The sequence below is a fragment of the Ochotona curzoniae genome, unplaced genomic scaffold, assembly GCF_017591425.1.
Source record: "Ochotona curzoniae isolate NIBS_2020 unplaced genomic scaffold, NIBS_Ocur_1.0 contig_899, whole genome shotgun sequence".
In the NCBI taxonomy this organism is placed as follows: Eukaryota; Metazoa; Chordata; class Mammalia; order Lagomorpha; family Ochotonidae; genus Ochotona; species Ochotona curzoniae.
Genome location: NW_024466605.1, coordinates 8,193,644 through 8,336,475, shown reverse-complemented (window position 1 = coordinate 8,336,475; position 142,832 = coordinate 8,193,644). Strand labels below are relative to the sequence as shown.

Genomic DNA, 142,832 nt, shown 5'->3' with positions numbered 1-142,832 from the left:
AAGTAGAGCTGCCGGGATTAGAACCGGTGCCCATATGGGATCCTGATACATTCAAGGTGAGGACTCTAGTCATTAGGCCACGCCGCCGGACCCAAATAAAAACATTTTAAAGTTAATTTTCTTCTTGTACAAAAATATATTTTTAAGTCCATGCATTATCTGTTCACAATACACATTTTCCATGAACTCTCCCCCTCCTATTAGGACCAGTACTACATGTCCTTGCAGCATCAACTCCAAAGTCACAGGTGACTGTTTACCTCTCTTCTCATCTGTCCCATGGCCCAGTTAATTCCAAATGGGCTCCCACACATTGCTTCTTTCTGGTCTCACTGGTGCCTTCTAGCAAAGTGATGTCATTCCTCTGGCAGGTGATGATTGTCTCTCCTCCCCAAGGTCAAGATATGACACTCATTCTTGTTTTGGGAACAAAGAGATGTGGCAGGGTCAGTCCTGTGGACAGATATTGTCTTACAAAGCACTTGCTTCAGGGGAGTCCCTGTTATGGTTTTTAAACAAAGGGAAGCTACCCACTTCGGCACCGGGGTTGGGGAGATGGGGGGGGAAGCTGTTATGCCAGCAGGGAGAACTGAAGAGAACAGAAGTGTTGGAGGACCTCTGTTTCAAGGGAACAATTCAGTTCCAAAATTCCATCCTGAACAGCTTTCATAGCAAGCTGTGTTAGCATGAGGTCCTTTAGGAGACAGACACCAATCACAGTGCTAGCTAACATGTCTAAAGGCGTAAGGGTGAGGGAAAAAAAGAGTGAGCCAAGATGTGATGCAGGGGCAGGCAGTGCATCACAACACCGACCACTGCTTCGTTGTGAGCCGAGGAGACATAGCAAGCCATGTTCCACGCACGCCACACAGCACTCTCCAGAGAAGTTGCAAGAAGACACTGCTTGTAGCAATTCCTGGGGGGGGAAAAAGATTTTACTGCTCATTGGCCATTGCTCAATCCATTAGGCTCATTCCCTAAACTGCTGACAATGCACCATCGCCTGTGTCTGGCTTTTATTGGAATCCTAGTACAGGGGTGGGCCAGTGTGGGTGGGACACTGACCAAGTGAAAGGAGGAGAGACTTGAGAGAATCTGAGAAGGTGCACAAGATGGAATGGAAAGTGTGGCTTTGGAAGGGGCGGGTCCAAGGAAGGCAGGCTTCCAGGAGGATCCCTGTTAGGATGAACAGGACACAGGACATTCTCTTCTGGCCAGTTTGGGCTCCTCATGCTACTCGACAAATGCGGGGGTGGGTGGCGGGGGAAGTCTGGGGAATCCCTGTATTGGCCAGGGAAATTCATTCTTGTTATCAAAGAAAAATTGGTTCACTGCTATTCAATGACAAAAAGGAGAACCAGGCCCCTTAGCACTCCTTTTTCAATATTCCCTCCAGTTCTCCATGTACAACAACCCTATTGTACTTACTGTGTTCTATTGCACTAACCATTGAGGTTTCCCTCCACCAGCCCACAACTTTGGAAACAGTCATATCTTAGTGAACACCTGCTGCTGCAACAGAATACCTGAGACTAGATTACTTATAAACAAATGCTATTTCCTTTTTTAAGATTTTTTATTACTGTTATTGGAAAGGCAGAGAGGAGATACAGAGAGTAAAATCTCCCATCTGCTGGTTCACTTCCCAAGTAGCCACAACAGCCAGAGTGAGCTGATCCGAAGCCAGAAGGCTGGAGCTTCTTCCAGGTCTCCCACGCAGGTGCAGGGTCCCAAGGCTTTGGGCCATCCTCCACTGCTTCTCCAGGCCATAAGCAGAGAGCTGGATGGGAGGTGGAACAGCTGGGGCACAAACCGGCGCCTATGTGGGATTCCAGCGGATGCAAAGCAAGGACTTTAACCACTAGGCTGTCGTGCTGGGCCAAATGCCGTTTCTTTTGACTCATCATTCCTGAGGCTGGAAATCCAACACTGAGTGACTGTGTGCATCAAGGGTCTCACCCTGTATCATAACAAGGCAAAACGAAAAGGCAGGCAAACATAGGCAGGAGATAGAAAGTACAAGTCCTTGCTTTGGAGGATTCTACATGGAATTTTCACTCTTATCTCCTAGGGAACAGAGAAGAGTTCAAGATTGCAGACATGGAGTACCTGAGGCCTGAAGATTTGTAAGTGAGAGAAAAACCAGCTTTTCCTGTTTTGGGATTAGTACCAGAAGCAGGATATGGATGAGAGAAATTCTCTCCGCACCTAAGCCTGGTCCCTACAAGGATTCCTTCATGTTCCGTGAATCCTTTATCCTCCCCATAAACATTTCGTGTCACTTCATTACATCTGCATTTAATCGGTTTTCTGATTTTCTAAGTAGTGGGGACATAACGAAGAGAGCAGAAATCCTCTGCTTTCCAAGCTGTGGCCTCCTAGGAAGGACAAACCCACCAGCAATGATAGCAAGGGGACAGGCCTTCTCGAGAGACTTGGAACCAGAATGGTGTCTCATTTCAGAGTGTTTTGAAATTTTTGAAATGTTGCAGTATCTGCATAAATGTTACCAACTGACCACCCCAAGTCCAAAATTATACAAAATGCAAAACTTTTTGATTCCTTTAAGTTTCAGGTGTTGAGGCATTTTGGATTTCTGATTTGGGATGCTTACTCTCAACCATGTCAATAGATGTGTGTTCAGTACAACACAATACAGAAGATATCAGCATGACCAACCGTGGGAGCCCACATGAGGGGGCACTCAAAATCTTAGGGCCTTGGGAAGATTTCTAGGATAAACTCACAGGGGGAAAAAAATTTAGGAAATGCAGTCAGTTCAGGAAATGGCAAGCAGTCTTTTGAAAAAACAAGGGACACAAGAAGCAGAGCAAAGGGCTTGGTGGCTACATCTAGAGGCTACACTGCAGGGACTGAACATTTGTTCATTTAAATTCAAAGGAAACCCAGCCTTGTACCAAGGCAAGTGTTATACTGCTAGGAGAAAAGCTCAGCCAGTAGCTGTTTTTGGTGAGATTAATGCCAAATTTGTGTTAACTATACCAGTATGCCAGCATAGTTGCTTATTATTTTTTACTATTATTTTTTCTTTTTTGAAAAGGTGGATGGAGAAGGTGGGGAACTCCTGCCTGGGACATGCCACCCTGGCCTCCAGGCAGGGGAGCTGCAGAATTCCCTAGCAAAGAGGGTCTGGAGATGTGTTGAAGGGGAAGTGGCTGAGGGCATGTTTGACAAAGGAAGAATAACTTCTGAGGGCTTCCACAGACCAGGCCACTGTGCAGGTGAGTGAAGAAGCTGAGACAGAGCGGTTTAGAAGGGGAAACCAGAAGGCGTGTCTGGGTCAGGCCAAGGTACCCATCCACATGGGACACCTGGGCTGAGCTAAAATAGCATAGCTCATCACCCACTCATGTACAGAAAAGTTGGGGTTATGGACATGCCTGGCTGGGCTAGGCCACTGTACCCACCCATGAATGTCAGAGCAGGGGTTGGGAGACATCAAGCTGGGCCACAGCACCCACCAGAAGTGGATCTGGGGAGCAGATTCTGTAGCAGATTTGTGGGCTCACTTCTGTGGGACTGCAGCACCTGCCAGTTTACACAGAGAGCTGGGGATGGTGATGTGTCAAGCCAGGATGGACCACAGAACTCACCTGACAGGAGCCTACATGACCTGAGATTGGGAGGCCAGCCTGGGCCAGGCTGGAGTACCCACCTACAGTACATGCAACGGTTAGGATGGAGGGCAGACCATGTCGGTAGGGCTATAGCCCCTGTTGGCACACATGAAATCCAGGGTTTGGATCAGGTCTGGTAGTGGAACTTAGGGAACTCTCCGGCTAGGCCACATCTCCCAGTGATGAGCGTCTGAGCTGGACAGGAGGTAGGCTAGACCAGGCTGGGGAACTGGCACTTAGTGGCATATATGTGAGCCAAGTCTGAATATGGGATGAACAAGGTCAGTTCTTAACACACTGATGAAAGAGAGAGCCTAGACAGAGTATAGGCCAAACCAGGTTGGACCACAACACCCACCAGTTCACATGAGGGCTTGAGTGGGCCAGGCTGGACTAGGCTATTCACCCGCTGGCAAAAGCTGAGATGGGCCAGACCATGCTGAACCAAGCTGTAGCACCTACTAGCAAATGTTAAGTCGGTGACAAGGCCATTTCAGACTGGGCACATACAAGACCCAGAACTGGGAGTGGGCCTGGTAGGGGAACTTCAGGGACTCCCTTGCTGGGCTGCTGCTTCCACTGGTGAGTGTGAGAGCTGGGAATAGGGGCAGGTTGGTCTGGGGACAGGCTGGACTGGGCTAATGCACCAGTCAGCATGCACAAGAGCCAGAATGGGCATAGGTCAGCCAGGTCAGGCTGCAGCACCAGGTGGCAAGTGCCAGGACTGGATGTAAGTCATGTCAGGCTGAACCCCAGTACCCCCTGGCAGGTACAAGATCCAGCACTGGGAACATGCCTGACAGAGGAATTGTGGATACACCTAGGCTGCACTCTAGGGTGCTCCTTTCACTGCTGAGCACAAAGCCAGGGCTGGGGTGGACCAGGCTGTACAGGGTGGCATCTGTTGGGATGCATGGTTGGGATCTGTTGACTCTGGTGGTGAGTCAAGCTGAACTAAGCAGCAACACCCATGGGTGTACACAAAAGCTGGATGGGCCAGGCTAGGCTGCAGCAGAGGCTGGCACATGCACAAATTGGAGCTGGGGGCAGGCTTGGTGGGAGTTATTGGGGGTTGCCCTAACTAGGCCATAGCACCTGCTAATATGTGTAAAGACCAGGTCTGTGACAGGCTGGCTGGACTGGGCTACAACACCAAACAGTTTGCATGAGATATGGGGCTGGGGTGGAACTGATCAGGCAGTTGCAGCACTGGTATGTGCATTGGCTGGTGCAAGTGATGAACCAGACCTGCCCCTGCACTAGCTGGTGCACACAAAAATCAAGTCTGAGGTCACCCCAGGTAAGGTTCTTTGGGGACTCCCTGACTTGAGACCACTAGACTAGGAACCCAGCCACAGAGAAAATCACAGGATGTGTGGTTGAACCTTGGAGTGCAGGTATCAGGACTGGGCCTCCTCAGTTCTGACACCTGTATATTGGACAGCATGCCCAGATGCACACAGGGGACATGACGGCCAACTCATCTAGACCAGCAAGGGATGTCAACTGCCTCACCAGTGGATACAAAGAACAGGTTGGACAATTGTTCTGGCCAAGCCATACAGCATGTTCCTGGGTCTGTGGATACACCAAGGTGGGGTGTGGGATAGACTGGACTACTGCTACACATACTGGCAAACCAGGGTAGAGGGCGGGCCTGGTGGGGGTTATTGTGGGTTGCTCCAACTAGGCTGCAGCTCCCACTGGTTTATGCCAGGGCCAAGAATGTGCTGGGCAGCACCAGGCTGGACTGCAACACCTATTGGTTCCAGTTGAAGTCAGGGCTGAAAACAGAATCAACCCAGCAACTGCAACCACCAGCTGATCAGGGCCATGGACAGTGCAGGGCCCTGTACCTGCTAGTACATACAAGAATCTGGTCTGAGAACACCTCAGACAGTTTCTTTGGAGATTTCCCCAATCTGCTGGACTCAGAACCCTAACCAAGAAAAGAGAGAAGACAGAACACATCAATCACCCATCTCAGCTATATGTTGGCAGCGAAATACAGGGCAAACGGAGACTCTATGATGGACTATGTCAATCAGTGGATTCTTCAAAGACCTCATAGTGCTTGGAGTGCCGAGATTGGCAGCAATTTGTAACTGGTGAACTTTCAAAACCACTTGAGCAAGAACCTCAGAGCATACCCTACATGCGGGACCTGGGCAGGGTGGGAAATTGGGTGGGGCTTCTCCCTTAATGCCCCCCTTTATACATGAAGGAAACACTATGGAAATAATAGTCTTACCCACTTTCCTGTAGCCCTTGAATCTTTTTACCCCAATTAATTATGTAAAGATTGTCAAAAATACAATTTAAACAATTTTTTAAAGATTTTTTTTATTATTATTGGAAAGGCAGATATGCAGAGAAGAGGAGAGACAGAGAGGAAGATCTTCTTTCTGATGGTTCACTCCCCAAGCGGCTGCAATGGCTGGAGTTGAGCCAATCCAAAGCAAGGAGCTAGGAGCTTCCTCCGGGTCTCCCATGCAGGTGCAGGTTCCCAAAGCTGTGGACTGTCCTCCACAGTCCACAGGCTTTCCCGGGCCACAGGCAGGGAGCTGGATGGGAAGTGGGGCTGCCGGGATTAGAACTAGCGCCCATATGGGATCTCAGTTCATTCAAGGCAAGGACTTAAACCGCTATGCTATTGCACTGGGCTCCCAATGTGGATTTTTGTCAACGAAAGACCTTGGAAAGGTCTAGCCTACCTGGAAAACCAACAACATCCCAGAACTATCAAAACTATCAAGTAACACCCAGGGACCACTCTTCTCTGCTTTGGGGGCTCTAAGGTGTCATCAAAAAAGCATCTCCCATCCCTGGGTGTTGATGTAGTTTACAGCAAAGAGAGACTCCCTTTCCCTCCTCCCCTATAGACACTGGAGGAAAAAATAAATAAACTGAAACATTTGTCCCAGCCATCTTCCTCCATAGCTAAACATTCCCACTCTGGGTGGAGGCATGCATTCCTCTCAACTATATAAGTAATATTAAAAAGAAATTTAAAAATTAAACATTCAAATGAAGGAAACCAAAATCAAACAAGAAAAATTGCAAGAAACAGTTTTCTCAAATTGTAAGATCAATAACCTTTCCATACTTTGCTGCATCCCATGTGTTCTGATATTTTTATTTTCATTTCTTCCAAATCATTTCTTTTCACATTCATCGCTGGCTCACGGATCACACAGTGGCATTTTACCCAAGAGGCTTTTGTACTTTCTTTTTTATTTCTTCGTCCATGCATTGGTTATTCAGTGGCGCATTTTCTGACTCCATGGGGCTGTAAATTTAACTTCATTCCTGTTGTTGACTTTGTTTTGTGGCTTCTCATTTAAGGGAATGTATTTAAGTGATGGCATAATAGAGACTATCATATCCAGACATGAAGATATAATGCAGTGTGCATCTCTACTTCCAAATCAAAGGTGGACTCCCAATGAAACTGTTGAACATATCTAGACCATGGGATGCTGGACTGTCTGACATTGCCTGTACCAGCAATGTGGGGGCACACTTAAATAACAGACTGAAGGACTTATGACTGCTCAAGCACTATACTATTGTAACAATATGGCGGAAATCAGTCAAGGGGTGGGACTTTGGGAGGGGGTAGTGAAATCCCAGACCCTATGAAATTGCACCATAAGATTCAAAATCATATACTCTGCTGGCTCTACCTTCAGACCAGAGAAGGTCTCCCTAAGAAGCCGTTGAACTTACCTGGAGAATAAGATGCTGGACTCTATACTTGGTATATGCTTGCAATGAAGGACTCTCAACTGAACTTGAACTCTGGTAATGCAACAAGGTGGAGGAATCCACCATGGGGGGAGGGTTAGGGGAGGAGTGGGGGGAATCCCAGTGCCTATAAAACTGTGTCACATAATGCAATATGTAATTAAAAAAAGATTCAAAATCATATATATATATATGTGTGTGTGTGTGTATATAAAAGAAACAGGAGTTTTCTGGCAAAGTTGATGGACAGAATGGCAAGAAGCTTCACTGAGCTCACCCCACAGCCTGAACCAGTTACAGAGCCGTCTCTTGTACTGAGCCTCTGTCAAAGCTAATGACAATTTGGATCAGTCCGCAAATAGGCAAGAGTAGCTGACCATGTAAGAAGTATGCTGTGTCCAGGACATGCATCCCTGTCAGAGCACTGGGGCTTGAAAACGAGCTCTGCTTCCAGTCCCGCGTCCTGCTAACGTGCGCTCTGGAAGGCAGCAGTAGATGGCTTGGCAACTTAGGTCTCTGCTGCACACCTTGAGGACCTGGATGCAGGTTTATTTGGTTTTTTTTTTAGATTTATTTTATTTTTATTACAAAGTCAAATATACTGAGAGGAGGAGAGACAGAGAGGAAGATCTTCCGTCCGATGATTCACTCCCCAAGTGAGTGCAACAGGCCAGTGTTGTGCAGATCCGGAGCCAGGAGCCAAGAACTTCTTTCCAGGTCTCCCAAGCGGGTACAGGGTCCCAAGACTTTGGGCCGTCCTCAACTGCTTTCCCATGCCACAAGTAGGGAACTGGACAGGAAGCAGGGCCGCAGGGATTAGAACCGCCACCCATATGGGATCCCAGCATAGGAGCCACCAGACTACCGCATCAGGCCCATGGATGGAGTTCTTGACCTCCAGTTTCAGCTTGGCCCACCCTTAGTTATTGTTGCCATTTGAGGAAGTAAACTGGCACATGGAAGATTGTGTGTGTGTGTGTGTGTGTGTGTGTGTGTGTGTGTGTGTGTGTGTGAGAAAGAGAGACTCTGCCTTTCAAATAAAAAATAAATAAATAAAGGTCTCAAAACAAAACAAAAAAACAAAAATGTCAGTTCCAAAACTCAGAGGCCCATCAGAGGCCCACCAGCTTTGTGCCTTTAGGAAAAGGTGGGGGAGAGGAGAGAAGACAGATGCAATAACTTCATCTTATAAGAGACTTTTGAAACTCCGCCCCCCCCACCCGCCATTGGACCCGTGGAGATTTCACTGGTGTGGAAACCCCTGAATGTGGTCAGATCCATTTCCCACCCTCCAACACACCAATGTCTCACCAACACAGATGCAACTTTCACTTACAACAGGGTTCTGTCCCAACTGAATACGGTTGAGAACAGCATGCCTATCCTTTGACCTAACCTGCCTTATTCACATTCAGAACACTTACATTAGCCTACAGTTGGGCAAGTCATCCAATGCAAAGCCTAGCTTACAAGATGCTGACTATCTCATGTGGTTTATACAAGACACAATGGATGTGAAAAAAAATCCAAAACATCCAAAAACACTGACAGCATGGCACATCGTGCTGTCTCAGGAAGCTGACCGCCAGCGTCACCAGAGTGTTGTACCACAAATCACCCTCTAAGGAAAAACAAATGAAACTCAAAGTATAGTCTCCACTGAATCAATATCCTCACAGCACTGTAAAGTCAAAGAAATTTCTGTACATGTAGAATTGCTAATTCTTATTTAGCAGCTACAATCAACTTTTTAAAGATTTGAGAGATCTTCTATCTACTGGTTCACTTGCCAAATGGCCACAGTGGCCAAGGGTGGGCTAGGACAAAGTTAGGAGCCCATGTACCTTCAGACCAGAGATGGTCTCCCCATGAAACTGTTGAACTTATCTGCACAATAAGATGCTGGACTCTATGCTTTGTAGATACTTGCAAGGTAAAAAATCTCAACTGAATTTGACCTGTGGTAATGTGACAAGATGGAAGAATCCACCATGGGGGGGCGGGGGGGGAGCAGGTTTTGGGGAGGGGAGGGGGGAATTCCAGTGCCTGTAAAACTGTGTCGCATGATGCAATGTAATAATAATAAAAAAAAAAAAAAAACCAAAGTTAGGAGCCCAGAACTCCACCCAGATCTCCCAAGTGGGCCACCTTTCACTGCTTTCCCAGGTGCATCAGCAGGGAGCTGGAAGGGAAGTGGAACAGCCAAGATTCAACCGAGACGTACATAGGATTCCAGCATGGCAGGCGGTGGCTCAGCCTTCAGCACCACAATGCCAGCCCCTCCAATACCATGGACAGGTGTGAGATATTATGAAGTGAAAGGAGACCAAGACTCCTACAGATGAACTCACAGCACAGAGCTGGGGGCGGGGGTGACATTCCTCCAGCGATGAGACAGGGAAGGTACACTGCCAACCTTTCCGGATGATGAGAGTTTGTATCATCAGGCATGGAGGAAAGCATATGCCATGACAATTACAGCCTATTCAGCATCAGGAGGTGTTCATGTGGTTAAGCTGTAACACCACAGCTGGTACAGCAGGTGCAATTAGAGTCACCACGAGTTAAGTTTATGATCATCTACAATCATTCCTTAAGATGAACTGGGATATGACAGGGAATCACTAGCCCCTACATCACCTGCAAGTCAACGGGGAATTGGTTTTTCTTCTTCCTCTTGGTAAGGATTTATCATCTCACAGTTCCACAGGATGTACGACTAAGACCAAGGTCATGGTCCCTCTGCGGGCAGCTCTGTTCCAGCTCTGTCTTTAGCTTCTGGTGGCTGGTCAGCATTCTTCAGTGTACCTTGGTTCTTGGCCACGTTGGTCCCCTACGAGTGCAGCTCAGTCCAAACTTTCTTCATTTAAAAATGATGTGAATCAGGGCTGGCATTGTGGCATGGCAGACAAAAACACCACCTGCAACACCACCACCCCATGCAGGCACTGGTTCACATCTCAGTTATACCACCTTCAAGCCAGCTCCCTGTTAACAGCCTGGGAAAAGCAGTGGAAGATGGCCAAAATGTTTGTGCCCCCATCACCCACATAGGAGACCTAGATGAAGCTTCGGCCTGGTCCAGTCCTGGCCATTTGCAGCCATCTGGTGAGAAACCAGCAGTTGGAAGATCTCAGTTTCTCCCCTTTGCTCTGTAACTCTTTCAACTAAACAAACCTTTCAAAAAGAACAAAATGATATGAGTCATAAGGGGTCACCCACGATGGCATAATGTCATTTTCACTTACCAATCTCACCTATAAAGACCCTATTTCCAAAGAAAGCCACAGTCTGAGGTAGAGGGATTACACACTTCCTGTCACTCTCGATGTCACCGTAGTCACTCCAGGACTATCTCTGGCAGACATCATCCCTAACTTGGTGGTTCTTTCTTCCAATGGAATCCCCACAATCCCTTCAACCTGGTGGCCCTGTCACAGCCACTGCTGTTTGCTCATTTCTGTGGGTAGATGCAGTTCCAGTGATTTCCACCCTGGACTTTCTTACCTTACCAGCCCTTGCTCCCTGGCTTAGGGAAGCTGGGGAGAGACTACCAATGCATTCCTGTTCTCCAAAACTGTGGAGATAACCACACCATCAGACTCCACTCCCTGACATCACACCAACTCCACTGCATCCAGGGATACCAGTTGGATGGCAGCAGTTCCCACTCTAGCTTAACCTGTCAAGAAAACCCACAAAACTTGTGGGGCTCAAGTTGACATCAGTCATGGTGAAGCATGTACCTCACACTCTGCCAGGGTGAGTGCGCAGGTCTTCTGTGAGAAGGCCACACTACCATTCCAATCTTTGCCTTTGAATCCCTTCCACTATTGTGTACCAAGGAAGTTCTGCCATCTTGACTTTGGTGTAACCAACACTGAGTCCAATGAAACTGTTAAAAGATTATTTTCTAATACTCCTCTCCTTCCCTCCCCACCCCAAAAAACAAACAACAAAAACAGAATCCAGAACCACTGCCCAGCCTTAGTATGTCAACAAATGTAGCCTGCTGAGCACAACTGGACTATCCTTAGAGTCTCTGTCCAAGATCTAATGGAAGCATCTGATTGACAGAACTCAGTCTCATCAGCATGCCATAGTTGCAGGGGGCAAGAGGGAACGTAGACTCCCCTAGGTATTGGCAAAAACCTACACTTAATGATAATACAATATACTAAGTGCAATAGTAAAAGTGTATACAATACACTATGAAATAGACACATAAGAAGGCCTTGCAATTTTTTTTTAACATATTGGTTATTCAATTCCATGTCAATTAATTCCATAATGTTGTAATTGTTGATGTTGTGTTGGGGCTTTTTGTGGGTCGGGACAATATTCTGCCAGCTCTACCTTCAGGTCAGAATGGTTTCCCCAAGAAACCATTCTGGACAATAAGATGCTGGACAATAAGATGCTGGACTCTATGCTTGGTATATGTTTGCAAAGAAAGAATCTTGACTGAATTTGAACTGTAATACTGCAACAAGGTGGAGGAATCCACCGTGGGGGGAGGGTGCTGGGAGGGGTTGGGGGAATCCCAGAGCCTATGAAACTGTGTTATATAACGCAATGTAATTAATGGAAAAAAAAAAAATAAGGCCTTGCAGGATTAGGGTCAAGAACAAAGTGACCAAGCAGATTTAAAGAGAGAAGCCTGCTGGAAGCCATGCAAGCACATTTAACTGGCTAAAATCCCAGAAACCTTATCCTATTACTGAAAGGTGAACTCTGCTGTGACTCAACTTGCAAATCTTGTCTTTGGTTCCCTTTCACTTCTTCATGCCCTCCCAAAGGGGTACAGCAAGCTCCCCTGGGTCCCCAGTCGCCACGATAGCTCTTGTACCCTAAGGAGTTGGTTATACTGCCTTTAACTCTCGGAAAGTCTCAGATGTGGGCAGGTGGTACCTTGGGGTCTCTTCTGTAAATGGCAAGGAAGTGCAGATATACAACAGAGCAAAGAGGAATGCCGTGGGAGGCAAGGGAGCTACACTCAGCTTTTTGTCCCGCTCCTGAAAGAGCTTAGAGAACATTCTAAGGGCTCCCTAGGAGTCTATAAGCCATCAATTCAGTCAATTCTTTAGATTAACTTATTGCAATTAACATCCCAAAAACCTGCAAAAATGTGTTTAAGTGATTTTGCAGCAGATTTTTCCACATCAGTCTTAAGTAACCTCAGGAAATGCTTACCAAATGACTGATACCTAAATCTGATACCAAATGACTAATACTGGCCAGAATTACCATTAGGAAGACAGAACTTTTGAATGGGGGTGGAGGGAAGGTAATACTAATTTGTGGCAAGGTTAACAGAAAGAATAATAAAACCCCTTGTTTGTTTGTTTGTTTGTTTTGATTTATTCTGTCACTTTAATATAGGATTGAAACAGTTAAACAGTATTTGAGATTCCACAAAGAACTGCATGCTTTTGTCATTAAAGACCTTTGTTGAAGACTTTGACCTTTACTTTTTAGAGACTAAAGAAATAAAAGGGTCTGAAGCGTTTTGTCAGCACACAATTATTCCTATCAACCTTCCAGAAGCTTATTTTCCAACTTTTACTCTAAAAGGGAATTCATACTTCCCAGAAGCCCAGGCCACCAAAGGGATCAGAATGCACACATTAGCGTAATTAGTAGTCCCAAGCTTGCTTTAAATGTTTGAAGAACAGCAAACACCAAACAATAGAATACCAAACAGAATGTTCTTGTCTTTATGAAGTAATGATGCCATCAGCTAAAACCAAGATCAAAATTATTTGTACTCAATCACTACTGCTGTAATGCCTTCATTCTTGGTGGTTCTTAATTATCACAGGTTTTAGAAATCAAACACATTTTCAACATTTTACAGTAATCATCACTTTCAAAAACTGCAATCTAAGTCTGCATGTTACGTTAACATATAATATTTTGCCACATATCAACTGTTAACCTCAAATAACAGAATACAAAAAGCTATAGAGGGACAAAACACCACAGAGCTTCTGAGTATTTCCCTTTCCCCAGTTAGCAGGTAGCACTTTTTTTAAAAAGTTAAAGTGATGAAAAATCAGTTTGCATCCAATGCTTGATTTCAACTTTCTACTTCACTTCACCGTCTTCTGGTACCACCATAGCCTAGAATGAGAAATTTATAATAGTGGGTTTTTTTTCCAATACATTAGAATTGCTTATAAAATTACACAATAATACATGTTTATTGTTAGCAAATGAGTAGGGAGGATGAGCTTTTAGGTGGATCAGGGCAGGTAAGACAAACTTGCTGGAAATAGCTCTGAGTCAGGAAATGACACCTGTAGGGCACTAACACCCTACAGCTAACCAGTCTAAGCCAAAAAGGCAGGGAGGCCAATGCTGCAAAAGTCACACTCCATTACCTGACACAACCTCAGGGACAAGCAGGGCAGTGTCACTCGGACCACAGACGTGTGCATGCTCACAGCGTACCGACACACTGCAAGACGACTTGGCTCCTCATCTGAAGAGTCTCGCGACTCCTCCCAAATTTTCTCTTGGGTTCTTTGATAATGTTCTATGATATGAGACTCCTGTCTTTCCTGTTGCTAGTCATGATTTTGTAACATGTTTCCTTTCCATGTTGCATGAGATTCTGTCAGTTACAAGACACCCTAACTAGCCATAATTGTACATAGTCTCCCAATCAAACACTATGCCTCTTTTTCGTCACAAAAGCAAGAGTCTTAACATCATCGTTTAGTTTTGCATCTTTTTAAATATCTATCTCTATAAATAAAATCACTATATTCATATTGTATATATCAAATTTTGTATCTGGCTTTTGCAGATTTGGCAAACCCACCCACAATACTGCAAGAAGATCATACGTCTAGATATGATCTATTAATTACCTATCACCTCTCATTATCTGTTGGTAGTGACAACTGTTTAACATCAAATAGCTATTTTTTAACAACATATTTTATATTTGCTTTTTATAAAATATCCTGTTAGCCACTGCAGTAGACATCATCATATTTTTGACAATTGTTGAAAGCATGGCTCAATAAGGACTCTGAATTTTACTGGATTTTAAAAATTCAGAGTCATATTTAAAAGTTCTGCTTTGGAGTTTAAAGGATCTATCAATCACAGAATGAATACATATGGAACTAATATTTAGGAAGGCTCAAGTTAAAACCTTGGTTAGTGTAGCACTGGGCTCTAAATCAAATCAAACAAATTTGTAAAGAATGTCTGCAAGACTAAGAAACAATGAACCTGAATATTTTCATCTCAATGAATTGTACAGTGACTATTGTTGGTGAGTCTGCCAAATCAAACCATGATTGCTAAATTCATAGTGTATCAATCTGTTAAGTTCTTTAGTTTTAATCGTACCTGACTCCTACATAAAACAGCATTTACTATTTTGGCTCTTACCTGATGCTGTTCTGGTTTTGGTTTCTGCATTCGTGCAAGCGGTATAGGTCCCTGAGCCCCCGTGGGGCGGTGAGTAAGGCCTACTGTTCCAGGAGCCGGAGTACGAAGACGGGTAGGATGGGTAGTACCAGGAGTCTGAGAAGGGCGTGGCTGCTCTTTAGGGACAAAAAGCCGAGTCAGTACTTTCCTTGGGACCACCACCTTTAAACACCTTCCTGTTTTTAAACCATTGGGAACAAGCATCGTTACCAAGGTTGCTTTCCCTGGCTGTTCTGGAGCTACCACGGAACACTGTCTACATTTCAGCTACCGCTAGTTTTACTGCTCTGAAAAAACAAAGAGCAGGAGGGATGAATTCACAGGAAAATAAAACTTAATTACTAGTAACACTCGGGACATTCCAAAATCAGGCCTCAAGCTGGTTTCAGCCCTGATTCTACTGTTCTCTTCCCAGATTAATTAGTCCCTAGATGTATTGTTTCTTGCCTTCTCATTTAAACAAAAACAAAAAATTCTTTTTTGGTTGGGAGCCAGAGAGCCAGAAGCAGATGGCAAACCAAGGTGCTCCGACAAGGAGCCCAACTGACTTTATCCTGCTCTCAAATTTCAAGTAAACACATTTCCCCATCTCCTATATGACGATGACACAGGAGGCAGCATAATGAAATATATACAGTCGAAAGCAAAGCACATGGAGTGCACCCTCCCACCCGCATTGAATCTGATTGAGTGTCCCATCCTATCTTATTTTCCCAAATAAAACGTAGTCAATTTGTAAGCAAAACAAGGAGGCCTCTCAAGAAACGCTAAATTAAAGAGATAAATGAGATTGGTGCAAAGCTTACCTATTGCTGCCGAACAGGTATCCTAGTATTCCTCCAGTTCCCAAGCCAGTCCAGAACCCTGGTCCAGAATTTTCAGATCCTTGCCCTGTGAAAGCACTGCCAAAACCAGAGGCTGCACCGTAGCCAGCATTCTGCGGTCCTAAACATAAAAAAAAAAATGATTTATTATACATCCTCACTTTAACATCACCAGCAAAAACAAGACATTTCAATCATTTTATCTATATCATAGTATTTACTAACTTATGCACAAGTAGTATTTTTAAATGCATTGGTAAAACACTGGTTTCTTGCTAAGAAGCTCATTTCCCACAGGCCTGGAGAAGGAGGCCGTGTCTGGGGCCTGAGGGTGGGGGCATGCTCCTGTCGGTGTACCCTGCTCAAGATGAACTCCTCGGAACTGGACCCACAGTTCAGAGCTATTTCCTTCCTGCTCATTCTAGAACTGGAATGGCTTTTCTCAGGTTTGTGGGAGTTGTTTGTATGAATATTCTCTAGACCCACGCCTCTTGTTGGAAATGCTTCGCAAACACACTTCTACTCTGTGTCCTGCCTTTTCAGTCTCTTGATAAGATCTCTTCAAAGACAAATGTTTTTAATTTAAATGAACTCCAGTTTATCCGTTCTCTAATGGCTTAGTACTTTCCTTGTCCTGTTCAAGAATCTCCGCCTAACCTCAGGTCATGAGCAATAAGTACTCTTCTGTGTTGAGATCTCTAAAACCTAATGAATTAATATTTTGCTCTACTATGACAAGGAAGGCAACCTAAATGCTTACCACCATATCTCATCAAGACCCAATTAATTCACAATTTAATCAGGCACCCTTAAAAAAACTGGTGATGATAGTCATGGAAACAGAAGTCGTCAAAAGCAAAACGTTAAGAAAACAAGTCTGCTTTGGTTTCCTCACACAAACATCTTCTAAGTCAAAAACAGGCACAGGACACAGCAGCTCCTCCCTCCTATCCACGGTGTTGCTCTCAAGGAGGGGACACCCACCTGTGAACTCGGACTTGAAGCCCGGCGGGGCAGGTCCTGCCGAGTTGGTGAATCGCTGCGATCGGCTGGAGTACGTTGGATACTCAGAATAAGGCGGAGGAGGGCACTGACCGTCACTGAGGAACAACTTGTAGACCACGAAGGCGATTGCCAGCAGCACCACGACGGTGATCAGCCCGCCCGTGCCGCGGGAATCTGCCGAGTACCACTTGTGGTAGTAATCGGAGAAGGAAGAGCCTTGGTGTCTCCCAGACTCTTTCAACTTCTTCAGGCCCAGTTCCGTATAATCTAAGTTATACTCCAGGCCACAGGAACCTCTTAGTACATACTGGTCTTCAGAAGACTCGTAACCTTCACAGCTCACCACGGTTTTTCCAAACTTATAAGCAACATCTAAATCAGTCTTGCATTCCCACTGGGAAGAAAAAGCAGAAATAAGTTACTAAAACCAAAAGATTTTTTCCATTTAATATGTATTACTCACACTACATGTCTGTCATAAAAGCACAGAACGGAGCCTGGAAGGGACCACATTCCCCGTGATGTGCATTTCTGTGTTGGTAAAAGGAAAACTAGGGGCTTCAAGCGTAAGCTGGGTGGCAGATACGCAGTGTCCACTGTAGTCCCATCGTTTATTCCTCACCTGTTCTATCTATTCTTCTATATATTACATGGTCCATAAGCAAATGCTCAAAATACTGATTTTTTTTTTGTCAATGTGGTTCAAGATGCTTTCTTTTAAAATAGGTAATTTTTAGGGGGGTCAGCATGGAAGCTCTACCTGTAAGAGCTGACATCTCATATAAGCACTGGTTCTAATCCCGGCAGCCCCACTTCTCACCCAGCTCCCTGCCTGTGGCCCGGGAAAGCAGTAGAGGATGGCCCAAAGCCTTGGGACCCTGCACCCGTGTGGGAGACCCAGAAGAAGTTTCTGGCTCCTGGTTTCAGATCAGTTCAGCTCCAGTTGATGCAGCCATTTGCAGAGTGAACAAGCAAATGGAAGATCTTTCTTTGTCTCTCCTTCTCTCTGTAAATTTACCTTTCTGATAAAAAAAAGCTAGATAATTTTTAAAGATGTTATGGCTCAAAATTCAGCAACATATTGACGATCTGGTAGCTGCATTTAATACCAGAGATACAGTATTCTCTAAGGGAGAAAAAAAACTTGCCAAATGTTATAAAAGCATGGACTAACTTCCCAGGGTCCAACCTATGTAATTATCTAAGGTTTTTTTTTATAAGAACATTTAGAAAAATTTAAAAAGAATCCAAGAATTATGATTCCTTGTAACAAAATGGGAAAATATGATGGGGGTGGGAGTTTGAGGGGGAATCCCAGCCTATAAAAAAATGTACCATATAATTCAAAATTCAAAATAAAATTTTTTTTAAGATTTATTTTTTTATTGGAAAGGCGGATATACAGAGAGGAGGAGAGACAGAGAGGAAGATCTTCCGTCCAATGATTCACTCCCCAAGTGAGCACAACGGCCGATGCTATGCCGATCTGAAGCCAGGAGCTTCTTCCGGGTCTCCCACGCGGGTGCAGGGTCCCAAAGCCTTGGGCTGTCCTCAACTGCTTTCCCAGGCCACAGGCAGGAAGCTGGATGTGAAGCGGGGCCACCGGGATTAGAACTGGCGCCCATATGGGATCCCGGGCGTGCAAGGTGAGGACCTTAACCACTGCACCATCGCGCCGGGCCCTCAAAATAAAAAATAAAAAAAAAAAAAGAAGAATCCATGTTGGCACCAAAGTTTCCACCCTAAAAAGAAAAAAAGCCCAGAGGGCCAGTATTGTGGACTGCAAAGCCAGTATCCCACATGGACACCTGTTCAAGTTACAGCTGCTCCACTGATTCAGTTGCCTGCTCAAGTGCCTGGGAAAGCAGCAAAAAGTGGCCCAAGTCCTTAGGCCCCTGCGACCAATTAAGAGACTCTGAAGAAGCTCCTGGCTCCTGGCTTCAGTCAAGCCCAGCTCCAGCTGTTGTGGACATTTTGGGAGCAAACCAAAGATCTCTCTCTTCCTGTCTCTCTCCTGCTCTGTAACTCTGCCTTTTAAATAAATGAATGGATAAAACTTTAAAACAGATAGTCTGTTTCTTTTTTATTGCAGCTTTATTGAGATACACTCACATACCAAACAATTTTCCCGTTTCAACAGTTTTAATCCATTCATGGAGTTGCACAACTGTCACCGCAATCAGCTTTAGAACATTTCACCAATACCATCATTTCATTATCAGCAGCCACTGTTCCTTCACTCTACTCCAATTCCCCCAGTCCTGCTGTCACCATACTTCCTGCCTGCATGAATCTTCTATCATAGAATCATACAACACGTTGTCCTTTGGAACTGGCTCCCTATTCTCGTGCTTGTTTTCCAAGTTTCATCCGTGTTAGAGCTTGAACCAGTCCATCACTCTGTTTTATGATGTAACATATCACATTGTATGGATATGTTTTCTAAATTATCATTCATAAGTAACTGACATTTGGGCCATTTTTACTTTTTGGGCTACTGTGAATAATTCTTCTAGAAGTTTCTGTGTTCAGGTGTTTGTATGGCAGTGTTTTCCGTTCTCTGGGGTATACACACACGTAGGACTGGACTCACCCCAGCATATAGCAACATCATGTTTACCATCTTGAGGAAATGCCAGACAGCTTTCCAAATCAGCTGCACCATTTTATACTACCAGCAACATGGTATCAGAATTCCAACTTTTTCACATCCTGGCTAACACCTGTTATCTTTTTTTATCACAGCCATCGTACTGGGTGTGAAGGGGCATCTTATTGTGGGTTTGACTTTTATTTCTATGATGTCTAATGATGATGAATATTTTCCTCTGTGAATTTGTCTGGTTATACGTATATCTCCTTTAGAGAAGTGTCTGTTCAGACACTTTGTCCACTTTTACTTTGATTACCTTCTGAAAGAGTTGTAATACTTTATATATTCTAGATGCAAGCTTCTTCTCATGCTGTGGGTTATGTTCACTTTCTTGATGCATGTCCTGAGAAGTTTTCCATTGGAAAAATATGCAATTTTTCTATTTCTGTGGTTGTCTTTACTGCACTATTTTATTTCCTTAAATGCATTTATCTGGAAGAATAGCCATAAGCTCGCTGATTCTAAATAAAACAAGCTACATGTATATATCACTATTTCTTATTGACTGCCAACTCCTTAACAGTATATGTTAAAAGCAGCTTCTTAGTACTACATATTATCACTGTTGTTTTACTTGGAAGGCAGAGATAGAGGGAGTGGTCCTATCTGCTGGTTCACTCCTGCGGTCCTGCCCAGCCACAGCCAGGCTGAGGCCAGAGGCACAAGCCAGGAGGCAGGAGGCAGGGCAGGTCTCCCTTGGGGTGACACGAAGGCAGTTACGTGACCCATCAGTGCTGCCTCCCCGAGTCTGCAAGGGACTGGCAGCTGCAGCGAGGGGTCAGAGCAAGGAAGCAAACCCAGCACTCTGATGTGGGGACAGGAGTATCTTAACCACCAGGCTGTACCTGCATTTAAAAATAAAACTCAGAACTGGAAGAGGCTCCCTCCTGCTACGAATCATAACTCAACATACAACAGGCTCTACACTTCTGAGCTCACGCTGTTCCCTCTCTCTCCACCTCTAGAAATCTCACCATTTCCTAACGCAGCACAAACTCCTCCTGCAAGTCTCCCAATTCCTTCAAATAGACAGGACTTTACAACACTGTGGAATCAACATGTAATCTGAGTGTTTGTCCTACTAGAAATAGTTTTTTAATTCCATATTATTCAGCTTGTATCCTATACATTTAATACATGCTTAGTGGATGACACCACTACTAGTGTGCCATTAGTTTTTATCCAACAACACTAAAGTAATTTAAAGCAGGAGTCAGACATCTGCTTTAGTCTGTAGATTCTACAATTTAACTTAGCAACACTAGGAACATGCTGTGATGCTGATTATCACCCAATAAGGCTGAACTCCTCGCTGAACTGCACAGACCACGTATGTGGTCTTCCCAAACCAGAACATCATCCCGATGGATGCAGAAATCAACACAAGCTTCTTGCCTAACGATCACTGCCTTCAAGTCCTTTCTGAAAGCAGACAGAATACAAAGTAAAAATACCCAAGTAGTGATTTAAAATAAACTTATTTGATAAAATCTATTATGTCTCTAATGTTTATTAAACTTCAGAACTTCCAGAAAGTGTTCTACCTCTGTGTACAAAATACCAGCACTGGGCCTGGAGCAATGGCTCAATTAACTGATATTGCCCTTGCATGTGCAGGGATCTCATACAGGCGCCAATTTGTGTCTCTGCTGCTCCAATTCCCATCCATCTCCCTGCTGGTGGCCTGGCAAAGCAGTAGAGAATGGCCTAAATCCTTGGGACCCCGCACTCATGTGGGAGACCTGGAAGAGGTTCTTGGCTTTGGATCGGCTCAGTTCCAACCATGGTGACTATTTGGGAAATGAATTAGTGGAATGAAAATCTTTCATCTCGCCTTCTCTCTGTAAATCTGCCTTTGCAATAAAAATAAATCTTAAGAAAAAAAAAATGCCGTGTTCCACAAGCAATAAAGCCCACTGACACACTCCCACTCAGCAGCCATCCTGAGTTCTAAAACAACTGCAGAGCCAAGTGCTTGGAGCTTAGTAGGGAATACATGCACCTCACCACACCCCCGTTTATAGTCTGATTCCTCAGCATCTTACCTGTACATCTTTAGAAAGGTGTTTGGGTTTTTTTGTTTGTTTTTTTGAGGAATGACAAGCAAGTGATCTCCCAACCCTCCCTTCAAATGTAGGAAATAAATTTTTACAACTTACTAACATCTTAGAGGAAGTCTTGGTATGAAAATCACAATGAATATTTATTCCCATGCTTTACAACCAGTTCATTCACTATGGAGGAAGATTTCCCATAGGAAAAGTGACCAATTTATTTCTTTACTTTAGGTTGACTGAAGATTTTCCAAAAAAGGACTGAATAATGCCCCAGTAAACAGTGAATTGAGTACCAATGCCATTTAGCAGGTCCCCAATGCCGTGACATTACCTGCACATCATAACCATCCCAGCCTTTGTTCTGACACTGTATGACTTTGGGGGTGTATGAGTCGCAGCCGGCCGTGCCTCCCACACATTTCAGCTGGGGGATGGGATCCAGCCTGCGAGAGGTGGTGTAGCGGTCATAGTGGAGAGTAAGGGCTTTGACGTCACGCAGCAATATTCTGTCTGGAACAGGAAGAACACACAGCCAAGATCCCATCAGAGATGCTCATCCCAACAAAACTCACAACACACTCACCATAAATCCTTTTGGAAGTATCCTTTGGAAGGTGACTAAGACACGAGGACTCGGTGTCTCAAAGCCATCCCAACAACATTGAGGTTTCTGTAGAAATTTGACATGATCAAACCTTCAACATCTCTTTGTTTCAAGTTGAATGCTTCTATAACCCAAGATCTACATGGCTGTTCCCAAACCAGAAAAACAAAAAAAGTTCAATGACTTGAGAATTGTACTACTGTGTACTGTAATGGCAAAATGTATACAAACATATTGTTGAAGTACAATTTAACGATTTAACCATCCATCAAAAGGTGAATAAATTAAAAATTCTAATCTATCCTTACAGTAAATCCCTCAGTAGGCTCCCCACAGGGGCTAGCACTGTAACACAGCAGGTCCAGCCCTGCCTACAATGCTGGCAGCCCTTACAGGTGACAGTTCATGTCCTCGCTGTTCCACTTCCCATTTAGCTCCCTGTTAACGGCCTGGGGAAAGCAGCAGCAGACCGGACAAATGCTTGGGTCCCTGTCACACACGTGGGACACCCAGACAAAGCTCCCACTCCTGGCTTCGACCTGGCCATTGTGGCCATCTGGTAAGTGAAGCAACAGATAGAAGATACCCTTCTCACTCTCTCTCCAATTTTCAAATACATTAAAAAAAAAATCTTTTTAAAATTAGAACTCATGTATTAAACTAGATAAAGTGATAAAACACCGGAAGCAAATATAAGTTGTAGAATATGTTTAATGACGGATTTATATTCATCCTGGAAAAAAACCAAAGCAGTACTGTATGCTATTAGTGTGTACACACACATGTAACAGTGGATACTGTTAATGTGTACATACGTATGTAACATGGTATGACAACATACACACAAATGACGACACATCTAATTCATATAATAACTTCGGAGGACAGAAAGAGCAGTCTAGTCCTAATGTCTCCTGGGCCATGGTGAAATGAAATGGTTTAATAAAACCGGGTGCCATGTACACATGTACCCAGTTTTCATTGTATACTTCTGTATGATATTAATGTTTTGAATTTTTCACAATTTTTTTAAAAGATTTATTTTATTTTATTGAAGGGTAGAGCTATGGGGTGGGGGGGAGGAATGAGAGGGGGAAAAGAGAGAGAGATCTTCCACCTGCTGATGCACTCTTCTTCCTGGCTGCCCGTACAGGTGCAGGGGCCCAAGCACCGGGGCCATCTTCTACTGCTCTCCTGGGTTTATCAGCAGGGAGCTGGATGGGAAGTGCAGCAGCCACTACTTGAACTGCTTGCCTGGACAGGATGCTGGCAGCTTACCCTGTTACACCACAGTGTTAACAAAAGCTTTCACAATTTTAAAAAAGAAAAATATTTATAAAATATTTCTAAAATTAAAAATCACAGACCAAGAAGTGTAAAACTAAAAGCTCAGAACAGTGAAATTATGAGCTTCCAAATGACACTGACACATAACGCTCCCCTGTGCATCACTCTGGGATGAGGCAGTGTTGGCCCTCACAGGAAGCTGGGGCGGAGACAGCAAACCCCAGACAGCAGCTCTTATCTGTTTCCTTCTGTCTTCCTGTCTCTCACATTCAAATTTGAAGAAAACAAAGCAGCCACCGCCCAAGTGATTTTCTTCACTCTGAATGCTTTCTGTTTCTCCTTCTCTGTCATTCTGCCCTTCAAATAAGCCCATCACCTTTTTCAATAGCCTTTTTCTTTTCACTTTCAAAAATTCTAAGATTTTTCTCTTTACTTTTCCTCATCTGTATTCATGTTCTCTTTTTACCTAGTTCATTTATATTCAACTTATATTCAACAATAGAAAACCTGGGCCTAGTGCAATAGCGTAGATTAAAGTTCTTGTTTTGCATGAGCAGGGATCCCATATGGTTGCCAGTTCTAATCCCAGTGGCCCCGCTTCCCATCCAGCTCCCTACTTGTGGCCTGGGACAGCATTTGAGGATGGCCCAAAGCCTTGGGACCCTGCACTCATGTGGGGAACCCAGAAGAGACTCCTGGATCTTGGCTTTGGATTGGCTCAGCTCCAGCCATTGCGCTCACTTGGGGAGTGAACCATCGGACGGAAGATCTTCCTCTCTGTCTCTTCTCCTTTCTGTATATATCCTCCTTTCCAAAAAAAATAAATAAATCTTTATAAAAAAAAAAGGAAAAACAATAGAAAACCTGTAGTTTGCAAATATTCTGTGCTCCCACAGATTTTAATTTTTAGAAAAACCTAATGTTCGTAAGAATATTTTAGTTGGAAAAGTTTTGAAATTCCAGTCTTGCTTTGGGATGTGAATTCCGCCTTTACCATCAGGCCTGCCTCTCCCTGTATATTCTACTGAGCCACCTTTTGTCAGTGATGTTTCATATACTTTTGAAATGTGAAGGTCACTTGAAGGCATTTGAGTCTGCCAGTCTAATTCTTAATGTATTTTTGGCGCACAATTGGTGAGAACATTATGTTTCTTAGCTTTTACTTTCAAATTAAATTATGTAAAATCTGTATTTTCATATTCTTTTAGGTTGTTTTCTAGTTATACTGCATTTTGGATCAGAGAATGTGGCCTGTACATCTTGGTGGAATGTATTACATTGTCTTTTGATCTGCCACATTTTAGGGCAGCTTTATATCTGTTAATATGAAAAAATGTCCATGATATATGCTTCAGTAACAATGTCAGAGGAGTAACACATACTGAAGGAGTCAGATTTTGAGAGAATGAACAAAATTCAGATAACTTTAAGTTTAGATTTCTGGATGAAAAAAAAAAAACAAGGATGAGGAGACTCAGTGTTCTTTTAGATTATCACAGACACATGAACCAAAACCTAGGGCCAGCACCACGGCGGGGCACACTAAGCCTCCGCCTGTGTGTCAGCATCCCATATGAGCGCCGGTTCAAATCCGAGCTGCTCTCATTCCAATCAGGCTCCCTGCTAATGGCCTGGAAAAGCAGCAGAGGATGGTCCAAGTCTTAAAGTCTCTAGACCCCTGTACCTCTCTGGGAGATCTGGAAGAAGATCCTGGCGCCTGGCTTCAGATCAGCTCAACTATAGCCATTGCAGTCCTTTAGGGAGTGAACCAGTGGGATAGAAGATCTCCGTCTCTCTCCCTCTCCTACTGCAACTCTGTCTTTCCAATATAAACTTAATATTTTTTAAAGATGTATTTTTATTAGAAAAGCAAATTTTATACAGAGAAAGAAGGAGAGACAGAGATTTTCCACCTGCTGGTTCAATGTCAAAATGGCTGCAATGGCCAGGGCTGAGCTGATCCAAAGCCAGAAGTCAGGAGCCTCCTCCAGGTCTCCCACCTGGCTGCAGAGTCCCAAGGCCTCGGGCCATTCTCTGCTGCTCTCCCAGGCCATCAGCAGAGAGCAGGACGGGAGTGGGGCAGCCAGAACATGAACCGGCACCTATTTGGAATACTGGTGCTTGCAGGTGGAGGATTAGCCAGTTGAGCCATCACACTGGCCCCTAAATAAATATTCTTAAAAAGATAAAACCAAACTCTCAGACCAGATTCTCCCACACTCTTCCAAATCTCAGAAAGTGGTCCTAATTTCATGTTTCTCAAGACAAACAGCTTGGGAGTCTTCTTCCTTCCCCTGCCTGCCTCTAATGCAGCCAAGTATCATGTCAGATCCACCTCCAGAACCGCTGAGACAGGCATGAATGCAAAGCCCCCGGCCACAGCGCTTCCCTGGTCACCCGTCTCCCCCCTTCTCCCTAAGCCCCCTGCTTCCCATCAGCTTGTTTTCCAGAAAGCAGTCCCTGTGAGTCTTCAGGAATACCAGTCAAGGCAGTCACCTACTCTTCTTCATCCTTCAGGTGTCTGATTCAACATCATCTTAGAGCGACCTCTTTCCAGACCAAAGTGCATATCCGAGGTCCCCACTCCTGCCTGAACACCCTGTCTCGCCATGAATGGCATTTTTCACAGTACAGGTGCCACGCGCAGGTTCATGCTCTTTTCTTTCAGCTCCAAAGACACACACACGCCTTTGAGGTGAACCACTCTGTGGTGTTTCAATGACATCCCAACACCTGCAAGAATGCTGCAAATACAAGACTGTGCTCAATGTGCAACTTCGAAAATGCCTTAGCATTTGGGAAAATGCTCAATTTTCCCAAATTGCTGCTCTATGTTGGCTAACACCAAAGCTAAGACATTCAAAGTCAAGCCAAAGATAAAACAGGGAGCATGTGCTGGCTTTACTGAAGGACTTGGGAAAAGCTACCCCCATCAAGTCCCTACCTACAGCAAAGTTAAGGGGAAATTTAAAAACGTATCAAAATCAAGTTTACTCTGCAAATTATGTTTGTGCTTTTTGTTGCAAAACAGTTTTACTGCATTCATGTATTATTCCATTAGCAAGTAGTTCACTATTAATTTGAATTTCATACTTTTAAAAAACACAGTTATCTTAACCTTTAATCTGAAAACTTCCTTTTTTTGTTTGTCGTTTAAGAATTGATTCAACAAAGGGTTGGTGCTGTTTAACAGTACATAAATCTTCCACCTGCAGTGCCAACATCCCATACAGGCACCAGTTCAAGCCCTATACTGGTTGCTCTACTTTGAATCCAGCTCCCTGTTAATATTTCTGCAGAAATAGCAGACGGCCCAAGTGCTTTGTCCCCAACACGTACATGGGAGTCCTTGAAGGAACTCCTGGCTCCTGGCTTCACACAGCCCCAGCTCCAGTCATTGCAAGTGTTTGGGGAGTAAGCCAGCAGATGGAAGATTCATTTTCTCTCTCTCTCTCTAACTCTGCCTTCTAGATAAATAAATAAATTTTAAAAGAAAAAAGGATTGTAGAGCCAACAAACTAATGTTTTACTCCAGGTTTTAAATTATAATTCTGTTTGAGCTGCCATGTATATACTACCTTCAAGGAAAACGCATATTTAAACCTAACACTACTTTTTGTGTAGTCATAATAAAACACCCACATGGGGACCCATACTGTGGATCAGCACAGTAAGCCATGGCCCTGCAATGTTGGCATCCCATGTGGGTTACTGGTTCGGGTCCCAGATGCTCCATTTCCAAGCCAGAACCCTATTACTGCAGCCATTTAAGGGGTGAACCAGATCTCCGCCTCCTTGCTGTCTCTGTAACCCTTTTTTTAAGAAGGGCTTTAAAAAAACCTTCCACATCAAATCAGTTCCTCAGAGTGTTTGCAAGCAGCAGCTTCTCTCTCATTTCCACATATGGCAATACAACAGGCTCAGGAAGGAGCAAGCCTGTCACTTACACTCAAACATGCAGACACTGCTAGTCATCCCATCATAAAAGGAACACTGCTATGCTTTCCATATCTCATCATCCTTATTCCTTGCACTGAACTTGACGTTTCAACTAGTGAATTGATAAAGCCATTTTTTTCATGCTTTCACAACATACAAGAGTACTTCAAAAAGTTTGTGGAAAATGTAATTTCAAGTTCATTTTGGTGTAAGACAATTTGGAAATCTATGCATTTCAAGGGCTCCAACACTTCAAGAAAAATGCACATTAAAAAATATATACAAGGTTTTCAAAAGTATTTTTACACCAAGACAAGCCCATCACAGACTTCCATTCGAGGTCTCTTCGTGTTGCTATAAGAGAACCTCTTCCTTAGAAATCCTCTCCTTCACCATCGCAAGAAAAGTAGCAAGATTAATAAGTTGTACACTGTGTACTATGAATAATAAGGAAGGGGAAACATTGGTAAAACGCAGGGTACTTTACTGCAAAAGTTCTGCTCACAAACATGGTGCCAGCTGTGCCTGGGCTAACGCGTCCAGCAGCTTTGCAGCACTGTCCACCAAGGGTGACTCAAAGTGCTGGCGGCACGGCAACTGCCAGCCATAGCAACAGGCAGTCATGATGACATCAGACGGCCGTGACAACAAACCGACACAAGCAGGTGAGAAACGGGCTCCCTGAGGAGGTGAAGCCATTACTCCCCAACAACAACAACAAAAAAGACAAAATCCGGGAGCCCCACAAAAGGGGGTGTCCAGAAGAGCAGCCCCACCCCTTGCGTCCGCAAAGTCAGGAGGCCACCGATGAACAGCAGATAGGGCAGGAATGAGGAATTCGGGCTCAGGAAGAGATAAGAAGACTCGGACGCCCGGGGGGACCCCCAGCGCCTCGGGGTGCCTCCCGACTCCGACTGCACTTACCAGGGTCGTTCCAGGACAGCACCGGGCAGGAAACCTGCAGGACCAACAGCAGGCCCAGGAGCGGGCAGCGCCGGGCCGCGGCCATGGCGTTCGGGGGAAGCCGGGTGTGATGGCGCTGGCGGCTGCCCGAGCCTACTGCCCGGCACCCAACGACAGCACTGGGCGCCGCTGCGCAGCCACGGCCGGAGTTCCGGCGGCGCAAAGCGGCCGTTGGCCCCGCAGACGCGCAGCCCTGCGGAGGAGGTCCGTGCGCCACTCCTGCGTCACTGCCGCTGCGGCTCGTGGGGGGCCCTGAGTGGCCGCTGCTGGCCCCGCCCCTGGACACGCGCGGCCGGGGGCGGGGCCGCCTCCTGGTTGTGTCTGCTGTCTGGAAGGTTCGGGTTGCAGGTGCTGCTGCTGCTTCTGCAGCAGAGATGGCAGGTCTTTTCAAAACCTCAGGAGCATTTCCAAAGGAAATGTGCATCCTTGAGCGCCCAGCACGTTGTTAGTGTTCTGTTCCTGTTTGCTACATACAGCGCGCGGGAACATGGAAATGCATTGTCTGGTCGCATTATTTCCTTACATGTAAGAGCCAAAGGAATGTATAAAAATGTCAGGAAAAAAAAACACTCGTTTTGCGTGAACAAAGAAGCAGCCAGACACAACACAACTGTTGCAGTGTCAAAGTCTGACAGACCTGGATTTCTTTCTTGCCTTCACGCTGCTGGGATGTCCTCAATGCTTCGTTTGCACCGGGCATTGTTACAGGCGTGCAGAATACAGAGACCCTGTGCTGGTGGAATTTGGGTTCAAATAGGATAAGGCAAGTAACACAGACATCAACATTAAAAGCATTAAAAGACTACTGGTGCATTGGTGAAAATAAAACCATGTCATACAACTGAGACTGGGAGATAACTTCAAGAGGGGCCTTACTGACGAAGTAATTTTATCTGTTTAAGATTTGTTTATTTGAAAGGCAGAGTTACAGAAAGAGAGGGAGAGACAGAGATAGATATCTTCAATCTGCTCCTTCACACCCCAAATTGCCCCAACAGCAGAGCTGGGCTTGTCCCAAACCAGCAGCCAGGAACTTCTTCCCGGTAGCCCTCGTGCGTGCAGGAGCCCAAGCATCCTCTGCTGCTTTCCCAGACACATGACTTGGGGGTGCTTGCTCAACTTTCAGATGTCTGGGTTCCATCCACAGAATTTCTAATTCAAAAAGTTGGGAGGAAAACCTGGGCATTTGGTTTTAGAGAGATAGTCCTCGAAACACAGCGCCTAAAAACAGTGTCGTTCGGGTTTAGAGGCACTGTTCCTTAGGTAACATCTGCAGATGAAAACAGCCCTTCCAGCATTTTCATGGGAGACGCACTGTGAATCTCATGGGAGAGCTAAAGGTGCGCCATCTCCTAGGATTTGGTGACCATGGAAGCCAAAGAATATATGAGGACACTTCTGAAAGCCCACAGTAAAGGGAAATAAATAAGTTTATTCTAGTACCTTAAAAAAAATCAGAATCCATACACAAGTTTATAGAAAAGCTAAATTTTGAAAAAACCCTGCATTGATTTAAAAATCATCCATGCTGAAACATACCTGCTTTCCCAGATGGAATAGCATAGAGTGAAATAAGAGAGGATGCTGTGGTGACATTTGGGATACAATCATTCATTTCTCCAGGAATCTTACCTACTCCATTCATGACAGCTAGGGAGGGCATGCATGGATCGGCTTCAGTGGTCTGGAGAAGAGAGCTGGAAGCCCACAGATCCTGTCCAGAGGATCGCACAATCCCAGGGTATATGTTGTACCTTGATTTTTTGCTTCCATCGTCCTATGCGGAAACTCTGTTTTCCTGGCTCAGGAAGATGATAGAACTTTTTGCACACAGGGTCCCAAGGCTTTGGGCCGTCCTTGACTGCTTTCCCAGGCCACAGGCAGGGAGCTGGATGGGAAGCGGGGAGTCACTGGGATTAGAACCAGCACCCATATGGGATTCTGGCATGTGCAAGGTGGGGACTTTAGTCACTAGACTACCATGCCGAGCCCAGAGGGTTGGTCTTCTAGGGTGAGTAAATGATGCAAAGGTAAATATATGGGAAAAACTAATGAAGGGTCATAGTTATTTTTAGTAATGCTTATGTGGACTCAAACAGTACTACTTCATTCACCAATGGAAAAATATTAATTACAAAACTAAAAGTTGTGGGCCTGGCACAGCAGACTAGCAGCTAAAGTCCTCATCTTGAATACACTGGGATCCTATATGGGTGCCGGTTCTAATCCCAGTTGTTCCACTTCCCATCCAGCTCCTGCTTGTGGCATGGAAAAGCAGTCAAGGATGGCACAAAGCCTTGGGACCCTGCACCTTTGTGGGAGACCTGGAGGAATCTCCTGGCTCCTGGGTTTCAGGTCGACTCAGCACTGCCGTTGTGATCCTTTGGGGAGTAAAACATCGGATGGAAGATCTTCCTCTCTGTATATCTGACTTTGCAATAAAAATAAATAAACCTTTAAAGAAATCAAAACTAAAATTTGTAAAAAGAAAATAATAACTCTTTTTTTAGGAATAGAAATCTAATACCTGTAGAAAGGGGAATTGTTGTTACGCTTTTGGGCAGAAAGGCAGGGAGCAGCGACTCTGCCTGTGCGGCTGTTCCGTAGTTGCACTCCAACACAGTGCAGCATATCTTGACAAACAGGACCCATTCTGACAATTGTGTCATTTTGTTATCTATGGTGTGCCAACAGCAAGGTATATATTTACCATAAACCTAGATGGTATGTCCTACTAGGCTAGATAACATACAGAAAGAAGATTGATTTAGCCTATCCCACCTACAGCCATGAATAAAACCACACAGGACTACATCAAGCACGGGAGAAATGATGCCATCCAGAGATGTATAAGATAGCTGGGGGTGAAGCGCCATAAGCAGTTTCACAATTAGACAGGTATTACATAAATGAGGCTCAGTCATCTACAGTCCTCATCAAGTTTTACACACCACCTATGCCTGCGCTGCTGCACTTTTCTAGTCTGGCAGCTCAGTAGGTCTGCTTCCACAGCAGCACCACACGCTGCAACAGTCAGCAGGCTGGAAGGTCACCAGGCTCTCAAGTTCCATCAAGATGCTATCTTCACATCTGTGGTCTGCCGAGCAGCGCATAACCGTAGCGTGTTTCTGCTTTATTTCCTGGAATCTGGGTGCATGACTGCACTCATGATATGTGGTAAGTGGCTCATTACAGAGTGGCAAGATCTGACCTTACTTACCCATAATCAATCCTGTAATTTTACATTTTTGTGTGTGAATATCTCACTCAGCCTGGCTAGCTCCCTTCGACTGGCTTTTGGTCACTTCTGTGGCTTAGCCAGGTTTGGTAAGATATTTGTAAGATGGATAAATCCATGCCTTGGGCCAAGTCCTGGGACTACCAAGAGGCTCTCACAGACTCCCAAGGGAGTGGATTCGGGGTATACCCACCCTGGGGTCCCAGAGCCGCATCCCTTCCACCCCGCACCCCGCAAGAACCCGAGCCAGCGTAGGAGGTTGCAGGAGAAGGCATGGATGCTTTAGAAAGGAGCTTCCGGCTGGCCTCGACCGGGACGCCGGCGCCCGCACGTGGCCTCACCCTCGCCCCACCACGGCAGGGGCCCCTCAGCCCAGGCTCGACCCCTCGGCCCCCGCGCCGCGCGCCCCCTGCGCCCCCCGTGCTCCCCGCGCCCCCGCGCGGGCACCAGCCGCCGGCGGAAGTGCTGCGTCGCGCACTTCCGGGTGTTGTCTGGCCGTCGTCGCGCGTCCCGGTCTCCCGGCCGCCGCTGCCTTTGGGTCGTGGAGCCAGGAGCGACGTCACAGCCATGGCCGGAATCAAAGGTGGGCCTGGGGCGCGCAGTGCTGGCGGGCTGGGCGGCCGCCCGGGGAGAGAGGGGTGACGGGCGGGGGTCCGGCACGACCCCGCCCCGCGCTGGCCCGGGCTTCCCGCGCTCGGGGCGAGGGGCGACCCGGCGACCCCCGCACCGGGCACCCCGCCACCCTCGCTGACCCCTGCGGAGGTGGGCGCGGCGCTGTATGGGGGAAGGACGGGCCGGGGCCATCGCTGCGGGTCGGCAGCCTCTTCCCCCACCCATCCACCCACGACTTGGGGTTCGTGCCGGGCTCCCGTCGCCCCCCGGACCAAGCCCCCCAAGTGGCGCGCTGTGTGCTGGGGAGTCCCGCCGCCGCCACTCGGGCCATCCCGAGCAGGGTGTGCTTTTGACAGGGGTTGAGGCCGCCGGCCGTGCGTGATTGGGAAAATAGTCAGAGTCATTTTCCACCAAGTGCGACCTTCTTGTGCTGGGACACGCTGCTTCCCACACCCACTCCTGCACGCTGTCAGGACGGGGTGTTCGGGCGCCACAGTAGACACCCCCAAGTGCCCCCGGACCTCTCCGGTCTCCACAATTGTGCACCTGGAGGCATCACCCCCCCACCCCCCGCCCATTCCCAAGTTCTTTTTTTCTTTGTGGTAGGGTAAGATGAATATGACACTTTAATGACAAGATAAAAAAATAAGGCGCATTTCTCGTGGACTCATGTGTTTTCCTTAGAAATGAAGAATGTTGCATTCCTTCCAACTGCTTGGTAGTTTTGTTGTCAGTGGGATGACCAGCCAAAGTTTCTCTTAAACAAATTATACCTAGATTCCCCGATCTGCCGCTGTTATGGGAACTCCAAACAAGCCGGAAGTGAGCAATTTAGTTAGCAATATTATTATTATTATTTCTCTATTTACTTTTGCCTTAAGAACGACTTGAGCTAAGCTTCTTTCCCAGGGTCTCGGGTTTGTTTGGTTCTTTGCTGTGTCTGGTTGATTTCTTGAGACCTGAAGACGTTTCCTTCCTAAATCCTTGTCTCAGGAGGAAGTGGGATACTTTCCCATCCCCTTGCAGTGGCTTTGGGGTTGCTGCCTGCTTCTCTGTTCCTCCCCGTTTGTTCATTGCCTTTCAGACTGCAATCCCTTTCTGCTCTGACTTCTCCGAGCTCAGTATCCATACGATGACACCTGATCTCAGGTCGTGCGGCTGTGGATCAGGCTGTCTTCTCCCTGTTGGCCTGTTTTGTTGATAGTAGGAAAGAGGGTTGCTATAATTAGAGGCCAATGGGTATTTCCTGAACCCTTTGCCTGCTATTTTGTGATAGATTGGATTTTTGGTTTCTCTTGTTGGGCAGCTGTTCTCTTACTCTCTGTAAGCTAAGAAGCAGCACCTGGTCCCTGGAGTTGGCGCTCCCTCCCTAGCCTAGGGGCTTTGGGAGTAGAACTTAGTGCATCTTAAGATTTTTTTTTTCTGCCCAAGATTGCATCACTCAGTTACCCTGGAAATTCTTACCTTGTTGATGTGTCACTGAAAGTAAGTTTATATACAGGAGATGAAGTTTGCAGATAAACCTGCCATGCCCCTGATTTTGTAAAGCCCAAGAAAGACCAGCAGTTATGAGAGCTCCTCTGAGAATGGTCCATTGGTCCTCAGTGGCTTTCTTTTTACTCAGCATTGCTGAAAGATGAGATGTTACATAAAGTTGTTTTTGAAGTGTTTTTCAGTATTGAGTATGGAATGCATAGATTATGCCCAGGTATGTGGATTCGAAACAACTCCAAGGGCCTTACTTTACCATTGTACAATCATATTTAAGAGGAATTAGACTGTAGGATATTAGAAGAGTTAAGCAGCTGTTTTCCAGGATTAATATCCACTGTGGGTAATGAAACAATCTTGGTTTATGTTGAAACAATCTGTTTTGGTACCTGACCCTTACCTAGTTTTAGTTCTTTTGCAAACTTTAAAAGATTTGTTTATTTTAAAATTCAGAGTTACAGAGGGAAACACAAAGACAAATCATCCATCCACTGGTTCATGGCGCAGTTAGCTTCCATAGCCAGTGCTAGGGCAGGCTGAAGCCAGGAACTTGAGCAAGGCTGCAACATGTGGGCCATCTCCCACTGCTGGGCCTCCACTCTGGCCCCTGCACTTGCTTGTTGAGAAGAACACAGCTGTCCTCAGAGACTGCAAGTCTTAAGGCTCCTTGCCTCTAGCCAAGTACATCACAGACATACTTTTCTTCTCGCTCTCATCTCTCTTGTGAGAGGACAGTTCTTACATACGGTTCTTTTTCCTGTTTCTCGTTGGCTTTGATGTGGGAAACACGATAATCAGACTTAGAAAATTTTGCTTCACAGGTTAGAGGTACCACTGATCCCTTTTGAGAAGTGCAAGTTACTTTTCATTTTTTTCTGGATATGAGTTGCCTTTGGAAAAAAATGTATAAATGATTAAAGATGATTCTCTAAGATAAATATATATATATATATATAGTGTTTGAATTCCACCCAGAAATTGTGTCATAAAGTTGAGTTCATAACCTCTGAAGAGTAACTTCTGTTTTTCAAGCTTTTGAGTTTCTGTTCGCTTTGGTGTGTGGCCTTTGTAATGCTGACTTATCTCCTCTTAGTACATTTTCTTTCCTCCAGGATTGTGTTCTGGATCAATAGCTTCTGAGTAACTGAGGGGTTAACTATGCACATCATATTCATAGTGAACTTAGCTCTTTGCAACTACATCTTGAAAAGAAGAGATGCATTTTTACTTCTTTAGCATGCCTTTTAGCAGAATTTTTACTCTTCGGAGAATTGGCTTGCATCCAATCCAGCTCTCATTTTAAAGAAAAAAGAATGCAAAGGTGGATAAATTATTTAGAAAACTAGTTTGTGGCTGCAGGCATTAGGATCCAGCGCCTCTCCTTTCTCAATGTTGATTTCCACTTTGCTGCATTCATTATGGACACGTTTGCTAGTGTTAAGAACTGGCTCATCAGCATCCGAACAACAGAAAAGCTTGCTCCCCACTCTGGTGGGATGACAGACACGTGTGTATCAGTGTGAGACTGGGGCTGTGATAACAGGCAAGAGGAGACACTCATGCCTGAAATGCTCACCCCAGCTGTGGGATTTACTCCTTCATTCCATGGAAATCTCTGCTCACACAGCTTCTTATAAGAGGCACTGGTTTGAGTCCTGGCTGCTCCGCTTCCAGTCCAGCCTCTGCTAATGTGCCTGGGAAACCAGTGGAGATAATGGCCCGTTTTGGCTCCTGAACTCACATGGGAGACCCAGGGAAGCTCCTGATTCCTGGCTTTTGGCCATCCAAGCTGTGGCTGTTTGGGCAATTTGGGGAGTGAACCAGTGATTGGAAAATCAATCAGAGATATTTGGGATATATAATCTCTTTGTAAGTGAGTGTGTGTATGTATGTCTAACTTTACAAACTATATTTCATCTTGTTTCATCTGTAGAATGCATTTGGTGCTTATAATAATAACTTAAAATAGTGACACCACACAAGGGTTGTGCTCAGGTATTCTACAGATTTTAGAGAAGGATACCCAGTTATAGCTTTGTGAAGTAGATCAGAATCTGTAGTAAAATGAACAGATTAAAATGTAACTATAGATCTCCTTTGACGTTTTTCTTATCTTTAAAAAATTTTTTTAATTTATTTTGAGAGGCAGAGTGGAAGATTGAGACAGAGAGCTTCCGTCTGCTGAATCACTACCCAAGTATCCACAACAGCTGAGGCTTGACCAAGGCTGAAGTCAGATGCCAAAAACACAATCCAAGTCTCCCAATAGGTGTAGGAACTGTATCACATAAGCCTGCATGACTCTTCCTGGATCTAAATTAGCAGAAACCAATTATAGGCTTCTTAATCACTGGACCGAAATCATACTTAACGTCCATTGAGAGTGTGCGTGCACCAAGCGGGAGCTGTCAGCCAGTGTTGTAGTACGGCAAGTTAAGCTGCCGCATGCACGCCAGCTTTGCATATCAGAGTGCTGGTCAAGTCCCTGCTCATGTACCTTGAAGATAGCAGATGATGATCCAAGTGCTTGGGCTCCTGCCACACCTGTGAGAGACCAGGATACGGTTCCTGGCTTTAGTTTGTTCCAGTCCCCGCTATTGAAAGTTACCATCTGGAAAGTGAAACAACAGGTAGGAGCTCTGTCTCTCCCTCTGAGGTCACTCTGTCACTCTGGCTTTCCCACAGGAGTACAAGATGCCAAGTACCTGGGCCATTCTTCACTTGCTTTCCTTGGCACATTAGCAGGGAGCATCTGGGACTCAAACCTGTACCCATACGGGATTCCGGTGCTGCAGGGGTAACACAGCCCTGACCCCAATAAATCAATCTCTTTAAACACACACAAACACACGCACACACACACACACACACAAATAGCAAAGCTAGATTGGAAGATTTTTCTCATAGGATGAGCTTCGTGAAGTTCAGCAAACTTGTGAGTGCAGTGCATGCTGCTTTTCAAAGTTAATGATCTGTAGAATTAATAAAACACTGATAGCTAGAAGGTCAGTGATCCTGTGAGCTGATACACAGTGGAGCTGGAAGCAGTATTGAATGTGGTGCTTTGCTTGTTGTGTATTAGGCTGAAAATGAGCACAGGCTGATAGCCTTATGTGAAGTACTTTGAACCAGAAATGTTTGGGTTTTGGAAGTTTTTGGGATTTTATAATATTTGCATAAATATGATAGTTCTTGGATATGAAACCCAAGTTAAACAGGAAATTCATTTGCTTCATATACATCTCATATACACAGCCTGGGGGCGGTTTGATGCGATATTTCAAGTAGCTGTACAGAAGCAGTTTCCTAGTGTGTAGTTTTCTACTCTTGATGTGCCGTCTCTACTCAGCTGAGATTCAGACAGTGAAGTATTTTAATTTCAGAGTTTCCCAGTAGGGCTGTCCAAATTAGCATTTTGCCTTCAAGGTGCAACAAAAGACTTTATTCTGAGGCTGATAATTACACTTTTAGGAACAACTAAAAAAAAAAGTAGATTTATTTATTTATTGGAAAGACAGCTGCAGAAAGAGGGAGATACAGAGAGAGCGTTCTTCCATCTACTGGTTCACTTCCAAAATGATCTCAGTGACCACAGCTGGGACGGGCTGAAGCCAGAAGCCAGAAGTTTCTTCCAGGTCTCCCATATGTTTGTCAGGGCCCCAAGCTGCTTCTTTCCCAGCCCATTAGCGGGAGCTGGATTGGAAGTGGAATAACCAGGACACAACCTGGCCCCAATATGGTATGCTAGCATGGTGGGCAGCGACTTACCGTGCTGTGCCACGATGCTGGCCCTGAAACAACTTACTTTTAAAGCATTTGGCACTTTTTTGGTTTTGGGGAGGTTTCTCCTGGGATTACTCATCTTAATAAAAATCATGTTAACTGAGTAGGAGTAACCAGTGCTTCCGTTGGACTTTTATTCCCTGTAGCTTTGATCAGTTTGTCCTTTGGCGGAGCAATCGGGCTGATGTTTTTGATGCTTGGATGTGCCCTTCCAATATACAAGTAAGTAAAAATATTTTCTTTATGGGTAAATTGTTTTCTGCTTTTAGAGCTTTTAAAATTTTTGACTTCACTGTTGATATAGTAATTCAGAGAGTTGTTCATGTGTGAAACACAAACCTTTTTAGAAATCATTACTTAGTATGTTTATGAAGATTTTTGGACACCGAGGTGCAAAAAAAAATTTTTAGCTATTACCTGCCATTTGGTAGTAACAAAACAGTAATGTGTTAACTCAGAACTACTGCTTGATTTTGAACACCTCTTGATACTTAATTAAAAATCTTATTGCAAAGAAATACCATAAGCAGAATCAAAATACAGTTGGCTACAGAACACGTGACGCAAATGATGACTCTCCTTAGGATAGAAAGAACTTTTTAATATTTAGAGGACGAGGTAAACAATAGAAGAATGAACAACAAATATGCAAAGAAAGTACAGATTGCCAATAAACACATAAAAATACACTCAGCCTTACTTGAAATGAAATGAAAGCCACCTGGCAAGAGTGAAACTGCAAGGTCAAGGCAGCTCTGTATATCGTGGGGCTTGAGGGGAGAGGAGTTTGCTATGGTTCTCAAAAATACTTGTCCTTTGACTTAATCCTGCATTTAAACTTTTCTCATGAAAATCCACTTGCAGATATTTGCAGAGATAATGTGAAGGAACAGGGTATAGGTGTATGCGCAGGCTTGTTTGAAGTCTCTCAAAAGGAACCTGGTTATATTGTGGTACCTGCAGCCATGAAAATCCTAGCAGTCTGAAAGAATGAGTAAAAGTTGTAAGTGCTAATATGTAAGATCCTCCGTTTGCATTGGGCTTTGTGAAAAATGACAGTGACACATTCAGATGAGCTGGCACATGTGTCAGTGGAGATAGGGCAGGTGCAGCAGAGTTCAGGAGGACAGTGAGAACACGAAGGCGCATCGGAGCAACTTGAGCTTTCAGTCTTTATGCTTTTTCATGGTTTGGAATTTTTTTTTCTTTAGGCATAGATTCCTTTTTTAATATTTTTGTTCTCTTAAGTTAAGATTTTTAGGGGGCAGGAAATAGATCATTACTTATTATAAGCTTCTGAGTATTAGTAAGTCTGCTGCTATGTGTATTTTATTTTATGACAGTTTTAAAGATCATGTCTTAAATGAAAAAACTCTTAAGAAGTAACAAATAGAGTCCAGCGAAGTCACTTGTACCCTTTACACGGGTCCTCCCGGTCATGGAATCTTACGCGGCTATAGTTATCAGAACTAGGAAATGATTTTGGAAAGATATCATTCATTAGAGGTCAAAGTCATGAATCTTGATTTTCAAAAGTTATTGTGTTCATATATCCACCTTCCAAAAGTCTACTTAGAACTCAAAATGAAAAATATTTTGAATTTAGAACTTTGATTCCAGCTCTTAAAGAACATTTTCTTTTAATATGAGAAAAAAAAAACACTGAATTCTGTTATAATTGATTTTAGCGATACTGTGACTCAGAAGCTTTCTCACTTCAGTGCAGAGTTGGTTCTTGTTTTCAACTGCTGCACGTTTAGTAGCTTGCAGTACAAGTTTCATAAAAGAAAAGCATATTTTATAAGGAGGAAAATTCCATAAGTAGTGGAAACTACAGTGACTTTGTTTTTTTTTTTTTTGTCTAGCAAATACTGGCCGCTGTTTGTTCTGTTTTTCTACGTTCTTTCACCTATTCCATACTGCATAGCAAGACGCCTAGTGGATGACACAGATGCCATGAGTAACGCTTGCAAGGAACTTGCCATATTTCTTACAACAGGCATTGTTGTCTCAGCTTTTGGACTTCCTATTGTATTTGCCAGAGCACATCTAGTAAGTGAATATATCCTTCTATTCATGATTCTGTTTCAAGCTGTGTCAACTTGTTCTTTAGAAAGTTTGTTGAGAGTGACAAGGTGCTATTACGCACTAACCTTCTGCCTGCATCACCAGCCTCCCATATGAGTGCTGGTTTGAGTGCCAGCTGCTCCACTTCCAATCCAGTTCCCTGCTTATGACCTGAGAAAGCAGCAAGGGGTGGCTCAAGTCCTTGGGACCCTGCACCCATGTAGGAGACCCAGAGGAAGCTTCTGGCTTAGAATTGACTTAGCTCTGGCTGATGTGGCCATTTGAAGAGTGAACCAGCAGAGGAAGATCTCTGTCTCTCCTCTCTGTAACTCTGCCTTTCAAGTAAAAATTAAAAATTTAAGGAGAGGGAGATGTGAGAACAGGACCCTAAAAGATAAAAATGGAAACCTTGGCTGTTTGTCCTTGTTAACTAGTAGAAGTACAGTTAGAGTGCATGGCCATTCCTTCCCTGTGGGTCAGCTGTCAGCTCTCTTGGTACTAGCAACTGCATTTCACAGGCTGCCCCGTAAAATTCAAGACAGGCGAGACTTGCGCAGAGTGTGTTCCCTGCAGGTAGGCACGTGCCACCAAAATGAGAAGTCTGGGCATCTTGGGTTTGGCTCTCCCCGCCACAGATCGTGAGCCCAGTGTCACGTCAGTCGAGAAGAAGGCAAAGAGCCCAGGGGCTAAGCAGCCTAGCCCTGCACATGGGGAATGAGGACTGCTTGTGCCCTTGGAAAAGAGTGTACCAGGATGTGTTCATCTCTGATACTTCAGTCTGCTCCTTAGAGAGGTTTTTAAAAAGCAGTGTTTTCTTTGAGAGGCAGAGCTCCTGTCCACTGGTCTATTCCCCAGATGCCCACAGTGGCAAGGCTGAGCCAGGGCCAGGTAGCTCCTCCCCCAGTTGACAGGAGCCCAATTACTTGAGGCGTCCTTGTTGCCTCCCTCCCAGGGTTGGCATTGGCAAGATGCTGGAGGCAGGAACCAACGCAGGTACTCTGGTACAGCACCCGGGCATCTGACCCACGTGGCTTCAAGCCCACTCCAAGATAGCGCTGCAGGGAATGTCCTTAAAAAGTGTTAGAATTCCCTGTTGCTTCCTCACAGCTCAGAAGTCATGCTTGTTTTGAATAGTTGTTTCTCCTGCATGTCCTGTTGAAGGGAGCACCATGTAGCTAGTTTAAAGCTGGGTTCAGGGTGCAGTGTGGACAGGTGCTCTGTTCTGGTCATGATTAACATGTCACTAGAAGCTTAGTTTGCCTTTCACTTTCTGCTTGGTTTTCATACCTCTGCTAGCACAGTGTTTCTATCTCCTTTCCATAGATTGAATGGGGAGCCTGCGCACTTGTTCTCACAGGAAACACAGTCATCTTTGCAACGATACTAGGCTTTTTCTTGGTCTTCGGAAGCAACGACGACTTCAGCTGGCAGCAGTGGTGAAGAGAAATGACTGAACTTTTGTCACATGGACTTCTTGTCATTTGTTGGCCATCCATGCACACAGGAGACGGGGCAGTAATGCTGAATGGTATAGCAAGCCTCCTGGGGGTATTCTAGGTGCTCCCTTCTCATTCTTCTTGTAAGCATACTATTTTCAGAGACTTGCTGAAGGATTAAAAGAATTTTCTCTTTTGGAAAAGCTTGACTGATTGTACATTTATCTCTGGTATGCTTTTTGTGGTGTCCTGCTGAATTCAAATATTTATGTATTTCTTCCTGTTCATTTTTTTTAATAGTATGCAATGTTAAACATTTTAAAAAATGTAGTAACCATTTGTATTGGTTAGGAATTCAGCATTATGCTGTTTTACGGGGCTAAAATACATCTTTTCTCTTAAAATTAGTTAAATTCCATTACAAACAATTATAAGCTTTTAATTATAATGATATCACTCCCCAATTTATGCAGGCTGTTGGCATACTTTATATACTCAGTGCAAATCTAGCTGCATTTATACCTCAGAGGGGCCAAGTGGTAATGCCCCAGCCCTCCATAAGGGTTGCCGGTTTTACTAGTAGACAGGTGTTTTGTGAACTGAAAGAGAATTGCCACAGAGGATTGGTTTTCTTTTCAGTTGTTAGAGGAATTAATGTTAAATTTCAAGGTAAGGATATAAAAGCAGATAGTTAAGATAGAATTTTTATTTATGTTTATGGTAGTTAAAATGGAGTGTGTTGCAGTGTGGGAAGAAATTATGTTGGAATGCGATTTCTATTTATGAGTGAAATTTTTTATTTCTACTCCAGCCTTCTGTGTTTTGCTGTGGACAAAATGGACACAGAAGGAATGCCTGTTGATAAAGAAAAGTTGTATGTTTGCATCGCAGACACCAGAAAACCTTCCCCTGCTTCTTAACTTATTTTGTATGTTGTATATATTAAGTAAAATAATCTCAAGTATAGTTTAATGACAGAAATGTTTAACTCACCAGGAAAATAATTGCTATGCCATACTTTCTGAGTGCTCCTCCCCAGCAAGGCCTTTACATGATTAACAAGTGACTTGTTAGTCTTGCAGATAATTAAGTCATGCATTAACGATTTAAGATGTAGACCATGGTAAGGATAGTTCTTATTCTGTAAGGTTATACCATTTGTAACTTTAAAATATTTAAGACAGGTTTCCTGTGTACTTCTCAGTTATTTTTATTGATTTCATCATGGTAGATCCGTTTCCTTAGAAAAGGCATTTGTCATGAATTAATGCAGAGTAGCCAAATCCAGCTGTGTAGCAGCTTCAGAAACAAACCTGACCAAAAAGTTCCCAGTAACCAGGCATGTTCCAAGTGTCGTGCTCATCTGCCTGTCACAGTAATCAGTGCTTTTTCAGGAGCTGGCTTTGGAAACATTCAGGTTAGTCTCACAGTATTTTGTTAGGGACACTTGTTTGTGTGTGTTTATTCAGTATATCCACATAAAAATCATTTTGCCTTCAGCCAAAATTGAGTAATTCTAATAACTGTATTTTGTTTTGTAAAGTTTATTTCTTAAGAAAGTGGGAACAAATTTTGGATTCATTCAGCTTTTTACTAAAGATGCCTAAAGCCACCATTATTTTTGCCTGACCCACGTTGTGAGTTTGGGCTAAGAGACAGGAAGCAGTGAGCATACCATTTCCCTGTGAGTCCGAACATGGCTTGTGGTGCTGCAGTGTTCTGGCTTTGCGATGAAAGCACAGGTGCAGCTGAGTTAGACCGCGGGGTCCCGTTGGGCAACTCGTGCCTCTGAGCTGCTGGATGTCTCTGCAGGAAGTGCAGTCTTGGTACATCTCCAGGCTCCGTTCTAGAACATCAGTGCAGTGCGCTGCTGCTGTTTGATTCTCTCCGCCGTAGCCTCCTCTCCTGCCAGCTGCATCTTCTCCCTGTGTCCTCACGGCCTTGGCAGCATTCCGTCTTTGACTAGGCACACTCGCTTTCCAGTGCCGTGTCTCATTTCCAGGCTAGTTACTTGAGGTATGAATTTTCCATAGAATATGCACTGACGCAACATTGCCATTCTTCTATGGAAAGAAAAATTTTGATGAAATAATAAAGATTTTAAATATCTGTTGGCTTACGGGTGTTTTTGAAATGAAAATACACTGTGCACTTCAGTTTTTAAAGCACATTAACATTTTCATTAAAATAAAGCAAATATGAAATGGCTTATAAGAGAAGACTTGCAGCATTAAAATCAAAGCCATGATAACAAATGTCACAATGAAGCCCTTTGTGAAAGGAGTGACAATCTGGAGAAACAAAGTTTTTACCTAACTTTTCTTTCAAGGATTTATTTATTTATTGCAAAAGCAGAGTTACAGAGAGAGAGGAGAGACATAGATCTTCTTTCCACTGGTTCACTTCCCAAATGGCCACAGCAGGCTGGACCAGGCCTAAGCCAGGAGCTCCTCTTGGGTCTCCCACATGAGTGTAGGGGCCCGAAGACTTGGGCCATCCTCCACTGCTTTTTCCAGGCACATCAGCGGGCAGCTGGATTGGAAGTGGACCTGGAAGGACTCGAACTGAAGCAACATCCATAGGAGATGCCCATAGGCTACACCACAACACCAGCCCCACCCTCAACCCCCACCACACATGCACACAACACACACACACACACACACTTTTTTTTTTTTAATTCTTTGGAAGAGTTACATAGAAAAATTATCAAACTTTTTATAGAAACCACAGAACGGCCCGGTGCTGTGACCTAGCAGCTAAAGTCCTCACCTTGAATGCGCCAGGATCCCATATGGGTGCCAGTTCTAATCCCGGCAACTCCACTTCCCATCCAGCTCCCTGTTTGTGGCCTGGGAAAGCAGTCGAGGATGGCCCAAAGCCTTGGGACCCTGCACCCATATGGGAGACCTGGAGGAAATTCCCGACTCCTGGCTTCAGATAAGCATAGCATGGGCCATTGCGCTCACAAAGTCAGATATACAGAGAGGAGGAGAGACAGAGAGGAAGATCTTTTGTCCAGTGATTCACTTCCCAGGTGGCTGCAACGGCCAGAGCTGAGCCAATTCAAAGCCAGGAGCCTCTTCCAGCTCTCCCATAAGGGTGCAGGGTCATGAGGCTTTGGGCCATCCTCGACTGCTTTCCCAGGCCACAAGCAGGGAGCTGGATGGGAGTGGAGCTGCCAGGATTAGATCAGGCGCCCATGTGGGATCTCAGTGTATGCAAGGGGCAGACTTTAGCCACTAGGCTATTGCGCCAGGCCCAGGAGGATTATTTGAAAGCATCCTCGGGCTGAGGACTAGACAACAACTCAAACGTTAATTTGTAAACATTAATTCCAGTAGAGGGAGATAGAGAAAATTCAGAAACTGTTAGGAACATAAATCATTCTGGTTTACATTTGAGTTGTTTTGTATGTGTTCCTCCGAGGAGGACCAGAATTCCATTTCTACTTCCGGAGCCAGTGGGATGGCTGATGCTGTGCAAAGAAGCATGATGGCAGTTTAGGATCCATTACAAAGAATAAAGTAATTAAAGAATAAATCTGAGTATCTTCAAATCTGTTTTCAAGAGCATTGCTATTAATAGTTATTATCTTGATTTATTAGACATCTGGAATTAATTTCAAAAGTTCTCTCCTGGCAGATCAGGTTACTGCATAATGCCCTGTAAATATAGCTACAACAGAAATGAAACGTAGATTTGTGAGCTTCCCAGATACAGGACAAATGTTTTTCTGACAAGCTGGGTTTACTTACATTGAATATTTAAGGATTTTACCTGTAACCCAGGATTAAACTAAAATATGTGGACTTTATTTTTGCCATGGTCAAAACTATCGACTTTGAAAACCTGAGTGAGAATCAGCTGCAAAATCTGGTTATGCATGTAGCAGTGAGGGAAACTGTCAGTCTGCAAAGGATTAAGAAAAGGAAGAAAAGATTCTGAGCTGTACTTTATGATAGAAATGACACTTGTCATTTATCAATGTAAACGGCCTAGTAGTTACTTTCACAGTCCAATGCCTGGAACAGTGATTTAAAAATACTTTCCAGACACTAAGAAATGTGCAGCCAGTTAGCTAGAAAACAATTTGGTGTTCAAACTTTTGGCTGTGTCACTGAGATGGTTATACTCGAACTCCACATTTGGTTTGAATGTTCCATCTAGCAACTTCCCGGTGGCAACATTCTAGAAGCTCTGAATATGTGCAACCTGGAGCACAGGGCTAACCAACAGCCTAAGGAGATGCCACAAAGACACTCCAGCCACGCCAAGAGAAGTGTGAGCAATGTCACACAGCAACAAACCCTTTCAGGAGCCAACTTCCAGTTCTCGCTGGCAGGCCTTGTGCTCGCGACAGGCCATGGGGAGCCAGGGGCCATGCAAAGCCAAGCGCCTCTCTGCTGTGGCATTCCGCGGTTGCTTCTATTGCCTGGGATTCCGGAAGCTGTTGGGGTAGCAGGTGGCAGAAAAGGCGTAGAAGCATCTTCATTTATTCGGCATCTTCATTCATTCAAGCATCTTGAAAAGCAAGAGAGCCAGATCTCCCATTCACTGGTTCACACCCCAAATTTCAGCAACAGCAGGAACTGGGCCAAGCCCAAATTTGGAGCCAGGTCAACCCATAATTTTCAAGTGGGTGACAGAAACCCAACTCCTTGAACAGTCGTTGCTGCCTCCCGGGAAGCACATTAGCAGGAAGCTGGAATGGGGAGTGCAGATGATACTTGAACCTAAGCAACTGCGCTACAGGATTTTAACACTCCCTTCCTGCCACGTGAGATGATAGGAATGGGTCCCTGACATCTCCGTGGGAGACCCAGATTGAATTCCTATCAGACTTTTGGCTTCAACCTGACCTAGCCCTGGCTGTTGCAGCCATTTGTGGCAAGAACCAGTAGATGGAAAATCTCTATCCTCCTGCACACTGCCTTTCAAAAAACCAAACATACCTTAAAAAAAAAATAGAGTGAAATGCATTGCTGAATTAAAACAAGGAGAGTAATGAGGGCAGATCTAAAACTAAAATCGCTGAGAAAATGGAAGCCATAGGCTCTAACAGAAATGCTTATGCACGCATGGGAGATTCTGACCATCAAAAATGAGAGCCATGGACCCGGTGCAATAGCCTAGGATCTAAATCCTTGCCTTACAACCACTGGGATTACATATCAGCGCTGGTTTGTGTCCTGGCTGCTCCACTTCCCTTCCAGCTTCCTGCTTGTGACCTGGGAAAACAGTACTACAGATTGGCCCAACCCTTGAGATTATGCACCCACATGGCCACTTGGGGAATGAACCAGTAGATGGGAAGATATTTCTCTCTGTATCTCCTTTTCTCTGTAAATCTGCCTTTTCAAAAGAAAAAAAAAAAAACCTTTAAAAAATTTTGAGAGCCATGCCAAGGGAGTTGTCTCTTCAGTGCGAGGATGTATTCCAGGAGCCGAGCAGGGCCTCCAGAGGCCACATCCAGGGCACCATCTTAGGAGCAGCCACCCAGCAGCTCCTGATACCTTCATGCTCCCCGTCTCACTGCCTCCAGTCTGAGGTGGCAGGGACACCTGCAGTGGCAGAGGTGAGGATGTCACAGTCAGGCTGACCCACTTCCCACTTCTTCCCCAGTTCCTAGAAGACACTGGGCCTCTTCCTTCAATCAGCCGCACCAGCCTGGCAGCAGGTGCTCTGGCCCAGGAATCCCAGTGCAAAGACCAGCTCCCAGATAAAGGACATAAGTCACTCAGGAGTGCCACATGATGTGCCACATGCACTGTTTTAACCTAGGAGCCACCCACTGGCCTGGATGGCCATGTCAGTGTGGAGCTGATGAAAAGCAAACTAACAGCAACAGCCCTCATTCACCGCTCTTCGCTAAATGACCACGATGGCCAGAGCTGGGTCAGGTCAAAGCCAGGAGCCTAGAGCACCATCTGGGTCTCTTCCTCATGGGTGGCTGGGCCAGGCTGAAGCCAGGAATCAGAAGTTTCATTTAGTCTCCTTGTGGTGCTGTCCCCGGGGCATGTTAGTGCAGCAGCCGGGGCTTGAACCGGCACTCGGGGAGAGTAGCATTGAGGGCTGATTAGCCCACTGTGCTATCACTCCTTCACGGAGGACACTGATCGTCATAGATGAGGGCTGCATCGTCATGACCCAATCACTCAGCAAAGGCCCACCTCCTAATGCCAGCAGTATTTCCCACCCCTGGTTTACAGAAGAAGGAAGAGGAAAACACTCTACACACATTCAGTACAGAGGTCAAGATGTAGACCTGATTCCAGAAGACAAATTTCCCAAGTTGGTTATCGCCAGGAATACAGACTCTGAGGACATGACCCACTGTTTCTTCCCCTGGACCAAGCCTGGTTCGGTGTGGGAGTGTAAGAATCCTGGGTGCTCGGGCCCGGCGCGATGGCGCAGTGGTTAATGTCCTCACCTTGCATGCCCGGGATCCCATATGGGCGCCGGTTCTCATCCCGGCAGCACCACTTCCCATCCAGCTCCCTGCCTGTGGCCCAGGAAAACAGTCGAGGACGGCCCAAGGCCTTGGGAGACCCGGAAGAGGCTCCTGGCTTTGGATCGGCATAGCATCGACCGTTGTGCTCACGTGGGGAGTGAATCATTGGACGGAAGATCTTCCTCTCTGTCTCTCCTTTCTGTATATCTGCCTTTCCAACAAAAAATAAATCTTTGAAAAAAAAAAAAAGTAAAGAATCCTGGGTGCTGAGGCTCCCTGGGGTCCCCCGAGCAACCTGTACTCATTCTCTTCATGGGGCCGTGGGGGCGGGGCTGGAGGAGGGCAATCAATCTGCTTTAATTTTGCCATATTTACCCGGTGATCTCTGGCCTATTTGTTTTCATGTGAATTTTCAGAACTATACGCTAGTAGAAAGAATCCATTAAATTCCCATCAACCAGGTTAAACAACTTTTAGTATGTGACCCATCTGTGTCATCTATGTATTCCCTATCTCCACCCAGATTATTTTGAAGCAAACCCAAGACATCATTTCACCTGTGGACAACCTTAAGCCTGACCCTTTTTTCCCATACATAATAACAATCGATTATTGTCCCTGAATAAATCAACAATATATTATTTATTTATTTATTTTTAAAGATTTATTTTTATTACAAAGTCAGATATACAGAGAGGAGGAGAGATAGAGAGGAAGATCTTCCGTCCGATGATTCACTCCCAAAGTGAGCACAATGGCAGGTACTGAACTGATCCGAAGCCAGGAGCCAGGAATTTCCTTCAGGTCTCCCACACGGGTGCAGGGTCAAGAGACTTTGGGCCGTCCTCGACTGCTTTCCCAGGCCACAGGCAGGGAGCTGGATGGGAAGTAGAGCTGCAGGGATTAGAACAGGCACCCATATGGGATCCTGGTGCGTTGACGGCAAGGACTTTAACTGCTAGGCCACGCTGCCAGGCCTGACAATATGTTTTAATCTCTACCTAGAATTCTAGTTTCCCTATTAACATGCCTTTTTAAAACTAACTGATTTTTTGAAAGGCAGATTAACAGAAAGAGAAGGAGAAAGGGGGGAAGAGAGAGAAAGATCTTCTACCCGTTGATTCACTCCTAAAATGGACACAGTAACCAGGGCTGGACCAGGCAGAAGTCAGGAGCCAAGAATCCTCTCTGGGTCTCCCAGGAGAGTACTGGGCCCAAGCAAATGGGTCATCTGCTGCTGCTTTGCCAAGTGCATTAGCAGAGGGAGCTGGGTCAGACACTGAGGAGCCAGGGCTGGAGCTGGCCCTCGATGCGGAATGTGGCATTGCGGGCAGCAGGCTCATCCGCTGAGCCAGGACATTAGCCTTATAAATGTACTTACACCGGTAGTTTATTTGAGTTAAGAACTACACAAAGTCCACACATTTACAAACGTATATAAGCAGAAAAATATGCAAAATTAAAAAGTACTTGAGGTTCAGTATATATTTAAATAGAGGGGGGAGCAAGGAAGGGAGGGTTTGTAAATAATTCCTTTTAGAAATATAAGGGCAGGGGGCCTGGCACGGTAGCCTAGAGGCTGAAGTCCTCGCCTTGCATGCTCAGGGATCCCATATGGGTACCGGTTCTAATCCCGGCAGCCCCACTCCCATCCAGCTCCCTGCTTGTGGCCTGGGAAAGCAGTCAAGGATGGCCCAAAGGCCTCTTGACCCTGCACCCTCATGGGAGAGCAGGAAGAGGCTCCTGGCTTTGGATTGGCTCAGCTCCAGCCATTGCGACCACTTGGGAAGTGAATCATTGGACAGAAGATCTTCCTCTCTGTATATTTGACTTTCAAAAAAAAAATCTTTAAATATGTGTATGTATGGTTAGGCAATTGCCCTTTCTCTTCTTGCCCATCTTGACTGCAAGAATAATTCAAACTAAATTATTATAGATTAAATGAGTGTCACCAATAGGAGCCAGCACCATGCTCATCTATAAGGAAATGCAATCTAAGTTTCGGATAATACAGAAGCAAAGCTATGGGGCAAAAACACAGGACACCAGGAGACCCCACCATATCTCTTCAGGCTGGTGGATCCATCCAAGCACTCAGGTTGGTGTACTCAGATAAGCCATGCAAATTAAGCCAAGGGGACACCTGGCTCATATGAACTACACCAACTCCTTGCAAAGAACACACACATAAACATGTGATTAGCTCAATTACTGGTGCTTAAAAAGTGTTTCTGAAGAAACAGGTGCAGCAAACACCAGGTAAGGTGAGCAAACACACTTCTGAAGACACAGTCTGGCATTGTTAGGTATCTTTGGCTCTAAAAGAAAATTTTTTTTAAGGCAGAGTGCCAGAGAGAGACAGAGACGGAGAGATCTTCCACCTGCTGGTTGTCTCCCAGGTTGGTCATGACAGTGATGGCTGGGCCAAACTAAGTCTAGAGCCAGGAGATCAGTCTGGGTCTCCCATGTGGGTGGCAGGCAGTCAAGGGCTTGATTCATCATCTTCTGCCTCCTAAATGCTTTCACAGGAAGCTGGATCAGAAGCAGAATAACCAGAACTCAAAGCAGGACTCTGACATGGGCTGTGGATGTCCTGAACAGGCGGTTTCACCTGCTGTGCGCAACACAAGTTCCTAACAGTTAATATGATTGTTGCTAGAAAATAGGCCTTGGTGTAAGTTATCAGTTGCTAAAAAATTAAAACTATTATTCAGGAAGGGATGCAAGACATCAAAATGTTTTATTACATTTATTACAGTAAACCAGAGTGTTTACTGTATTTTGATGAGCCATAAAAATATCACATCATTCTTTTTATATAGTGAGGAACAAGTAAAAGGAACATCAGAGAAAATATCAGTTCTTTTTTTTTTTTAAGATGTATTTATTGTTATTGTAAAGACAGATTTATAGAGAGAATGAGAGACAAAGATCTTCCATCCACTGGTTCACTCCCCAAGCAGCCGCAATGGCTAGAACTGAGCCAATCAGAAGCCAGGAGCTTCTTCCCAGTCTCTCACATAGGTGCAGGGTCCTAAGGCGTTGGGCTGTCCTCTGCTGCTTTCCTAGGGTATAACCAGGGACCTGGAAGGGAAGTGGAGCAGATGGTACATGAACCGGTGCCCATTGGGATCCCAGCGCTTGCAGGCAGAGGATTAGCCAGTGTTCAACCGGCTCTAATGCTGGTTCTTTATAAAGAATCTAAAGAGCTCAACAGGTTTTCTTCTATTTCTTCCTGTAAAATCTTTAGTAGATGAATAGGGGCAGGTTGGAAGGAACATGCTTTTCATTAATGGACAGGATATAATACCTTTCGTTTTAAAGCTAAACAAGAGGATATTCAATTCATCTGGTTGAGAACACAAGGAAACTTTTACATAAGAGGGCACACTCCAGTTACACAACTGGTTGGTGCTGGGATGGACTGGACCAGACCCCAGCCTCCCAGAGAAGGGGTCTGGCCACTACCCCATGGGGCAGCTTTGCTTACAGTAGAGTCTGCAATGATTAGGAAGAAAATGCTGAAGCAGTAGGGGTCACTACATTATTTCCTTTAAAATGTTTTGGAGATAGGTGCTACTGAATGTTTGGAAAAACATTTGCACAAAATGTGATCACTGGATCATCACCTCACAGGCTATAAAGAGCTGAGCTTCCTGTGCCCTCGGCTATGTTGCAGACCGGCCAAGAACTTGACTGAATTCACCATCTCCTGTTGGTGATTTAATCTTGATCATCACTGATGCTGGTCACTTAGCTTCTCTATGGCAATGGTCATTGCAAAACCCTTCATCTGCTGGTATTTATGATGTACCCATGAATGCAGGGATCAAATGGGTTCATTCACACCCAGCAAATCTACCTGCCTCATCATCAACAAGCTGCTCGTTGTCTGATCTCTCCTAGGTCCTGCCCGGACCCCTCACATGAGAGTGGGGACAGGGGAGAGAAAGATCACTCAAGGTTGGCAGGTTGGCAGGACAGTCTGCTGCCCACTTGCACCTTGAGGATGACAAGATATGTTAAAATACCTCTCTGCTGCAGTCCACAGCAGGCCAGAATGGGACCGAAAGCAGCAGTCACCTGGAAGCCACTTCTGGATGGAGCAAGGAAAAGAAATTCTCAAGTCCAAGGCTGGTGGTGAGGTCAGAGCAAATTACCAAGAAAGGTTAACAAGCAGGCGATACCAGACCTGTGGCAAAGGGCACTTGGGAGGCAAGTGGGCGGGGGTGGGGAGTGCAAGAATTAGTAGGGCACAGGACAGGCTAAATTAAGTTGCCATTTTGTGGGAGGAGCTGGGGCAGGAGTAAGGAACTGAAGGGGTCAGGTGACAAAACAAGACCCCAGGGAGTGGCCATGTGTCTGCTCTCTGCCATCTTGCTTTCCAGCCTTCTCTTGTACAAACAGGTGGCCTCCATCTCAGACCAATTCCCTCAGGTCACACAGCTGTTTGCACTCCCTGTGGGATGCGATCAGAAAGGGAAGGAAGTAGACGGCCTGGTTTAACCAGTCAGAGGAGTAGAAATGACTCCTGCCCATCAGCAGCGAGAGAGATCTGGAGGCCAGATTGCATGTCAAAAGGTTTCAATCCATCAGTGTCTTTTTGAAAACCATCCTCTGTATATATATATACAGAAACTGGCACATATTCTGAGTACATTACAAAGGATTTTCTTTCATGATTAATTTATGAGAGAGAGAGCTCTCCCACCTGCTGGGTTCACTCCCCAAATGGCCTCAATGCCTAGGGCTGAGCCAGCTAAAGCCAAGTACGCCATTCAGATCTCCCATATGGGAGCCGGGGTTCAGGACTTAGACCACCACCTACTGTTTTCCCGAGTATGTTAACAAGGAGCTGGAAAGGAAGCAGAATAGCCAGGACTTGTGCTGGCACTCTAATCTGGGATGCCAGCATCAGAAATGGCAGCTTAACTCACTATGCTACAATGCCAGCTTCTCAAAAGATTCTTTAAAAATTTTACTCACATGGGATGCCAGCACCACAGGTGTGACCTTTACCTGCCAAGCCACAGCAGCCGCCCCAGTATTATAGTATTTCTTAGGATGGAAGAGATAGCAATCTAGTGAGAAGGATGAGCCAGAAGCATTTTCCACATCTCCCACAAGGGTACTAGGGGCTTAAGCTCTCAGGCCATCTTCTGCTACTTTCCCAGACACATCAACAGGGTGCTGGTTTGCAAGTGGAACAGCTAAGACTTCAACAGGTATGCACATGGGATGCAGGCATTGAAGGCAGCAGCTTAACTTGCTATGCTACAACACTAACCCCATGTGTTATTTTAAGATAGACTGAGAAACTGGAGGAGTTATTTAGCACATGTCAAGAAGTTACACTGAAAGCGCATGCGTGTCCTGCCCCTGGTCACTGTGTAGAGCAGACACGAGTCAGTGTTGCATGTGATCAGTGTGTATGTAGTAGTGACAAGACCTGAATTGGCACTCTGGCAACACGCTTTCCAGAAATAACATCAGCCTTCCTATTTTCAGGTCACATTTTTTCAGATTTCAAAATTCTGACCAGATGTTTCAAAATCCTGAAATTTAAGGACAAGTTCAAACGTATAAGCTGGTCTTAAGTCCATCATGATGTCACTGAGGTTTGTGTTCACTTTCATATAGTTCAGATTCACGCTCCAGGATTAAGTGGGTCCACAGGATGCTTGGCTCCTTCCTGGGTGTCCAGGTATGTTCTGTTGGTCACCCACAATGCCTTGTGTTCACTGTATCACTGGCCTTGAACTTTGCCCACCCAAAAGGAGGCCCTGAAGCAAGAAACCATTTCTTTTCCTGTTTTGCATCCTTAGTGCCGTGGAATAGAAGCTTGCCGGCAATGAGCTAGGAAGTGGCTTGATATGCCCCAGTGACTGACACAGTAATCACGTCCTGAAGCTACCCACCAATTTATTTTTTTTTAAGATTTATTTTATTTTTATTGGAAGGTCAGACATACAGAGAGGCAGAGATACAGAGAGGAGGATTCTCCATCAGTTGACTTACTGAGTGGCCGCAGCGGCCGGAGGGGCTGCCAGGATAAGAACCAGTGCCCATATGGGATTCCAGGTGTGCAAGGCAAGGACTTTACCTGCCAGGCTACCACGCTGGGCTCTTGACCCACCAATTTCTAAGCCAGGTCATATGGCTTATCCACTTAATTCCTGAAACAGCCTCTCCTTATGGAGAAGTTCAAACACGCACACTGGTACTTTTCTAACCTCTGCCTAACAGACTCACACAGAGAAAGAAGCCAGTTACATTTGGGGGCCAGGATTGTGGCCCATATTTGGCCACCAGTTCAAGTCCCAGCTGCTTCACTTCAGATCCACCTCCCTGCCAATGCACCTGGGAAAGCCATGGAAGATGATGCAACTGCTTGGGTGCTGCACCCACGGGGGAGACCCACGGGGGAGACCCACAGGGGAGACCCACCGGGATTTCCGTGCTCCAGCCTGTTGTGGCTATTCGGGGCAATGAACTGGGAATGGAAGGTCTCTCTTCCTGTCTCTTTCTGCAGCTCTGCCTTTCAAATAAAGAGATAAATATTTTTCTAAAAGTTAGTGCAATTTGTGCTTTCTCTTTGCTAGCAGAAAAAGCAACGCACAGTACACTGCAGGGAAAATGCTGTTGTATGAATTGCACAGCAGCCAGAGAAAGGAGGGACTCCTCCCTTCCGCGGCCAGCATCACTTACGCCATGATGAGCTGAGTGTGGGCCCAGGTGACAACCCGATAGAGCAAGCGCAGGGGCTGGGCCCTGATGGATGAACTGGCAAAGGCATGAATCAGGTAGTCAGCTTCTACCATCACAGCCCAGCAAAGGAAACCGAACACCTGCCCTGGATGGAGTCCGTGCCACCAGGCAGAGAAAGCGAAGGTCTGGAACAACGGCCACAGCCCACTGCGCTGGAAGACCAGCCGCCTGAGCCACAGAGCCGTGCTTTGGTTCCATTTCCTGGTGAACAAGGCTAGCCTGTGCGTCGTTTCCAGCGTCCAGATGTCCGCGTCGTGGACAAAGCCATCCTCACCGGGGCTTTGGCCCCAGCCAGCCGCAAAGCCTGCTGTATGGAGGAGGGACTCATCCAGCAGCCACTGGGAGTAGTAGGTGAGTCGGAAGAACACAGCTGTGGCCCACATGGTAGAGACGCACTCGAGATGCCGGCACTGGGCGAGTCCAGTCCCTGCACGCAGCAGTCCCCTCACGGCCGCCTTGAGGCACTCCAGTCCCAGGACCTGCAGGCCTTTCCAGAACAGAGTCTGGAACAAGTGCCTGAGACCCACAGAGCTGGAGCTGTGAACACGAGCCTGGAATCGCTGGAAGGAACACAGAGGACCTCCGAGGAGAGCAGGAAAGAACAGCAAGTAGCTGAGATAGGGTAACGCCGCACACAGACGCTCCCACACAGTGCACCTGTTCCTGTCACCGCCCGATGCCACCTCCACTTTCCCTTCACCAATGTCCAGCGAGAGCGACGTGACCCTCTGCGTCAAGAGCATGAGTGAAGAAAGAGCGATGCAGAACCTGAAAGATATATATACATATATATATATATATATATATATATATATATTTTAGTGTGAAAACACTCTTCTATTCTTCTATTCCAGCCTGTCACGTGTGATCATAGAGCAAGGGGCAGGGCTACAGCGCCCCCTCTAAGACAAGGATGAACTGAGAGCCCTGCTCAGCTCTGTACAGGACCAAATGTCACATTCAGCATGAGCCAGGGACATACGCTAAAGGACGACAAGAAACATTATGGGGGAATGTGGAGGGTAATATTTCTAAAAAAGGCTTGTAAAGATGAGGACCCGCAACTTGGGAGAGATTTGCCAGAGAAGAAAGAAAACTTGAGGGTGATGAGGAAGCCCTGGGAAGTTGGAGATGGTATTCCCTGTAGGACCCTGCCTGGGTCGGGGCTGGTTCTGAGGCATGCAGGAGGATGCACGGTGAGCCTATGACAGCGAGAGGTGTGGTCATCCATTCCACAAGCACCTGCTGCGTCATGGCCAAAGATTGTGCTGCCAAGTTTTGCTAACAGTGGGCTTCTTGCTACAGTCAGTAAAGCTGCTGCAGGCATCTGAGCAGTGAGCTGAAGGGTCAAAGTCCCTCCCTCAAACCCTACCATTCAAACAAAATCTTAAAAAAAAAAAAAATCACAGCCAGCTGGGTTAGGCCACTGCTTGCAACAGTGATATCCTATGGGGTTGGTACAATGGCTGTAATCCCCTGTCTGCAAGCACCAGTATCCCATATGGGTGCTGGTCCATGTCCCAGCTCCACTTTCCATCCAGCTCCCTGCTTATGGCCTGAGAAGGCAGTAGAGAATGGCCCAAACACTTGGGTCCCTGTATTCACATGGGAGAGCTGGAGGAATCTCCTGGCTCCTGGCTTCAGATTGGCTCAGCTTTGCCCATTGCGACCATTTGGGGAGTGAGCCAGTTGATGGAAAATCTTTCTGTTTCCTCTTCTTCTCCTGCCATATATATAATATATATTAAATATGTATATAATGCCATTTAAATTATTTTATTTTTAATGTTAGTTATTTTATAATTTTTAAATGGCATTCTATATCAGGTTCAAATCCCAGCTACCCTGATTTCCACCCCCCCAAAAAAAGTCATTGTCTGAGAGAGGTTCAAGGTCACGCTACGCCACCAGAAGAAATGGCCACTCCAACACTAGGTTTTCTCCCTGACGGTCACGCTGCGTGTTCATCGCTGTCCAGCTCCGGACAAGCAAATCAGCAAGTGGCTTTACCCGGTGGAGGGTGGCTCCTGCAGGTAATGCTCGGTGTACTGCAGCCCCAGGTGGCACAGGGTCTGCCAGCTCATCTGGAAGAGGAAGGTCCACCTGTGGACGGCCTGTGGGCCGAGCGAGCAGACCAGAAGCACAGCACAGACAGCCGGGATGAAGACCAGCGCCGCGTAGGGCCCCATGGCAGCCGCGGCAAGGGCGCCCCCTCCCGTCAGCAGAAAGAGGTACCTGAAAGAAAGGGGAAAGGCTGGCGAGAACAGGGGCAAACCCGCCGGCCCACAGGGAGGGAGACCCCGCCGACCGCCCGCAGGAGCCATGCTGCATCACTCGGCTTTTTGACCTTTTGGGACAACGAGCCAAGGGCAATTTGTTCCCTCAGAAGACATACTGTGGCTTCTGCCTCAGTGACCTTGGGAAGCCGTCTCTTTCATGCCCACCCAAGGCAACCCGTGCTTAGAAAGTCTTTGTATTGATCACATCCTTGCAGTGCCCTTTATTTTAAAATGGAATCGTGTTCTCTGGCAAGTCTGCACCGTCCCTGCAGATCATGTCTCTTGCAGTCTGTTCCTGCACATATAGGACATGTCTGGCAAGGCTATGGCTCAGTTGATTTTTCTTTGCATCAACCAAGGCATTGTTAGAAATCTCAATATATAAAAACCCTAGTTTCCAGAATAAGCACTTTATTAGGAGGTGGCCCTTTGACTGTGGGTTTCCATGTTACGAAGGATAATCTAGAGAAGTTGGGTTTTTTTGTTGTTGTTTTCTTTTTCTTTTTTAAAGTGAGACCATTTAATGCATTGAGGTTATTGGATATTAAAAAAAATTATAATAAATTTGTCAAATCTCTAGTAACAATAATTCTGAAGCCCAAATTGAGATGTGGGTAACCTAACAAGATTCTTTTTTAAGATTTATTTTTATTGGAAGGTCAGATATAGAGAAAGGACGAAAAGGAGGAAGATCTTCTCTCTGATGAATCACTCCCCAAGTGACTGCAACAGCCAGAGATGAGCCAATTCAAAACCAGGAGCCTGGAGCCCCTTCCAGGTCTCCCACATGGGTGCAGGGGCCCAAGGCTTCGAGCCATTCTCGACTGCTTTCCCAGGCCACAAGCAGGGAGCTGGATGGGAAGCAGGGCTACTAGGATATGAACCAGTGCCCATATGGGATGAGGTGAGGTCTTAAGGCACTAGGCTACAGAGCCAGGCCCACAAATTTTGTTTTATTTCATTTCTCTGATAAATCATACAAAGACTTAAAAAAAAAAAACAAAAGCACATTTATGGGGGTGATGCTAAGCCTCATGATTAAGGCACTTGTTAAGGTGCCCGGACTCCAGGCCAGATCATGGTGTAGCAGTTAAAGCTGCTGCCTGCAACACTGGTACCTTGTGGCTGCCACTTTGTGTCCCGGTTACCCCATTTCCAATCCATCTCCCTGCTTATGGCCTGGGAAAGCACAGAGGGTGGTACAAGTATTTTTGGGACTCTGCATCCATGTGGGAGACCCAGAAGACGCTCTTAGCCCCTGACTTCAAAGCCTGTCTCAGGGCTGGCCTTTGCAGCCATCTGGGGAGTGAGGCAGTAGACGGAATATTTCTCCCTCTCTTGTACCTTTCTTTGCCTTTCAAATAAATGAATAAATCAAGCTCTCTCTTTTTAAGTGCCTGTGCACTTCAGGGTGCCTGGGTTCAATACCTGCCTCTTGCCTCTGACTCCAGCTTCCTGTTAATGCACAGCCGAGGGGGCAGTGGTGGGGGCTTGAGTAATTGGGGAAACTGGGATCCCATTTGGCCCAGTCCTAACCGTTGTGGGAATCTGGGTAGTGACCCAACAGCCAGGAGTCCTCTCTTCACGTCAGCCTGTCTGCCTCTCAAATAAATAACAAGTAATTTTACATTTCCTTACAAATTACTTACGTAACTTAAGTATTACCTTATATAAAATTCAATTTTACTTAAAAAAAAAGAAATGGATAATAAAATTTGCCAACATGAGGAGTGCTAGGACTGGAATCTAGAGTCGCACACCTGGGAAGAGCCCTGTGCCATCCCAGCATCCACCTCATCCACAGAGTTTATTATCCACTTGCCATTCCATGTGAACCTATCAAGCTTTGAGTCAACGCAGGTACCACATTCATTTCCTCTGTTATTCATGGTCATTCGCAAACAACCGGCCGTCAGAGGTGCAGGCGGACAGCACAACTACCAGGCAGTCTCCAGGCCTGAGGCCTGTTGTATTTTCTGACCTGGATGGAAGGCTTAAGTTGGCAGCACCCCCACTCCCCTTTCCCCCACGCCCTACCTACCTGGCATTGGCAGAAAATGAGTCCTTGCTACAGAGGTGACTAAACAACAGTGCGAAAGGGAAAGCGGCTCCTTGATAGAGTGACATGGGGTGGAGGGGGGGTGCCTGCAGCCAATGCATTGGAACTGGAACCCAGGACACGGTCACGTCCAGCATCCTCAGTGCAGCCTCCTGCGAGAGAAACGTCAGCCAGGCGCTCTCTCTGGACTTTTTATAAGGTCAGTCAGTTGGTCTCTGTGTGTGTGTGTTTGGAAGGTCTGCGTGAACAAAAACCGAACAGAAGCACCACCTACAAGCAGTATGGAAGCTGGCTTTTTTGATAAGGGGAACTGCACCCTGGAAACCAAAACCTCTTTTGGGATTATCATCACTTAATAATAGCTGCTAAAAGCACAGCTCTCAGAAGTTGCGGCCACCTTCCGTTGACACTGGCCATTGTTTGTTTTTCCAGTCTTTGTCCTGCCATTTTCTCTTCACTAGGTAAGGAAAATATCTCGTTTTCCAGTTGACGCTGGGCAGCTCCCTGCACGGGCAGGAGGAATGAGGTGAGCAGGAGGAAAGGAGGCAGGTTCTGGAAGCGGAGAATGAAGGTGCTCAGGGTGGTACGGCGGGTGGAGCTGCTGCCTCCGTTACACCAGCATCCCATAGGAGGGCCAGTCCCACTGCAGGCTGCTGCACTTCAACCCCGCTCCCTGCTAAGGTGCCTGGGAAGGCAGCAGCAGATGATCTAAGTGCTTAGACCCTTACCACCCACGTCTGAGACCACGATGGAGCTGTAGGCTCCTGGCTTCAGCCTGGCCCAGTGCTGACTGCTATTTGGGAAGAGTGAACCAGTGAAATGGAAGATCTGTCTGTATCTGTCTGACACTCCCTCTAACTCTGTTTTTCTTTTCTTTTCTTTTCTTTTCTTTTCTTTTCTTTTCTTTTCTTTTCTTTTTTTTTTTTATTGATATACAGAGAGGAGGAGAGACAGAGAGGAAGATCTTCCGTTCAATGATTCACTCCCCAAGTGAGCGCAACGGCTGGTGCTGAGCCGAAGCCAGGAGCCATGGGTGCAGGGTCCCAAAGCTTTGAGCCGGCCTCAACTGCTTTTCCAGGCCACAGGGAAGCAGCTGGATGGGAAGTGGAGCAGCCGGGATTAGAACTGGTGCCCATATGGGATCCCGGCACGTGCAAGGTGAGGACTTTAGCTGCTAGGCCACGCCACCAGGCTCCCTAACTCTGTTTTTCAAGTGAGAACAAATCTTTAGAACCAAAAACAAGATGTCCATTGTTAACCACCACTCTCCTCCTCGTTTACTCCTCTCATACAAGCATCCATTATAATAAAATATGCGTGGGTTTCAACAATGTTTATATCACAATAAACTTTGTTCTTCCTTCAGTCTTCATGGATGGAAGTGCCCTGGTGTCTATTTCGCCTTTAGTCTATTGCCCGCCCTCTTCAGGCCAGATGTGAGAATTACAATGGAGGAACGGTTCATGGCTATATTCCCTGCACAAAAGAACGCTATCTACAAATGTTTTCTCAAGAAATACTTGCTTACCTCATGGAGGTTTTGAAGAAGCAAAAGGGTAGGGGGCCAGCACTGTGGCACAGCCAGCTAAGTCTCTGCCTATAGTCCTGACATCCCATATAGTCAAAAGTGTGCAGAGGGAATCATTGAAAAATATTTTTGATTTGGGATGTGGGCAATACAGAGGAGCCTTCACTAGAGGCAAGATGAGAACAGCAGAGCCACTCTTGGCTAATAAGGTCTATCCATGGACCAGGGCATGACAGGGTTGGCCCTGATCAGTGTCGGTCAGCTCAAAAGGAACACCCAAGAGCAGGCAGCCTTATGGTAAGGCTGAGGAAATACGTTTTAAAAATTTAGTTATGTATCCATTTGAAAGGCAGAGTTACATAGAAGAGGAGAGACACACAGAGAGACATTTTAGATGTGCTGAATCACTCCTCAAATGGCTGCATTGGCCGGGGCTGAGGATCCGAAGCCAGGAGCCAGGAAATTTTTTCAGACCTCACAAGTGGGCTAAGGAGCCCTGGCAATTAGGCCACCCTCCAGGACACCGGCACTGCAGGTGGCAACTTTATTTGCTACACCACGATGCCAGTTCCCCAGAGGAAATACACCTTGATGGAAGAACATCTTGGGGCAAGGAGCACCTCTTTCTGGGGACTCTGAGCATTCACTTCACCTCTCTGAGACTTTCATCTTACAGTTAGACAGAAAGAGGCTGTCCCAACAGAACTGTCACAGTAAGCATGTAAAAAACATAGAGTATAACGCTGGTTGGTTGGGGCCTGTGGCAAGTAAAACCGCTGCCTGCGGCGCTGGCATCTACAGGCACCAGTTCGAGTCCCGGATGATCCAGTTCTGAGTCTGTGCCCGGGGAAAACAGTGGAGGATGGGCCAAGTGCATGGGTCCCTGCAGCCATGTGGGAGACCCCAAAGAAGCTCCAGACTCCTGGTTTGGGCTTGGCCCAGCCCAGACCACCTGGGGAGTAAAGTAGAGCATGAGAGATTCCTTTCACTGTCTCCCCCTCTTTCTGTGTAATTCTTTCAAATAAATAACTGAATATGTCTCTAACCAGGAAAAAAAAAAAGCTGGTTGGTTGAATGTAGTTGCAAGTTTAATAATACAGTAATTGCACCTGTGAGTATTACTGGGTTATGGATGTGGGTGGACCAGGATTTGGCTCCTGAACCACTCAAGATGCCTAAGCCCCGAGGTCTGACCTGAAGGGAAGGGGATCGACCCAGTTCAGCTGTCTGACTGTAGGCCGGAGAAGTGACTGCACTGCCTGAGGGCTTAGGGTTGGATCCTTGGTTCAAACGATGATGGTATTACAGGGAGAGACTGTTACAGAAATTCAGAATCAGTTCCTGGCCTCGTGGCGAATGGACAATAAAGTGGGTGGTGGTGAGCAAGAGGGAGGGGGTTTTGTTGAGAAACAGAGACCCCTGCTTGCTGAGAGGGTCCCCAGGGGAGGGAGAGGCCCACCCAGGTCTGGGTGTTGGGAGCTTTCACACAAATGTATATCAATGGATCAGTTCATTGTTCCAATATGTCAGCGGTCTGCTTTGCTATTTTCTATGTCTCTTGTGTAGCGGTTCTAGTTCCAGACCAGTTAACGAATGTTACCGTGTCAACCACCTGGGAGATGCGACAGCTGAGACACACTTGCCAGGAGAATCTGTGCCCACCCAGTCCGCTGCCCAGTGTCTAAGGCAGGCCGTGCCCACCAGGTCAGCTGCCCAGTGTCTAAGGCAGGCCGTGCCCACCAGATCAACTGCTCAGTGTTTGAGGCAGGCTGTGCCCACTCGGTCAGTTGCTGAGCGTCAAAGGCAGGCTGTGGCTGTGTGCTCTGATGTGACGCCAGAGCCTACTTTTCACATGGTGACCTGTGGGTAGGGGACCCGTTGTGTTTCCTAAGCATCAATCTTTTCATTTTAACAGGCCAGTGTCTTTTGTGCAATCAGCTGATGTCAGGTTTCATACAAACACCTGGCTCCTTATTCCCAAAGGGCTTGGGGAGGGCCTTTCCCAACTGCCAGTTAACCCTTCTAACTCCTCACAAGACCACATGGAGGACAAACGAAGCTCCTCTTGAGTATTTTAGCTAAATTAGAAAAAAAAAAAAAAAAGCCCAGGTGAACACTGCTAACACTTACAGTAGGCTGCAGCCAAAAGCGAAGGCTAAGGAAGACATGGTCCCTTGTTCTCCTATCACGTCTTAGTCTACTGTAGCGACAGCAACGAAAACAAATGCTATCTGGTTTTTAAGATCATTTTAAAAGAGTATTGATTGATTGATTGATTGATATGAAAGACACACTGACAAAGAAACAGAGAATTTTTCCATCCACTGCGTCACTGTCCAAATGGCTGCAACTGCCAGGGTTGCGCCGCGCCGGGAGCTTCAGCCTGGCTTGGGGCATCTTGGTGAATCAGTAGGAGCTGGCTCAGAAGTGGTTCCGGTGAGTCTCAAACCTGTGCCCAACCGGGAAGTTGGCTCTGTCACAGGTTGCGGCTTTACCCACACGGCACCACACCAGCTTTCCGGGAGGAACTCTGGTGCCAGGGTATGCTGCTAGTGGGTAAAGGAATAACCACCTGCAGAGATGGGAAGTTGTTTTTTTTTTTGTAGGTTACTATTTTTTTTTATTACATTTGATTTTATGACACAGTTTCATAGGCTCTGGGATTCCCCCAACCCCTCCCCGTGTCCTCCCCCATGGTGGATTCCTCCACCTTACTGCAGTATTGCAGTTCAAATCAAATACAGTATTACAGTTCAAATCCAGTCATATTTCTTTCATTGCAAGCATGTACCATGCATAGAGTCCAGCATCTTATTGTCCAGATAAATTCAATGGTTTCTTGGGGGAGACAATCTCTGGTCTGAAGGCAGAGCTGGCAGAATATTGCCCCGACCCATAAAAAGCTACAACTTGGGCCCGGCGCGGTGGCGCAGTGGTTAAGGTCCTTGCCTTGCACGCCCAGGATCCCAAATGGGCGCCGGTTCTAGTCCCGGCGGCCCCACTTCCCATCCAGCTCCCTGCCTGTGGCCCGGGAAAGCAGTCGAGGACGGCCCAAGGCTTTGGGACCCTGCACCCATGTGGGAGACCTGGAGGGGGCTGCTGGCTTCGGATCGGCATAGCATCGGCCGTTGCGCTCACTTGGGGAGTGAATCATCGGACGGAAGATCTTCCTCTCTGTCTCTCCTCTCTGTATATCTGCCTTTCCAATAAAAATAAAAATAAATCTTTAAAAAAAAAAAGCCACAACTTAGCATCAACAACGGTCTAGAGATGGGAAGTTTTATAAATGGTTGGAGAAGCGGCGACCTGTGGAAGGCCACTTTTAAAGCGATGGGTTGATTATTCCAGGTCGCAGCAGCAAGAATGAAGTCTTAAGACAAATACAAAAAAAAAAAAGACAAATACAAAACTGTAAAAAGCAATGAAGCAGGACTCCAGGCCCCGCCCCCGGTTCGCACAGACCCCGCCCCCGGTCCGCACAGGTCCCGCCCCCGGTCCGCACAGGTCCCGCCCCCGGTCCGCACAGGTCCCGCCCCCGGTCCGCACAGTCTCGCTCCGCCCCTCTCCCCGCCCCTCGTTCCAATCCTGCCAGGCCCTCCAGTCGCTCTTCGAGATCATCGGTTTACGCAGGCGGAGGTGTCGATCCCAGCTGTACTTGGATACCGGGCTGTACTATGGCTGACAAGACGCAGAAGAGGTAGGTCGGCGCTGGAATAAACGCTTGTCTTCAGCTCTCGGCCAGGGCGGAACCCGGTCCTGCTCGCCAAAGGCAGACACCGAGCTGGCGTCTTATCCCGGGCGCTTGGGCTTGGTGGTGCCGAAGGCCCGAGGCTTGGTGGTGCCGAAGGCCCGGGGCCTGGCGTCGGCTGGGCAGGGAGAGCTGAGAAGGGATGCGGATTCGTTCCGGGAAGGTGTTGGTTCCTCCGTCCTGGCCGCCCCTCCTCCAGCTGCCCAAGAATCAGCGGACAGCAACTTCTGACCCTCCTGAGCCCGAGGGGTGACTACGCCCCTTCCCGGACCGTCTACGGGGCTGGGGCCGTGGCCCCGGGGACACGGGGCAGCTGGGCCGGCAAGGTCTGTAGGGACAGCGCGGCCTTGTGTGGGCCGTGTCCCCGGGAACAGCGTGGGGCTGGGTGGGCTAGGTCCATAGGGAACAGTGTGGGCTTGGGAGGGCCGTGTCCCCGGGGACAGTGTGGGCTTGGGTGGGCCGTGTCCCCGGGGACAGTGTGGGCTTGGGTGGGCTAGGTCCATAGGGAACAGTGTGGGCTTGGGAGGGCCGTGTCCCCGGGGACAGTGTGGGCTTGGGTGGGCTAGGTCCATAGGGACAGTGTGGGCTTGGGTAGGCCGTGTCCATAGGGACAGTGTGGGTTTGGGTAGGCTGGGTCCATAGGGACAGTGTGGGCTTGGGTAGGCCGTGTCCCCGGGGACAGCGCAGGGCTGGGTGGACCTTGTGCCCTGGAACAGCGTGGGGCTGGGTGGGTCATGTCCCCGGGAACAGCGTGGGGCTGGGTGGGCCATGTCCCCAGGGACAGTGTAGGCTTGGGAGGGCCGTGTCCCCGGGGACAGTGTGGGCTTGGGTGGGCTGGGTCCATAGGGACAGTGTGGGCTTGGGTGGGCTGGGTCCCCGGGGACAGCGCGGGGCTGGGTGGACCTTGTGCCCTGGAACAGCGTGGGGCTGGCCGTGCTGTAAATATTGTGTAGAGTAGTACAGTGAGGATGAGAGATGACCAGGTGAGTTTAATAGGCCTGTGGTGACACTCCTCTCCCAGCCTCGTGTCCTGCATTCTTTCCCCATTCCGGGCTGCAGTGGGGTCCCTGAATGCTCGGATAGTGTAGTTGGTGTAGAGGTGATTGAGGGTATTTTTTTTTTTTCCTGCTGCACCCGGAGGCCTGTTGATGAGGACACGAGTTCTCTCCTAAAGCTCTCTCTTGGACCTAAGGGTGAAGCAGGAGGGTGCCTGGAGGTCTGTCCTCTTCCCAGTCCCTGGAACATGTTGGATGTCAGCTGGTGCTCCTTCCCCAATGGGCAGGGCTGAGGGAATGGAGTATCACACACTGCTTGCTTCAGCAGCACACACACTACAACCGGGAAATTGCAACGGGAAGTAAGGCCTAACCTAGAGGTGTCAAAAGATGTGTGTGGGAGTGAATGTATTTTACCAAGGCTTAAGGGCCTACACAAATTGCACATTTTAGTCCAAAAGGCTAACTGTACATGGAGAATGTTAGGAATGGCTTTATAAAAGGTGGCCCCTCAGAGGCAACAGCACCCAGTCATCACAGAATAGCATCTGGAGGGCCAAGTTGGGTCCAGGAAACTTTGAATTAACACTTTTTTTTTTTTTAAAAAAGGATTTTCTGTTTGTTTTAGCTTGAAAGAGTTGCAGTGAAAAGGTGAGGCAGAGATAGAGATCTTCCATCCACTGGTTACTCCCCAGATGGCCTCAACAGGCAGAGCTGAGTCAGTCTGAAGGCAGGAACCAGGCGCTTCCCTGGGTCTGCTGTGTGGGCACAGTGGCCAAGCACTTGTGCCATTGTTCACTGCCTTCCCAGGCTCCTTAACAAGTAGCCAGACTGGAAGCAGAACAGCTAGGGACTCCAGTTGGTGTCATGTGAGATGCTGGCACCTCAGGTGGAGACTTGGCTTGCTCTGCCACAGTGCTGGCCCTTCAATTAACACTTGAAAAAGAGATGATTGCTAGGGCAGTTCTGTTCCAGGAATGAATTTTGCTTTAAGCAATCTCTGGTTGGTCTGAGTTTCCTCATGTGTAAAAGTGAATCTTTGGAGCAGATGGGAATTTTTCTGCTTGGTAATTCTGCTGGGTCTTTTCTTTTTTTAAATTATTATTATTATTTTTTAGATTTATTTATTTTATTGGAAAGGCAAATATACAGAGAGGAGGAGAGACAGAGGAAGATTTTCCGTCTGATGGTTCACTCCCCAAGTGAGCACAACGGCTGGAGCTGAGCCAATCCGAAACTAGGAACCTCTTCCAGGTCTCCTATGCAGGTGCAGGTCCCGAGGCTTTGGGCTGTCCTCAAATGCTGTCCCAGGCCACAAGCAGGGAGTTGGATGGGAAGTGGAGCTGCCAGGATTAGAACCGGCTTCTAAATGGGATCCTGGCGCATTCAAGGCGTGGACTTTAACTGCTACGTTATTGCGCCAGGCCCTGCTGTGTCTTACAGAAGTTTTTCTTTTTTCTCTCAGTCAGTAGGAAGCCTAGTATTTTCTGTGATTCCAGCAGGTTGATTCTTGATGAGTTGCCTAGCAACTAACTTAGAATCACTGGTGGAATTTCATTAACTTCTGCCAGGCAGGACTTCAATGCCTGACAAAGTGATGGATACACAGGTAGCTGTGCACAGCCATTGGTTGAGTATAGACTCACAGATTCTTCCTTTATTTCTTTTCTGTTTGATACATATTCATCTTAGGGCTTTGAAAAGACTGCAGGGGCCAGCATTGTAGCATGGCAGGTGAAGGTGCCATATGTAACACCAACATCCTCTATGGTACCAGTTTGAGTCCCAGGGTTGAGCAGAAGCCAGGAACCAGAAGCTTCATCCGGGTTTCCCAAGTGGGTACAGGTAGCCAAGTACCTGGGCCATCATCCGCTGCTTTCCCAGGCAGTGAGCAGGGATCGGAGCAGTCAGGACATAAACCAGGTACTGGCGTTACAGATAGCAGCTTAACTCACCTCACGGTAACACTGGTCCCATAACAGCTGTTTAGAAAGGAAACAGTGCCAGGCTGTCACATGGGGACTCCTGCAAATCATATTACCCAGCTGAATGAATCCCTGGCCACTCCACTTGCAATTCGGCCTCTGTTAAGGTCCCGGAACAGCAGTTGATGACGACTCAAGTGCTGGGGTCCCTGTCCCTCAAGTAGAGGACCCAGAGGGAGTTTGGAGCTCCTTGCTTTGGCCCGGATAAGCCCCAGTTTTTGTTACCAGTTAGGCAATGAACCAGCAGATGAAAGACCTCTCTCTTCCTTTCTCTCTGTCTCCCTTTGAAATGAATAAGGGAACAATACAGACATTAAAGTAAAAACCCCAAGGCTCTTTTCTTCTGGTATGATTCTCGCCTGTGCCTTCAGCCTCACGGACAGTGTGCTGCGTGAAAGCGTTATACTGTATTAAAACCTGACTGTCACAGATGACCTTCCCTTTTCCCACCAATTTTTAAAAGCTTCTTCAGGATAATTTCTGTAGCAATGTTTACAGTGTTGCCCATGATGAATATAACTTTATTTTCTGCCTCCAGTGTGAAGATTGCCCCAGGAGCAGTTGTGTGTGTGGAAAGTGAAATCCGGGGAGATGTGACCATAGGTAAGAGTTTATTAGTGTTGCTTCCCAAGAACTGGTGAGGCTTAATCAATGTTAGTGCTTCACCATAGTGATCACCCTTTGTGTCGGTATCACTAGTGTCCTGGTTTTGTTAAAGTATTTCCTCCTACAAGTGTTTGACAGTCTTAAAAGAAGATTTCCACATGGAATGGGTTTGGAATGGGTTTGGATTTCCACATGGAATGCTGATGATGCGGCATTGTGGAGTCATTCATTGGCTGAGAAGTGTCTGTCGAATGCTTGCCATGTGACAGGACCAGGGACAGCCATGAACACAGCTGACAAAGCACTACCTCCTTGCAGATTGCATTTCCCTGGGTGATCACAACTGGAGTAGCATGGCGGGCTTTGCTTGCTCCCTGCTGCTCAGCTGCTGGTCACCTTGGACAGATCCTGTCACTTCTCTAACCTTCATTTGCCCCATCTGTGCCATTGTGTGTGTGTGGGGGGTGGTCAGGAGTCCAGTTTGGCAGCACAAGGCAGTGGCTTCAACAAGGACAGGGCTCTTGTCTCATCTCGAAAGTCTGGAGGAAAGCAGTTCAACGCTGATCAGTTGTGTGTCTGGTGTGGAGCTCTGGCGTCATAGGTCTGAAAGTCGTGGTTCAAACACCAAGGGTCATTGTGGATGAGGAAGGTAAACAGTGGGCACGAAGGACCTCGGCCCAAGACAGTCACCTGCCTTTAAATAGCCTTGCTGAAAGTCCCTCAGAGCCCTTCTCTGTGTGTCCCTGAGCTGTGACTTCGCCTCATGGACATATCAAGCTGCAGGGAAGGTTGCAAAATGCCCTAGTTGGCCATATTGCTTTCTCTAATAATACCAGGGTTCTTTTTGGAGGAAACAGAAGCAAATGACAATTAACAGTTTTTATCACATGCAAAATCCTCCACATTTTCCTGAAAGAGAATTTTTTTTTTCCATTAAAGAATTTCTTTAGGGAGCCAGTGTTGTAGAGTAGCTTACCAAGCCATTGCCTAGAGTGTTGGCATCCCATGTGGACCCGGGTTCATGTCCAGACTGTTCCACTTCTGATCCAGCTCCCTGCTAATGGGCTAAGAAAAGTAACAAGATCTGGGAGACCAGGATGGGTTGTGAGGGCTTCTGGTTGCAGCCTGGCCCAGCCTTGGCCGTTGTGGCCATTTGGGGAGCGAGCTAGTGGAACGAAGATCTCTCTGTCTTTCTAACTTTGATTTTCAAAATAAATAGGTTAATCCTTACAATAACAATAACAATAGTTTCTTTAGTAGAAAAAGAAAAAGGAAAGTGTCATTCCTCTCCCCCCCTAGATTTCCAACCAGTTTTGGCACTGTTTCTTAGATAATCAGCGAAGATTGTGCCAGGATTCTGGAACTTTGTAGAAAGCAGCCCTATTTCTTTTCTGTGTCACACTAACTTACTGTCATTTCTGTTACCTGAACCACTTCCACCTTCTCCTGAGGAGAAATCATGAAGGCCACATATTTATCAATGTATTCTTCCACATTCTTTCTGCTCCACTGTTTGCTGTGTGTCCTTAGGGTTCTTATCAGGAGTCAAGGAGTGACTGCTCAGCTCTTCCGGCTGGAGAGTACAGCTACAGGAATGTAGTGAAGAGTGTCGAATGCCCCTCCCGTTTTAAGCAGTGATATCTGCTTTATGATAATAAAGTAGTCCAGATGTGTCTACACAGTTGTGTGTGTGTGTGTGTGTGTGTAGTCCAGATGTGTTTACTCATGTGTGTGTGTTTGCAGACAGAGGAGCTGCCAGCTGGGTCCCCTGTCTCACACAGGGACTTGGGGTGTCAGGGGTCAGTGCTCTCTGTCCTGTGTGTCCTTCTGGCTTTTACTGTGTGCTGCTCCTCCCCCTTCTTTATTCCTGTTATCTCCCTGAATCTCCTAAATGCTCAAGTTATAGGGTGTAAACCCCCTTTTTACTCAATGTTTGACCACCTGCTGTGTACCATTCCAATACTTAACAAGTAAAATGACAGTGCAACACATTTTTGGTCATGTATTATAACATAAGAAGTGAATATAAATTTTTTTTTCTTAAAAGATTTCTTTAAGAAATTTCTTTATTTTATTTGAAATGCGGAGTTAGGGGCCTGGTGCAATGGCTCAGTGGCTAAATCCTTGTCTTGCATGTGCTGGGATCCCATATATGTACCAGTTCCTATTCTGGCTGCTCTACTTCTCATCCAGCTCCCTGCTTGTGGCCTGGGAAAGCAGTCGAGGATGGCTCAAGGCCTTGGGACCCTGCACAAGCATGGGAGACCGGGAAGAAGCTCCTGGCTTCGGATTGGCTCAGATCCAGCTATTGCAGTCACTTGGGGAGTGAACCAGTGGATGGAGGGTCTTTCCATATCTTCATCTCTCTGTAAATATGATCTGTCTGCCTTTCCAATAAAAACAAATCTTTTAAAAAAAAAAAAAAAGAAAAGAAATACAGAGTTATGAGAGATACTAAGAGATCTTCCATTCACTGACTTCACATCTTGGCTGGGCCAGGCAGAAGTCAGGAACCTGAAACTATCCAGGTCTGACATGAGTGGGCAGGGGCCCAGTTACTTGGGCCATCCTCGGGTGCTTGCCTAGGTTCATTCACAGGGAACTTGATTGGGAGTAGAGCAACCATGACTCAAATGTGTACCCATATGGGCTGCTGGAATTGCTGGAGGCTGCTTAACCCACTGCACCACAACATCAGCTCCTTTGATTATAAATTCTTTAAGAAAGAAATCTATAGTTATTTATCACGGGATAGTTCCAAGTTAATTTTTGTTTATTTATTGTCCTTTTAAAACAATTTGTTTTGAAGGCAAGAGACAGTGAGGGAAAGACAAATTTCTGTGTGCTGGCTGCTTCACTTCCTATGTGACCCTACTAGCCAGGTCTGAGCTAGCCAAAGCCAGAAGCCAGGCACTCAATCCTGGTCTCTCGCATGGGAGGCAGGGTCCCCAGTGTTTGAACCACGTCTGCTGCCTTCCCTGGCACATTGGTGGGAAACAGGGTGGGCAGCAGAGCGGCTGGGCCATCCCTCTGAACTTTGAAGGAAATGCTAGTATCACGTACTGTGCCACAGCACCAGCTCCTGTTACATTTATTTTTGACCTATTTTTTTAAAAACAGAAGTTACAGGATCAAGGGTGGCTACCGCCAGGCTTGCATGGGGCCAGGGGCATAGCACTGGCCGTAGGAGCTCATGTCCAGGCAGTCAGAGCGAGCCTGGGGGGATTTCTCCAGGTGTTTGGTCCTGAGCAGGGTTAGCACACTGGCCTGGTGGGCTGGCAAACCAGGCTTGGGAAACTATAAATGGACCTGGATCTTGGGTGTGTGAAGGGATACGGTCCCAGGCCAGCACATGTGCCATGAGCTAGAAGGCTGGGCTGGGGATTCCATGTGCTCCTAGTCACAGGGACAGAGCATTGGTCAGGGAAAGGGGAGGTGGGAGAGGGAGAACTGCTGAGAGCGTGTTGCAGGTGAGGAATGACTTCTGAGGGACTCCCAATGACAAGGCCTCTGTACTTGCAGGTAAGCAAGGGGACTGAGACAGAGGTTTGCAGGGGAGAGGCTGGAGAAACTTATTGGGTCAGACTGATGCACCAGCCATGTGGGAGACCTGAGCTGGACTAGATACCATGGACCAAAGTGACTACCATTCACCACTGCATGCTAAGGCTTGGGCTGGGGGCCTGCCTGGCAGGGCTAGAGCACAGTCCCTGCATGTGAGTGTCAGCACAAGGGACAGGTAACGTTAGTCTAGGCCATGATACTAACCAACACGCGAGAGAGCCAGGTCTGGGGGCAGACTCTGGGGGATATCTGGGCTCAACCCTGTGAACTGCAGTTTCCACTGTTTTGCCCAAGAGCTGGGGGTAGTGACAGGCTGAGTTAGGCATGACCATGGAACCCTCTGACTCATGGGTACTGAGGTTGGGAACAGGCCAGGCAGCTCCAGGCTGCAGCACCCACAGGTGCACCCAAGAATAGGGTGTGGGGCAGCTGGGCTGCAACATCCACTGACTCATACAACGGCCAGAACACAGTGGGCAGACTATGCTGGTAAGGGCCTAGCACCTGCTGGCACATATGCAATCTGAGTCTAGGAGTGGACCTGGTGGGGGAACTTGGGAAACTCCCTTAGTGAGTCATCACTCCCGCTGGTGAACATGTGGTATTGGGCCTGGGTGCAGGTCAGGCCAGGCAAAATAGTTCCACCTATCAACAAGTGTGTGGTATGGTTCTGGAGGGGGGCGGATGAGGCAGAACTGTGTCAACCTTAGTCCACTGACGTGTATAGGAGACAGGCTGGAGTGCAGGTCCATTGCAGGCTAGACTATCACACCTACCCGTCTGCATGAGCGAGGGATGAGAGCAGAGTAGTCAGAGCTAGGCTACAACAGCCGCCAGTGTGAGCTGGGAGTTGGGGCTGGCACAGCTGGATCAGGCGGCAGCATCTGATGGCAAAGGCTAAGACGGGGGATGAGCTATGCCAAGCTGGGTCAGAGCAACCACTTGCACATGCAAGATCTGTGTCTGGGAACAGGCCTGGTTGGGGAGATAAGGTGATGCCCTGGCTGGGTTGTGGTTCCCATTGATGAGCGTGAGGGTCAGAGTGGAGGCGGCAATCTGGGCTGGACAAGACTTTAGTGTCTCTTGGTATGGATGAGGACTGGGTCTGGTGTGCACAGCCTGGACAAGACTCCAGCACCCACTGATGCCTATGAGAGCCAGGGTAGTGGACTGGACTAGGTCTCTGCCCCTGCTGAGCCATGTGTGAGTTGTGTCCGGATGGCTGGGCTATAGCATCCAACAGTAAGAACTGGAATGGTTTTGAGCCAGTTGGGCAAGGACACTGCTCTTCCCAGGATGGGAGGTGGACTAAGTTTAGTCTGGGCCAAGGACCCATTGGTGTACATCAAATCTGCCACTGGGAGGAGGCCTGCTAGAGGAGCTTGGGGAACTCCTCTGTCAGGACCTTTTTAAGTGCAAGAACCATGGCTGGGAGCTACGCAGACCAAGCCAGGTTATGGTACTTGCCAGTATGCATGTGGGTCAGGTCTAGGGGCAGGTCAAGCTGGGCTAGTTCATAACATCCGCTGGCAGATCTGAGAACCAGGATGGGGTGCAGATAGGCTGGTTGAGCTATAACACCAGCCAGTTCTCGTTAGGGCCAGGACTAGGTGCTGGCTGGGCTGGGCAAGGCTGCAGGACCCACCAGCATGAGCTTCAGTGGTGGGGCAGGCCCGGCCAGGCCAGGCAACAGCACCTGCCAGCAAATGCCAAGGTGAGGTGGCTGCAGCACCCACCAGCATATATAAACTCAGGTGTAGGAGGGTGCAGTAGAGGGGCTTCAGGGGGGTTCCCCTGCTGAGGCACTGTTTCCACAGGTGAGCATGAGAACTGGGATAGGGGCAGATCGAGCCAGGCAGGATTACAACACCTATTGAAGCTAAGTTAGGGGGAGAGCCAGACTGGGTACCGATTGTATCCACTGGTGCATTGATGAGCCAGAGTAAGTGCAGGCTGGTTGGACTTGCCAAAGCATCAGCTGTGCAAAATACTGGGACTAGGGACAAATTCAGTCAAACCAGACTGCGGAACCATCTGGAGAGTGCAGGATCCAGGACTGGTAGTGGGCCCGGTAGGCCCGGTAGCTGATGGGCTACAGCTCCCACTGGTGAGCATTAGGACCAGGGTTGGGGGCAGGCCTGGCTAGACAGGTGGTAGCACCCACCAGCATGAGTGTGGGCTGGAGAGTGGGGTTGGTTGGGTTGAGCTAGGCTTCAATGCTGATTGACGTGTATGAGAGCTGAATAGGATGTGGCAAAGTCTGGACCAGTCTGCTGTACAAACTGGCAAAAACAGGAGCCAGGGCTGGGGATGAGCCTAGTGGAGGTTATTGGGGATCACTCCAACTAGACTGCAACTTCTGCTGGTGTACACGAGGGCTGAGTGTGTAGGGAGCAGGGTTGGGCTGGGCTGCAGCATTCATTGGTTTACATAAGAGATGTGGCTGTAGACAGAACTGGCCCAGCAGTTGCAACTACCAGTTTGTGCGTAGACTGATATGGGGGACAGACAAAGCCAGACCCCGTACTTGTAACAAGAGAACAAGAGTCAAGTCTAGGGTCACTTCAGACAAGGTTTCTTTGGGGATCCCTCTAACTGAACCACTGGACTCAGAACTCCAACCATGGGGAGAATCGCAGAATCCATAGTCTGGCCGTAGAGTGCATGTGTCAGAGCTGGTCCTCTTCAGGGGCTTAGAACAGTGGGCAGTATACAGAGATGCACATGGAGGATATAGTAGTCCATTGGATCCTGCAGAGGATACCTGGTACCATAACAGAGGAAGGAGGGTGGAACAAATGGGTCAAGAACTCCAGCCAACCATTGACAGCAAATATCCAGTTGAACAGAGATCCTAAGGCAGGCTGTGTCAGTCAGTGGGCCTTGGAAGGATTTCCTCGTCCTTGAATCAACGAGATAAACAGCATGTCAGAAGTATCAAGCTATCGAAACCACTTGAGCAGAAATTTGGAGCATGCGCCACACTGGGAACTCTGGGATGACATCATGTGACTGTTCCCATCCCTGGGTACTGAGGCAGTTGGGAGTCTGGCTGTGGCTTCTCCCCTTAGCTCTCCTCTTCCCCCACATACAGGAAGAAGAAAAAAGAAAATATGAAGCAATGGTCTCACCCCTTTTCCCCTCATCCTTGACCCCTCACATCCTAATCAGCTATGTAAGCATTATCAAAAATAAAATTAGAAACAAGAAAAAAAAAGAAACATAAGTTACCCAAATCGCAGAAACAGCTCAGTTATTAAGGAAAAGGTCCAGAAGAATATTTTGTCTTCCACAATTTTTATTTTAACTTTGTTGCTTATAAAGAGAAGAATTGTTGATAAAGATATTCTTTAAATAAAAAAGATATTTTTTATAAATTATAAAAATAATTGTTATAGAAATATAGAAATTTTCCAGGATAGATTTTCAGATAACCATCTGTGTTCTTGTTACATTTGGTACAAACTATCTGTAATCTTTTGGCTGTTATTCATTTTTCTGAAGTAATAAATACATCAGACTAAAAATTTCCCGGGAATTGGGTAAGGTTAAATCAAAACTGGGGCCAACATTGTGGTGCAGTGAGTTAAACTTCCTCCTGCAACAATGGTATTCCATATGTGAGATGGATTTTATTGTTTTTGTTTTTATTTAAGTTACTTATCAGGATAATTGATCTTTGTCTCTTGTGCTATGCATAATGAAGATTAAGTAATAATTGTAGCTTAGTTAATATTTCAATCTATTTGAAATGCAGAGTTAGAGAGAGACAGGTAGATTTTCCATCTGCTGGTTCACTCCCCAAGTGGCAGCAACAGCCAGGGCTCGGCCAGGCTGAAGCCGGGGAATTATCATCCAGGCACATTAGCCAGCAGCTGCTTCCCAGAGCCCCCACCCCGGCCGACATATGAGATGCTGGCATTAACCCTCTGCACCACAGTGCTGGCTGGCCTTGGTGATGGCCTTTTTCTTTCAGCAGATTTTGTTTGCCTGCATCCTCCAGTCATTTCCACTATTTTACAAAGTATTCCATCCTGAAATATTTTTGGAAGAAGTAATCTCAGGTCAGTAGAGCTTTAACCCATTGCTCTGTTCTCCTGCAAATGCAGGCATTTCGTCCAAGACCTTAGCACTTAGAAGTGTAGTCCTTAAGCAGGAAGCCCGCCCACATGTAGGAGCTGTGCTGGAGCCCTCCGCCCCCACTGGGACTGTTGGAGCTGATCCTCAGGAAACAGGAGCTCTGTGTTTGTTCTACTCCTGGGTCAAAGATGCTTCCCAGCAGGCCAGCTCAATGCGTGCGCCACGCATCGTGTGCTGGAAAGCTTTGCTTTGAGAGCTGAAGAATGTTCTGGAAGGTCTTCCCAGCATAGTTCATGTCCATTGTCTGCTGACAGCCCAGATTGCCAGCACTGGGATGGACCTTACCAAGGACGTTTGGTGAAGGCCGGGCTGGGCACCGCGGAGAAACCTGTGCTGGAGGTGTGGGTCTGTTCCGGGAGCGCAGCAGCGTAGTGACTGATCTGAGGAAGCGGCACGGCTCAGGCTGCCTGTGCAGGTCTTGTAGCTGACAATCGGGGCGTGGTGTCATTGTCAAGGGAGTTTGCAGCTTTTCAAAATGGCGTTCTAACACTTTGCTTGAGATTGCTTTCTCTAGCAAAGATAGAGAGGGAGAATGGCCTTTACCAAATGAAGACCATGGAAATTTGATGCAAGAAATGTGTTTCTGACTATGTTGCATCGTGCTCTGCCAGCTGTGTAAGAAACTAGCTCATCAGCCAGCTAGGGCAACTCCAACTCTGCACAGTTAGCCAAACAAAGAGCTAAGGCAACGAGGGTTTTGGCGCATTTGGTAAAAAACACATAGAGACAACCAGGAAGAGCTCCAGGAAGGCTCTTAAAAACACAGTCAAAAAACTTTGCGTGGTGATGTATTTTTAAAACACTTGAACCCCAATGCCCTTAAAGTGCTTGTGGCATGCAGAGGTGCATGGAGTAAGCTGTGCCCACACTTCAGTGCGCTGTCATTCACAGTGCTGCACTCGCCAGCCCTCCCCCGCCTGCACTCAGCCCTGAGCCCAAAGCAGGGTCCTTCTCTGAGTCACAGCATTGTTTTAAGAAGCTCACTTAAGGGGGTGGGAAAAAAAATCACTTAAACAAAGTCACATTAGCTGAAGTGTGTGTATGTCAGCTTCCTTCATGTTGCCCCAAAAAGTCCTGCAAAAGGTTTGCGTGCATTTTATCACTGCCTGTAATACCTGCTTATTTTGTAAAACTACTTATGAAAAACATGTTTATTAATCCTTTTATCTTCCTATGATACTTTGACCTTTTGGTTAAAAGCAATAGTGACCCTGTTTCCTGAGTGGAGGGGAGAAAGTAGTCCCTTTTTTCTTTTTATTTTTTTAATAGGAAAGTGGGTATGATTATTTCTATATTGTTCCCTTCATGTTTAAAGAGGGTATTAAGGGAGAACCCCACCCAATTTCCCACCCTCCCTAGGTCCCGGATGTAGGGTATGCTCCGAGGTTTTTGCTCAAGTGGTTTTGATAGTTCACCAGTTATGAATCGCTGCCAATCTTGCCACTCCAAGCACCATGAGGTCTTTGAAGAATCCACTGATTGACATAGTCCATCATAGAGTCTCCGTTTGCCCAGTATTTTGCTGTCAACATATAGCTGAGGTGGTTGATTGACCTGTTCTGTCTTCTCTCTTTCCTTGGTTAGGGTTCTGGTTAGGGTTTTGATGGTGAGATCTCAAAAAAAAAAACTTTGTCTGAGGTGTTCTCCGACCAGATTCTTGTATGTGCTAGTAAGTACAGGGCCCTGCATAGTCCATCACCCTGATCAGCTGGTGGTTGCAGTTGCTGGGTTGATTCTGTTTTCAGCCCTGACTTCCCCTGGAACCAATGGGTGTTGCAGTCCAGCCTGGTTCTGCACAGCACATACTCAGCCCTTGCATAAACAAGTGGGAGCTGCAGCCTAGTCGGAGCGACCCACAATAACCCCCACTAGGCCCTCTACCCTGGTTTGCCAGTATGTGTAGCAGTAGTCCAGTCTGTCCTACACTCCATTCCACCCCAGCCTCTGTCCTAGTTTTCATGCCCTCCTGTAGAAGTGGTAACCCAAGGGGGAGGAGCCCACTATTGCCCTCCCATGCCTCTCCCACTACCTGGATTATGCACTCTTCAGGTAGTTCTGTGGTTTGACTTGACAGAACTAGCCCCCAGTGCCAGCTTCTGCCAGCTGATGCTGTGGCTAAGCCCAAACAACCCTCACCCACTCTAATTTTGTTTGCACCAGTAGGAATAATCAGCCCAGCCTGGCTTTTCCCTGATCTAGTCCATATGAGGTGCACAGGTGTTATAGCCCTGCTTAGTCTGGTCTGCCCCCATCCCAGCTCATGCTCTCCAGTGGGAGTAGCTATCCAGCAAAGCAACCAGTCCTTATTTCCCATGCTGGCCCTGCACCCCCCCCCTTCCTGGTTCTCACGTGTGCTGGTTGGGTGCTGCGGTCACTTCTGGTACAGGCAACCTCACCTTGGCATTCCGTATTGTGTACTAGTCTTTGTTGCGACCGAACCTGGCTCGACCCACACTGATCTGGTGCCTGGATTTGCCAGTGGATGATGTGAACAGATTCAGCCTGGTCTTCCCCCTACCCCTGCCAAATGTACATCAGTGGGTAACTTTCCTTGGCCTGTTCTGGGCTGTTTCCTATCAAGTTTCTTGCGCTTACCTGCAGGGACTGTATCCTGCCAGAGGAGTTGCCCAGGCTCCTCCATCAGAACCTCTCCCAATGCCAGGTTTCGCGCATACCAGTGGGTCCATGAGCCAGCCCTACTCAGTTCACCTCCTGTCTTAGTAGGAACAGTGGCTTTTCCTGAGTGGTCTTCAACCCATACTGGTCCTTGCCTTTGGATGTTTCAGCCCAGCCATGGCTCCTCCATACCCACGTATGGCTCACACATGGCTCAGTATGGGTTGAGACCTTGCCTAGTCCATCGCACATCTATCCTGGTCCTCCAGAACACCAGAGGGTATTGGAGTCTGGCCGGGCTCGGTACGTCCAGTCCCAGTCCACACTTGTGCCAAGCGAGACTACAACTGTTTCCTGATCAGAACGCAGCCTCTATTCCAGCCCATGCGCCCCTTGGTGGGAACCTCAACCCCGTTAGGGTGTCCTCTTAGTTCCCCAGCCGAGCCTGTTCCCAGCCATAGATCACGTGCATGCCAGTAGTTGCTCTGACTCAGCTTGGCTCAGCCTCTCACCTGTCCCGACTGCTGCCTTACACACTGTGGCTTAGTGTTCCTGGCTCACTCAGACCAGTAGGTACAAGAGCCTAGCTTGGCATGACCTGTGCTCTATCCTGGTCTCTAGTTTTGCTTGTGGGCTAAGGTTTCTCAGTCCTGCCTGGTACATCCCATTCCATTACCAATTGACACCTTAGCCAGCTGTTGGAGTTACTTTGCCCAGCTTGTCCAGGTCGGACCAAATGTTCACTAGCAGGAGCTGTGACTCGCCAGGGGAGTTCCCTCCGCTTGATCCACTCCCTTACCCAGTTTTCATACATGCCATTAGGGTTAGGCCAGGTTCTGGCGAAGTCTGGCCTTCCATTTGGCCTTGTATGAGCTGGTGAATGTTGCAGCCCGGCCCACCCCACACCCTATTCAGGATGCGCGTTTGGGTGCTGCTGCCCTGACCAGTCCAGACTGTTGGGGGTTCCTTTACCTGTGATTGATGGCAGGCTCCTTGGTCACACCCAGCTTAGTCCATCAGCACGCCAACTCTTGAGATAACCAGTGGGGGTAGAATTTCCACAGGGTTTGGCCCACACATCCCTCACAGAATTTACCCCTGGTTATGGTTCTAGTGCTAGTTAATGTAATGGCCTGCTTAATGTGACCCTTCTCCTGATCCATCATCATGTCAGGTAACAGGGCATGATTCTGCTGGACAAGCCCCAAGCCATAGATTTTGCATGGACTGGTATTTGGTGGTCAGCATTGTTCAGTGATTACAAATTTAACAAGGGAAGAGTTACTGTCATTGGGAATCTTTACGAATGCTTCACGTCCTAGAAGCACAGTGGGTTCAACCTGGAGCTACGTAAACAGTGACTCAAAGAACCAAAACCCAGGCCCAGGGACAGCTCACCACGTGCACATGGTGGCTGTCGTCTGGGAATCAGGCATGAGACGCTCCGTCCTGAAACCCACCCTTTTTCTTTTCTTTTCTTTTTTTTTTTAAGATTTATTTTATTATTTTTATTGGAAAGGCGGATATACAGAGAGGAGAGACAGAGAGGAAGATCTTTTTTTTTTTCTAAAGATTTATTTTTATTATTTTTTTATTGGAAAGGAGGATATACAGAGAGGAGAGACAGAGAGGAAGATCTTCCAGCCACTGATTCACTCCCCAAGTGAGCGCAACGGCCGATGCTATGCCGATCTGAAGCCAGGAGCCTCTTCCGGATCTCCCACACGGGTGCAGGGTCCCAAAGCTTTGGGCCGTCCTCGACTGCTTTCCCAGGCCACAGGCAGGGAGCTGGAAGGGAAGCGGAGCTGGCAGGATAGAACCGGCACCCATATGGGATCCCAGGCATGCAAGGCGAGGACTTAACCACTTGCGCCACTGCACCGGGCCCTCTTTTTTTTTAAAAAGCAGATTTATATATGAAAAAGTTGGAGCATTTTGGTCTGGAAACACCAGGACCTGTAGTTTGAGGATGCTGCCAGCAGGTGATGCTGGTGTCTAAATCGCAGGTCTTTTTTTTTTTTTTTTTTAAGATTTATTTATTTTTATTCGAAAGGCAGATATACAAAGAGGAGGAGAGAGAGAGGATGACCTTCTGTCTGATGGTTCACTTCCCACCACTTGACCGCAACGGCTGGAGCTGAGCCAATCTGAAGCCAGGAGCTAGGAGCTCTTCTGGGTCTTCCATTTGGGTGCCATGTCCCAAGGCTTTGGGCTGTCCTCAACTGCTTTCCCAAGCCACAAGCAGGGAGCTGGATGGGAAGCAGGGCCGTCGGGATCAGAACCGGCACCCGTATGGGATCCTGGCACGTGCAAGGCGAGGATTTAACCACTACGCTATTGTGCCAGGCCCAATCGCAGGTCTTTTAACCTAAACTACTGGTTGGCCTCCTGGTAGAAGGCCCATAATTATTAGCAGTTTTCCAGTTATTTATTAAATAATGTTATAAATTATAACATTAAGTAATTATTTATTATAATAATAACAATAATACATCTCTATAAACTACCTAAGAAATTATTCTTCAATATTGTATGGAATATTATGAGACAGTTTAAAAATTTTTTTTATTTTTACTTGAAAGCATTGTGGAGAGAATGAGGGAGAGGGAGGCAGAGAAAGGTTTGCCATCCACTTGTTCACTCCCCAAGTGGCCACAATGGCCAGAACCGGGAGTTGGGAACTTTTCTTCTGGGTCTCATGTGGGTGCAGGATCTTAAGGCTTTGGGCCATCTTCTGCTGCTTTCCCAGGCCACAAGCAGGAAGCTGCCAAGACAGGAACCGGCACCCATATGGAATGCTGGCATTGCAGGTGAAAGATTAACTTACTATACCACAACACTGCGGCTGGCGATTTAATTTTTTTTTTAAATTATGCATATGTTGGAATTTTTATGTGATAAGTATGGATTTCTTATGTCATATGTGAGAGGAAGAATGGGACATAGTAATTGTTGTCAAATGTATGCTTTACTTTGGGACCCTGTACCCGTGTGGCAGACCCAGAAGAGGTTCCTGGTTTCCGGCTTCGGATCGGCGCAGCACCGGCCGTTGCGGCTCACTTGGGGAGTGAGTCGTCAGACGGAAGATCTTCCTCTCAGTCTCTCCTCCTCTCTGTATATCTGACTTTGTAATAAAAATGAATAAATCTTTTTAAAAAAAAAATGTATGCTTTAGAGGAACTGTTAAGAAGTGCACGGGTCCCAGTGGTCCCTTGGTGTGACTAATCCGCCCTCCGGCAGCTTCTAGGAAGCTCTGTTTGTTGTGGGCTGCAGCCGTGTGAGGACCCTGAGCCCCGCCTGCTGTCCAGGCAGCGGTCCGGGAACTGCTTGCTGCCAAGGCCGAGATGGACACTTCCTCCTGCCCAAGATACTGTAAAACCAGTTATGAAAAACATGTTTATCAATCCTGGTATTGTTCTGTGATACTTTGTTCCTTTGGTTAAAAACAGTGATGACCCTGTTTTTGAGCAGAGGAGGAAAATAGTCCCTTTCTTCTGCTTTTTAAAGTAGAATTATTGTCTTATATTGCAAAAGCTACTGGTGAGGTCTTGGTAGTGCATACTGCTGGCCCCAGACTCTCCCCCCTGGAGCCTGGCTTGGCACATCTCACCTCAGTGAGGGGAGTTGTGCAGATTCCATGTGTGTGCATGTGTGTGTGTGTGTGTGTGTAGGTGAGGACGTAGGTCTCTGTGTGACAGAGCCCAGCGGCTGACCTCTCCACACCAGGCCTGTGTGCCAGCCGAGGGCTCAGGATGAAGAGCCTGAAGCAGACAATCACGTGGCTTGATCCCAGGACTTGCTGAACATGGAGTGTAAAGCTGGGCTTGTACTCTAAGCTACAGATTTCAATGGATTCATGCAGCTGCAAGATTTAGGTAGTTTTTTACATTTCAGAGGTACCCTGTCCTTTTCAATAGTGTGTGCCACTTCTCCAATATAAATACGCGTCACTAAGGGATCAATTGGTTGAGCAAATGATGATACACTAGTGTGCTATGAGATGCTTTTCAGTGTAATAAGTCCACATGGAAAAATCCTGAAAACTGCAAATTATAGAATAAGCCTTGTTTCTTGGTTTTAAAGTATGCCCTTGGAATGCATGTTTTTCACTTCACAGTTGTATTTATCTTTGAGCTTTTTGATGAGACATAGGTAGGTGGGTGGTACTCAGTATGGAAACCTGTGATATGGAACCCAGACTTCCAATTGTGTTATCTCTGGAACAGGAGTGGGCTCTTCCCTTTTCACTTTCTTGGAAATTTTTATAATAGGGACCCAGGTACTGGAGCCATTATCTGCTTTCCCAGGATGCATCCTGGGATGGAAGTGGCATATCTGAGACTTGACTTGCCACTTCCATGTGTATTGTGGACGTCCCAAGTGGTAGGTCTGTTTTTTCTTTTTCCTTTTAAACATTTATTTATTTGAAAGGCAGAGTTATGGAGAGAAAGAGCTCTTCCACTCACTGGTTCACTCCCCAAATGGCCATAAAGATCAGAGCAGGGCCATTCAAAGCCAGAAGCCTCTTCCAGGTCTCCCACACGGATTCAGGGGCCCATGCTCTTGGGCCATCCTCTGGTGGTTTTCTGTTAGTGGGGAGCAGGGGACTCAAAACTGCATCCATCTGACATTGCTGGTGCTGTCGGTTAAGCCTTAGCTTGCTACGCCAGAGCTCTCCTCCTACACAACTCCCCACCCCCATCACGATGTTCACCTTCCATGGACTGTTTGAATTACCCTTACATATGTGTGCATGAATCCATGGATATGTGTGTTTCCTAAAAGTATGCATGTTCACCCACAAGGCCAATGTGTGAAGCTTCCCAGGGAACTCTGCTAACCTCTTTCCTCCCAGGCTTTTGTATTACAAGTAGAATTTGCCTGGGGGATTTGACTTTTAACAGCTAGGATTCGGGGAGCCAGAGGTGACTGAGAAATACCACAGCTGCTTTTGTTATTTCTCCCCAGACTGTGCATCCTGTTTTAGGTCCCACCCTCTTCATCAATCTTCTGCTTTTCACTGTCAGGAAAAGAATAAGCTGCATGGAGGATGCTTTCAGATGCTCTGGGCACCAGGCACACCTCCTTGTTAATTTTCATGCATTTGTGACTGGGTGTACAACACCCTGGTTTCCTAGATAAGATCAAAAGTGCAAAAATAGCCTGTACTCTTTTTACTTTTCCCCGTAACATATAGCTCTGCATGTTACCTGTCACAGTAAGTAATGATTATTGAGTAACTGCTGTATACAATGAAATACTGGCTTTCATGGAGAGTGTCACCTTCCTGACCTTCCTCCCCACCTTCCATCAATACTTGTCTGTCCACCCTTACTTTCAGACTGTTATTTCTTGCTCACTTGCAGACTAATAAAAATAGTCTTGGTGTTGAAGGGAGAGAGAGGTGGGTGTTGGAGAGAGGCTAAAAGGAGGATATGTTTTTCCCGCCGGTGGTTTGGTTATCACCAAAACACTAAGCCTGTGGGCAGATAGCAGCCAGAGGGGAGGGAGTGTGTGAGCATTCCAGGGCCGCCCTGGGCACCTTGGATGTGATGGAGCCTGCAGCATCCCCTAGGACTCCCCACTCCAGGGATCCTGCCAGCTTCTCGGGAAGAGAAGGCAGAAGACTCAGCCTTCGCACCTCCACTGGCAGCACCCTCTCCTGTGCGCCCCTGCAGGCCTGCCCCCTTCACCTGAGATCACAGGCACATTGGAGCAGAGAGCCAGAGCTGTCAGCCCCTGGTGCCTATGTCGTTTCCCTCGCCCCGCTGGAGCTTTGGCACTAACTATTGCTGATAACAGCCAAGAAGATACTGTTTGTAAAGAACCAACATGGTGCCTGGCACACACTTAGAAAATGTTCCTCCCGCAGCCCCTCCCACCCTCCAGCATACGAATCTTCTCCAACCCTGTTTTTAACAGGACCCAGGACGGTGATCCACCCCAAGGCGCGGATCATTGCTGAAGCCGGGCCCATAGTGATTGGGGAAGGCAACCTGATAGAAGAGCAGGCCCTCATCATAAACGCGTGAGTACGAGCCTCCCAGCTGCCCCGCCACAGGCTCCAGGGTCCCCTGCACACAGCTGGTTAACGAGCTGCTCCTAGGCCACATCTGCAAGGCCCACTGCTTTAGAGAGGCATTAGGATCTTTGTCAGCACGTTATGTGGCAACCCTAAAACCGGATGGAGTGGAAGGCTCAAGGTGAGGGAGCTCGTGGGTGGCCTGATCATCCTCGCTGCCTCTCCCTCTCCAGCCCTACCAAAGCCTGCATCTCCCCACCCCTGCATCCTTCCAGTGCCATGCCAACCACGCAGAAGAGAGTGCCTGGTTGGCTCTCAATTTGGGCAGAAACCACACACGTGAACTTAACCAGAACACATGTTTCCAAATGTTCTGCATGGTAACACACAGAAAAATTGGAGATTTAAAAACCATATGAGCAATTTTTAAACTGTAGAGGCAAAAATTAGTGAGATATTGGAACACATACATGACCTTAGGGAATGAGACTGTCATACGATTTCTACAAGCATGTGTGAGTCTTTCTAGATAGAATTTGGCAGGCAATTTGGGCTTATATCTAATTTATAATAGCAGTGTATGGAATTTCTAAGATCTTGGGAAAATATTTAACTGTGATAAGAAGACAGACTTGTTTTAATGCTTATCTAGGCTTTGGGAGTTACTTTTCTAAAAACACTTGGCGCTTTTGATGTAAGTCAATTAACAGGGGTTACTCTGCAGTAGCTCAGCTGTCAGATAAAGCACCGTTTCGAATGGCTGCCAGCTTTTAGCACATTTAGCACGAACATTTAGCACGAACATTTACTCTTGCACATATTTCAGCTACTACCTAATGAAATAATTGTTTTATGTGCTTATCTACTTATATTTCACAATCTCAAATGATTGTAAATGTTGGAAAGTTTCAAAGTTAGATGAGATTTTTATTCCAGTTCATCAGGTGAAAAGTGTAGCCATTCTGTTGTCTGCTGGCCTTGGCGTGTCGACAGCGAAGGTAGGCTGTCCTTACAGGCCTGTGACTTGCTCTCATTTCACGAGCTGCTCTCAATGCAGAATGCAGCCTTCTCTAGCCCCGACGGTACGTGACTCACTTGGATAAAGAAGAAGTCATTTAGAGGAGTTCTAGATCAAATGGAAGGAATGACCAAATTCTCAACTGGACGGAAAATTTGTTGTTATGCTACTGACATTTTGGTGATTTGTATTTTTTCTTACAGGTACCCAGATAACATAACTCCAGATACAGAAGATGTAGATCCCAAGCCAATGGTCATTGGTACCAACAACGTGTTTGAAGTTGGCTGTTGTATCCTGCGCAATAATCTAGGATAAAACATCCAGGGCTCCCCACCTCGAAATGGTCATAATTGACCTACCAAGTAGATTTCTAATATATGCCACAGTTATAGTCTAAAGCTTAGGCTAGCCAGCCCTTTCAGTAATCAGTCTCTGCAAACTCAGCTGAGTGAGCCCTGCATGCGGTTGGCCAGCAGCACATGCACCTTAGGCTCAGCATGGGCACGGCCTTGCTGCTTGTGCTGGAGCCGCCTTGTGCTGCCAGGCAGTGAGGGCTCAGCAGCAGGAGACTTGGAGCCGTGACCCTGGCTTCCAGCCTGGTTTCAGAACCACACTTTTGTCCGTCTGCTTCCTGTGTGGCGTGCTGGTGTTCCCTCTGAGAGTTCGCTACTTCATCTGCTTGGTTTTCTACTCCAAGAAAAGAGTAAAATCTTTTTGTGGTGTTTGTGGAACTATGACATGTAACAGGAAATGTTTGTAGAAAAGAAAAACATCTAGATGTCAACAATAGCAAAGTGTTTTAATTAGCTAATCTATAAGCCTACAGGAAATAACCAGGACCAACCTTTAAGCAGTCAATACAAATTAATTTTCTTTAAGATTTTAATAACTTGGACTAATGCTTGCCAATTGAGTCAGCCAAGTAAACTAAAGCAGTTTATGCAGTTTTATTTTATACAATTTGATTTCTGTTTTTTCTGAACAGAATTATATATATGTACATAAAGATATATCAATCTATTAATAGTATTTAAATGATTAGATAATGAACAGCTTTACTTTTTAAAAAAAATTGCAAACATTCATTGCTCATAAAATCACGTTATAAGGTACCCATCTCTTTTTTAAAAGCCAAGTCATTTGTGTTTAAAGAGAGCTTCACTGCCAGTTGCCCTACACACAGAGTTCTGACCAGGTGGGCACCCGGGGCCTTGCATACCTTGCTACCCTGGGACACAGTGTGTAAGTAGTGAAGGAAGGCGAACACCTTCTCAGTATTTGCTTAACTCCAGCTCACAGATTCCCAAGCTATGAAGATGGGGGACAATAATGTCATTGAATCAAAAGGTAAGCTGTGGTCAGAGCTGTATTATCAAAGTGATTAGCTCGTTTCTCTTTGCGGTAACTGGAAAAAACACAAGTGCATATTCTGGCAAGGTGGCAGCCTTGGACACGGTGACCATAGATGTCACACATAATTCTTTGTCTCTAAGAAAGGAATCTGGTCATGTGACTAAATACACAAAATCAAAACGTTACCTGTGTACATTTAAGTCAGAATCAAATAGTGAAGTTCAAATAAAGTATTTGAAACCAATTCCTAGTTTCCATGGTGTTTTGGTTGGTAAGTATTATTAAATTTTAAAAAGCACAGTCTCTCTAGCAGTTTGCTTTCTTTAAAGGCCAGTTTACCCTAGCTGACGAGAAACAAATGTAACAGGAGCAGGTGTTCAGCATGGTAGTTAAGGTGGCACTGGGTCCGCATCCCTTATCAGGGTGCCTGCTTGTAGTCCCAGCTCCACATCACATCAGCTTCCTGCTAGTGCAAGCCTCGAAGGCAGCAGCTGCTTGCTCAAGCCCTCGGGTCCTGGCCAACCACATGACAGACTTAGACTGAATCCTAGGCTCCTGGCTTTGCTGGGGGCAGTCCTGCTATTGGGGGCATTTGAGGAGTGAACCAGCAGATGGAAGATCTCTGTTGCTTAGCTTTGTCTGTGTTTCAAATAAAATGGAAGTAAATAAATTTTATAGAGAAATGCGTATCATGTGTCACAATTGGGCCAGGCAAGGATCTTCTGAAGCCTCCAGAACTCCTTTTTTTTTTTTTAAGATGTATTTGTTTTTATTGGAAAGACAGATTTATAGGAGGAGAGACAGAGAGATCTTTCATGTGATTCACTCCCCAAATGACCACAACAGCTAGAGCTGAGCCAATCCAAAGAGCTGCTTCTGGGTCTCACACATGGGTACAGGGTCTCAGGGCTTTGAGCCATCTTCCACTGCTTTCGCAGGCTGTAAACAGGGAGCTGGATGGGGAGTTGAGCAGCAGGAACACAAACCGGTATCCGTATGGCATGCTAGAGCTTGCAGGTGGAGAATTAACCTATGGAACCACCACGCTGACCCATCCCCAGCACTAATGCAAATGAACTCCAAGAGCTTGTGGTAGTGAACTCCAGAAAGAACTTGAATGGTGACACTTCTTACAGAATGGTGCTTTTGCTTTCTTGATCCTGGTTGGCATGAAAGAAGTAAAAACACATTTTGTTAATCTACTTATGGCTTTTATCTTACTTAACTCAGACTCCCAGGCATCATCATTGACATTTTCTATGCATTGGGTGATTACTATGAATCTAACTTGTGTCCAGCACTTCACATTTACTATCCCATTTACTTTTTGAAGTAAAATGTGAAGTGCCCTGGTTTCCATTTTGTCAGTGTGCTTGAGCTCAGAGCTCTTCCAGCCACCTGTCTGAGGTCACAGAAGTTGGCAGCAGAACCCTGCTGTAAATCCAGCTGACCATGGGCTGTGCTTCCTTTTTTTCTCCACACACATTCAGAGCTGAAGTGTTTGCCTTAATTTTTTCTGTAAGGCAAGTCTGCAGTTTTAATCATAAGTCATCTTAGAAAAGTATTTGATGTCTTCAATTGCAAATCCGTGTTTTCCTGTAGCCTATGTAGGTAGAAATGTCATACTGACAAGTGGTTGTATCATCGGGGCCTGTTGCAACCTAAACACTTTTGAAGTCATCCCGGAGAACACGGTGATCTACGGTGCCGACTGCCTCCGTCGGGTGCAGACCGAGCGACCACAGGTAACTAGAACCTCCAGTCCAAGGGGTTCTGGGGCAGCAGCTTGGCCTAGCAGGTCAGCCACCAATGTCAGAGTGCTTGGATTCACGTCCTGCTTCTGGCTGCCTGCTAATGTATGCATTGGGAGCTGGCAGGTGATGTCAGGGAGTGGGGTCCCAGCCAGCCCTGTACGAGATCCAGGCTGGTTTCCTGACCCTGGCCATTACAGGCATCTGGGGAGTAAACCAGCATACTGAACTTTGTGTTTGCATTTCTGTCTCTTTCTTCCTTTTTCCCTCTCTCCCTCCTTTCTACCTCTCAAATAAAAGTAGTTCTTTTTTTTTTTTTCCTGCTAATTTTTCCACATAACCACATAATAGTCTTTGTTTGGGGGATGCCTCAAGAGTTTATTTCTTGTTCTGTCCCTCTTGCCTGGCCAGCTCAGGCTCTACACATAATAATCTTAAAGAGGAACAAGTTCTTTATTTAAAAAGCAGATATTCCTAAGAGCAGGATTTTAATTCTTCCGTCATTGGGTTAATATCAGAGATATAAATATGGCTGATGATGGCAAGGTGGTCTTGAGGAGAGCGGCAGAGGGAGCTCTCATGCATGTTCACAGAAGATGCGTCCCCACACCGCATCACACTCCATGCTAGGTTCCCTTCTTCAAAGGTGACAAATGACCTTGGGTCTATTAGTTTATTAATATTACAACTTGACAGTAAATTCCAGCTTATAAATTGCACAACTGTGTGGATATTTTCCTGGGCTATTAGAAATGATCCTCTCCTAATATGGCCAAGAACAATGAAGAGTAAATAAATGAAGTTTCATGTTGGAGTAGGTGATGAAAAAGGTAGCATGCTGGGCCTTTCCTTTGGTTGGCGCTGTGTGAGGGGCTTCCTGAAAGTGATGCAGCAGTGGAACTGGAAGACACGTTTACTTTGATACAGAAAGTGGAAAGCAGTGCCTGCAAGGGCTACCCACAAAGCTCCAGGGAAAACTGCGTGGACGTCAAGGTCTTTGTGCGGTAGTGAACCCGCCTCTTCAGTGCATTTGTCTAAAACTTTTTGAAGTACCCATCTGGATTCCTTTAGCCTTTCAGCTGCCTTTCCGTCCTGCAAAAGAAAATATTTTCAAGATACTTATGCTTGACTCTGGTTCTGAGGCATAGTTTCTGAGATGTTAAAACTCCAGTTCTGTCTGGGTTACTCTATTTCTATAATGTTTGGCTTATTATTATTATTATTATTAACAAGCATTAGTTATCTAGACTAAAAAAATTAAGGACAAATTCAGTGATTTTCTTTTGCTTTCTACCTCACAGCAAACACGTTTGGACAGGGGGAAAAGGAAGCTGGGGTTAGGGAAAGAAGGTTAGCATCAGGTGAGTGAGGACATCTGAAGTTTATCTTTTACTGGTGGGCAGTGCTATTCTCCAAATTGTACTGATCACAAGGCTTACATAGAAGTCTTTATTAAAAGTAGGGAGTGTCCAGGCTTATGGAGTCACAGTGGCTAGGGCAGACTCTTAAATCATATTTTCCCAAATTCTCTGAGCTTTACAAGAAGGAGAGAAGAGTAAAGCTGGTATGTGCAGAGGGAAGACCATACGAGTGCGTCTCAGCCAAGTGCCTCTCAAGGTCTTGCAGGAAGTCATCAACTCTAGTGTTTAACCTGTGTGGCCTTCTGGAATTGGAAGTTTTTAACATTTTGGAAGCCAAGGTGAAATCTGCAAAAGCAAATATGAAAACTGATTTCTCTGTAGATTTTATGTAAAAGAAAAAACAAAACAACATATTTTGCTTTGTCTTTTTATCAGAGTTTAAAAAGAAACCCAGGAAGGCAAAAAAAGTCCAATTTCTTCCTGACACCTTTGTTTTTTATTTGTTTGTTGTTTTTTGCTTTATGCTAGTCAATCTGAATTACGTTTTTTGTTTTTGTTTTTAACAAAAAATATTTATTTACTTATTTTGAGTTACAAACTGAGCGAGGGAGACAGAAAGGGAAAGAAAGATCTCCTGTCCTCTGGTTCACTCCCCAGATGGCTGAAACACCCAGGACTAGCCCAGGAGGAAGCCAGGAGCTCATGCAGGTCTCCCAGTTGGGTGCAGGAGCTCATGGGTTTGGGCCACCTGCCACGCTTTCCTGCGGCACAGGTGTGGGGTGCTGGCTTCCATCTCCAGCCAGTGTCCATGTGGGATATGGGTGCTACAGGCAGTAGCTTTAACGGCTCTACCACAGTGCTAGCCACTAAGGATCTAATCTTTCTAGCCCCAGACACTGCAGCTGGATTTCTTGATGAAAATCTTGCCAAATTACCACCACCTAAAGAAGACTATGAAAGGAAGCTCAACTCCAGTCAAGAACTGAGACAGTGTGCGTCATCCATGTGTCCGTCTTGGACAGCTGCGTCTAGAAGGAACCACAGTCTCTAGACACTCTTAATGGCTCACAGAATAATACCTGTTGACTTCATTTGGTAGAATCGAGTCAGAAAAGAAACGAGTGAATTTTTGTTTTAACTGTTGTCTATAATTTATATGAAGTGTTTTATTTTCCTATATCTTTGCTGCTTTTCATATAATTTACATATTTAGTTATCTCTTCGCTATATAAAATGTTGACCACAAATTTTGGTTATGTGAAAGACTACACCATGGTATAAAAAAAAAAAAAGGAGGGGAGGGGGTAGAGGGTATTTAGCTCTAGCCTAGCTTACACTAAACTGAATCAAACATGCTGAGGACAAGACTTGTGGGAGAATAGTTTTGCTACTCATTACTATAACCAAAAATTGCTGTCTTCATTTGCAATGTGTACTGACTATTAAAACCACCGTGTTTACCTTTTTCTCTTGTGGATGTGTAACTGTTTAATGGGAAGGTTCATCAGCTGTTAATTTAGACTTTGTTTTAAAACAATTTTTTTTTCTTCTTAGTAAAATGAAAGTAATCAAGGAAAGCCACCTTCACTAAGATAAAAATTCAAAAAGAATGACTTCTGACCAAAAGGACAAGTAAGTGAGTGATTTTCTGAGGTTTCTGACAATGAAACTGAAATGTCAGTTTATGAAATTATTTGGCATATTCCTGATTCCTGATATTGAACTTACTATAATTCCATATACTTAATTACACAGAATAAATATGATTAGAGAGGCAAAATGTTGCTGGTTTTATTGTGATTAAAATATTTGACAAATTTGCACAACTTTTGAATCAGAAGATACTAGGTAACAGAGTGTATGTAAGATGTAAAATATAAAGGTGTGGGCCCGGTGCAGTGGCGCAGTGGTTAAGGTCCTCGCCTTGCACGCCCGGGATCCCATATGGGCGCCGGTTCTATCCCGGCAGCCCCGCTTCCCATCCAGCTCCCTGCCTGTGGCCTGGGAAAGCAGTCGAGGACGGCCCAAGGCTTTGGGACCCTGCACCCGCGTGGGAGACCTAGAGGAGGCTCCTGGCTTCGGATCGGCATAGCATCGGCCCATTGCGCTCACTTGGGGAGTGAATCATCGGATGGAAGATCTTCCTCTCTGTCTCTCCTCTCTTTTTTTCCGCCTTTCCAATAAAAAATAAAATAAATCTTTACTAAATAAATAAATAAATAAAGGTGTTTTCTCAAAAGTTTAATTTTAGGTATGGAACTAACAGTTCAGCTTAGCCTAATTATTTTGGTCAGAACCCTCCTATGACTCAGGTTAGAAAGCTGCAGTCATGGACTAAGCAGAGCTTTTGGAAGGGAGAATGTCACAGAAATTCCCTCCCTTTGCTCTTTGTCTATTTTTCAAGCCCCGATTGTCTATCCACAATTCTGTTCATCATGAACATTTTCCTGAATGAAAGAAATTCTCAAACCACCTGCAACGTTCAATACAGGCTCTAGAACATTTCTGCACGAGCTCTGATACACTCAGGAAGTGGCATCTCCAGACTGTTGGGATAGCATCTAGGTAGTATCTAGAGGCAGCAGTGAGATACTGTCTGAGGACTTGATAAGAAACTCAAGGCAGCCCCGCTTCCCATCCAGCTCCCTGCCTGTGCCTGGGAAAGCAGTCGAGGACGGCCCAAGGCATTGGAACCCTGCACCCATGTGGGAGACCCGGAAGAAGCTCCTGGCTCCTGGCTTCGGATCGGCTCAGCTCAGTCGTTGCATGCACTTGGGGAGTGAAGTAATGGACAGAAGATCTTTCTGTCTCCTTCACTCTCTAAATCCCATTCACCGCCCAGTGAGGGCCGTGGGTGGGCCCCGGACCGTCCCAGTCACGGAGACTCGACCCCCCCCCCCCCCCGTGTACTCACCCTGAAGGGAGCAGCCGCGAGCCCAGGCAGGCCGGGGGACAGCTCACCATGTGCATGTGGTGGCTGGCATCTGGGATGCAGGCATCCATATAGTTCCTTCATGTATCTGAGGTAAAGGGGGATTTTTAAGGGAGAAGCCCCGCCCAGTTTCCCACCCACCCCAAATCCCAGATGTGTGCATGCTCTGAGATTTTTGCTCAGGTGGTTTTGATAGTTCACCAGTTATGAATCGCTGCCAATCTTGCCACTCCAAGCACCATGAGGTCTTTGAAGAATCCACTGATTGACATAGTCCATCATAGTCTCCGTTTGCCCTGTATTTCGCTGCCAACGTGTAGCTGAGGTGGTTGATTGACCTGTTCTGTCTTCTCTCTTTCCTTGGTTAGGGTTCTGAGTCCAGCATTTCGATTGGAGAGACCCCCCAAAGCAACTTTGTCTGAGGTGTTCCCAGATTCTTGTATGTGCTAGCAAGTACAGGCCCCTGCACTGTCCATTGTCCCGATCAGCTGGGTTGCAATCGCTGGGTTGGTTCTGTTTTCAGCCCTGTCTTCCACTGGAACCAATGGGTGTAACAGTCCAGCCTGGATTTGCCCAGCACATACTCGGCCCTCGCATAAACCAGTGGGAGCTGCAGCCTAGTCAGAGCGACCCACAATAACCCCCTCCAAACCCTCCGCCTACCCTGGTTTGCCAGTATGTGTAGCAGACTAGTCCAGTCTGTCCCAAATCCCATTTGGCTCTCATACATGTCAGTGGGTATTGAAGCTTAGTTCCATCTAACCAGCTCAACTATCTAGCCCTCACGGATGCTGTTGGGTGTCTGTCTAGCCACCCCAGCCCCTGTCCTAGTCTTCATGCCCTCCTGTAGAAGTGGTAACCCAAGAGGGAGGAGGCCACTATTGCCCTCCCAGGCCTCTCACTCCTGGATATGCACTCTCCAGGTGGTTCTGTGGTTTAACTTGACAGAACTAGCCCCCAGTGCCAGCTTCTGCCAGCTGTTGCTGTGGCTAAGCCCAAACAACCCTCGCCCACTCTAATTTTGTTTGCACCAATAGGAATAGTCAGCTCAGCCTGGCTTTTCCCTGATCTAGTCCACATGAGGCGCACAGGTGTTGTAGCCCTGCTTAGTCTGGTTTGCCCCCATCCCAGCTCAGGATCTCTAGTGCGAGTAGCTGTCCAGCAAGGGAACCCCCTTATATTCCCCCTGCCGGTTCCGTGATGGTGAATTCTTAGTGTGCAAACCACCCGCTGTTATGGGCAGATGAAGAGCTCTACCAGATACTTCCATCTTCTTGTCTTACAGCCCCACTCTGCTGTTTTGCCACAAGAGGGCAGCAGCACACAGCATTGCTTTCCCTGCGTAGCACCGGTGACCTATTTGAGTAAGTGAGTGTTAGGAAAAGCTCTTTTCGTGTGCCTCTCAAACAGGGTTTTCTTTGCTCCTCCATGGAGATGCATTAATATTTTAGAACATGAGCTGCGCTGAGGTTCATAATACTAAACACAGGGAAGCTTGGGTTCTTGGTCTTCTGTGAAGATTCAGGTTAGTGCCGCTAGAGACAGAGCGAGGAGTGGTGCGATCAAACCAGCATTGTCATCACGCCCTCCAAGGCGTTCAGTGCCCCTTGGCTTCCTGTGAGTGGGAGTCAGGGCAAAGGCCCCTGTGTTTGGATTGCCCGTGCCTGACCACCTTGGTTGCCTTCGCCACCTGTGTGGCGCAAACCTCTGACCCCATCTCTGCCCTCTGTGGAAAGGAACCGCTGAGGCTCAGAGCCCACCTTGTTTCCACAGTGCCAAGTCACCTGCTCCTGCTGGGCTCGTCCCTTCTCTCCGGGACTGAGTTACTGGCTTTCCAAAAGTCAATCATCTTTGTTTATGTCAGCTGTATTTAGTAATTCATAACCTAACTTGATAGTTTTAAAAATCAAACATTGCCAGTGTGAATAGAGTTGTAATCTCTACAAAAATGGGTTGAGTGGTTGGGAAAGACTTGATAAAGATATGTTACTAAAGGGGAAAAATGCTCTGGAATTTGGTGTTGGCAAAAGAACTGAGAGTTTTGGTGGGGAAGGAGACTGTCAAAATATGAAGAATTTTCCCTTGTTTTGCTTCACACGTGCCTTGAAGCCTTACTCCTCTGAGGCAAACAGTTAATGGTACTCATAAATGTCTTATTAGATGGAAAATCTTCCTGTCTCCTCCTCTCTATATCTGACTTTGCAATAAAAATAGATAAATAAGACATTTTTTAAAAGTAGGATTTTGAGGAAACGGTGCTGTGGCATAGCATGCTAAGTCTCTGTAGTGCCAGCATCCCATATTGCACACCGGTTCAATCCTGGCTGCTCCACTTGATCCAGCTCCCTGCTAATGTGCCCAGGAGGGCAGCAGAGGATGGCCCAAGTCCTTGGACCTCTGTATCCATGTGGGAGACCCAGAAGAAGCTCCTGGCTCCTGCCCTCAGCCATTTGGAGAGTGAACTAGCAGAGCATATGGAAGATCTCTCTCTTTCTCTTTCTCTCTCCTTCTCTAATTATAAATATGCCTTTCAAACAATAAATAACTAAATTTTTTTTAAGATTTATTTATTTATTGGAAAGTCAGATATACAGAGAGGAGGAGAGACAGAGAGGAAGATCTTCCATCCGATGATTCACTCCCCAAGTGAGCGCAACGGCTGATGCTATGCCAATCTGAAGCCAGGATCCAGGAACTTCTTCCGGGTCTCCCACACGGGTGCAGGGTCCCAAGGCTTTGGGCCGTCCTCAACTGCTTTCCCGGGCCACAAGCAGGGAGCTGGATGGGAAGTGGAGCTGCCAGAATTAGAACCGGCGCCCATATGGGACTCCGGCATGTTCAATGCAAGGACTTTAGCCGCTAGGCCACACCGCTGGGCCCTAAATAACTAAATGTTAAAAAAGAAAAAGAATTTTGATGTTATATTTTATTTTACTAATTTTCATTTGAGCTGACTTCCTCTCACTGATGAGCTGTGGATGCTGCCTGCACTGGGCAGCAGGGCTTCCACTGGAGGCAGCAGCTGCCGAACAGAGGGCCTCCGGGCCTCCTCATAGCTTGTGTATCATTTTACAAGAATAACCTCATGTTCAGGAAAATTGCAGTCTATAGGCTTTTCTCTAATTTGATGTGTTTGATTTTAATGGTGTTTTATAACCTAAACACCTTCTATGTTTCTGTGTCTGTCAGATGAAATAATGGTTTCAGGATTGGGTGTTGTGGTGCGGTGGGTTAAGCCATGGCTTGGGAAGCCCACATCCCTTATCAGTGCAACAGTTGAAGTTGCAGGCACTCCACGTCTGACCCAGGTTACTGTTAACACACCCGGGAAGGCAGTGGATGGTGGCCATGAGTCCCTGCCACCCACATGGGAGACCCAGCTGGAGCTTCAGGCTCCTGGTTTTTGCCTGAGCCAGCCCCAGACTCTGTGGGCAGTTGTGGAGTGAATCTGCTGATGGAAGAGCTCTTTTATTTGTCTTTCTTCTTTGTTTCTCTAACTCTGCCTTTCAAAAATCAAAATAAATATAAAAAATAAAATAAAAATTCTGACACATAGACCATTAGGACAAAAGCAATCAATCAACCAATCGGTCAATTCATGTATCTACAACCAATTAATCTTTGGCAAAGTTGCCAAAAACATAAATTGGGGAAAAAACAGTTTTTTCTGTAACTAATATTCGTAAACTGGATCCATTCACAGAATGAAACTAGACTCCTATTTTTATCCATATAAAAAAATAAAATCAGAGTGGATCAAAGGTCTCAAGGCCCCAAACTGTGAAACTGGTGGAAAAGCACATAGCAAATATGCTTTCAGACATTGATCTGGACAAAAACTCGTAAAGCATGGCTAGTGAGAGCATACCGGGCTAGGAATGTCTACACAGGTCTAGAAATGATCAACTGGGTGAAGAAATAGCCTAGAGTGTAAGAGAATATTTGCAAACCATGCATGTGACAAGGGGTTGGTATTCAAAAAGATATAAGGAACTCAACAGCAAAGAAACAGTCTGATTTTAAAATGGACAGATGGCCCAAAAAGCCATTTTTTGATGGAAAACAGGTGGCCAACAGCAAATGGCCAACAGGCTCATGAAAAATTGCTGCACATCCCTTATCACCATGGAAATGCTGATCAAAGCCCTTCTAAGATTTAACCCCACTCCGCCTAGTGGCTGTTATCAAGACAAAAGAGGGGACGTGATAGCATAGCGGTTGAAGTCCTCACCTATGAACCCAGAGGAGCTTTGGGCTCCTAACTTCAGCCTGACCCAGCCCTGGTTATTGCAGCTGTATAGGGAGTAAATCAGTAGATGAAACATCTCCCTCTATCTGTCTGTTTCTTCCTCCTCCACCCTGTCACTTTAGCCTTTCGAAGTAAAAAAAAAAAATTTACACAGACATACGCATGCAAGAAAACTAGAAAAAAGTTGCAGGAGATGAATAGCAGCATTGATGTTTCAGATTAGGCATGTCTATAGAGACAAAAATAGTGCTCGGCAGGGTTTGAAGGGAATGGGGGATTGGGAAGTAGAAGCTTCCTTTTGGGTGAAGGAAATGTTCTGGAATTATGTAGGGTTGGTGTGTGGACAACCTTGTGAATACATTTTAAGAATCATTGAATTAAATACTGTAGCATGTTGAAAGGGGTGAACTTTGTCACTGTGGTCTCAATTTATGTGCATCCCCAAATTCATATATTGATAATCTCCTGTGCAATGGGGTGGAAATGAGGCCTCTGGGATAGGCCTGGATGGTGAAGGTTCTGCCTACTGCAGTGGGTTAGTGCCCTTATACAAGATCTAGAGGGAACCTGTTTTCCCTTTCCGCAGTGAGGACACCTAGAAGGTGCCATCCATGGAGCAGAGAAGGACCCCTCCTCGTCAGGCATCAGTCTTGGACTTCCTAGCTTCTAGAACAGGAAGAAATGTGTGCTATGTATACCATACCCAGTGCGAACTGTCCTGTTACAGCAGCCTGAAAGGACTGAGGCTCTCAACAGAAAAAAGGTCAGCATCAAAATGATCAAAGATTGGTGAGATTACCAGGTGCCATATGAAATAAGTGCAAAACAATTCATAGATTGTTCTAGCAAAAGGAGAATTTTGCTGGTCAGCCTTGGTCTCCCTGAACACAGCTGAATTTAGACCTCATATAGGATTTTGAAGAAGTGTGGGATTCAGAGCTTGGCAGATTTTTCTCAAAGATGTAAGTGGGTTGACATCATCTGTGGATGTGTGATTACTTGGGTGAGACTTAGTCATTTCTTGGCACGGGGAGGCGTTTTTTATTGAATCAAGCCTATTCTTTCTGGCTGGTTTTCCAAAGCAGAGACCATGGTTTGCAGGAGCATGTCTATTGAAGCTAATTGTCGCCAACTGAGCAGATTTAAAAACGGCTCAGGGGGATGCAGACATTGGCTCGGGTGTTCAGCCATTCGGTATCCCTGCATCCCATAGTAGAGCGTATGTGTTCGAATCCCACTCTACTTCTGATGTCAGCTTACTGTTAATGTACATTTTGGGAAGTAACTTTGGTGGCACGAAGACTTTAGTTCTTGTTGCCCATGGGGGAGACCCAGATGAGTTCTTGGCAGCTGGCCTTGGCCTGGCCAGCTTAGCTGTGGTAGGCATTGAAGAGTGAGCCAGCAGATGCAAGATCTCTCCGTGTCTATCTCTGTCTGCCTTTTAAATAATTAACAAATCAATTGAAATATTTGAAATATGATTCTGTGGCTCCTTGTTACCTAGCTACAGAATAGTCAGTCTTTCCCTAAGTGTGTAGGATCTTCCATGTCTTGTCTTTTTTTTTTTTTTAATTTTTGAAGACTTATTCACTTATTTGAAAAGACAAAGTTACAGAGAGAGAGATTTCCATCTGAAAATTCACTCTGCAAGTGGCCTCAGTGGTCAGCGCTGGGCCAGGTAGACACTAGGAGCCCGGAGCTTCATCAGGATCTCTGACACAGGTGACAGGGGCTCAAATACTTGGATCAGCTCCTATTGTTTTCACAGATACCACTGTTAAACTCATTTGTCAATGAAAAGATTTGGTCAGGGAATTGAATAACTTGTCCAGGGTTATCTAGACTATTTAAAGACCAATGATCTGACTCTGGTGACTTCCAGGTTTAGTAGCGGCACAGAAGGGTAGCCTGCAGCAGAGATTATCCAATTAAATGTGAAATAGCCTTAGTCCACCTTAAAAGGACATTTATAATGTTTGGGGCACAGATTGTGATTTACATTCAAAAGGATTTTTTGTTTGTTTTTTTAAAAGGTTTATGTATTTATTTTTAAAAGCAGAGTTAAAGAGAGATCTTTCATCTGCTGGTTCACACCCCAGATGGCCACAGTGGCCGGGGCTGCACCAGTCCAAAGCCTGGAGGCAGGAGCTTCACCAGTGTCTGCCACACGAGTGGCAGGGGCCCAAACATTTGGGCCATTTTCTTCTGCTTTTCCTATGTCATTAGCAGAGCCAGGACTTGGATTGGCATCCTTATGGGATGCTAGTATTGTGGATGACAACTTAATCTGTTATGCCACAATGCCAGCCTCTCAAAAGGCATTTTAATCATAAAGTTAAATTTCTTCATTGTAATGAATAGTAAAATATAATAACAAGGGCCCAGCACAGTAGCCCAGCAGCTAAAGTCCTTGCCTTGAACGTGCCGGGATCCCATGTTGGCGCTGGTTCTAATCCCAGCAGTCCTGCTTCCCATCTAGCTCCCCTGCTTGTGGCCTAGGAAAGCAGTGGAGGATGGCCCATATCCTTGGGACCCTGCACCCGTGTGTGGGAGACCCTGAAGAGGCTCTGGGATCCTGGCTTCGGATCTGCGCAGCTCCAGCCGTTGCAGCCACTTGGGAAGTGAATCAGCAGATGGAAGATCTTCCTCTCTGTTTCTCCTCCCCTATTTGAATCTGACTTTGCAATAAAAATAAATCTTTTAAAAAATATAATAACAAAATACATAATAGTAAACTTTTAACTAATTCTAGATGTTTTTTAAATGCATGTAATGAGTAGTGGATGATGATAACTTCCTTGAATAATTCTTATTGAGCCATCAAGTGAAGGAACAAAAGAACATTTGCAGTAATGATAATCTAATCCTTTAGAAAGAAGCTCATAATCTCCATAGGAGACATAGTAAGAATAAAAGGTATAACTGTACATATGCTAAGGCTCAAATCAAACTGCTAATTAAGGATTTACCTTAGAGTCCATAGATTATACACAACATGTTTTTACTGAAAAGGAGGGTTTGTAACTTCCCATCAAAGAATTCTAACTACTACCACCCATAAAAAGATAAAAATGACAGCTCCACAGTTGTCAACAGGGAGAAGCAACTAATGCATTTTTAATGTTTGCTTCCACTTGCATTTTTCTCTCCATGTTAATTACTGGTTAAGTTACACATTCACCTTGGTTACCATTTTTTCTAGACAAGGATTTTTTGGGTCAACAAGTGAAAACACGACTTTATAGAAGTTCCAGCAAAAAGGCATTTTGCAGGGAAGCCCCTGAGATAGTTAATGGAATGTGAGGGTGTGGAGTCTAGTGGAGCTCCACCGAGTGTGGGACCTGCAAGCCAAGAGCCAGCTTCAGTCTCCAGAAGTTGTCTGCTCCGTTGGTCTCTCAGCAAAATAGCACAGGGCACATCACTGCGCGTGCAGGCATCATCCCCCGAGTGGTTACTCTCCACTCCCTAGATCGCATGTCCACTGTTGGCTGACCTGCTCGAATGCCTGAGCAGCATCTCCTAGCCTGGTTTCCAAACCCTCTGGACTCCAGCAGAAAGTGAAGTCCTGGCCTGCAGGCCTGATCGCTGCTGCTGGGAGCAAACAGGGCAGCTCGGTGCAGAGAGGGGCAGGGGCTGGAGGACAGCATCTGTGTTACCTGCTCCGAAAGGGAATTTGCTTAAGTCTTTCTGAGTTTCAGGAAATTTTAATTTATAGCAGAGTGTCTAGAATCTGAAATATTCTCCTTGCTTATAAAGATAACAATTAACAAAGACTTTACTTAAATGGTTATCTTACTCTTTAAAAAAAAAAGATTATTTTTATTGGAAAATGAAATATACAGAGAAAGGGGAGACAGGTAGGAAGATCTTCCATCCTCTGCTTCCCCCCCAAGTGGCTGCCATGGCTGGAGCTGAGGCGGTCTGAAGCCAGATGCCTGGAGACTCTTCCAGGTCTCCCATGCAGTGCAGGGTTCCAAGATCTTGGACCGTTTTTTACTGCTTTCCCAGGCCACATGTAGGGAGCTGGATGGGAAGTGGGGCCACTGGGATTAGAACCGGCACCCATATAGGATCCAAGCGCATGCAAAGTGAGGACTTTAGCGGCTACACTACTGTGCTGGGCCCTATCTTTAAAAAAAATCTTTGGATTGGCTCAGCTGCAGTCGAATCAACAGATGGAAGCTCTTCTTCTCTGTCTCTCTGTATATCTGGCTTTTCAATAAAAATAAGTAAATCTTTTAAAAATTGTTTATTTGAAAGGGGCCCAGCACAGTGGCCTAGTGGCTAAAGTCCTCACCTTGAACACCCCGGGATCCCATATGGGCACCAGTTCTAATCCCGGTAGTCCCGCTTCCCATCCAGCTCCCTGCTTGTGGCCTGGGAAAGCAGTCGAGGACGGCCCAAAGCCTTGGGACCCTGCACCCATGTGGGAGACCCAGAAGAGGTTCCTGGTTCCCGCCTTCAGATCGGCACAGCACTGGCTGTTGCGCTCACTTGGGGAGTGAATCATCGGATGGAAGATCTTCCTCTCTGTCTCTCCTCCTTTCTGTATATCTGCCTTTCCAATAAAATAAATAAATCTTTAAAAAAAATGTTTATTTGAAAGGCAGAAGAACAGAGAGATAGTGAGAAACTTACACACAGAGAAGGAGAGAATTCTTCCATCTGCTGGCTCACTCCCCGGCCGAGTCCAGGAAGCTGGAACTCCATCCTGGTCTCCTCTGTGGGTGGCAAGGGCACAAGCACTTGGGTTATCTTCTACCTCTTCTTCTTCAGTAGTATTTATTTACTTGAAAGGCAGAGCAGAGTTACAGAGAAGTTGAAGGAGCATTCCATTCTTAAAGTTATTCCGTTCTGAAATAACTTTGGGACAAGGGACTGTTGGATGAATGTTGCAGTCCCGTGCCTGGCTCCACAGGGCGAAGGAAGCCCACTGCCTTCCAACCCAGATGGTGCAGGAAATAGTGAAGAAAGAACACATTTGCAACAGGCTTTTGCGTATGGGTAGCTCTTCCATTCCTCACTGCCGGGGAGATTTGGAAGCAATAAGCTCGCAGCAGATTGGCCCGGAGGACATGTCTCTAGTTCTGCGTAGCTGTGACACACAAGAAAAAAAGAGCAAACCTGATGCAAGAAAGCCCCTCGAAGTACAGGCTGCGAGGGCTGCAGACTCGAGCCCAGCAGGATTGTGCTTGTTTTCATCATCTGGATCTGAGACGGCTGCCTACAGAATCCAACGTGCACAGCCCGCAAGGCTCAGTGGAGTCCCAGAATCTCCCAGAAATGGCCTGAGCAGGGGTGTCAAGCGCAGGCACCCCATCTTCCACAGCAGACAGTGCTGGCCGCTGTGACACCCCTGCAGGTCTCAGGAAACCCCACCATTATTCCAGCTGCCCCAAGAGCCAAGGGTCTCTCCCAGTACCCCCTGGAGTGCTTTCCCTTTACTTTCTGCCAAATCTTTGGGCGATTCCAGTCTTTGGCGCACCTGAGCCAATAGCAGAAGGCAGTTTTTGAAGTGCTCCCTTTGCTTGGATGTCCTGGCACAGTGCTGGGTAGCACTCAACAAACCAAGGCGTTGGAACAAAAAGGCATCCACAACAAAAATCACCTTAGTGACTAAGCATTTGAAGTGGGAAGTGGGCGGCTAGGATCGTCTGAGCAGGACCGCACAGGTTTGACACGTGTGAGTGACCTCTTCTTTCAGCCTTGCCTTCCCCTTCAGAGTTTGTGATAGCTCGGTTCTCTTCGTCTCGTCAGAAAGCGCCATCACTGTTACAGTGAGCAAGCCTGCCCTCACGAGACTGAGAGTTGAGGGGTGGGGAAGAACAGGTGGAAGAGATTCCACTTTAGGAACTGATAAGAAGAGAAAAGCGGAAATGTGGACATGATCCATTTCTTTCATTAATCCCATGAACATCCTTTTAAATGTTTACTTTTTATTAAATATTTATTTATTTACTTAAAAATTAGAGTTACAGAGGGGAGACAGGGAGAGGCAGATCTTCTAAATGCTGGCTTACTTCCCAAATGGTCACAATAGCCAAAGCTGAGCTGACCCAAAGCCGGGATCCAGGAGCTTCTTCCAGGTCTCCCAAGTGTGTTCAGGTGCTTAGGTCATCCTCTGCTGCTTTCCCAGGCCATTAGTAAGGAGCTGGATCAAAAGTGGAGCAGCTGGGACTTGAAGCAGCACCCATAGAAGATGCCGGTGCTGTAAGCAGAGAATTAGCCTACTGTGCCACTGTGCATGCCCCATGTGTTTACTTACTTGCTTTCATTTACTTGAAAGTGCAACACAGAGAGAGTCCCCATCCACTGGTTCACTCTCCAGATGTCTATAACAGCCAAAGCGGGGCCAGGCTGCAGCCAGGAACCAGGAACTCCACCTGGACCCTGCATGTGGGTGGCAGGGGCCGTGGTCATCTTCAGCTCCCTTTCACATGCATTAGCAGAAAGCTGGATCAGAAGTGAAGGAGCGGACCCAGCACCATAGCCTAGTAGCTAAGTCCTCACTTTGCATGAGCTGGGATCCCATATGGGCATCAGTTTGTGTCCTGGTGGCCCCACTTTCAATCCAGTCCCCTGCTTGTGGCCTGGGAAGGCATTTGAGGATGGCCCAAAGCCTTGGGACCCTTTACCCAAGTGAGAGACCTGGAAAAGCTCCTAGTTGCTGGCTTCGGATCAGCTTAGCACCAGCTGTGCGGTAAGTTGGGGAGTGGAGCAGCAGACAAAAGATCTTTCTCCTGATCTCTCCTTCTCTCTGTAAATATTCCTTTCCAATAAAAATAAATAAAATCTTAAAAAAAAAAAAAAAGTGAAGGAACAATGGCCCAGCACAATGGCCTAGTGGCTAAATTCTTGCCTTGCACACGCCAGGATCCCATATGGGCGCCAGGTCATGTCCCAGGTGCTCCACTTCCTCCAGCTCCCTGCTTGTAGCCTGGGAAAGCAGTAGAGGACAGCCCAAAGCTTTGGGACCCTGCACTCACATGAGAGACCTGGAAGAAGCTCCTGGCTTCAGCTCAGCTAGGCTCTGGCTGTTGCGGTCACTTGGGGAGTGAATTGACAGACAGAGGACCTTTCTGTCTCTCGTTCCCTCAGTAAATCTGCCTTTCCAATAATAAAGAAGTAAATCTTTAAAAAGGACACAAAAAAAAAAAAAAAAGGAAGGAAGGAAGGAGTTTGAGCAGAACCAGCACTCCAGTGTGCGAGCATCCCAAGTGGTGGCTTAACAGGTATACATTAACTACCTCTCCTTTTTCCTGGAATATCTTCACTTGGTATCAGTCTCCAAAATGAATACCATTTTCTTCATGATCACCCGCTAACAACACACCCATTAGTGTTAGTGTTCATTTCTCTTTCTTTCTAAGAGATTGACTTATTTTATTTGAAAGGCAGGTTTACAGAGAGAGGAGAGATCTTCCATCCACTGTCTTACTTCTCAAATGGCCACACAGCCAGAGCTGGGCCAGGCTAAAGCCAGGAGACAGGTGCTTCTTCTGGGTCTCCCGCATGGGTGCAGGGACCCAAGGACTTGGGGCCGCTTTGGCTGCTTTCCCAGGCACATTAGCAGGGAGCTGATGGGAAGTGGTGCAGGCAAGACTTGAACCAGCCTCCATATGGGATCCAATGGCTCAGACAGAAGAAGCCTGAGTAATTTTCCAAGTAATGTTTATCTCTTTCATTAATTGATAAATGGATTGAAACTAGAGTGTACAGATTCTTAATTATGAATAAAGCAAAATAGGGTCACTACTAACCTGAGATAAATCCAAGAAAATGCTGATGTGTACCCTGGGAAGCAGTAGTGATGGCTTAAGTTCTTTGGATCCCTGACATCCACATGGAAGACCTGGGTGGAGTATTCAGTTTGATCCATTACAGGACATGAGCAAGCAAATTAGAGTACTTTCTTTCTCCCTGTTTCCCAAATAAATAATAATCTCACTAAAAATTTTAGGGACCAACGATGTAGCACAGTGACTTAAGCTACCTCCTGCAGTGCTGGCATCAGGTACCAGAATGCTGTTTTGAGTCCCAATTGCTCCACTTCCCATCCAGCTTCCTGCTAATGCGCCTGGGAAAACAGCCAAGTTCTTGGGGGCTCTACCATCCATGTGGGAGACCCAAATGGAATCCTAGCCTCTTGGTTTTAGCCTCGTCTTGTGGTCATTTCAGGAATGAACTAGTGATAGCTCTGACACTCTGCCTTTAAACAGTTTTATTTATTTATTTATTTATGATTCAAGGTCTGCTTGTGCTTGAGGAAGAGTTAGGAGAGATGAGTGTCTGCGGGTGAGATGCTAGAGGTGCCCCCTCCTGTGGCCCTCTTGTGCATGGTGCTGTCCTTGGTTTGGTGAGACGTCCAGCAGACACGTAGTAGTGCTCCGAGGCCTTTAGCCACATAGGCAGCTGGAGAGCGAGCAGTTCTCTGCACATCATGTGCTTCTTCTTGTCTTGCGAGAAGCCAGCTGCTTTCCCTAACTGCTGCCCCATGACCTTCATCTCTCAACCCAACACCCACTCTTACCCAGAAAGGAGAAGAGCCTGAAGAAGCTTTAAAAAAAAAATTTTTTTTTTTAAATCCTGGAATGTTCCTGCCCCAAAGATCAAAGCCAAGCTCAGAGAAATCTCCACGTAGCATCTTCCCTCGTGTTTTATTCTCAGCAAAAATCAAGAATGTAGCCTGAGCTCAGGGCTCCACAGCCAAGTGAAAGGAGGTTTCACCTTCTTGCTTTGCTTTCTGATCCCAAAGGCACGGACCCCAGGTCAAGGCTGTGGCCTCTCTTTGAGCCATGTGTTATGGGCCAATAGCAAACTCAGCTGGGTCTAGACTCAAAGAAGTTGTGGGGCAGTGGGAGGAAGTAACTGTGAGTGACACACGCATGTGTGCTGTGTCCACACAGTGACTGCTGACACCTCCCTGGGTCTCTCGCTCCCTCTGCCGCTACTGTGCCTACTGGCCCTCCAGGGACTGCCCCTGGCTTCTTAACCAGTGTGGTGAACCCTGGGCAGTTCTCCAGCCTCTGCTGTCTCTGTTCTTGTGTCTTGGTTTCCAGGGCTCCCCATTCCTCAGCAGCTCCCTCTGCCCGTTTCCAGAGTCCTCCCTAGGGGATCCCACCCAAAGCCCCAGCTCCGCCTGCTTCCAGCATGTCCTTTGCCCCCTTAGTCAATTCCGTTTTTTGTTCCCCTCAGAGGAACCAGAAGGCAACTGATAGAGTGTTACTGATTCCTCAGTGTCCCAGCACAGCGCACAGTGGGAGGCTCTCCTCACCCCTGACACTCCATCCTGTGCTGTCCTGTCCTGCTCAGCTCTGCTCTAGCACCTAACTATAGCTGCCCCTTATCTCCAGTCACAGCCTTACAGCTTCACCCCCTAGCCACTGGCAGGCTGAGGCTCTTCACTCACTCCTCTCTCTGCATTCTGTCTGGTTGTCTTCCTAAACACAGAGTGTATGATGCCTGCTAAGCTTTGGGTGTCATTGGCGGATCCCCAAGGGTCCACCGCATTTGGCAGCTGTATACCCAGGATTATCCTACTGGGAAAAGATGGAGCCTTAGGAGGGGGTCGGGTTCCTAGCAGGAGGCCCTTTGCAGTGCTCCCCAGAGGTTGTACCAAAGGAGCAAGCCTGACCCCACCAGCTCTCTGGGCTCCCGTTCGGAGGTGCAGTGTCTTGCTTGTTTGCACTATGTCATTGCCATCTGTACCATGCTCCAGCCATGGCAAAGCCCTGCCTGGCACCTGGACTATGCCCTTCTCTCCTGAAACTCCCCAAACTGAGAACAAAGAAAACCTTTTTGCTTCTTAAGTCTGTTTCGTGGCAGTATACCCTGACAAGGTCAAATGTGTTTTTCTTTTTTTTTTCAAGATTTGTTTATTTATTGGAAAGTCAGATATACAGAGAGGAGGAGAGACAGAGAGGAAGATCTTTTGTCCGATGATTCACTTCCCAAGTGAGTGCAACGGCCGATGCTATGCCGATCCGAAGGCGAGGACTTTAGCTGCTAGGTCACCTGGCCCAAATGTGTTTTTCTGAAGAGAAAAAATTAGAAGAGTGCTGTGGAAACTTCGAGGGTAAGAACTCTGAGCCCCTAACAGTGAACTGAATGCCCCATCTGTGTTGCAGTGTGCAATTCAATGAGGCCAACAGAGAAGCAGGTGGACAAAACAAACCACAGAGAGCAGATGGAAGGACACGGTGATCAGATAAAAGTGCTTGGGTGGGGAGGCAGGCACTCACGTTCTGGTGGGGACTCCTCGCCCTTCCCTTCCTCCTCCCAGGGGCCCTGAAGAAGCACAGGTGTCAGGACAGCTGGGCAGCTGCTGAGGCTAGCAAGGGGTGGGGAGGACAGGGAGCTCTGAGTCAGAGATGTAGACCACCAGGAGCACGGGCGGGAAGTGCTGAATCTAAGATTGATGAGCAACTGTCAGGGTCAGTCAGCTTATTCCCTCCTGAAAGTCTTCCTGGATAGACAGTTAAAACACAGGGAGCTTTATAATGTGCCTGGAGATGGCTGGGCCCAAGGTCCTCACCTTGCTGTTAGAAAAGCATTTCAGATGTGAATCAGAGACACACAGTCTATGGGCACACCCACCACGTCTCCCTCCCTCTCCCTTCTCATGCTGGACAGAGGGACTGCTGGGTGAGGCATTCCTGTCTCTACTCCCCAGTGCTTCCCCGGTGCAGTGTTACTGGATCCAGTAGTTTCTTCCACCTGCCCTGATGGGGCTGAGAAGAATCTCCTGAGCTGTCTGCTGCGGTGGAGAGCGGGGAGGCTGGGACCCAGCCACAAGGTCACTGTCCTGGACAGGAGTTTGAAGTGGCATTGGCTGTGTTTCCCAAGGCGCGCGTCTACGTTACTTCCGGCATTTCCTTGCACAGTCCTCTGGTTCTTCAGCACCCCTCACCCGCAAAAGCTCATGTCCACCTCGTGTCACACAATCCCAGCTGCTGTTTATATAGAGCTTTGTCATCTCTGTGAACCTAAGAGGAAAGCTGGACACAGGCGACTTTGGAAGAGTGTTTCAAACAGAACAAGGAGGCTCTGCATGGGGGGCAGGACTCAGGCCCACTTCTAGCTGCTGCCTGGGACTGCAAACCAGGCTGCTTCAGCCCTTGGCAGTTGGCTCCTGGAAGGAGGGCCAGGGTGCCATCAGACCCTTAGGATCTTACTCTCAGGACCATTCCTCCGCGTGCATGTGTGTGTTCTGTTCCTGGCCACCTGTTGGCCACGTTCTTGTCCGTTCCTCCACACCTAAGCCCCACAGTTCCTGTCTTCCTTGGAACCTTGCCTCCAAGGTCTTTGCACCTGTAATCATCGAATTGTGAGTCTTGATTCCATATAAAGACTTTCTCATAGAGTTTTGAGGTGGGGAAGAACTTTTCCTTCCTTCCTTCCTTCCTTGATTTATTTGTTTGAAAGGCAGAGTGACAGAGAATGGGGAAGAGACAGAGAGAACTACCATCTGCTGGTTCATTCCCCAAATGGCCATAACTGTTGAGGCTAGTCCAGGCCAAGGCAGCAGCCAGACCTCTACCCAGATCTCCCATGTGCTTGGCAGAGACTTAAGTACTTGAGCCTTCTGCTGCATTTCCGGGAGCGTTAGTAGGGAATTAGATCAGCAACAGAGAAGCCAGGATTTGAAGCAATGCTTATAAGGAATGCTGATGTCACAAGCAATGGTTTAACCCCCTACACAATATGCCAATACCCCCCTCAACAATGCCTGCCAAACATTTTCATAAATAATGACTAACTTATCCCTTGGAATAACCCAGGAAGCTGAGTACTTCGTCCAATTGACAGGTGAGGTCTAGCACCATCCCAAGACCTGTTCCACGGGCAATGGGCGGCAGGTGTAGGAGTTGGGTAAGGAAGCCCCATTCAGGGTTGTGTCTTTCATGTTGGCTAGAGGCAGTTTGCAGCCATTCTTGATCCCAGCCTGCTCTGTTGAACTAAATTCAGTCAGTCCTGAGGCCAGCTATCCCCGCTGTGCCATCCTTTTCATTCCCATCCACCCTTGCTTGTTTTTTTTTTTCTTTTAAGATTTATTTACTTTTATTGGAAAGGCAGATTTACAGAAAGAAGGAGAGACAGAGAAAGAAAAATGTCTTCCATTTATGGTTCGCTCCCCAAATGGCTACTATGGCTGGAGCTCAATGGATCCGAAGCTAGGAGCCTGGAGCTTCTTTTGGGTTTCCCACATGGATGCAGGGGCGTAAGGCTTTGGGCTATTCTTCACTGCTTTCCCAGGCCATTATCAGGGAGCTGGTTCAGAAGTGGAGCAGCAGGTCCGGCACAATGCTCAGTGGCTAAGTCCTCACCTTGCCAGTGCCAGAATCCCATACAAGTACTGGTTGGTTCATGTCCCGGCTGCTCCACTTGCCATACAGCTCCTTTTCTGCTTGCGGCCTGGTAAAGTCATCCAGGGTCATAAGAGTTCGGCCATTCTCAACTGCTTTCCCAAGCTATAAGCAGGGAGATGGATGGGAAGCAGGGCCAGGGGGACAGGAACTGGTGCCCATATGGTATCCCGATGCATGTACAGTGAGGACGTTAGCCACTAGGCTATCATGCTGGGTCCTAAATAAATTTTTTTTTTAAGTGGAACAGTGCCCATATGGGATGTCCATGCTCTAAGACAGAGGATTATCCTGTTGAGCCATTGCACCAGCCCCAGCCACTCCTGCTTTTTCTGCGATTTCATTCAACCACCAGCCACTCAGGGTCCCCTCTTCTGGAACAGACATTTGCGTGAAAGGCAGAACGGCTGGGCAGAGAGCAGAAGCGAAGGCACACAGGAGACAAAAACAGACAGGCTGAGACAGCTGCCCCCTATCCCCCGCTCAGCAGGCGCCCCTCAGCAGACAGGTCACCAAGGAGCATCTGCTCCCTGGCAGACACTCGCCCCTTGCCCCAGGGCTGCGCCCTTCCAGATCCCTGCTTCCTCTTCACTTCAGGGTCAGATCCAGCTGTGGGTATAGACCCCCGAGGCCAGGAAGAGCTGCATCGAACTCACTGTCTTCTTATCACCCTGCTTCTGCTCACAGTTAACTTGATCTCCACCCCTTGTACATGGGTGATCCCAGTGAATCTTGCAAGCAAAGAGTCTCAGTTACTTTGTACCCTAGCAGACTGCAACAAAAAGTGGAGAGTGGAGCAGTGGGGGAGACACTAGTTAAAGGACACACACTTCCAATGAAACAGCAGAATCAGGTCTCTTGTCTGTTACCTATCTACAGTTGATAATTATGTGCCATGTACTGTGGTCCTTGGTGTCCCCGAGCAGCTGATGCCAGGACCCACTTACTATTATTTTTAAAGATTCACTTTATTATTTATTTGAAGGGCAGAACAAGAGAGAGAGAGAAAGAATCTCCTAGGTACTGAATCACTGCCCGGATGATTACACAATGATCAGGGCTAGGGGCCAGGCTGAAACTGGGGATCTGAAACTCCACCTGCATCTCCCATGTGAATGCAGGGGCTCAAGCACTGGGATCACCTTGTACTACTCCCTCAGGTGCATCAGTAGAGAGTTGAACCTGAAGTAGAGCAACTGGGACTCAAACCGGCACTCACATGGGATGCTGATACTGCGGACGGTGGCTTAATCTCTCTGTGCCACTAGGCCAACCCAATAGGGCCCACATTGGAGACCAAAGTCTATATAATTACAAGCTCCCCTAGTTTTAAACCATCTCCACATTACTTATACCTAAGCCAGTGTGTCTACCATGTACATAGCTTTTTTACTGGGTTGCTTAGGGAATGACAAGGGGCATTCTAGATAGGCTCAGTACACACATGGTTCTATTTGCCTTTAGTTGAATCTGCAAGCAAGGAACCTGGCCAGAGGGAGGTAGCCTGTCCTCACAGTGTCTAGCAGGGAAGATTGGAAGTGTCCTCAGCATGCAAAAATCATACTTGCGTACAAGGCTGCTGCTGTTGAACAGCTCCATGTAGCTACAGCGCACGTATCAAAACACTCAGACAGGCACCTTCAATTGACTCAAGTTTTTACTGGCCAATTAAAAACAAAGACAATAAAGCTGAGAGTTGAGGTGTAACAAATGAGATTAAGGCTCAGAGCTTGCCAAAGGGCCCTGTGCCGGCAGGTGGTCACCTCACGATGCCCACCCAAAGGCCTTGGTTCCCTCCATTCTGAAAGGTCTCCTCAGCCAGCCCACACTGGGCATCACCTTTTTCTTTCTCTTTCTTGCTTCCTTTCTCTCTCCCTCTCTCTCTTTTTCTTTCTTTCTCTCCCTCCCTCTCTTCCTTCCTTCTTTGCTTTGCTTCTTCTTTCTTTTTCTTTTCTTTCTTTTTTTTTTTTAAGATTTATTCACTTCCATTAAAAAGTCAGATCCACAAAAAGGAGAAACAGAAAGATCCTCCATCTGCTGGTTCACTCCCCAAGTAGCCACAACGTCTGGGGCTGAGCTGATCTGAAGCTGGGAGCCAGGAGCTTCCTCTAGGTCTCCTATGCAGGCGCAGGGTCCCAAGACTTTGGGCTATCCTGTACCATCTTCCCAGACCACAAGTAGGGAGCTATATGGGAAGTGAAGCAGCCAGGATATGAACCAGTGCCCATACAGGATCCCATGCATGCAAGGCAAGGACTTCAGCCACTAGGCTCCCACACTGGGCCCTGGGTACCACCTTTACTGTGCATGGGCACACTTGATTTTGAGTAGCTTTTTTATAATTATGAGTGCTCATTGTTGTCTTTTTAACTTTGCATCATGGTTTCCTCTTCTCTCTCTCTCTCTCTCAAAGATTTACTTATTTTAATTGGAGAGGCAGATTCACAGAGGGAAGGAGAGACAACCATCTTCCATCTGCTGGTTTCTTCTCCAAGTGGCTGCAACAGCTGAAGCTGAGCCAATCCAGAGACAGGAGGGAGAAACTTCTTCAGGATCTCTCATGTAGGTGCAGGGTCCCAAGACTTAGGGCCGTCCTCCACTGCTTTCCCAAGCCACAAGCAGGGAGCTAGATGGCAAGTGGAGCAGCCAGGACACCAGCCTGCATCCATGTGGGACCCCAGAACTTTTAAGGTGTGGTTTTAACCTTTGAGCTATTGTGCCAGATCTGTAAGCCTGTGTTTTTAGGTGCAGGTTTGCTAAGCCTACCTTCCCAGGACATACCTGTCCCAGCCAGGACCAGGGCAGATGCTCAGACCCCACCCTATTTGTATACTCTGGAAAACCACTCTGCTCCTTATAAAAAGAGGTGGAAGGCTGGTGAGAGCGCTCTTCCCCCTGTGTCCCATCTCAGGTGGCCTCTTCCTGCGCTCTTACCCGCGGGTGGACATCTCCCACTGTGGTACTGTTTCCACTTTTTTCTCCTCCTGTTTACCCACCACCCCTCGGCCCACTCACATTGGTTATTTCTCTGTGTGGGGCAGCCTGCACTCATGCGCAGATTTTCAGTTTATTCCCTCAATACTCATGAAGCTCTGTTCCCATTGACACATAATCCTAGATTCTGCTTGGTGTTTTTACCTCCATGGGAAACAAGAACATTGGATTGGAAATTAATATATTCACTGTCCACATCAGTACAGGCGATCAATACTTAAAATAACTGTAGGGGCTCTCCTTGAAGCACAGGTTAGGTGCCCACTTGTAATGCCGGCATCCCATGTTGGAGTGCAGGTTAGAGTCCCAGCTGCTGTGCTTTTGATCCAGTTTCTTGCTAATGTGCCTGAGAAGGCAGTGGAGGATTTGACCCAAGTGCTTGAGCCCATGCTACCCTTGTGGGAGGCCTAGATGGAGTTCCTGGCTCCCACCTGGCCAATTCATAACTACTGTGCACATTTGGGGAGTGGAACAGTAAATGGAGTATCTGCCTCTCTCTGGCACTCTGCCTTTCAGATAAACAATTCATTTTTTTTTTTAATCATAGCTACAGCTTTTCATAAAGAAAGCAGAAGGAGGGTGACCCTACTAGGATAGCTGAGAGAATTAGCGAAGAAGGTGCCTGCTTTTGGTCTAGAGCAATGGGTAGAAGCTTTCCAATGATGATTAGAGTTACACTTTCTGCCCTGTTATATCTGCCCATTCATTTTAGTACTGGACCAGGGAGCAGGGAGACACACTGGGGATGTCTTAGATCCTGTTTGGGCCAGTGTCCTGGGTGCCACACGTGACCTTCCTGCAGCTTCCTCCAAAGCAATTACAAGTACTTTACCAAGAGACCCACACCGACTTCCCTCTCCACACCTAATTAAGAAAACTGAGAGACATATCAGCTCTAAAGGAAACCCTGATTAAAAACAGCCTGTTTAAAGATCAATAAACTTGGCTTAATCCCTCCAGTGGAAACAGAGACTCCTGTCTGCTTTCCCTAAAAAGTCAGTATTTACACAAAGCCCGATGGTGCCGTGCTCCGAGACTCGGAGGTGCCCTGCGCTCCCAGCCAGCCGCCGGCCCGCTCTAATCCTGCATGACTTATTTGGCTAGGACTAATCTCAGCTCCAGGCTTGCTTACATTTTTGGGTTACCCTTTTGCCTGGAATGCATCTCTGTGTTCTCATTAGAGCTGTCTCCAAGGCCGGCCCTCGCTGGCTCCCTGCTCGCCCGCTTGCTCGTCTCTTGTTGCTGATATTTTCCGTCCTGCCCTGAGCTATCCCGAGTGCTCCAGCACAGCCAGGCCCTGGCGTGTTCCCCATCACTCTTGACACTCTCTGTCCCTGAGCCAGGCCCCACCAGGCCCTGCCTCCCTCCCCCTGCCTCTGCAGCCACGCCCAGCTGCAGCCCTGCTTGGCTCATCACCAGAGGATTTTTATTTTTTTAAACATTCTTTTTTTAGCTACACAATACATTTTATGATTTTCCATAGAAAGCTGTAAAGCAAAACAATAAGAAGAGTCCATGTAAGTCACTCCCCAGGAGCTGACCCTGGGTCAAGCACTCCGAGTTTTTCTGTCATGAGTTTTATTTAGAAAAAGATTCTGTGTTGTGTGTTTCATTATAAAAGTAATATAGGCTTTGATATGATGTGGTGAAAACTGTATTTAACCTCAGCAGGTTTATTTCCCCCTCCCAGTACCGTGTAACCCCAAACCGATTTTAGAAAAACATAATAGGAGAAGCCAAAATTGAGAGGGAATTCCTACAAAATCCCCGGGAGGAACCCTGCAGGCAATCAAGCTCATCAAAAACCCAGGGAGTCTGAGGAAGTCACCGTGTAGGAGAGCCATGGGGCACTGAGAGCCACTGGGCACATGGTGTCCTGGGTGGGGTGCTGGGCCAGAAAACAGCCCCAGTGAAGACTTTCAAAGTCCCATGATTTTAACATCTATCAGTTAACAATCATGTATCAATATTAGTCCATTACTTACAACAAATACAAGATGTTAACAACAGGGGAATCCAGGTGTGGGGTCTCTAACTCCTCATCATCTTTGTAGGTTTCCTGTGAAGCTAAAACTAGCCTCAAAGCAGATGCTGACATTTAGAAAGAATGGTGTTATTCTTGGGGGAGAAAAAAATTCACGCCTTATGAACATGTGGGTAATAAAAGGTGTCCACTCTGTACTCCAATTCCCTGTCTAACAGCTGGCCTTGATGCGATTTTCTGGGAATGTTCCCTCTTTGTTGCGTAGTAGAACTCATGTCGCAGATACAAATACAGTTTTGAATGCTGGCTGCTGCTGCTTTTGTTTGTTTAATGGCACAGCATACTTTTTTTTCATATCCTTAAGAACTCTTCTTAAAGACCATTTTACAGGCTGTGCAGTCTCTGTCAGGGCTTATCCAGCCCTTCGCTTCCAGGACCTTTGCTTTCATGACCGTGTCCTGGGGTGTTTCCTCTCACAGAGAACACCCCTGTATTCTCCAAGCAGCATCTTCATCCATGCTCTCCTGGGGCCACCACAAACTCTCTCGGTCCAATGTGCTTCAGAAGTCTGGGTGTAGAGGCTTTCCTCGCTCCACCTCTTAACCTTGTCATTGTTTCTTATGACAAAGGAGTCTGTCATCCATTTGGTGTGACCCAGGGGTTGTGTGAACCTCAGCACGTGGAGTACTTGAGTTCTCGGGCTCCAAATGCCAGCGACTTGCTCAGATCCTCGGAGGCATCAGTGATGGTACACATGGGAGACCTGGATGGCATTTTCAGTTCCCAGCTTTCGCTGGTGTAGTTCTGATCATTGTGGGCATTTGTGGAGTGCCACAGAGGTTGGAAGAAATTCTGCCTTTCAAAGAAATTATTTTAAAACATGGCAATTGCAAAGCTCTGTTCATGATACAGTAAATTATTTTGGCATTTTATTTATGCTTAAATTTTTTATGTATATTTACTTTTGGAGCAGGTGCATGTGTGGGCATGTGCACAGACACATACACACACACACACACGGAACACCTTAAAAGTGACTCCTATGCATGTGTTTTCCAGTTTTTCTAAAACCAGTGGGAATTGCTTTTTCTCATGTTGACTTTTTTGGAAACTTTAATGGATGGTGTCCACACAGTCGAGTGTGGGTGCAGAGGCTTCCCTCAGGGAGGGAGGGATGGTGTGGAAGACATGGGGGTGCCCTGGTTCTAGGAGAGAGGTCTCTAAAGCGCTGGGAGGTGGCATGAGGTCCCGAGGTCAGGGTGTGGGAAGGGCTTCACTGCCCTTGTCAGGAGTGGGGTGGTCACACACCCTCCTCTGAGAGGAGTCTCAGAGGGTTGTGATGGCTTCAAGGGCAGCCTTGGGACCAGAACGGTAGCAGTACTCACTCTGCAATCTCACCTTGGACGGCTGTGAACATGAGGCTGGGCTAGAAGTTGAGATTGGTGGATGGAAGGCAGTGTTTGCGTGAATCCCCCTGGAAAGTAGACTCCACCCACCTGGAGGGGCTGACTCCCTTGGTGTCTCTGAAGGTCCCTTCTGTACAGTATTTGTTAGTTGTTGCCACAGAACCTGAAAATGTGGTGGCTTGGCACAGTGTCAGTCTTCTCCGAGTCTCAGCTGGTAAAGGAATGTGGGATTGGATTAGCAGCAACTGGTGAGGGATAGCTCACGAGGCTGAGGTCACATGCAACAGGGCCTGGGACTACAGGTGCAGCTTCCAAGCTGACTGACCCACACAACTGGCAATGTGCTGCTGTTGCCTGTTACAAGGGGGCCGCAATGCCTTGCCAGGTAGACCCTCGCAGGGTTGGCTTCCCTTACAACAGGTGATCCAGGGTGAGCAGGCCTCGTCTCGGAAGCCAGCCCACTGTATCATTTTCATACACAAGTTGGCCCCATTTTGTGCGTTGGCAACAGCGGGGGCAAGATCCAGAAAAAGGGGGGTAGAGGCGGACAACTGACCTAACAGTTAAGATGTCCATGTTCTACACTGGAGCGCCTAGGTGTGATACACAGCTCAGGCTCCCATTCCAGCTTCCTACTAACAGGGGCCCTGGGAGACAGCGGTGATGGCTCAAGTGCTGGGTTCCTGTCGCCTGCAAGTTCAGATTGGGTTCTGTGTTCCTAGTTTTTTATGGCATAGCCCCAACCTATGTAGGCAGTTGGGGAGTGAATCAGTGGATGCAAGTACTGTCTCTCTCTCTCTTAACTTACAACTCTCTCCTTCCATCTATTTCTCTCTTTCTGACTCTACAAAAATAAAATAACACAACAAAAGACAAAAGCCAGGAAGTGATGTCCGTTGGGTGCTATCTTGGACGCCAGGTACCACCTGTTCCACAGGACTGAGCCATGGTTGTTTCTCCATCATTGAACTCATGGGTAGGCCTGAAGGCAGAGGAGAAACCAACTCTGGGGCTAGGGGTTCCAGAATCCTTGTCAGTTACAGGCATTGTGGCACAGCAGGTCAAGCTGCCACTGGGAGACCCACAGCCTATGTTGGAATGCTGATTCATGTCCTGGCTACTCTGTGCTTCCCATGCAGCTTCCTGCTAATGTGGACCAAGGGATGTAGTGGTAATGATAAGGGATGTAGTGGTAATGACGCTAATGATTGGGCATCTGCTACCAAATAGGAGACCTGGATGGTATTTTCTTCTCCTGCCTGTGACCTGGCCCAGCCCTAGCCAGGATGGGCATTTTGGGGAATAAACTAGCTCATGGAAGCCCTTTGGTCAGTCTATCTCTCTCTCTCTCTCTGCTTCTCAAATAAATAATTTTAAAATCCTTTTCAAGCCTAGGGAAGAACTGGAAAGCACTACATGGACCCCTTGACCTTAGTGTTTCCATTGGTAGCCTTCTCCATGTTTGCTCTTGTTCTCCCTTCCTCTTTTTTTACTAAGCCACATGAAAGTTGTGGATGTCAAGGCATTCGTTGTTGAATGCTTTGAGGACAGATGTACTCCCCTCCATGACCATGATACTGTTCTGGTACTCAAGACATGAGACATGGGTACAGCGTTATCTAAGGCAGAGTCCATATTCAGTTTCTCCAGTATGATCTTTTAAAAAGCTATTTGCTTATGGGCCTAACACAATGGTTCAGTGGTTAAATCCTCACCTTGCAAATGCCGGGATCCCATATGGCCACGGGTTCATGTCTCAGCTGCTCCACTTCCTTTCCAGTTACCTGCTTGTGGCCTAGGGAAGCAATAGAGGATGATCCAATGCCTTGGGATCCTGCATGCACATGGGAGAACTGGAGGAAGCTCCTGGATCTTGGCTTTGGATCAGCTTAGATCTGGCTATTGTGACCATTTGGGGAGTGAACTGAATGGGTGGAAATTTTTGTTTCTCTTTCTCTCTGTAAATGTGGCTTTCCAAGAAAAATAAATAATAAAATATATTTTTAAAGTTATTTGTTTATGTCGTGACATAGCAGGTTAGGCCACCGCCTACGATGCCAGCATTCCTTATCAGAACACAGGCTCCAGTCCTGGCTGCTCTGCCTCCAATGCAGCTTCCTACCAACCCACCTGGGAAAGTGGTGGAAGATGGTCCAGGACTTGGGCTGAGTACAGAGCCAGAGCAGCACTGAGTGATAGGTGCAGAGTCAATGATGCACTGAGCTCACCCATGGTTCAGCATTAGTCTCACCCCAAGAGGCCAGTCAAGCCCCTCTTCTCCAGGATGGGCTCTCTCTTAGCATCCTATGTTCTTTCACATCTTTCCCTTCTGTGATGATGCGTCCAAAAGTTCATGCAAAATAGAATTGAAAGGCATATCTATTTTGTTGCAAAAACATGTCATTATGATGTGTGTAAGTTTTCGGAACCTACATAAAATGCAATTTAAAAAGAGATTTATTTGAAAGTGTTACAGAGAGAAGAGAGACAGAGAATTTTCCATCTACTGGTTCACTCCCCAAATGACCACAATAGCCAGTACTGCACCAGGTTGAAACCAGAAGCCAGGAGCTTCATCCAGTTTCCCACATGCATGGCAGAGGCCCAAGTTCTTGGGCCATATTCTGATGCTTTCCCAGGTGTGTTAACAGGGAGAGCTGGATTGGAAGTGAAATAGTCAGGATAGGAATCTGGAGGCTGGTATCACAGGCAGTGGCTTAATCCACTTTGTCACAGTGCCAGCCGCATGCATGTTTGTTTTTACAAAATATTTGAACCACTGACACCCACCTTGGAGATCCAGATAGATAGCCAGTCTCCTGGCTTCAGCCTCATTCAGTCCTGGCCCTTACAACCACCTGGGGAATGGATCAGCAGATAGAACTCCCTCCCCCCTCTCTAATTTTGCCTTTTAAGTAAACAAAACTTTTTGGTAAAGATTTATTTTTGTTTTAATTGGAAAAGCAAATTTACAGAGGGAAGGAGAGACAGAAAGATCTTTTATTGCGTGGTTCACTCCCCAAGTGGCTGCATTGGCTAGAGCTGATGCGATCCAAAGCCTGGAACCAGGATCTTCTTTAAGGTCTCCCACTTAGATGCAGGGTGCCAAGGCTTTGAGCCATGCTCCACTGCTTCCCCACGCCACAAGCAGGGAACTGGATGGGAAGTGGAGCAGCTAGAACATGAACTGGCGGCCATATGGGATCCCAGCACTTGCAAGGTGAGAATTTAGCCAGTAAGCTATTATTCTGGGGCAAAATGAACAAAAAAATAAGAATTTGTTAGAATAAAAATTAATCTGCTATGGACTTAATGAATTTTGGGTCCTACCTGTGGTTGCCTTGGCAGAGCCAGACCAAAGGATTGTACAGGCCTGTTATGCATGTCCTTGTTAGGAGCTGCTCAGGGCCTAGGGAGTGAGCCAACCAAGTTTTATTTTTTTATTTTTTATTTTTTTAAAAGATTTATTTATTTATTGGAAAGTCAGATATACAGAGGAGGAGAGACAGAGAGGAAGATCTTCCGTCCAATGATTCACTCCCCAAGTGAGCGCAACGGCCGATGCTATGCCGATCTGAAGCCAGGATCCAGGAACTTCTTCCGGGTCTCCCACACGGGTGCAGGGTCCCAAGGATTTGGACTGTCCTCAACTGCTTTCCCAGGCCACAGACAGGGAGCTGGATGGGAAGTGGAGCTGCTGGAATTAGAACCAGCGCCCATATGGGATCCCGGCGCATTCAAGGCGAAGACTTTAGCTGCTAGGCCACGCCGCTGGCCCCCAAGCAGGTTTTAGACAGAGAACCTCTTTTCATCTCTCAAAGCTGAGCCTGTAGCGTGGCTCTTCCCAGCGTGCCCAGGCTGAGAGCCCAGCTGTACCATCTCAACGGAGGACTGCTAATCCTCTGTGATAGCTTTTAGGAGAGTTTGCTTGTTTTGGGATGCTAGTTTCTCTCCTTAATAATCAAAGTTACAAGTTGACTCTCAAAGTCACAAGTTGGCTCAAATATCTTTCTGTTACCATGATCACTAACTGCCTTTAGAGGTGAAGAAATATGAAGCTGATGCAAAGAGATGAGGAAGAGTCAGAGGGAAGAAGGAAAGGATGGGCGTGTGTGCTGCTGCCACATGGGCTGCAGTATTTGAACAAGTCAGCAGGTGTCAGCAGCAAACACGACTCAGGGAAGCCTTCAGCAGGGAGGTTCCTTTACTCTCCAAAGAATCTAAAAGTGTTCAATACAAAGTTCAGATTCCTAATTAGGACATCCTGGACCCTTGAGATTTGCCAAAATCCTCCTCCCCCCCTTTTTTTAAAAGATTTTTTTTTTATTGGAAAGGCGGATATACAGAAAGGAGGAGAGACAGAGAGGAAGATTGCCCATCCGATGATTCACTCCTCAAGTAAGTGCAATGGCCAGTGCTGTGTCGATCCAAAGCCAGGAACAAGGAACCTCTTCCGGGTCTCCCACGCGGGTGCAGGGTCCCAAAGCTTTGGGCCGTCCTCGACTGCTTTCCCAGGCCACAAGCAGGGAGTTGGGTGGGAAGTGGGGCCGCCGGGATTAGAACTGATGCCCATATGGGATCCTGGCTCATGCAAGACGAGGACTTTAGCCACTATGTTATCACCCCGGGCCCCCCAAATCAGTTTTTATGGGTTCATTTCTTGCCAATTAAGTCATCCATTCAGAGGTTTATTCACATATATGTATATTTTTAAAGATTTATTTATTTTTCTTGGAAAGGCAGACTACAGAGAGGAGATACAAAGAGAAAGATCTTCTATCCACTGATTCACTCTCCAAGTGGCTGCCAATGACTGGAGCTGAGCTGATCTGAAGCCAGGAGCCAAAAATCTCTTCCAGGTCTCCTACATGGGTACAGGGTCACAAGACTTGGACCGTCCTCCACTGCTTTCGCAGGCCTCAAGCAGAGAGCTGAATGGGAAGTGGAGCAGCCAGGACATGAAACAGTGCCCATATGGGATCCTGGTGCATACAAGGTGAGGGCTTTAGCGACTAGGCTACCACACCAGACCCAAACATTCATATTTGTGAGATATTATTCTGGAGGTCTGGAGATTAAAAATAAATAAATAAATAAATAAATAAGAATGGGGCCCAGCATGGTAGCCTAGTGGCTAAAGTCCTTGCACACACTGTGATCCCATATGGGTGCCAGTTCTAATCCCAGTGGCCTCGCTTCCCATCCAGTTCCCTGCTTGTGGCCTGGGAAAGCAGTTGAGGATGGCCCAAAGCCTTAGGACCCTGCATCTGTGTGGGAGACCCAGAAGAGCTCTTGGCTCCTGGTTTCAGATCAGCGCAGGTCAGGCTATTGTAGCTTCTTGGAGAGTGAATCATCAGGTGGAAGATCTTCCTCTATGTCTCTCCTCCTCTCGATATATCTGACTTTCTAATAGAAATGAAATAAATCTTTGAAAAAAAAAAAGACAAGAGATTTCATAGCTGCTCTTGAGAGCTTCTCTGACTACTGTGCCTGGGAGGGGGCCAAGCTGCCATGATCTCTATCTTCTCTCTGTCTCTCTCTGTCTCTCTTTGTCTCTCTCTCTCTCTCTCTCTCTGTCACACACACACACAGAAAGGCTTACGGAAGATACACTGAATTGACTTCTCAGGAAGGAGACCTGCTCAGCCCCAGCAGATTAGCTGGGGATTTGGTTCCTACTCCTTGCATCCTGTTGCATCACAGTTCCTAGGATGTCGCCCTCATGACCTGGTCAAAGTGGGGTCATGATCACTGCTTGCATCAGTTTGCGAAAAGGGAAGAGAAAAAGTGAAGGTCAAGCCATCTCCTTTGATACATGAAATACAATAGTCATGCACACATCCCAAGTGCTGACTTAGTCACATGGCCACAGCTAGCGTAAGGGAGGCTGGGAAATGTAGTCTTTGTTTGGCCATGGGTGTTGAGCTAATAGCATGGAGCAGCTGGCATCCTGGTCAGGAAGGATGTCTCTTGGTCCCACACCCCTGCTCTCCAGAACTTAACATTATTTTAGTTGGTACATGACAACGGTTTTATCTTCTGTTGGCATCAGTCACACAGTGACAGTTTAGAAATGCAAGTACCTATGGATTTCTGATCAGTGGGATTATCTGTGGCAATTTACTAATGCATGCTATATATTCATGTGTTTTATGTGGCTTGTGCGCCGTGAGGACAAGGACTTTCCAAGTGACAACTGAGATGATGAATTTCCAGGACAATGAGATTTAGAATCCACTTGTTCTACCCCATGGGAATGTGATGCCTGTGGGCTGTTAGAAACATGAACAGAAGCTACGCAGGTGGAAGAGGGAGAACTCTGTAGAGCGTGAGCAGCATCTGCAGAGGCCTGTAGTCACAAAGTATATTTGTATTGGTGGGACGGAGGCAGGGAGGAGCCTGCAGAGATGGAGCAGAGGCGGATCACTCCCGGCCTTATGCACCAAACAAAAGCACCGGGCTTTGCCCTGCAGAGTAGAGATGAGAGGCACCATCTTGGTCCAAGATCTACATCCATGGGCTCAGATTCCCATCACTCCCTGTGGGTCAGCTCCTCTTCCTGCTAGCTGACTGGCAGCTCTGGGGATAAACACTTGACCCGGGGAAGGCCAATGATATCCTTCCTCTCAGGAACTCAAAGTAGGGGTTGAGACAGTAGTCACAGAGCAGAGGTTGGGTGCAATGGGTCAAATTCCTGCTTGTGACATCTGCATCCCATGCTGGAGTGCCTGGTTCATGTACCAGTTGTGTTTCCAATCCAGCTTCCTGCTAACACACATCCTGGGAGGCAGTGGTAATGGCTTAAGTGCTTGTGTTCCTGCCACACACGTGGGAAACCCCGATGAGGTTGCAGACTCTTAGTGCTGGCCTGGCCCAGTCCTGGCTGATGCTGACATTTAGAGACCAAATCAATGGATGAAAGATATTCTCTCTTTATCTAACTTTCAGATAAAATAAAGATTTCTGTTTTAAGATTTATTTTTATTGGAAAGGTTGATTTACAGAGAGGCGAGATAGAAAGATCTTCCATCTACTGGCTCACTCCCCAAATGTCCACAATGGCTGGGGCTACAGAGCTGAGCTGATCCGAAGCCAGGAAACAGGAGCTTTGGCCTATCCTCTGCTAGTTTCCCAGGCCACAAGCAGGGAGCTGGATGGGAAGTGAAGCAGCCAGGATACAAACTTGCACCCATATGGGATGCCAGTGCTTGCAAATGGTGGATTAGCCAATTGAGCCATTGTGCTGGGCCCCAAATGAAGGTTTTTAAAAATAAAAATAAGAGGGCCCGGCACAGTGGCCTAGTGGCTAAAGTCCTTGCCTTGAATGCTCCGGGATCCCATATGAGCGCCGGTTCTAATTCCAGCAGCTCCACTTCCCATCCAGCTCCCTGCTTGTAGCCTGGGAAAGCAGTTGAGGACGGCCCAAAGCTTTGAGACCCTGCACCCGTGTGGGAGACCTGGAGGAAGTTCCTGGATCCTGGCTTCGGATTGGCATAGCATCGGCCGTTGTGCTCACTTGGGGAGTGAATCATTGGACAGAAGATCTTTCTTTCTGTCTCTCCTCCTCTGTATATCTGACTTTGTAATAAAATAAATAAATCTTTTAAAAAATGAATAAATAAAAATAGGAACTACAATCATTGCTTGTTGGTTTTTAGGACTGTATGGAATACCCTGGAAACTGTGGGGGCAGCCCGATGAACTATCTGAATGCGTGGACAGAGGCGGTCTGCAGACACAGAGGGCTGGAGCGGCTGTGCAGAGCCATGCAAAGTGGCTCGTCAGTAAAGGCGTTCTTGGATTTCTGCCCCGTCTCCAATCCCTAGGCCCAGTTTACAGGTACTATTTTTCGGATTGACATCATTTCATCTTAAATTAAGGCAAATGTGGTATCTAACCTTTTGGGATTGGCTCATTTCCCTTAACATAATGGTTTCCAGTTGGACCCATTTGGCCACAAAGAACTGCATTGCTTTTTTTTTTTTTTTAATAGCTGAGTAGTATTCCATGGAGTAAATGAACCATAGCTTTCTTATCCAGTCTTCTGTTGATGGGCATTTCAGTTGCTTCCAAGTTTTTGCAATTATTGATTCTACACATGTCCAACAGTTTTATTGGGAATCCATCTTTCATCTGGATGCAGGGATGCATGTTCCATTGTACCCCCACGTCTGTATATACAGACCCCAGTACTCCATCACTATACATTACCATAAGTGAGGAGCAATGAAACGAGGTCAACAACCGGTATGAGAACAGTCACATCAACAACAACAACAACAACAACAACATCAACAACAAATTATAGCATCTTGAAAAAATAACGCGCCACTGAGTAACCAACACATGAGTGACAAAAAGGAAACACAGAAGTCTCTTGGGAAAAATGATGCCATCGTATACTTTATGAGTACGTGATGAATTCTACTAGAGAAAAGAGATTATTTGGAAGGAACCAAACTGAAACAAAAACATCAAAACACATGGGATACAGCAAAAAAAGCAAACGATCAAAAAACAGTATAGATTGGACTGTTGGAGTTACACTTTCCATGGTGACTTCCTTATATGAGAGAGATATATGGTATTTATTCTCTTGTGATTGACTCATTTCACTGAGCATAATGGTTTCTAGTTGGGACTACCTGGTTATAAATAGAATAATTTCATTCTTCTTAATAGCTGAATAATATCCCATGGAGTAGATGTACCACAGTTTCTTTAACCATTCTTGCTTGGACACACATCTGGTTTATTTCCATGTCTTTGCTATTGTAGATTGTGCTGCTGTAAATACAGGATTACAGATCCCCTTCTCACATTCAGATTTCACTTCTTTTGGATATATTCCTAGGAGCAGGATAGCTGGGTCATATGGCAGGTTTATTTGCAATTTTCCAAGCACTCTCCATATTGATTTCCACAGTGGTTGTACTAGCCTTCACTCCCACCAGCAGTAAAGGAGGGTGCCTTTCTCCCCACATCCATGCCAGCAAACATTGTTATTCGAGTTCTGAATGTAGGCCAGTCTCACTGGAGTTAGGTGGTACCTCAAGGTAGTTTTCATTTGTATCTCTCTGATGGCTAGGGAGTCTGAGCATCTTTGAGCATCTTTTCATATGTCTGTTAGCCATTTGAACCTGTTCTTTTGAGAAATGTCTGTTCATTTCTTTTGCCCATTTTGTTACAGGTTTTTTTTTTTTTAATTGGAAAGTCAGATATACAGAGAGGAGAGTCAGAGAGGAAGATCTTCCGTCCAATGATTCAATCCCCAAGTGAGCGCAACGGCCGATGCTATGCCGATCCAAAGCCAGGATCCAGGAACTTCCTCTGGGTCTCCCACACGGGTGCAGGGTCCCAAAGCTTTGGGCCGTTCTCAACTGCTTTCCCAGGCCACAGACAGGGAGCTGGAAGGGAGGTGGAGCTGCCGGAATTAGAACCGGCGCTCATATGGGATCCCGGAGCGTTCAAGGCGAGGACTTTAGCCACTAGGCCACTGTGCCGGGCCCTGTCCCTGGGTTTCTGAAGCTCTTTGTAGATCCTGGATATTAGTCCCCTATTACTTGTGTAGTATGCAAAAAATTTCTCCCATTCTGTTGGTTGCTTCTTCACTTTGTTAATTGTTTCCTTTGCTGTACAGAAGCTTTTTAGTTTGATGTAGTCCCATTTGTTCATTTTCGATTTGATTGCCTTTGCTTTTAGCATCTTTTCTAAGAAGTCTTTCCCTGTTCCTATATCTTGGAGTGTGTTTCCTATGTTTTTCTTTAATAGTTTGATGGTTTCTGGGTGTAGATTTAGGTCCTTGATCCATTTAGAGCTGATTTTTGTATAATGCAACAGGTGTGGTTTGTCTTGCTTCTTTATTCTGCAAGCTGCTATCCAGTTGTCCCAACAGCATTTGTTGACTAGACTAGGCGTTTTACCTGGATTGTGTTCAGTTTTCTTGTCAAAGATTAGTTGACTAAACATGTATGGATTTCCTTCTGATGTTTCTATTCTGTTCCACTGATCTTCTTTGTTTCTGTACCAGTACCAGACTGTTTTGATAACCACTGCTCTGTAGTATGTCTTGAGGTCTGGAATTGCGAGTCCTCCAGTTTGATTTCTATTTTTCAGGATAGCTTTAGCTATTTGTGGTCTTTTGTGATTCCAGATGAACTTTTGTATCATCTATTCTATTTCTGAGAAGAATGTTGTTGGGATTTTGATTGTGATTGCATTGGATCTATATATTGCTTTTGGTAATATGGTCATTTTGATAATGTTGATTGTGCCAACCCAAGAACATGGTAAGGTTCTCTATTTTTTAAGGTCTTCTTCTATTTCCTTTTAAAATAATTTGTAGTTTTCATCATAGAGGTCTTTCACATATTTAGTTGGCTTAATTCCTAGGTATTTAAGATTCCTCTCCTCTATTTTAAAGGGGACTGTACTTACAATTTCTTTCTCAGCCATGGAATTATTTGTGTACACTAGTGCCATCGATTTGTGTTCATTAATTTTGTATCCTGCTACTCTTCCATTGGTCTTGCCTGGGCTGAGTGAAAAAGCAGGAGATGGCTGTTTGGTCAGCTGGAGCTGGAAAACTTAGGATGGTCTCACCTGTGTTGGCAGCCTGGAAGATGGAAACTCCCTTTTCAGGTAAAGCAGCTTGAGCTTCTTTTGTTAAATAGGTTTTTTTCTTGTTTGCTCACTTGCTTTAATTTATGCAAGAGGCAGAGAGAGACAAAGAAAAGGAATGCCCATCCACTGGCCTACCCCTTTAATGCCCACCGGAGCTGGGCCTAGACCAGCAGGAGCTGGGAGCTCACTCAGGCCTCCCCTACGCGTGAAGGGAATGCAGATACTGGAGCCATCATAATTTCCTCCCAGGGAAGGAGGAAATTTCCTCCCAGGGAAGGAGGAAATTTCCTCCCATGAGCAGAGTGCTGGGGTCAAGAGTTAGATAGCCCGAGCTGCTCTATGTAGCATCTTTTTCTTTTTTTTTATTCCCAGTATCTTGATTTTTTATTTATGTAACAAGAGCAGGTCATATATTTAATATATGCAGTTTTAAGTATATAATGATACTTCCCAGAATGCTTTCCTCATCCCACCATCCCTCCTTCTTCCTTTCTTCTTATGTGGCATCTTGATGCTAACGGAATGGGCCCCGCAGTGTGCCAGCATTTACCAAGCCTCTGGCTGGGTCAGTTATATCTCATCAGTCACTGGAGCCCAGTCCAGAGTCAGTGTGGGAGGAGACTACCCAATGGCATGGATCCCATAAATGCCAACGGGCTGGACTCCTGGAGAGCGCTCAGTGTAACTGTCTGTGGCTTATCCATGTTATCGCTGACACTGACACTCGGTTGTTCCAGTCATCCCTTTTTATAGTGGAGGGAGGAATCCAAGGCCATGGAGGCCAGTGCGATTAATTGCCTAAGGTCGATAGCAGCGAAGGGATGGGAAAATCCAGTGTTTATACTGCAGACTCTGTGACCTCCCTCCCACCAAGTCACAGCCTCGTCTGGGAAGACCTGGGATGGGAAAAGGGGTGCAATTCGGAAAACACTCCACTCCACATGTTTATCTCAAGGGAAATATAATAGGCTGTCTGTTGCTTCTAATCCTATAAAGGAGACAAGGAATGAGTCAGATAATGTGGGCTGAGATTTCAACTTTCTCTTCTTTTTGAGAGGCAAAGTTGCACGTACACACACACAGAGGGAGAGAAAGGGAACATTTCCACTTGCTAGGTCACTCCCTAATATGTCTGTGGCCAGGGTGGGTGGGTCAAGCTGAAGCTGGGAGCTGAAGCGAGGCGCTGGGATCTCATCACAGTTTCCATGTGTGCGTGGCAGTGAGCCCACTACCTGAACCATCACTTGCTGCCTCCGAAGGTGTGCAATAGCAGGAAGCTGGAGGCAGGAGCTGGAAGCAGGTGCTGAACCCGGGGACTCCAGCATCTTAGATGCTAAGCCAAATGCCAGCCTTCCCCCCTTCCCAACCCCCCAGAACGCCGTTCCAAGAGCTCAGCTGTCATCTTCATGGCTGAACCGCCTCATGCTCTTGGTGGCAGCTTCGTGGATGCTCAGCCGCAGTCCCGCAATCTTTCCTACATGATTCTCTGCCACAGCTCTTACCCGTGGACTGCCTGCCCTTTGCTCTTTCTTAGGAGCGCCTCCTCAGCTGGATCCATGTTGCTTCCTAGGATTGTCAGGGTGTCACAGGCTCTCCACATGTGGGCGTTGAACAAGTGAATGGGTAGAGGCCTCCAAGGCCAGAGAGGAATCCTTCCTGGAGGGCCAGGTTCCCCCAGAGCATCAGTGAGCTATCGGGGAGGGAGGCATACCACGGATGAACAATGAGTTGTGGAACATTTGAAGAGTAAGGAGGAGTTTGTGGAAGCAGATGTTTTTCTTGAATAAATGGGTCAAAATTTATGGACGCCATAAAAACTCGTAGCATTGATTTGTGCTTTCTCAAATTTGATTGACTCCTGCTGAGTTTTCATTTAGAAAATTTCTCATGATTTATCTTAGCCTGTACTCCTTGTATCTTTATTTCATTTAAAAATTTTTTTTCTCCAATACTTTCTATCTACAACTTGAAAAGCCCACAGGAAAAGGTCACAGTCAAGTGCACAGCCTTCTGTTTTCTTACTTCTACTCCTTCCGATACTGATCTAAAGCATCTAATGTTGTTGTTTTGTTTTTTCTACAGTTGGAAGTAATTTATCCCCAAGAAAATGTATTAAAAACCACCAGAGAGGGCAGGTTTTATTCCAGAGATACTGAACCATTGAGCATTAAAAAATTAGGGATGTTTAGTCTATTTTGGTTAGGATTCTGGCTAAATGCTTTTATCATGTCTCACAGTGCTGGGTTTCATGGCCTCGCAGAGCTCCCAAGAGCAGTGTCCTTTTTCAGGCAGTGCGTCACTCACGTAACTGGTTCCCTGTCAACATGGAAGAGACCTACACCGAGTTCCTGGCTACAATCTTCAGCCTGGCCCAGTCTTCACCATTGCAGAGATCTGGGGAGTGAACCAGCTAATGAAAGAGTTCTCTCTGTCTCAGAGAAGAAGAGACAGAGAAAGATCTTTCATCCGCTGCTTCATTCTCCAAATGGTCACAGCAGCCAGAGCTGTGCCAATCCGAAGCTGGGGAGCCAAAAGCCTCTTCAGGGTCTCCCAGCTGGGTGCAGGGTCCTAAGGCTTTAGGTCATCCTCGACTGCTTTCCCAGGCCACAAGCAGAGAGCTGGATGGGAAGTGGAGATGCCGGGACATGAACGGGTGCCCATATGGGGTGCTGGCACTTGAAGGTGCAGGATTAGCCTGTTGAGCCACAGCACTGGCCCAATAAATAAGTAATAAATGGAAATTCACACTGAGCATAGCACCTCCAGCAATTTGTGAGTGGTATATTTTAGCAGTCTCCTTTCACACAACAGGAAAAATGAATTCCAGTAGGAAGACAGGGTAGCTTTCTGTCATTTTTGTCGACTATTTCTAAAAAAGAACTCAGATTTAAAGTGATAATTTGCCATCTGCAGGAAACATAGAAAAATGAGGAGTGTGTTTAGAGGCATTGCTTACCCTTCAGTGTGACGGAGATCGGAGGCCTAGCCATGAACTTGACGCTGTGTGCAGGAACTCAGAGAGTGTGAGTTTCGTAGTTTCCCACCCCCTGCGAAGTGTGCGAGAGCTGCCGCTGATGACCCGGCAGGCTGTGGCCAACAGGAGGCTCCAGGAGCTAGTGCTCCTTTCAGATTTTACTGGCCACCTTCCAGAGGGTCTACAGCTTATGTGGATCTTATCCCCAGGAAGCCTGTAGGCAGGCCAGTGGGCCTGCTGGTACCGGTGGACTCAGTGGTACCTAGTTCAGGGAGGCTGGGCCATAGCTCCAGGAAGCTGATGCAGGTTTCTGATGAGCTTCAGACTTTGCTTTTAATTCCCCTCCCCCCACCCCCCTCACTCTGCCCCAGCCAAATGTCTCTTTGGTACAGTTGCTGACCTCGTTAGAAGGCCTGCGGCAGAAGGATGGCTAGTTTTCATACTCATAGCTAACTTGCATCCCAGCTTGCTTTACAAGACCCCTCCACTGAGCAAGTAAGGAAAGTAACGTCAAAAGGTAAAGAAGGGGCAGCACTGTGGCATTGTGGGTTAAGCTTCCATTTGAGGTGCCAGCAACCATGTGGATACCAGCATGAAGTGGACACCATTCCACTTCTGATTCAGCTCCCTGCTAATGACCTGAGCAAGCAGGACAGGACAGCCAAATTCCTTAGACCCCCTGCAAAGAAGGCAAGGAAGCAGATCAGAGATTTATCTCAAAAGCCTGGAAGCACCTAGAAGGGGACGGAACCCTGGGTGGACAGGGGGGAACAACTGTTGCGGAGACTGCAAGAACCAGGGTTGAGAGCTCTTAGTCCCTGGTGAAGAAACTGAAGCTCAGAGAGGCAGCACAGCATCCGTAGCATCCCAGGCAGGTGCCAGCCTTGCAGCCCAGACATGGAGCAGTTCTTTCAACTTTGTCTGGCTTCCTCCAAGGAGCACAGGTGGCGTGAGTTGTATGTCCCGCTTGCTGCTCGATGGGTACAGTGTTCCAGCTTGGAATGATGAGAACTTGCTGGGGCAGGATGTGGAAGAGGACTTCACCCCAGGGCTGCAGTCGGTGCCACTGACCTGTGCAGCCACACATGGCCAGGATGACAAATGTTACATGCATTTTATCATGTACTTCAAAGATTGATGTATTTGATCAGAAGGTGGAATTAGCAAGACAAACTCAAACACACACACACACACACACACATACACAAAGAGAAAGAGAGAGAGAGAGGTTCTATCTGCGGGTTCACCCCCCAAAGGGCAACAATTGTCATTTGAAAGGCAGAGGGAGAGAGATAGAGAGATTGATTCTATCTGCTGGTTCAATACCCAATTGGCAGCAGCGGCCAGGCTGAAGCCAGGAACCTAAAAATTCATCTAGGCCTCCCATTTGAGTGGCAGAGGGCAAGCGTTTGAGCCATTTTCTTCTGCCTATCTGGACACATTAGCAGAGAGCTGGATGTGAAGCAGAGTGGTCAGGACTCTTAACTGGCACCCCAACGCAACATGCCAGTGTTACAGGCTGCACATGGATCCATGGCTCACTGTGCCAAGCTTCACATAACTGAAATTTAATGCTCACCTGATCTGTGACAAGCCATCTCCAAATGGTTAAGAAGCAATGTAAAAGTTCTAGCTAAAAAATAGCATGCAATTGGATAGAAAAAAATCTTAGGATATCCTTATTTCAGAGGTCATCCCAAACCATTACTCCTATTAAAAACAAACAAAAACAGTGCCGTAGAAGAAAATGTAAAATGGGCCAATGTTGGGCTCATGCACAACACAGTGTTAGAGACTTGGACAATGTTGCATGCTGTTTGGAGCCAGGCCACAGAGCGTGCGGGGCTGGGAGGCCTTGTTAGAAGCACGAGTGCCCTGCAGGTGGGTGGTCGTTCTGGTGAGTCTTTGGCTTTCTACTCCCGCTGTTTCTCACCCTGTGCCTGGGAGATCTCTGCAGTCATTCCTGGCAAATCTTCATTCCAGAGCTTAAAAATCTTGCACAAATTGCCAAGGTCTCCTAGTGCCAGTGGGCGCAGCCTTTGTGGGCCCTGGAAGCGGAGGTGACAATGACTGAAGCTTCTAGGAGCAGCTCGGGCTGGTGCTGAACCCACACGACTGAGCACACCAAGCACTTGACCGGCTTGCTCTGTGACAGAGGTCACAACACAGATGGCAGCTGAGGGGCTCCAGGGCTGGGAAGCTCCTGGCAAGGCAGGCGTGTGGAAATGCCTGGGAGCAAGGTTCCAAAACCCCAGCAGCCTGGGAAGTGGAGGTGGAGATGCTGCCAGGAATTGGAAAAAGGCAAACCACGTGCCTCTGGATTGCTCCAGCCAGCCGTGGCCTGGGAGCCAAACACATTCTGGATGCGGCGGCTTCCTGGCTGACGTCATGATTACCAAACTTTTGGACTGAAACCCGATTTCCGTTACACATTGCAGAATTAAATGTTTGCCTCAAGTTGGGAAGAACAAACATTGGGCGGCAGGTTGATGAGATTTTCTTGTTTATTGTATTGATCAATGAATGTGTGCTACTTTTATAACATTTTTAAGGCACTGGGTTTTTTTTCTTTAAGGCTTGTAATTACTCCAAGATTAATTTAAACTTGTGTTTGAAACTTTAGAGAGGATGCATGCCTTGTGAAGCATGGAATTAGAGGACTAAAGTAAAAAGGAAGTCGATCTCTTTAGAGTGGGAAGATAGTGGTTGGATGAACTCATGGCCCAGTGATGTTAACAACAGACTGCTCTCTCTCCATCACTCTCCTTCTTCAATTTTACCTTCATCTTAAAAAAAAAAAGATTTATTTTATTTTATTGGAATGGCAGATTTACAAAGAGAAGGAGAGAGCCCGGCGGCATGGCCTAGCTGCTAAAGTCCTCGCATTGAACGTGCCGGGATTCTACATGGGCACCAGTTCTAATCCTGGCAGCTCCACTTCCCTTCCAGCTTCCTGCTTGTGGCCTGGGAGAGCCGTTGAGGATGGCCCAAAGCCTTGGGACCCTGCATGTGCGGGGGATACCCGAAAAAAGTTCCTGGATCCTGGCTTCGGATCGGCACAGCACCGGCATTGCACTCACTTGGGGAGTGAATCATCAGACGGAAGATCTTCCTTTCTGTCTCTCCTCCTCTCTGTATATCTGACTTTCCAATAAATAAATAATTCTTAAAAAAAAAAAAAAACAAAGAGAATGAGAGACAAAGATTTTCCGTCTGCTGATTTACTATACAAGTGGCTACCATGGAACTGAGTTGATTCAAAGCTAGGAGCCAGGAGCTTCTTCCGGGTCTCCCACACGGGTGCAGGGTCCCAAGGCTTTGGGCTGTCCTCAACTGCTTTCCCAGGCCACAAGCAGGGAGCTGGATGGGAAGTGGAGCCGCCGGGATTAGAACTGGTGCCTATATGGGATCCAGCACATGCAAGGCATGCAAAGTGAGGACTTTGCCACTGGGCCTTCACGTTGAGCCCTTCAGCTTCATTCTAAACTTAGGTTTTCACATACTTGTAGTGTGGGGGAGAGAGAGAAATTGCCATGGTGGTTCCAGGCTTCAGATCCTCCCACTGTGTCATCTGGAACAATGCGATCCCTTAGAAGTTTCCTGCAAGCTGTCGTGGTCTATTACATACTGCTAGAAGAAGATGTCACAGTGTGGGACATTGGTAAAGAATAGAAGTTTACTTTCTCTCATGGTTCCAAGACTGAGAAGCTAAAGTCCAGCTGCTAACAGGTCTGGTTATCTAATTAGAGCTGCGTCCTCTGGAGGGAAAGAACACAGCGTCCTCACTAGGCAGAAGGTAGAGGGAGTAAGCTGGCAAGCCAGCGGTGCCAGCAGCCCATGTGGGCGCAGGTTCGAGTCCTGGCTGCTCTTCTTCCAGTCCAGCTCCCTGCTGATGTGACTGGGGAAAGCAGCAGAGGATGACCGGAGTGCTTGGGCCCTTGAACCTACTTGGGAGAAGTTCCTAGCTCCTGGCTTCAGATCAGCTCAGCCCTGTCTGTTGTAGCCACTTGGGGAGTGAAGCAGTAAATGGATGATTTCTCTCTCTTTCCCTCCTTCCTTTTCTATAATTTATATATCAAGCAATCTTTCTTGAAAAAATAAAACATCAATTATGCCAGGAGTTCCTGTGCTCTCTCAACCTTTAAGGGCCCGCCTCCTGTTCCCATCCCACTGACAACACATGGGTTTGGAAGTCAAGGTGGAGCACAAGCCTTGTGTGTGATCTGGAAGTTCCTAGTAGTCCCTTTTATTAGAACAAGGAACAAGTTGGGTGTTTCAGCACAGCAGGTTAACCTGACATGTTGTTTGCCTGTGTCCCACATCAGAGTTTCTGGGTTAGAATCCTACTCCTACTTGCAGTCCAACTTCCTGCTAATGTGCGCCCTTGAGGGCAGCAGATGATAAGCATTTAAAAACATCAGGTGGAAAATGCTGCACCCTGGAAGAGTAACCAAATACTGCAGAACTCCGAAATAGCTCTGATGGAGGGGAGTTCTGGAAATTTGTGAAAGGGCTCAGGTGAGACCCGAAATGACTGAAAGTGTGTTGGTTTGAGAGATCTGTCTCTTCGTGTCAGAGACAAAAATCCAGAAAAATAAAGTTGCCTTCATGGTGCGTATGAATGCCATCATTTACAAAAATCTGCACCTCTGAAGTTTTTAATACATGAATACCGAACACAACTTAAATCTCCATCCGTGCACACAGGAGGAGGACTGATGTGACTTGCTAATATCAATCCGAAGAGCTCTCTTCACCTCTGATAGTACTTGTCCTGATGTCACGTAAGCCACTCAGCTTTGTTTTGATGGCTGTTAGTGTTTAGCATCCTTTTGTGTGAGACAGTAACAACAATCAGAGTAACAGCTTCCTTTCTAGACATCTTCTCAAACTTGCAAGACGCATAGGAGGATCTCTCCTACACCCACCACCCGGCCTCCCCTGTGTACACCGGTTAGCATTCAGGAGAAACCTAAAGGGAACCATTTCATTTCTCCCTTTGTGGCTTTTGCTCTGCAATTCTCTGCCCTGCAAATTCTGGCTGCCTTGGCTGCCCCCAAATCCTCGATTCTTGTCTCCTCAGCTAGGGAGACTACCAGGCTGTGTGTGGGCTCCTCTCCGTGCCCTATGGCTTAGACACTCCATGCAGTTCTCTGGGCAGTACCAGAGCCTGCCCCGTGCTTTCTGTTCTCAGACCCCCGCTATGCATTGCCTGTGGTTCTGTGCCTGACAATGGTTTGCATTTCCCTTACATTTTTCTCTGTCTTTCTTTATTTAATGTGGGACAGCCATTTTGACTGCTACTTTACACTTCTTTATCTAAAAAGTTGTGTCCACAAAGTCACATGAATTGATCGAAGTCAAGTAGGAAAATAATGAGAGGAATAAAATAAAGTAAAAATTATAATTTCCAAAGAAAATGATTGTATGTGTCTAGATGTACCATATTATTCATATTTTTTCTCCAAGGACATCTATTTTTAAACTAAGGCAATTTTTCCATGTAACTTGCTATTTTCAGCATTTTTATTGTGGTAAAATATTTGACATACATTTTACCATTTTAAGTGCTTCAGTATAGTGTTAAAGGTATTTAGCATGTGGTCCATGCAAGGTTATGCAAACATCGCCTTGTTGCCAGCACCTTTTCATCATCCTGGAATGAAATTCCACTCCTACCAGGCAACTCCCATTCCTCCCTCTCAAGACTCCAGTAACCTCCACCCTATGTTCTGCCTCTCTATGTGGAATCATACGCTTTCTGTGTTCAGGCTTCGCCCACTTAGCTGAGGTTCTTAAGGCTTCCCCATCCTGTATCATGTGTCACAACCTCATAACTTATGAAGACTGAAAGCTCCTCCCTCTTACACGAATAGATTACATCATACTCGTCTCTGTGTCTGCTCTGAGCACCTGGGTCGCTCTCACCTTTTGGTGAGTAGTTGTGAATGACACTGTTCAGAATATTAGCGCGCGTGTATTTTTGCGTCTGGCTTTTAGTTATTCTGGGTATGTACGTATGAATGGCACTGGCGACTCATGTGTTTAGCTTTCTGAGGAAACCCCAACTTATTTCTTTTTTTTTTTTTTAATTGATGTTCATGCTTAGTTTTTTTTTTTTTAGATTTATTTTTATTACTTTTTTATTGGAAAGGCGGATATACAGAGAGGAGAGACAGAGAGGAAGATCTTCCGTCCGATGATTCACTCCCCAAGTGAGCGCAATGGGCCGATACTATGCCGGTCCGAAGCCAGTAGCCTCTTCCGGGTCTCCCACGCGGGTGCAGGTTCCCAAAGCCTTGGGCCGTCCTCGACTGCCTTCCCGGGCCACAGGCAGGGAGCTGGAAGGGAAGTAGAGCTGCCGGGATTAGAAGCAACGGCCATATGGGATCCTGGCGTGCTCAGGGCAAGGACCGCTAGGCCACTGCCACGGGGCCCAAGCCAGGCTTCCTTAAACAGAACACAAAATACAGAAATTATTGAAGAAATGATGATTAAATGCCATTTCATTAAAAAGTAACAACCTTGCCACTAAGAAACACATTAGGATAGTTCAAAGGCAAAGTGCTATTCTAGAAAGAGAGTTGCAAATACACACAACTGGCAGAAGCTAGCACTACTGAGTATCCTAACAATCCCAAACTTGACAGCACCACATTCTCTTTAGTCTTAAAAATACAACGAGGCCTGGCACGGTAGCCTAGTGACTAATGTCCTTGCCTTGAATGTGCCGGGATCCCATATGGGCACTGGTTCTAATCCCAGCAGCCCAGCCTCCCATCCAGCTCCCTGCTTGTGGCCTGGGAAAGCAGTCGAGGATGGCCAAAAGCCTTTGGACCCTGCACCCATGTGGGAAACCTGGAAGAAATTCCTGGTTCCTGGATTCGGATTAGCACAGCACCAGACGTTGCGGCTCAATTGGGGAGTGAATAACGGACAGAAGATTTTCCTCTCTGTGTCTCCTCCTCTCTGTATATCTGACTTTCCTAAATAAATAAATAATAAATCTTTAAAAAAATTTATTTAAAAATTTAAAAAAATACAACAAAAGTCAAGGCGAGTGAAGTGGCATAATGAGTAAAGCCATTGACTTCAGTGCCAGCATCCCATTTGGGCACTAAATTCCCATCTGCTCTATTTTCAGTCCAGCACCGGGAAAGCAGTGGAGCATTGTCCAACTGCTTGGGCCCCTAAACCCTTGTAGGAAACCTGTGCACCTCCAGCCATTGTGGCCATTTGGGGAGTGAACCAGCAGATGGGATAAATCTTTTTCTCTCTCTCTCTCTGCCTTCTCTCCGTCTCCTTTTCCTCTCTCTGTTGTTCTGCCTTTTAAACTAATAAATCATTACAAGAGAAATAAAAGAAAGTGTAGCCATCCTAATATGCTTCAAATAGCATCTCATGATGTCAGTTTGCATTCTGTAATGATGAACAATGCCGAGCATCTTTTCACGTGTTAATAACTACTCTTGTGTCTTTGGGGAATTATGTATTCACATCCATTGCCCTAGCTATTTCAGTCATTTGGGGGTGAGGCAGCTGATGGAAGATTGACCTCTCTGTCTCTGCGCCTCCTGCCTTCTGTCTGTAACTCTGCTTTTCAAATAAATAAATGCTTTAAAAAGAGAGATGGGATGTGCAAAACAGCTCCTTCTGCTATGGGCTCCACTTAGAGATACAAATCTTCTTTTCTCACTGCACCATAGATCAGAATTTCCACTCTCCTGCTCTCCTACTCTCAGATGGACCTATTACATTAAGTGCTTTTCAACCCACTCATGCTGGGTATTTCTCTGCATGGGGATTTTCACACGTGCTGGTGAATGGGTGTTAATTCTCTCACTGTTAAATAAATTTTGTTCATATATGCATGTAATATATGCATGTATGCTTTAGTATTTCTATCTCTTCAAGAGGTAAGAACCTGGATTAAAAATTTATGTATACACTGCCCATATCAGTGGCACCATTGCAATTATTCCAATTTTATGGAAAGTTTTGTAATCAGGAAATGAGAGTCAGATACTGTTGTTCTTTTTCACAAGGTTTCTGGCTACTTGAGATTTTATGTGAATCCCAAGTGCCTTGTGGTTCCACGTCTGTTTAGAATGGATTTTTCTGTTTCAGAAAAAGAGGGGGGTGGGCATTGGGATACTGATAGGATTTGCACTTAATGGATAGATTGCTTTGGATAGCATTGTTATCCTAACAACATTGTCTCATGATCCATGAAGATGGATGTTATTTCCATCTTACTTAGTTTCTTTCAGCAATGTTTGAACTATTCAGTATTCAAGTCTTTAATTTTCTTGCCAATGTTTATTCCTAAGTATTTCATTCTTTTTGGATGCTGTTGTAAGTGGAAGTGTCAAGAAATAACTTTATTCTGGGATTATTTATTGCTAGCATATAAAAATACAACTGTGTGTATGTGTGTGTGTGTGTGTGTGTGTGTGTGTGTGTGTGTGTGTGTGTATTTTGAATTTTATCTGGCCACTTTTCTGAATTCTTTACCCATTCTAACAGGGTTTTGTGTGTGTGTATAATTAATAGCATTTTCTACATATAAGATCAAGTCTTCTGAGATCATAGTTCATTTTATTTCTGCCTTTCCAGCCTCAGTGCCTTGTATTTCTTTTTCTTGCCAAGCTGCTGTGGTTAGAACTTGCAGCACTGTACTGAATGAAAGTGGTGAAAACAAGCATCTATGTTTTGTCACTGATGTTAGTAAAAACACTTCCAGGCTTTTGCCATTGAGTATGATGTGCGTTGTGGGTTTTCCATAAGTGGCATTTATCATGTTCAGAAAGTTCTGCTGTCTTTCTGTTTTATTCAATGCTTTTATCATGAAAGGATGTTGAATTTCGTCAAAAGCTTTTTCTGGATCATTTAAGATGACTATGTGGGTGTTTTCTCTTTATCCTGCTATTATGTTATGTTACATTGATGGCTTTTCATGTGTTGAACCATACTTTCTCACCCTATTAAATCTTACCTAGAGGCTGCCGCAAGGGCTCAACTGGCTAAACCTCCAGCTGCAAGCACTAGCATCCGGTGCATCTTCCAGGTCTGTCAGTGGGTGCAGGGTCCCAAGGCCTTGGGCCATCCTCCTCTTCCTTCCCAGGCAAAAGCAAGGAGCTAGATTGCAAGTGGAGCAGCTGGGGCTTGAACTGGCACCCATAGCATTGTAGATGGTGCCTTAACTTGCTATGCCACAGTGCTAGTCCCTAAAATGTTTTTTTTTTTCATATCTTAAAGATGTTGACTCTTAATCTCATATTGCTCAGACACAGTAAGCTAATTTCATCCTCTAGCTAACATTGTTTACTAATTCTGTTCAAAACTGTAGTTTTTAATATGATTATTTATTTGAAAGGTAGAGCAACAGAGAGAGAGAGATCGACTAAGATCTTCCCTCTGCTGATGTAACAACAGCCAGTGCTGAGCCAAGTCAAGCTTGGAATTCCACCCAGGTTTCCTACGTGGGTGGCAGGCTATCATGCGCCTCTTCAGGTGCATTAGCAGAGAGCTGGGACTCGAGCTGTTACTCTAGTATGAGATGTCAGCGTCACAGGCAGCAGCTTAACCCACTGCTCTGTAAAACAGGCCCCAGTATGTACCATTGAGCTACAAAACAATGCTGCTGAAGACCTGCCTGACCACATGAGTCTTAGGACTTAATGTTGTTCTCTGGTGTCTGATTAATACACAGAGCAGGAACTGCAGCAAACAGGCCTGAGATTAGCTGTTTCTGCCATCTATCCTTGCAACAAAGGCATTTTAAAACCTGGCTCCACTTTGTAGTTGCTGAAATACTATGCAAATTTTGAGTATGTGAAAGATTGTGGAGAGGATCTATTGTTTTGTAAAATTTCCAAGGATTGCAATCTCCCAGACTTACATTTTCAAGACCATATTAAACTGGGAGCCACCAGAAAAAAATATGTCATGGGAAGCCAGAAAAATTTTTCTCCCCGCCTTCTCTATCTAGGACTTTTGTAATAACTGGGATTACAGTTACAAAACATACTGCAGTCCCCGTGGCATCCCACACCTGCCCAGATCTTGAACGTCTCTAGGAATGTGTCACATCAAACCACAGGATGGGGCTAGGACAAGATGCCCATTAAGACAACTGCGTGTCAGAGTGCCTGGGTTATTAAAGAGTCCAGTCTGTGTCTCCCGACGCTAGCTGCTTGATGATGTCAACATGGGGAGGCAGCCAATGATGTTTTGAATAATTGGGTTCCTGCCACACATACGTGAGACCTGGATTCTAGTTTCATACCTCCATAGTTCTGGATGTGGAAGGCATTTCAGGAGTAAAGCAGGGGATGGAAGCTCTGCATGTGTCTGTCTGCCTCTCAAATTAAAACTTTTTAAAAATGGAACACACAAAATGAGAAGGCCTGAAGCAAACTGGAGACATTATTTTATCCAAACCTGTATATTTACATGTGAAGGTGAGGACACCTAGGAGTGCAGTGGCAGTTCAAGGTGACAGGCAGAGCAGGAGACCTGGGACATGGGAATCCAGTCGTTTAAAGGGGTGAAAGTTTCTCTTTCTGTAACATCAGTGGTGGCAGTTTTTAAATTCCATTTATGTAGGTGAAAGAGAGATGACCAAGGGAGCTCCTCTTATTTCCCAGATGACTACAATAGTTGGGGCTCAGCCAGGGTCAATGGCAGGAGCCCGGCACTCAATCTGAATTTTCCACATGGGCGGCAGGAACCAAATTACTTGAGCCATTACCTGCTCCCTACTAGGTACCCACTGGCAGGAAGCTGGAATTGAGAGTGGAGCCAAAACTCAATCCCAGGCACTGAAACACGAATGCAGGTGTTTCCAAGCCAACATCTTAACTGCCCTCCCCAAGAGCGGGCTGGATTGCCTGGCTGACTAAACTCTCAGGTTCTTTCTTAATGAAATTCTCCTAGTGTACCTCACTTTTCCTGCTTAAATCCAGCAAAACAGAGACTTTATTTATTTTTAATTGAAAGACAGATTTACAGAGAATGAGAGATCGTCCCTCAAATGGTTTGTTCCCCAAATGACTGTAATGGCTGATGCTGAGCCAATTCAAAGCCAGGAGATAGGAGGTTCTTCCAGGTCTTCAAAACGGGAACAGGGTCCCAAGGCTTTGGGCTGTCCTTCACTACTTTCCCAGACCACAAGCAGGGAGCTGGACAAGAAGTGGGGTCTTCATGACATGAGCCAGTGCCCATATGGGATGCTGGCACTTGCAAGGTAATGATTTTAGTTGCTGAGCCATGACGCCAGGCCTTGATGCCTTCTTCTGATGGAGGACCTTGCATGCACATGTGGCCACCATCCTCAACCTTCATTCTCCTGTCCTGGAAGGAATGTCTTGATCCTACCAGGAAGATCAGTGGCTTCTTCTACAAATCTTGGGTTTCTAACACATCAGCAGCACAGCCAGCCTCCCATCCATTTGTATTCTCCAGACACTGGGCCACATGGTCTCTGGTCAGCTGGCATGGGAATCTTGCAGGTCTCCTGGTTCCCAGGTCAGAGCCTCATGGAAGTCTACCTTTTCCCCTCTGTGCTCACAATGGGCCTTTTTCCCTCTTGGTTTCTCACAGAGGAGAAATCATAGGTGTGCTCCGCTGTGCCCCAACAGCATTGGAACTGGCAGTCCCCTGGGCTACTAATGGATACTCAGGATTCATTATGAAAGTAAGTTTAGAGGGGGGGAAGTTTATGAATACATGTATCCATGTAAGTGTGTGTATACATACACAAAGAGAGTGTAGAATAAAATGTATTAATCTTAGATGCACTTTTAAAAATGCATATATTTATATATATCCACTATCAAGGTCAAACACATAGAAAAGTTTCAGCTTCCCCAACACCTTCCTCGTGCCTCCCACTACCACTCCCAACCCCGAGTCAATGGCAAGACATATTTCTTGGAACTGTATCACCGCCAATGAGTTTTGCCTCTTTTGGAACCTGTATGAATGGAACTTGTATGAATGAATACTCCTGGGTGTCAGGCTTTCTGGTCTACAAGTTTCATCCTTGCTACTGGATTTTAGTCTACAATTTACCGCTTTCCACGGGGAGTCAGAAAAGTGCAAAAGCACTTGAGTAATTAAAGGTGTGAATTTTAGAGACTGGACAACTAATATTTAAGTTTACCATATTTGGTTCTAAATAGGCACCATTAAAGAATATGAAACAGAAAAATCACATAGAAATACAATCAGTGGCCATGCAAAGAAGAAAATGCTCAACCTCACTAGCAACCTAGGCAGTATCAGCTAAAAGAAAATGCCATGTATACTTCTAAAATAATCAGCATTATTTTTATTTTAAAATTTTGTTATTGCTTATATAATTATTATTGTTTTATGATAAATTCCATATGCCCTGGAATTTCCCTTCCCTCCCCTAAATTCCCTCTCCAGTCACTGAGTTCCCCTTTAATATTACTATAGTATAGTTCTTCATAAACAGTCTTAAGTCCATCATTGCAGGCATAGACAATGGCAGAGAGTCCTGCATCCTGTTGTCAAGACATAGCTAACAATCTCATTGGGAGTCCATCTTTGATCTGGAAGTAGAGATGCATACTGCATTGTATTCTCACATCTGGATACGATAGTCTCCATTACACAGTTATTATACTTCCCTTTAAATGAAAAGCAACAATATAAAATTAACAATAGGAAGAAAAATAGAAATATACAAAACCGTGAAGTTAAATAACATGCTACTGCATATGATAATCTCCATTACACACTCATTGTACACACTCTTAAATGATAATCCACAAAACAGAATCAACAACAGGAAAAAAAAAGAAATAAAAAATGCCAAGAAGTTGAATAACATGTTACTGAATGACTAATGTGTCGCTGATGGACTGAAAAAGAAAATCAAGAACCTTCTTGAAGAAAATTATGCTACTGTATGATCTATGAATCAGTGAAGAACTTAATGAGAAAAAACGTATTTCAAAGAAATAAAACTAAAAACAAAAACATCAAAATCCTTGAGATAGAGTTTGCGCTAATCTTTGTTGGTGAGTTGTGTCTCCTACAGGCAACAAACAGATGCTTTTTTAGTCCAGTTTAATAATCTATGATAATTAATAGGTTTAAGCCATTTATTTACATTCAGAGATAATATAAATAGGTGGTAATTTGGTCCTGTCATTTAGCAATGGGTTGTTCATTGATTTAGTCTTATGTTGTTATTTTACTGGGATATTCCTCAAATTTGCCTTTGGTTTTGGTGGGTGCTATTCCTCTTCTCTGTCAAGAGAACATTTTTAAGTATCCTTTGTAGGGCAGGTTTGGAATGCGTATTGTTTGAGCTTTTCTTTGCTGCAGAAGAATTTTATTTCATCTTCAAAGACAAAGGAAAGCTATGCTGGGTACATTATTTGGTGCTGACAATTTTTTGTTTTTAGAATCTGGAATATGTCTCTCCATTCTCTTCTGGCCTGTAGAATTTCCTGTGAGAGCTTTCCTGTGAGTTTAATTGACATCCCTTTGTATGTCAGTTGATTTTTTTTCACATGCACATTTAAGGATCTTTTCCTTATGTTCAATTGAAGAGAGCTTGATAATCGTGTCGTTGTTAAGATGGCTTTTAGTCAACCCTATTGGGAGTTCTGTGCCCTTCCTGGATGTTGTTTCCCAATTCTTCCTTCAGATTAGGGAAATTTTCCCTTATTGTTTCGTTAAATACATTTTTAAACCCAACTTCTCTTTCTGCACCTCTGGAATTCCCATAACTCTTATATTTTGGCCTTTTAATAATGTCTCTTAATTCTTGAGTACTTTTTTTTAGCTTGACCCAGCTCTACTTCCAGCTTTTTTTTTTTATTGTTTCCCCTTGGTAACTAGAAATATATTTTAATTCTGCGACCCTTTTCTCTGCCTCATTCGTTCTATTATTGAGACTTTCTATTGATTTTTTTTTAAGATTTATTTTTTTTTATTACAAAGTCAGATATACAGGAGGAGGAGAGACAGCGAGGAAGATCTTCTGTCCGATGATTCACTCTCCAAGTGACCGCAATGACTGGTGCTGTGCTGATCCGAAGCCAGGATCCAGGAACTTCTTTCGGGTCTCCCACGTGGGTGCAGGATCCCAAGGCTTTGGGCTGTCCTCAACTGCTTTCCCAGGCCACAGGCAGGGAGCTGGAAGGGAAGTGGAGCTGCTGGGATTCAGAGGGATCCCAGCACATTCAAGGTGAGGACTTTAGCCGCTAGGCCACAGCGCTGGGC

At 46.3% G+C, this 142,832-nt stretch overlaps 4 protein-coding genes across 6 annotated transcripts; 2 read left to right on the top strand and 2 right to left on the bottom strand.

The window, feature by feature from the left end:
- Positions 1 to 12,730: 12,730 nt before the first annotated feature.
- Positions 12,731 to 28,380, bottom strand: SARAF (store-operated calcium entry associated regulatory factor). The gene is made up of 6 exons (XM_040994233.1): positions 28,125 to 28,380; positions 21,702 to 21,880; positions 16,640 to 17,054; positions 15,638 to 15,776; positions 14,793 to 14,947; positions 12,731 to 13,508 (listed from the first exon to the last, which is right to left on the bottom strand). Exons 1-6 carry the CDS (start codon positions 28,207 to 28,209, stop codon positions 13,483 to 13,485), a joined length of 999 nt encoding a protein of 332 aa, XP_040850167.1. The 5' UTR covers positions 28,210 to 28,380; the 3' UTR covers positions 12,731 to 13,482.
- Positions 28,381 to 31,889: 3,509 nt separating this feature from the next.
- LEPROTL1 (leptin receptor overlapping transcript like 1) lies at positions 31,890 to 42,895 on the top strand. Its single transcript, XM_040994232.1, has 4 exons — positions 31,890 to 31,984; positions 37,434 to 37,509; positions 39,153 to 39,339; positions 40,678 to 42,895. The coding sequence occupies exons 1-4, from the start codon at positions 31,969 to 31,971 to the stop codon at positions 40,792 to 40,794; spliced, it is 396 nt and encodes a 131-aa protein (XP_040850166.1). The 5' UTR covers positions 31,890 to 31,968; the 3' UTR covers positions 40,795 to 42,895.
- Positions 42,896 to 53,816: 10,921 nt separating this feature from the next.
- On the bottom strand, positions 53,817 to 58,585 carry MBOAT4 (membrane bound O-acyltransferase domain containing 4). Its single transcript, XM_040994230.1, is given in 3 exon segments — positions 53,817 to 54,780; positions 56,023 to 56,247; positions 58,333 to 58,585. Coding segments are annotated over 3 exon segments (1,344 nt in total). The 5' UTR covers positions 58,488 to 58,585.
- A 4,895-nt stretch (positions 58,586 to 63,480) lies between these two features.
- On the top strand, positions 63,481 to 122,804 carry DCTN6 (dynactin subunit 6). 3 transcript variants are annotated; one of them, XR_005885285.1, is made up of 8 exons: positions 63,481 to 63,575; positions 67,145 to 67,209; positions 83,455 to 83,560; positions 84,776 to 84,864; positions 85,875 to 85,922; positions 87,531 to 87,673; positions 90,595 to 90,672; positions 122,629 to 122,804. XR_005885285.1 is itself a non-coding variant. In XM_040994229.1 (7 exons), the coding sequence occupies exons 1-7, from the start codon at positions 63,553 to 63,555 to the stop codon at positions 90,595 to 90,597; spliced, it is 477 nt and encodes a 158-aa protein (XP_040850163.1). In that variant the 5' UTR covers positions 63,481 to 63,552; the 3' UTR covers positions 90,598 to 90,968. The 3 variants fall into 3 exon arrangements, 2 of the variants coding, with proteins under 2 accessions (XP_040850163.1, XP_040850162.1); XM_040994229.1 differs by lacking the exon at positions 122,629 to 122,804 and having other exon boundaries at positions 90,595 to 90,968; XM_040994228.1 differs by lacking the exons at positions 90,595 to 90,672; positions 122,629 to 122,804 and adding an exon at positions 89,928 to 90,500.
- Positions 122,805 to 142,832: the final 20,028 nt, after the last annotated feature.

Coding starts and splice junctions, on each gene's coding strand:
- SARAF (XM_040994233.1), bottom strand. CDS start 28,209: ATGGCCGCGGCCCGGCGCTGCCCGCTCCTGGGCCTGCTGTTGGTCCTG. Junction 17,055..21,701: donor GGGATGGTTATGATGTGCAG/GTAATGTCACGG, acceptor TTTTCTTCCCAG/TGGGAATGCAAGACTGATTT. Junction 14,948..15,637: donor TACCTGTTCGGCAGCAATAG/GTAAGCTTTGCA, acceptor TTGTCCCTAAAG/AGCAGCCACGCCCTTCTCAG.
- LEPROTL1 (XM_040994232.1), top strand. Junction 37,510..39,152: donor TGTGCCCTTCCAATATACAA/GTAAGTAAAAAT, acceptor TTTTTTGTCTAG/CAAATACTGGCCGCTGTTTG. Junction 39,340..40,677: donor TATTTGCCAGAGCACATCTA/GTAAGTGAATAT, acceptor TCCTTTCCATAG/ATTGAATGGGGAGCCTGCGC.
- DCTN6 (XM_040994228.1), top strand. CDS start 63,553: ATGGCTGACAAGACGCAGAAGAG. Junction 85,923..87,530: donor TAATGTCATTGAATCAAAAG/GTAAGCTGTGGT, acceptor GTTTTCCTGTAG/CCTATGTAGGTAGAAATGTC. Junction 87,674..89,927: donor TGCAGACCGAGCGACCACAG/GTAACTAGAACC, acceptor TAATCTTTCTAG/CCCCAGACACTGCAGCTGGA.